Genomic DNA, 137,049 nt, shown 5'->3' with positions numbered 1-137,049 from the left:
ATTTTGGGAAGATAATATGAGATACCTCAAACACTGTTTACCCTGATAAAAATCCAAATGTAATAAGTTTCATTCTTAGGAGTCCCATGACATGAATAATATGAACTTTAGACTTACAGAAATCTATTGGATATATTTGATTGATGTTGATTTAATAGCTAGACAAAAAAATACTCCCTCCGTCCCACCAGATTCTTTACAGTTTCCTTATTTGGCCGTCCCATCCATTTCTTTACATCACAAAACTTTCCTAAAATAGTTAATGGGTCCCACCATTTTCCCACTTTTCCTTCCTTTTCACACTACTTTTACTCCATCAACTCCCTTTTATATATTAAAAATCAATGGGTCCCACCACTTCACCCACTTTTCCTTCTCTTTTCCACTACTTTATACATATTTCTTAACCTCCGTGCCCAAACCCAACGTAAAGAATTGGATGGGACGGAGGGAGTATGGGCGTAAGTTATGGCCAATAATAATCCCAATTTCCGTAAAGGAAATAACCCCATAGTGACACGTGGACACAAAGCACCAATCAGAAGACAGGACTATGATGGGTTGAGAGAAGGGAAACATAAGTATTGCCTCAAATATGCCATACAAGAAACGCATCATGATTCTTCAAATACTTTTATATACAACCCATACTACATATTCATACTTGTGTCCCAAAAACATTATAGTATTTCCGTGCCTCTTAAGGGATGGAGAAAATGTAGTGGGTGTTTGTTTCCCGCTTTTAAGCCGGGCTTCTGGTTTATAAGTTAGAAGCACTTATTTCGTACCGTTTGCATAAAAAGTCAAGAAGCACTTATAAAAAGCTAGGAATGCTAGGTTTTGTTTCAGGGCTTCTGCTTATTTCCCAAACACTTTAATCACTTTTAAGTCTTAACTTGCTTCTGACTTCTACTCCATTTTTTTATTTTAAGCAAGAAGCACTTATTTTAAGCTCACTCAAACGGTCCCGTAGTTTATGTAATTGATCGGAACTCTCGAATGAAATGAAATGGAAAATTACGAAAAATATATTAGCTAAATGTCTTTTTATGAATTCTATTAGCAGTAACAAAAACGTGAATATCATTGGCTAAATCAATGATTAAAAGCTTATACAAGTTGATCGGTTCTTAACACAAAAGATAAGGACCGTGTTTTATATAATTTTCTTTTCTTTTGCTTTATTATGGGTCATTTTTGTTCCTTTTCTTTTATTAAATGCAGATGTTAGCAAGTGTGAAAGATCTAAAATATGTGTAGTGATTTTCTTGAATACTTTGTTGTCTTATGAGTTGTATTGTGTGTCCCCATTTTAGGAGATTTTGGGATAATTGATCGTCCAACATGAAATCAGTTATCATATATGTAGAAATAGACAGATTTAAAATGATTTCTTTTCGATTGCAGCAAATTTTATGTGGCCACTTCCATAATTTTAAAAAATTTAAGATGATAAAAAAAAATAGGGAAATGTTATATCCAGAGCAAATTTTTATATCTAGAGCCGAAAACGCATGGAAAGACAAAATTATCCCTCACATTGTATATTTTCATTTGTTGTTATTGTGTATGCACGAGATCAGTTTTGCCTTTTCATGCTTGTTTGCTCTGAATACAAAAATTTTCAAAAAATATTGAATGTCCCGTAACAAGACACGTGTTCCCGGCGCCTCATACTCCCGGCTCGGATTTTGAAGTTCTGAGGGAGTTCAAAGTTGCATCTAACGGTAACAGTTAGTAGTAATACAGGAAATTGAAAAGGATTAGTAGGGCCAAGAGGCAAGAAGTAGTTGTGAATGGTTATACCATGAGTGGCTGCCTGACCCTAAAGAGAAGAAAAGGTCCCAAGCCATTTTAGTGGGTGTTTGGTACCGGTTTATAAGCTCGGCTTCTGAATTATAAGTTAGAAGCACTTATTCGTACCGTTTGTGTAAGAAGTCAAGAAGTACTTAAAAAAAGCTACGATTACTAGCTTTTGTCTCACGGCTTCTACTTATTTCCCAAACACTTTTATCACTTATAAGTCTTAACTTGCTTCTAACTTCTACTTCACTTTTTTACTCTAGACAATAAGCACTTATTTTAAACTCACCCAAACCGCCCTTTAATCTTCCACTTGCAACTGCATGCCACTCCCAGCTTTTTAGCCTCGCCTTTAATAAACGGGCCAATACTGGAAACTACTTTTGTCAATTGCCGAGCCCTTTTGGGTAGCCTGTGACTGTTGTACAGACTACTGTACAGTGTTGGCACTTGGTTATGTACATGAGGAAAGTAGGATTGTCAAATGAAGATGAGAATTTGGAGGATTAGATGGTTCATCATCAAACCTGCAGGGATCCTCCAGGGGGACCATCCAACTAGGGGTGAGCATTCGGTCGGTCCGGTCCAAAACCGGACCGAACCGAATAGACCGAGGACCGAAGTTTTAATTTTTTTCGGACCGAACCGGACTGAAGTTTTATAATGGACCGGACCGGACCGAACCAAAATAATTCGGTTCGGTCCGGTCCGGACCGAAAGAACCGAAATTATTTTTAAAATAAAAAATTATATTATAAATAAAACTAAAATTCATCTTTTATTTTAAAATTTTCATATTAATTAATCACCCCCAATTCATTAAACATAGATATAATTAAATTTACAAATTAGATATTATAATTATAACATATAAGATATATAATATAAATATTAATTAAAATCATATATATTTCGGTCTATTCGATCCGGACCGAAATATTTTTTTACGGACCGGTCCGGACCGAATGGACCGAATTTTCAGAAAATTAGGACCGAACCGAATTTACACGGTTCGGTTCGGTTTTTCGGTTCCCGTTCGGTTTTGCTCACCCCTACATCCAACAGCTTCGCTGCCTTGCCACCCCTTTGAACCAAGATCTCAAAACACATTGGGCTAAAACAATAAACAAACTTGGAACCAAGATTTCAGAATAATCTAGGCTAAAACAATAAACTTTTCATTTTTTACTAAAACTCGTGATTACACAAATTCTCTTCTTTCACAGTGAAGAGAGTCGTAAACTTACTGCTCTGTCCAATCCAATTGTTTATCAATTACGGCTCCCTTCGTCCAATCCAATTGTTTATCAATTGTTTATGTCGGAATAGAAAACTCGACACGTATCTTATAATTCATATAAAATATAGTATTATAATTTACTTTTAAATTTATTTTCTAAATTAAAATTTAAATATTAATTTTTTATTCAAAAGAAAAAAAATCAAATAAATTATGAATTTAGACATTATATGAGTCTTAAAATACGTGTCAAGACTCAAGCCGTTCTAAACGTAAGTAATTGAACGAGACGGAAGGAGTATTATTTGACCCCTAGCCTCTTAAATGTGTCGCCTAGCGCGGTTAAGAAGAGTCAGTATCCTACTAAATCAAGGACATAACATCCTTGGATTAAGGATTAAGGGAACAACTCATTGACAATTACAAGACTACAAACAGGAGTAAGAAAGATTCAAAGAATGAAGAACTGGTCAAAATTGAAAAGATAATACTCCCTCGGTCCCTTCTATTTCTTTACCCTTTTCTTTTTGAGGTGTCCTATCCAATTCTTTACATTTCAAAACTTACCAAAAATAGTTAATGGGTCCCACCACTTCTCCACTTTTCCTTCCCTTTCACACTACTTTTTACTCCACTATCTTCTTTTTATACATTAAAAATCAATGGGTCCCACTATTTTACCCACTTTTCTTTCTCTTTTCCACTACTTTATACATATTTCTTAACCTCCGTGCCCAACCCATTTGATAAGAAATAAAAGGGACGGAGGGAGTAATATTTTCCTCCATATTTTTGGTCTTTCGTCCGCCTAATTCTCGTTTCTGTGGTGCTTTTCAGCCTAGAACAACGTATTTTTCTCTACCAGTACAGTAGTACTCAACTTATTCACTGAAATTAGCAAGGACCTCTTGAATGGTGATCCAGATGTATTGTCGTGTAATCGAGAGTTCAGATCTTGTCAAAGACAAAATGCGTGCAAGTCCGTCAATTAGCAAAATAGAAAACTATCGAACACATTTTTGCACCAGGTATTTGTTGAAACAGTTCAATATGCAGCAGGTATATGGACAAATAGAGTTCAATTATATGCAGTTGATAAATAATTTTAGTAAATGCTATGTATAGAAATGAACATTATCTCTTATCATGTGACTTCTCCTCTGCATCGCCTATTTTTAGAACTGACAAATGGGTCTTGCACCAGAACATGCTCACTTGTTTCAAGGGAAAAAATTTGTACATTTGGTCTGCTTGTAATAATTTCTTGTAACATTTTTGTCTAAAACATTTCTGCTTGCATGAGTACGGTTTTTTAAATTCCAAGTTATGAAAATCTGAAATTGTTTGTGCTCAGTGTAATACTGTCGTAAAAAGTGATAATCAGACTTAATCAATGAAATTTATTTCGATTGAACGAGGACTAAGAGCATCTCCAACCGTACAAACCCCTTAGTTAAAAAATGAGTTGGCATTCCAAATATAAAAAATTTAATCAACGTGTTGAAAAAATCGTACTCCAACCACATGAACCTGTTGTCTATAATTTTAGTCAACCTCCTATGGATGGCTATATTTGTCGAACCTCTACAGGTCTGTAAGAAATCTGTAGGATGATTGCACATCATTTATTACCATATTAAACTGATATATTCTATTTTAACAAACTAAAATATTAATAACATTCTATTTTTAAATTATCTCCAACGGTGTTGGCTATAATCGTTGGCTAAATTGGACCTGTAAGACATTATGTAAAATTTGCTGAACTTGTAAGACATTTTGCTTCAATGGTACTGGCTATATTGGTTGGCTATAATTTAAAAATAGTAAGTTATTAATATTTTAAATTGTTAAAATAGAATATATCAGTTCAATATGGTAATAAATGATGTACAATCTTCCTACAGATTTTCTTACAGACCTGTAGAGGTTCGACAAATTTAGCCATCCATAGGAGGTTGTCTAAATTTATAGACAATAGGTGAGCATGGTTGGAGTTGAGTTTTTGAAGCTGTTGGCTAAATTTTTTTATTTTAAGTATGCCAACTCACCTTTTAGCCAAGAGTTTTAGATGGTTGGAGATGCTGTTACAGATTCAGCAAATTTTACATAATGTCTTACAGGTTCAATTTAGCCAACGATTATAGTCAACGCCATTGGAGATGCTCTAATCAAATAAATAATTAAATAATCAGATATTTAATTAGTTCGGAGAAATACGAAACATGGATTAACTTTCAAAAAAAAAAAAAAAACTTGCACCTAAAATGTCTCGTACGTTACATTTTGGAAATAATAATAATATATTTAAGGAAAACTGAAAAATCATGGGAAAATGAAACAGCTGGGGTCATTTTGTAAGAAATTGGGTTGACAAGAACACAAGATCCTAGTTGTAGCCTTGTTTGGAATCTATTTTCTTCCTCAGATTTCCATCACCGAATCCTTTTTCCTAGGCCACAGTATCTACAAGATAGTTACAACTCTCATGCTTCCTTTTATATTCAAATTTTGTTTCCACAAAAACAGAAAAGTGAATATAATAACATATTTTTTCTTGGTATGTGACAAATGTAATTAAATACTTTGGCTGTTGTATTAGTTTATGTGATGTGTATGGGTACACATATCTGTGTGTATATATAGTCTGAGGTATATGTAAATATGTAATGTAACAGCCATGTACAATAATAGTAGTGGTATATGTAAGAATTTTTTGATGCTGAGGGGTGAATGAGGCCTGGACCTTCACGAATCCTAGTCAAAATCGTTTTTATAAAATTTTGAATATGAATATACGCCACATATTCTGAGAAATTATATCTAAGAATTTAGTCAAAATCAGTTTTCTAAATCCTAATAAAAAAAAAATTACAATCCGAGAATCAGTAAAAAAGTTTTGTCCGCCAATAGTCAGCGATCCGGTATCCGCAGGAGCCCCTCAATCCCACCAGTGAGCTTTGTCCAAATCTGTGTCACCTGTGAACTCCCAGCTCATAGAATGGGACCACTGGTAATAAAACTTGATCATACAAGACAGGTAAATGGTCATAATATTTCTTGTAATTTGGGCCCTTGATTTTTAATCCATATTACTTGCTGAACCAGCTTCATCTCTCTATCTTTACTAGTGCACTTGCATAGTGCCCAAAGGACACTCTATCCTCCTGTCATTTGGTATGCTTTGGCCCAGTTCACAAGTGCCCTTTTCAGTTTTCTCTTTGTTTTTCTCCATTTTGTCCTCACAAAGTTTCTCCAAAATTATAACAGTACACAATACTCCCGCATCAGTTGAACAGACGAGTACGAGTCATAAAATCGAAATATACTGGTAACAATATTGGTTGACTTTTTAAAGTTATAATGCTGAAGAAGGCACGAGGGTAGGGAAAGGCTCTCATCACCTGGGGAAGAAAATCTGCCCATAACCATTAGTGTATAACACTGAAGCATGGTCTGCTGTAATTTCAGACAAAATAATACCCTTTTCTCACTACTGGATTACAGTTTTCTTTCTTGCCAGTTATGTTGTTTATTGTTGACAAAAATCTTTTACAACTTCAACCAAAGCCAAAATATTGACACGCCCAGTATATCATACTCGGAAGTACTGTGAAATCAAATACAAATCAAAGTTTGAAAATATTCAACATATATCAAACTTTTTTATCAAATACAAATTTTTGGCTTCGGTTGAAGCTGTAAAGGATTCTTGTCAACAATAAACAACATATATTTGCAAGAATCCCTTGATACAAAATCCTAATCTGAGTAATATACACTAAAACTTCGCAATTAATAACTCTACTAATCAACTACAAATCATACTGGCTAAACAGGGGAATCATGGTCTAACTTGACCCAGACTGAAACTTTGATCTGAAATCAGTGAATTTTTTTTCTCAATCACATATTTTTCTTGAAAACACAGTAAATTTGTAGTTAAATGAATCTTCCTGGCCACAGAATCAGCTCGTTTAATTCCAGCAACAACCTTAAAACATTGATCACTAATGATTATCTTGTCTTAATAATACTACTCCCTCCATTTTTTTATACGTTTCTCGTTTGAGATGTCGGTACTGTTCATAACATGAGATAAATTATTAATTTACGTCTAATTTATAAAACTAAATATAATCATGAGTGATCTTGTTAGATTCGTATTCACGAGTACTTTAATACACGGTACTTTAATACAGTAAATTTTTTATATTTAATACTAATACGAAATGAAAGTTATTAACGGTTAAAAAATGTGTGTTGGCAAACGTGAAAAACACAAACAGGAAAAGTATTTAGAGACGGAGGGAGTACTACAAATCACCAAATATGCATTATGACCATTAGACAAAACTCACTAGCCATGTTTGGTTTTCGACTCGTTTTATTTTCGAAAAAATTCATAGTTACTTGTTAATTTACATCGAAACAAATGAAATCAGAATCGGAATCGTAGTATGCAAATGAATAACACGAATTGGAACAATATTTATATAAATAACACATATTTTCAGCGACATGGACACAAATCATGAAGCCAAAACATACACTCGTCTCTCACTTTACTATTATATCGTGAGAGAGTGACATTTACATCGATTAAATAATTTGCCGTTACTACTAATTTAATAATTATATAATATTTTTAATATAAATATACTCGATAGCTCACTCCCGCCAAAACAAAACTGCCAGCATACAAAGGCTGATAACATCTCATCTTATTACAAAAATACCCTCGTCTTCTTTTCATAATGACACCAAAGGATCCGACCCGAACACATCACCAAAATCCTGAAAGTAATCCACCGTGGGCCAACTCGGCAACCCGAACTCAATACTTGACCCGAAATACAACCCGCTCTTCTCTTCCTCAAACCCGAACATGCTCAAACCGGCCGGCCCGAAAATATCGTTAAACGGATCCTCCAGCACAGGATCCGACCCGAATACGAACCCGTCATTCCCCGAGATACCCACCACCTCCTCTTCTTTTACCATCACTTCCTTCTTCACTTCAACGTTATCGGACCGAGTCGACTCGGCCCGAGTGAACCGAGTTGACTCGGCCGAGTCATCGTTATTATACCTCAACACGGACTTGGGGGAGCGCAGATCGCTATGTGACTCGGCCGATTCATCATTATCCTCCGAGACAGACGCGCTTTTTTTCACCTCGGGAGTGGTGAAGTTGGTGAGCGCGTTCGGCCCACGCAGCTTGATTGCCGCGTGGTCGTAGACCATAGCAGCTTCTTCAGCTGTGTCGTACGTGCCTAACCACAGCCGTACACGTTTCATCGGATCTCTAATCTCAGCCGCCCATTTCCCCCACGGCCTCTGCCTCACTCCCCTGTACTTCTTCCCGGAGCTCATCACGCACCTCGCCGCCGGCTTCGTTTTTCCGGCCACTTTTTTCCGGCGAGGGTTTTTCAGCTTCGGCTCTTCAGTAACATTTGTTTGGGTCGAACATGACTCAATTTTTATCTCGTTAACGAACTTCCGAATTTTTCGCGACCGGAAGACGGCGTCGTTCTCGTCGCCGGAGGAGTCGGTGGCGTCGGGGTCGGTGACGGAGATGCGCACGGTCTTGGTGCCGGTGGGGTGGGGCCGGTGTGTGAAGAGGGTGGTGTGGGTTTTGTGTTCGGTGTAAGTAGGCATAGTGATAGTGTTGTGTTTTGTCTCTTTTTTAGTTTGGTAAGAAATGAGCTTCTTTAGTGTGGCATTTGAGAGAGAGAGAGAGAGAGAGAGAGCGAGAGAGATGTGAGGGAGAGAGAGTGAAGAGTGTGAGGAAGGGAGGGAAAAGTAGAGTGGAAAAATCTGGGAGAAAGTGATTGAGAGTGAAGAGAAGAGAACAATGTGGAATTGAAGAGCTAAGGCTGCTCAAATCCGCTTTTATAGGGAGCTAAGACTACCTTTTGTTAATTTCTTGTTTTTCAATTATTTTTTAAAAGAAAATGCTAGGGACCCTAAATATTTATCCCAAATGACGTGGCGAAATTTCATTGGTTGCATTTATTCTCATAATAATGAGGCCCCCTGCAGATTCATCAATCACCCAATCAAATTTCGCCACTTATCATCCACGTCATTTGGTAACAAATTTTGGGAAAAAAATTTGGGGTCTCTAGCATTATCTTTTTTTAAGACTTTAATTTTAGATTTTCTTTAATGCTAAGTACTAGGTACGGTCATAATGTTGTAGATTTATGACGAGTGATAGACGAGCTTAAATTCGAGTCTATGGGATGAATTGTGGCATTAACTTATTTAGGTAAAAAATTTATAAGTGAATTGAACTTTGAAAATTCGAGTAGAGTTTAATTGGAGAGTTATTATTTGTACTATGATGATGATATATTAATATCGAAAATCCCTAGAGAATCTGAAAGCTGTGAATTTTTTTAATGCTCGTATATTTTTGATAACCTTCTTATTGTGTGTCATGTTATGCTATTTTAAATTATTTTGGAAAAATGTTAGTTATCTCGATTTACTTTCTTTTTCATTCAAATATAAAATGCATCAAATTAAACGTTACGTACTTTCAAATTGGACTTCATTTGCCAAGTTTTTAGTAACTGGTTACAATTTTTGTTACATGTTTATAAAAAATATTTTCATTATCATATGGATATCGGAGCCTAATGTGATTGACATGACAAAAATTGAATTTTATCCTAATGCAGTTTGCTTAAAATAAATATATAGAAATATTTTAAATAATTCAGCAAATTTGAATTTGAATGTCATTTATCATTACCTTCAATTTTATCATTTATTATAATGATTTATATTTTTAGAAATTTGGCATATCTTTTCTGCCATTAATTTATCCACAAAAGTCCCAAATACGGAAAAATCAATAAAGAACCTAATCTTTAAATAATTGGAGCCTAAAACTTTTCATAACAGCTTTTTATACATTACTTAAAACATCTTGGTCAAGTTATTATTTTCGATTAGATAGTCGTCTTTAGTGAATGAATTTCTTAATTTTTCATCTGCGATTTATGGATGTTTTCTTTTTGATGGTGAGGAGGCTTTATTCTAAATTTCCGCTTTCATACTGCATGCTTTTCAGTTAGATAAAAAACTCTGCTCGACGAAAAGAAAGCATTCCCTTCGAATATTATACTTTGATACAATTCATTTACGTGAAAGTGTTTTATGGACAAAAAATAAAATATAAAATGTCGTCACTAGCTTGGCCCTAAATAAAGAGTCTCAATGATTACCTTTCCCGAGGAAAAAGTATTTTAATTATATGCGATTAATTGCACATAAAATTTTAGATGATTATATCAATATATACTTTCATTGTTTTATGATGCAAGAAGCGCAAAATATATTAATCATAAAACTAACTAATTTCCATTAACCGAGACTTCCGGTCTCAAGTTTCTCGCACTTCATCTTCTACTAATGACTAGCAATTTGGCCCGTGCTTCGCACACGGGTAACGCTTGAATTTTTAATTTTAAATAATTAATTGTAATGTGTTTTTAATTATAACATTGACTAATAAAAATATAATAGGCTCTCATAGTATTACGAATTATAATTGTTATTCTCTGAAACACAATGTAATATTAATCTTTGAGTGATTTGAAATTTAACGAAGTTAAATTTAATTCATTTGACGAAATTGAATATCAGATACTTTACACGGTAGGAGCATTATTCTTGAAACTTCAGAGCAATAAATATAGTAAAGTTTGCTTTACACGGTAGGAGCATTATTCTTGAAAATTTAGGGCAATAAATATAGTAAAGTGCCTGCAGATAGAGGGCAAGATTGCTTCCACATGTATGCTAAAAAAGGTTTGAATTTTGAACAGAACTTGAGTTTAATCAACTACACAAAACCATTGCCTGAACATTGGTGAATAAGCTTCAAGACAAAATGAAAGAAACCACTGCCTGAACATTGGAGAATATGTTCTAAGACAAAATGAAAGAAATAATACTTCTCATGATAGAAGTAGTTCATGATATATACTTTCATTGTTTTATGATGCAAGAAGCGCAAAATATATTAATCATAAAACTAACTAATTTCCATTAACCGAGACTTCCGGTCTCAAGTTTCTCGCACTTCATCTTCTACTAATGATGTAGGCATGATTGGTCCCAATATCGAAGCAGTGGTACTTTCTACTACTCTTAACAATTTTTTCCTAAAATACATATTATATTATATACTTATATATAATAAGCGTAAGGGAGATAATTTGGTCGTATGGTCACGTGGTCCAAAAGCTTATCATCCGTTGGATCGTATACTGAACAAATAAGTACCGTTAGATTAGAACAAAATTAACTTCTAATTCTATAAAACAACTGATATCTACTTGCATGTTTATAATTCCTTTTCTGAATCCAAAACAAATTCTGTCTTTCACATGTTTATGATTTTGTTAATCCAAAATAAATATTTCCTACCAGCTTTAATTGTAAAATCATGTAAATAGCACTATCACAAAATTATTTTTATTAAATATATTTTAAAATTAATAAGCTTAATATTTTAATCCAAAATAAATATTTTCTACCAGTTTTAATTGTAGAATCATATAAATCGCACTGTCACAAAATTATTTTTATCTAATATATTTTAAAATTATTAAGCCAAATTAAAATCATATTATAATAATTCTAATATAAAACACATACATAAATATAATCTAATGGAAGTTGACGTCACATATTCTACTCAATATATATTAAAATTTGATAGATTAAAATTTAATACTTTGGCATGATACATAAGAGAAAAATAATGGCTTGATTACAATAGTTTATTTGAAGTAATTAATATCTGTGACGGTGTATTTTATACAGCATCGTCACTGTCGGATGATCCAACATGTGTAACCAGTTTTTTTTTACAGAAAAAAAGTCTGAAAAAGAGAACCTATATATTTTTACAATAGTTCTGACTTACAAACAAATCATAATTTCAAATTTTATTTAATTGAAAATTTTAATTTGTTATTGATAAATTAAATTCTTTCACAACACCTACAATATATTTAAAAAATTTATAAATAATTAAAAAGCTCCCGTGCCTTGCACGGGCTATAAGCTAGTACAAATGTAGAATCGTATAATTTGCTAAAACACGGAGTACGGGGGGAACATCTATGTTTTTGAAGAATATTAAAAATAATATTTTATTTGTACGGAAATATTCATCAACATTTAATTTTTTAACAAACAATTTTAAGAGTATTGATCATATATATATAATCATTATATTTAAACAAAATTGAATAAAAATCTTAACTTTATATTTTAATTTACAAATAAAATTTAAAATATTTATTCTAACTATACGGTCATTAAAATCAGTGTTGAAAAGTCATACATCAAATGTTTAAAAATTAAAAAAAAATTATGATAAAGTAGCTTTAATAAATTTGTTATTTGACATTTATAATGCAATCTTTTCATATATATACATGAGCCTGTTTCGCAACAACTTATTTTGGAAAATAAATCTTTAGTTTGTATGTGTCTTTTTATGATTTGTTTGGATAGAATTGTTAAAGAGGTGTTTTATATTCGTTATTCGACACAAAAAATAAAGACTTATTTCATAAAAGAGTAAAGTTTTATGCATTTTTCTTCATAAACATGTATTTATTTTATGAAAAATAAATTTAGTCAAACGGTCTAATATAATCTAAATTCTTAACTAGGATTGTTAACTTTTTATAGGTGCTTCTCGATTTTACGAAAGAAGCTACACAAACGGTATGAATAAGTGCACACGTGGGGAGTCGAACTGATCCTGACCTCCCGTCAAAGAATACGAGAGCTCTACCACTATACCAACAAGGCGGTGGAGCAGTGATATTATACTGATCGTTTGAAACATTTTGAAAGGCAGCAAGGATCCTGACATAATCTAGACAAGTGCAAGTGCTATAATGAATTTTAGTTTTCCAGGAAGGCTAAGGTCAAACATGTCATTTTAGGCTTTCTTGGATTGTGGCCTTAAGTCACGTGATATGAGCACGGTTTCGTTTAAATTAACTGGTCAAATTCAGCAATGTCAGTCAAAAGAAAGGGTAGCGCTCTAAAAATCAAAATTTATTTAATGGGCCTGACATTATTGTCCACACCAAATAATTTATTCAATTTAAAATTAAAGTTGGATTTAATATAAAAATACCTATTAAAATAATTAAATAGATTAAATTTGGTACTTAAATATTAAAGTTATATGTATGGTTCATCACATTCTCACCCTTATTATTTTTAGAATTTTTCAGAACATTGCTATTTAAAACTTGAATTTGTGAGTAGATGATAAGTGTAAATTCTTGATATACAGGACAGTGAACGTGGCAGGCAACCTTGAATTACCCGCCATTATATAAGCAGGTGGTTCATGGTTCAATGCAACGGGTTTAACTTTTCCACTACCAAATTCAAATGAACTCGATAAATACTCTCTCTGTTTCAAAATACATGTCCATTTTAGAAAATAAATTGTTTCAAAATATTTGTCCATTTCAACTTTCAATATAAATTTATATTTTCGAAATCAACTCTCCTTCACATATTTTAAATTTATATTTCCAAGATCAACCATACACCGCATATTAGGTTCAATTAATGACTTAATACACATCTTTTCTCTCAAAATCCACTTTTCTTAAACTATGTGATTTTTTGAAAGTGGACATGTAATTTGAAACGGAAGGAGTATTATGTGGTGTAAATAAAAAATATCGTACAAATATAATGAAGGTTAATATTTTAATTTAATATATAATATTATTGGTGTGACATTTTCTTTAATTGGACTATGTACGGCTACTTAGTACAGTAACATATGAAGGTGTTGCGATAATGACCATTCATTTGAGGTTTGATGATCATTTATTTGAGGTTTGATACACGTGACCACACGATTATACAAGGAACTGAGGAATTATTGCATGCATGTTGGCATTTAATTTATAATTATAAGTATTGGTTTATATTTATAATACAATTTGAATTTTTTGTGATAATTTCCTTATGATATTTTATTAATAATAGTTCCATACATGTAAAATCGTATGAAAAGTTGTTGGTTTGGTGACATATAAAAATGTTGTGTAAAGATATTCAACTTATTTATTTAAAATTTAGCTTGTTACATTTGGTGAAAAACACCATAGCTACAATAATGAAAACATAAAACTTTAACTTAAATAAATGTGCTTTTTTTAATAATAAAATCGGATGACACCAAAATCACAATCCTCGCCACAAGCAATCATGAAATTAGAAAAATAAAATGGCTTTTGACAATTAATAGGCTAGAATTGAACCATCTATACTATTTGGAATCAAGTACTCCTACTTGATCTACACTAATAAACTTTATATATTCTTCTTCTATAAAGTGAAAAATGAGAGATACTAATTAAAGGTTTCGCCTCTTTTTCTAATTATGGGTAGTTGAGCCAAGTACCTTCCTACTCGTGTATTGTTCCCCTTCAGTAATGTTTTTAGATTCTGCCTATATATAACTTTTTATATTCCCTTCCCTTTTCTTTTATCTTTTTAAAGATGATATATATGTATATAATGCAGTAGGGTTTCAAGTCGTGTAACTTGGACAGCATGCAAATCTTGTATAGTGTCTTTTTATTTTGCATGCACAGTACGTAGGAATGGTAAAAACAACTTGTATTCCTATGTTGATTCATGTTTATTTATATTTACGGTCTTTCTGATGTGTGCCCAAGGGCACACAATAATTACTAAATTCTATAAAAATGGCTTATTCTGATTTGTGGAGTTGATGTGAATGCAGGGGCCATTGTCATTAATTACTCATCCACCAATCAAAATAGCTATTTTTATTGGAATTATGGACTATTGTGTGCTCTTCGGCACACCATAGAAAATCTTTTATACTTATTTATCAGACACTTAAAAGGCCGATTTATTGGGAAGATCTATGTTCCCTGTGATCCTTTGAGAATTGAGATGGTAGGAAAAATATTTGACTGTGCCAATTCAACAATAGGCATGCACAATTGGGGAGAAAACAAACTGATTGTGCAAGTTTCAACACGGCCATGCAGAGAAATGGTTGCTCCTGTGCTAATTAGTTATCTACTTTGTAAAATTAACATGCAACATATATTAGCCCGACTCTCCTTTTATTGAGAATATCTGTATCGAATACTCGACATTGTGATATGAATATAGATAATTAGACATTTATTTTAAATAAAAAATAGTATGTAAAATTTTAAATTATTACTTCCTCCGTCCCAAAATACTTTTCCCGTTTGCTTTTATTACGCTTGTCAACGTACACTTTTGATCTTTAATATCTTTAATTTCATATTAGTATTAAATATAAAAACTTCATCATATTAAAGTATTCATAAATACGAATATAACAATATCACTCATCACTCATGACTATATTTGATCGTATAAATTAAATGTAAATTAGTAATTTGTCTCATGTTATGAACAGTACCAACATCTCAAATTTCTTGGGATGGAGGGAGTACTGAATTCAAAACTCGAACACATATCCCACTTGCACACTTTTGTCCGAGTAAGATGGCATATATGGAACACAAGTACGCATTGATCTATGGTTATTTGGGCCGGGTCAAGTTAAATGGGGTGTCGGGTTGCACAATGTCCAACTACTCCTTTACAGCACATACGACAACGAAGGCGTCTGATGAATGTCATATGATTTATGGTATACATTTATACGGAGCACAACAGCACAGGGGAGAACTGATATTACTGATATTGAAGTACTGCACTTTACAGAAAAGAGAAACTGAAATACTGCAAAAACAGAACAATATGATGCAAACAATCATTTAAATACGTTTTGTTTTACCGATTAACATTAATCCATCATTTATAAATACATTTTGTTTTACCGACTTAGCATTAGCATTAAACATCGTTTAAAATAATTAAGTTTTGTTTTACTGATATAGCATTAAACGAGAATATATAGTTGTATAGATATATTTTTTTTAACTTTACCACTCATATGTATAGATGCGTTTTTAATATAATATATATAAATAATTTTTGATTTTTTATATTTAACTTTGTTGTGGTGGAGCTGTACTGTTAAAAATACATTTCAAGTGTGTTAAAAGATTTATTAATTTATTTGAATCAATATATATTTATTAGACCTACTAATATAATTTCTAATTTGTTAATCTCGCTAATTATATTAAAAAAATAGATATACCAAGGGATGTGTCTAAATTATAATATTTAAAAATATCATAATTGAAGTAGATATGTGTGTACAAATCAAAAAATTTGGTACTTTGATTATGATAGTATAATTTAAATATCCGATCATGTGATTTTCTAATATAACATATAATTGTCATAAATCCTACCTAATAGCATTTTCAATCATACAAATCCCTTAGTTAAAATGTGAGTTAACATACCAAAAATAAGAAATTGAACCAACCTCACGAAAAATTCAGACTCCAACCATACCTATCTGTTGTCTATAATTTTAGCCAACCTCCGTATTATATTTGTCGAACCTCTATAGATCATCCGTATGAAAATTGCACATCATTTATTACCATATTGAACTCATATATTTTATTTTAATAATCTAAAATATTAATAACATACTATTTTTAATTTATAGACAACCAATATAACCAATATCATTGAAGCACAATGTATTACAGGTTCAGCAAATTTTACATAATGTCTTAGAGATCCAATTTAACCAACGATTATAACCAACTCCGTTGGAGATGCTCTTAGTATTAAATACTAAATTTTGGGAAGGGAAAATATTATGTAACATAAGAAATATATTATTTTTTTTCAAATTTCACGTATCATTTTATTAATTGAATATATTATTATTTAATGAAAATAAATATAAAAAAATAGGTCTCAATCGTCAATATATAATATCGATTGAACTCATTACCTATAATACCATAATCATTTGAGAAGTAAAAATAGTTGGGATATCTAGAATACCCATCAAAAGACATTTTTGTGATTTTCCGAACGCATCATCAAATAATTTACTCAAGGCACTTGCAATTTTATATAACAAATCGACATCACACAAGTAACAACCAGTTCATGACGGCAGTTGAGTTGATCATAAAATAAATTTCTTGCATGCAATAGAAAGGTGTTGGACGTACACATCGGATAGTGATTAAACAATCAACACTAACAAATACTACTCCTAAGGAGGGCCCTTAAGCATCGCTATACACACATAGAGAAAGACCTTACTTAGGTCATAGACTCAGTTGAGTGAGGCCGTATACGACAAACGGTTTTTGTATGGTGTGTCATGGTCACATGTTAAGCGCGGAAAATTTTGTGCTTGGATCATTTTGATTGGCTCCTATCTCACGATAATGGTGGATTCCCTGCAAATACACCAACCACACCAATCAAAATCTCCCAAATACAAAATTTTCACGCTTAGCATGTGCCCATGGGCACACACTAGCCAAACCGTACAACAAAACATCACTCATCACTTATCAGTTATATCACCCAGAGAACAAAGACAAATCTATTTGTTTAAGAAAAGGCGAAACTGTCTTTACGTAAAAATTACATAATATTATTGCATGATTGTAAGTTGGACCTAAGTCATTTCCCCACTTACTCCCCGCAAATTATTATCAATAAATACCTGTAAATTAGTTTGAATGTTTAATACTACGCTCTCCCTCCAAACGTAGTTTTGATTTTCTGCACATACTTAGAAATATAAATGGGCGTTAATTTTAATTCCTCCTTTTAAAATTAAAACTTATATGTTGCTTTTAATAAAATAAAATAGAGTAAAGTTCTATGGAGTACATAAAATATTGGAGTATTGGAGTACAAAGTTGGATAAAATGTATTCATTCATCTAAATTTCAATATTTTTTTTTCAATAGTATTCGGAAACATTTAATAACCTGCACATTATGTTCTACAACATAAACATTCTAATCAAAAGGTAGAATAATGACTTTTATAAATTACAGGACTCTATGTTCTGCAATATAACTAATAAGCAGAACAATAATATTAATATTTGTTAAAGTTGAAAGATATTAACGATTGATAGACAATTATGTGTAAGACAACTTATAAATGATAGATTGTATATAAATTTGCATAATCAAATATATTATTTATATTTAAACTAAAAAATTAAGACTTGTACTCCAATACTCCAATGTTTTTGTGTAATTCATAGAACTTAACTCATATAGAATAATATATAAGAGTGGGATGTGTGAATGAGTCAAATAATTTGTTGAGCAAGTATATATTTTACATATATATCACACATATCTATATGCTTTAAATTTGATAACTTGATAATTTTAAACGAAGAAAGTAATAATCACGGTACAACAAAGATCATATCAGTGAAGAGTGAAGACCATTGGTCCTTATCTAACTGGCCCATGCATAAACTTTCTAAAATTCCATAATTATACATCGGTGTCACTCAATGATTAGTCGTTACAATCTCATCTAATCTCCAAAAGTAGAGTTTGTCATGACCATAAAAAATAATTATATATATATAAAGCTAGTCACCATGTTTATATAAAGCCGGTTTGTTATTATTCAAGCTTCGGATTATGCTTCGCCAGTTTGTGCTAATACTGTCACTAAATGTTAGAACTTCTAGTTTTATATGTTTTGAAAGCTATTTGCTCTGGTCTAACTCACAATAGTGTTCTTAATTAGGTATGTTATGATGCACTAATAAGTTTAGGTAAGACAAGGAAAAGGAGAATGTTGTCTTATACTTAGTTTTATACATCTTTCGATTGGAACCACCATAAAACTTATTCTTAATTTCACATCATTACTCTACCCGATTTTAAAAGTTCTAAATTATATGACATATTAAGAACCGATGTTTCTAAAATTTTAAGATAGGAGAATAAGTAAAAGACTGTATTCATATTTCTTCGGGCATTCCTCCTTATTTAATTTTTCAAGATTTCCCTATTAGATATGTTGGTCGCGCAATACCCGTTTTAATGATATTGTCTGCTCTGTGCTGTGATCAAACTCGCATGGATTTGTTTTCGGACTTCTCGCAAAAGAACTCATACTAATGGAGTTATTTGACTACTTATACTCAAGACAAATCTCTTTTATCTTCCCGATATGGGACTTGGGTTGACACTCACCCAACAATCTCCTCTCAACAAAGAACTGCCAATCTTGTGATTTTTATACCGCTACTACTCATCGGTTCCTCATTCCTAACTCCCTTGGTCAAGAAGACTTTCGACATCCTAATACCTACAATACGTCACAACACAAGTAGTCCAAGATCTCCTATCGCAATTTTGGAGAGCCTCCCACATCACACAACAGCCTCCCACATCACACAACTGCAACCCAAGATGAGTTTCTTAACATGACTATAATACAACTTCTTAGGCCATGCAAAACCGGTTAACTCCGCATTAGTATGATATTGTACACTCTGGTCGTGACCAAATCCGCACGAATTTGTTTGCAGATTTCTTTCAGAAGACATCATACTAACAGAGTTGTTTCCCTGCTTATATCGAAGATAAATATTCTTTATTTTCTGCTGTGGGAATTGAAAAAATTGTTAATATTATATTATTACTCTTTACATCCCAAATTTGATATTTTAGTTGAGTTTGAACACGTAAATTTAAAGTACACTAACCATATATTTTTGTAATTCATTTCTTGATTTTTCTCTTTATAAATTAAAATTTGCATACATAATTTTTTATTCAAAAGATTTTTTTTTTCTAAAAATAAATTTTGTAACTTGAATGAATTTAGGGTCAACTAAAAGACATCAATTTAATGAACAATACTCCCTCCTTTCCATTCTAATAGTCTTATTTGTTAATTTTTTTTTTCATATTATTTATCCGTCTTTTTAGTCTAATACAAATTTTATACAAGTTTCAATTTTAACATTTATTAAACCACACAATTTTCATGATTTACAATATAAAATATGTTGACTAACAAAATAAATGAAAACTTAATATTTTGTATAAGCAAGACATAACAATGATAACAATATATCATATTTAATATTTCTTAATACGTATAATTTGTGCAAAGTGGAATATTAAAATGAAAAGGATGGAGTATTATTAACTTTAAAAACATCATATGACAAATGAATTCCAGAACGACATCCAAAGGTAACGTAACGGAACATAATTCTAACATTCATAATTATTCGTTTTTGTCCTAATCTAGTTGTTTAGTCTGAGATCGAACGGCTAGGGTTAACTGATGGAACTGACTTTGTGTGGATTAGTGAAGATAAAATTATAAAAAATCCTTAATTAATTTCTTGGGACCAAACATGCTTGTGAAAGATCAAGAGTGAAATATACACTACAGACAAGTCAAGAAACTACAGTCCAAAGAGATACTCCCTCCGTCCCAGTCAATAGTATACATTGGGAGACGGGGACACGACACGGACTTTAACGCTTCAATATAGTATAATTCTGTAAATTATTTTTAAGATTTTCTTTTTTTATATAAAAGTATAACATTTATATTTTTATACAAAAAAAGAAAATCTTAAAAATAAGTTGTAGAACTATGTTTTACAAAAGTTTTAAAAAACGTGTCGAGCAGTGGAAAAAAAACGTATACAATTTGACTGGGACAGAGAGATTACTTAACAATCTGATTTCTAATACTCCTATTGCTATATCATAGCAGGGGTCCGAGTTGAAAACAATTATTATATTCATGGTCTTCATTAACAATTAGATAAGAGGATTTTATATCTTTTTTATTGAGTTAGTTTAGTTACCATTGGGGATCAGAAGTCACTGAGTACACCGCCCCAGACGAGTACACTGGATGCACGGATTCAGGGGGAAGAATCCGTCCGGTTCAGTTTTTTGCTTGAGATCAAAAAATATATATTTAATTTCTATAATAAAAAATTATAATAAAATGGTCGCGAACAACTCGACTCGATTCTTAACGAACTCGACTCGACTTGTTCGAAAACAACTCGAACTCGACTCGGTTCTTAACGAACTGGAGTTCGAATAACAAAAATTGTTCGATAAACTTAACGATCAAACTCGACTCGTTAAGCAAAAACTCGGTTTCAAACTCGATAAGCAAAAACTCGACTCGACTCGGTTCGTTTACATCCCTGCACACCCCACCGAAACCTCTTATCTTCCTTGGAAGTACAAGACAACATAATCATAGCTTCCTTCGATATATATACAAGTGTACAACATAATCATAGCTTGATAATGTTGTCAATTTGTCCCTAGTTGTCATCTGCAGTGATGTACGTATATTTACCGCTTCATCTCAATCAACTGTCATGTTTTTTTACAAGTTATTTAAATTTTTTAATTATTTAAGAGGCCAAGGGAAACAACAAAAAGAGTTTATGTAAATTTGTCGGGTGAAGGAAAGACAAGGGAAGTAAGAAGAGCGGCATAAAATAAGGTCGGTCACCGGCGCCGTTGATGCTTCCACGGTCACAACTAGTCAATTGTCCCATGCACGTGATGCTGATGTGCCAACTTGTACTCTCGAATACTCCCTCCGTCCCTTTAAATTCTATACACTTTCTTTTTCTGGATGTCCCACCCAATTTTATACATTTCAAAACTTTCCCAAAATAGCAATTTTTTATAATATAAAAATCTCAACCACCCACTACTTTCATCCATTTTTCTAAATGTATCGTTTAACGGTTTTTCTATGGTGTGCCCATGGGCACATAATAAGCACCAACTCTTATAAGTTTGGTGCATTTTTATTGGTCACCTAATCATAAATAAAGATGGCCCCCTGCATTTACATCAAGTCCACCAATAAAAATCCACCAAAATCATCAATTTTAGTGTATAATGTGTGGCCATGGGCACACACTAGACAAACCCATCATTTAAATATTGATGGGTCCCGCTACTTTTCCCACTTTTTACATCAAGTCCACCAATAAAAATCCACCAAAATCATCAATTTTAGTGTATAATGTGTGGCCATGGGCACACACTAGACAAACCCATCATTTAAATATTGATGGGTCCCGCTACTTTTCCCACTTTTTATTTTTTTTCTACTACTTTATCTTAGTTTATACACTTTTCTTAATCTCCGTGTCCAATCCAAACGTACAGAGGGACGGAGGGAGTACTAATTTTCTTTTGACATCGGAACTCGTAAACTGTAAACAATATATCAAGGCGTTACAAAAGTTGAATTCAAATACGTAATGATAATGACATAAATTTGAATGAGTTCGAAATTTTCCATTTTTTATGATTTTTCTACTGAAAGTCTAAGAATGTAAAATTTCTATGTGAATATAAAAGAAATGCCACTTCTGCTAACTCAATCATTTTCTTAAATTTGTATTTTCTAATTACACATTAATAATGATTAATCAGAGGAAGTTCAAATATTTCTCAAAATCGTTACACGATATCCTAATTTGTATTCACATGTTATAAGTATTTAAATTTAAATTATTTAAATGCTTTATGTCCACCAAATAACAGTCTTGTAAAAAAGACAAAATATTCTACTTATAAACACATGTCACATTGTCCGAGAGAAAAGCTACACACACATCAAACTTTATTTACTTTTCCTTTTCACTTTTATTAACAGGGAATAAAAAAAACTCTGCACGTAATTTAAATTTCCAATATTTCCAGCTCACGGAGGTATTTTTTTATTAGTTCCATATTTTGAGGTTTCAATGGAGGTGCAAGATTGTGGTCATATGTACAAGAAATTTTAAAATTAAAAAAATCTTAATATTAAAATATTGCAAAGTAGATTTCGTGGCCTTCCTTTAGAGTGTATGTGAATTGTGAAATGCATGTTTTTTTTGTTTCCTGTATTAAGCTATATATCCTAGAATCTCCATAATGTTTTCGACTTGAAAATCAGTACATTTCATACCGGAGTTTCGTCTCATTTCAAATATATAATAAAAAATCATTATATTACACTTGAAGAAAGTTTTTCTAATTTCAGATTCCTAGCCGACTGCTCTACCTATTTTTGAAGATTTAATTATATTTTTATACTGTAATCTTGTAAATAAATTACCAAGGCCTTTAAAAATTACTCCCTCCGTCCCCCTCAATTGTTTACATTGGAGGGGGACACGGGGATCAAGACAATGTATAAAAAATGAGTAAAGTTAGATGAAAAGTGGGTAAAGTGGTGGGATCTATCAATATTTAATACTCCCTCCGTCCCTTTTTATCTGTCCATTTTGGAAAAAAACACACATACCAAGGAATAATTGATTGTATAAACTTTTTCATTAAATACCTCTAATTAATATCTTGAAAATGGTGGAATACCCCTACTTTATGTCTTGAAAACATGAATTCAAACAAGTTTTAAATAAGTCAAGTCTTGAAAATTGAAATTATGGAGATATATTTGAAAAACTATCATTAAATTAGTTTTGAAAGTATAAATGGACAGATAAATAGGGACAAATTTTTACTTCCAAAGTGGACAGATAAATAGGGACGGAGGGAGTAATAGATTTGAGATAATGGAGGAAAGTAGTGGGTGTAATAGTAGTTTTTATTGTTAAATATGAGATAGTGGGTGTAATGATGAGAAAACTTACTATATATATAATAACGTAAAGAAATGAGAGGGACTGATGTGCTCGAAAAGAGATTTAAAAATAATCGCAAGCGCACGATCACCGTTTTAATATTTAAGATTCGTCCACAGAGATTAAAATTATTTTTCGCAAATCTTTATTATTAACCTAGGCGGATTAGAACATATATTGTGAGAATGGGTTTCAAAATTAAATCTAAAATTTTAATTAAAATTTTGACTAAACTAATCAATTATTACCTAATCAATTTAATCTATTCAATTACCAATCATCAAACATTTTTAGAGAATTAAACAACTTAATTAAACGAACTACTCGATAACAAACCAAGTCATGACAAAAACACAAAAAAAAGCAAAGCAAATTAAATGGTGGATAAACTAGACTAGGGGTGAGCGTGGTTCGGTTCGGGGCGGTTTTAAGGTAAAACCGGAACCGGAACCGCGAATCTTCGGTTTTTAAAATTAAAAACCGAAACCGCAACCGAACCGTCGGATCGGTTTCGGTTTCAAAAAACTCGGTTCGGTTTTAGTCGGTTCGGTTTCGGTTATAAAACCGCAAGAAATGAGAAAAGGAAAAAAATTACGTATTGAATCTTTAAAAATTATTTTACAACATTAAAAGTTATCTTTTTGTATCTTTACGGTATTAGATCGATGAAAAAGTCCAAGGCTGCGAGTCTATAATTTTGATAGTATGTTTCGTACTACTCTTTTGGATAAAATCTAAGGTATGTAAAAAGGATCGAACCTAATTCAAGTATTCTCCGGCCTATACCAAACTATAATCTAAATTCTATATATTACTTAGTTATGGTTCATGATATATTAATATAAATATATTTATATATTTATATTTATATGTGTATTATAATTTATAAATAATATTTATTTATTTATTTTAAATAATCGGTTCGGTTCGGTTTATTTCGGTTCGGTTTTAATCTAAAACCGGAACCGCAACCATTAGAATCGGTTCGGTTTTTTAATTTGCGGTTTCGGTTCGGTGCGATTTTATACGGTTCGGTTTTCATCGGTTTTTAACGATTTCGGTTCGGTTTCGGTTTCAATTCGGTTTTTTGCTCACCCCTAAACTAGACAATGGTTCACTGGAGTCCTTCCTAACTTACACACGGCAAAAATGAATTACCAAGTCAAATGAATCCACCAAATTGCTAATCACAAAAACAGAATCTAATAGTTAAATAAACGAAGGCTGTGACTCAGTGTTGAGACTCGACAAAACAGAATGACCCAGCCACTCGACAAGCTAGACTAAACGCAGAGACAAAGCTCAAAACAGCAAAATACAGCAGCCATAACAAACAACAAATTCAGATTCGGAACAAACAAAAACTCAGCAGAATAGAAACGGGACTGGCTTGAAAACTTAAGAGCGCAGCAACACACAAAACCCACACAAAACCCAGCCAACAGACTCGACATAAACAGCAGCGAATTACAAACTCGGAACAGAAGCAGACTCGGTTAGAAATCAGCAACGACTCAGACAAAATCTCAGGCTCGACACTAACTGAACTACAGAATCACGCAGGAAACAATAGCACAAAACGAAGCAAAAACGAACTCGAAAGCAAAACAGAAAACGAAATGGGAATTGAAACATCAAATTTTAACAACGCAGCAACGAAACAGAACCATCAACTCAGCGAAGAAGAAACAAAATCGATTACTAAACAAACCCAGAACTAAAACTCAGCTAAACCGTGACACCAGGACTCGACTCGGAAATCAGCAGAACAGAGCAAATAAAACGAAACTTGGCTCAGCTAAACTACTAACAAAACGCAGCAACTCGACTTAACCAAAACGAAGAACAGAACAGAGGGCAACTCGCACAACTGACTCGGAAAGCAAACACCAGCCTCGACTCAGCGAATTGACTCGGAATCATAAACAAAGCACAGACCCAGAACTCAGCAAGGAACCAACATTCAAGAACCGCACAAAAACTCAGAACTACAGGACTCAGAAAACAGCAAGCATAACTCGGTAAACTCGGACGACGTGACTCGTAATTGACTCGGTAAAAACAAGCAAAGCAACAACGGAACTCTGTATTGTGACTCAGCAACGACTCAGTGCACATAACACAAAGTAATTGAAATAAAAATGAGAAGGGTGTGCGTGGGGTTTCAAAAGAAAACAGGGGAGATGGGTTTGTTTTTGTAACAAAAAGGAAAACAGAGCAGAGGCTTCTACGAGAGTTTTAAGACTGAATTTTTAATTACTTTCTTTTAACAAAAATTACTCAGCAAATTTATGACTAAAACTACAGCAGAAAAATTTGGGGTTTTAAATCTAAACCCTAACACAAATTAATTTTGTGCTAGAACTTAGTTGACTATTTCAATAGATCACAAATTTAGACTAATCACAAGTTTAATGATTCTTCATTTCCCAAAAGCCCTTAAGCATATATGGTGGTACTTAAAAGAGTCATTCAACTTGGAGAACATAAATTAAAAAGATAATACAAGATTAAGCTAAAAGAGATTTGCATAGAAATTAAAAAGTGTTTACAAATATGGTATGAAATTGAGAGAACAAAAGAAGATCTAGCACTATACTACCTACCAACTAGGAAAAGACTAGGTTAAAAAGATTATGATTACAAGTAAAGAGATGGGGGATTTATAGCTAAAGATTTAGGGTTTAGGGGTAGGGTGGCTAAATCTTGTCCATCCATGTGCCATGTGTGTTGGGTAGATCATAGCCCTCCATGTGCCCCCTTACTTGCCAACTCTTTTTGATTTTCTTCTTTTCTTTTCCCTTTTCTTCTTTTTCTTGCATTTTCTCTTCTTTCTTTATTTATCTACAATTTCCTGAAATAAAATAAATAAGCGATTAATACTACGAAAATAAACAAAAAATAGGCACTTAAATATGCAAAAATATGGACTAATCAGGGACATCCCAAAATAATAACCGTAAAAAAATGAAAGGGCCAGAGGGAGTAATTATCAATACAAAAAGCAAGGTCTATTTATTCTCATCCAAAAAATCTGGTGAAGATATAGTAGAGAGTAGAGTGCAGAGTAGAGATGCACAAAAGATCTGTTCGGGCCAGATCCAGACCGGGCCAAAAAAATCCGGATTTTTTTGAAACCAGATCGGGCCGGGCTTTTTTAAAAATCGGGCCAGGCCGGGCCGGATTTTTCTAAAAATACTTGGCCTGGTTTAGTTATAAAAAGCCCGGATTTTCCAAAAATCCGGATTTTATCCGGGTTTTTTTGAAAATACTAGGCCTGTTTTAGGCCCTCGGACCGGGCCGGGCCAGACCGGGTTTTTTTCGGATCGGGTTTTTCAGATTTTTTTCCAGATCGGATCGGATCGGATTTCAGATTTCAGATTTTTTGAACATCTCTAGTGCAGAGTGACCAGAGGCTTAAGGCAACTTCATGCCTCTCTTTGTGCATGCATGGCTGGTTGGAACTGATAAAAGCTACTTCAACTTACAAGTTACAAGTGGCTTAGGAGCTAACCTAGCTACACACCCACATATATACACTACTCCCTCCGTCCCAGTCAATAGTATACATTGGGGGACGGGGGCACGACACGGACTTTAATGCTTCAATATAATATAGTTATGTAAATTATTTTTAAGATTTTCTTTTTTTGTATAAAAATATAACATTTATACTTTTATACAAAAAAAGAAAATCTTAAAAATAAGTTGTAGAACTATGTTTTATAAGAGCCTTAAAAAGCGTGTCGAGCAGTGAAAAAGAAACGTATACAATTGACCGGGACAGAGGGAGTATAATATTAATATGTGCTCTTGGAATATTACAACAGTAACTTTGATATATAAGCTTTTGAGCTGACTTTAACTTGGGAGCAGGGAGGAAATTTCCATGCATTATCTTTGATTTTGATAGAAGCAAGCACTTTTGTTCCTTTAGAATATATTACGTCTCAACTTTCTAAGACGACTAGTCATCACCTAAGTCTTGTTTTGCTTTGATTATTCATTTTATCACCTAAATCTTTCGAATACATTTCAACAAATTGAAAAGTCGGTATACAAATTTATTTTGAATGATCCTGTCTTATTATTGAAAGTTAATATCGTGCTCGGTTGGAAACCGTCCCGCAGGGCCGGCCCTAGAGATTTGATGCCCTAGACGATTTTTGAAAATGGTACCTCTATTTTTTAAGATCGTGAAGGAAAATTTTACATACAATCAGATCAATGACATAATAAAACATTGTTTTAAGATTCACAACATAATCAATTCAAACATGTAAATATTTAATTACATAAATTTATCATTATATACTACATTTGCATAGATTTTTTGGTGCTCATGAGAAAGTGGTGCCCTAGGCGTTCGCCTTGGTCGCCTTACCCAAGAGCCGGCCCTGCCGTCCCGAATTCCTAACTAAGCCAATAATCTTAATTTGAGAAGTTATCTTATTTATGATAATTAAAATAATCCGATTTTTGATAGAATATTTATTCTTGATTGAATATCTATTGTGGAAGTATTTCTATCCAAGATAAGAAAATATGGTAATTATCATAAATAAAATTTGAATTAAATTAGGATTAGAATATATGTGTGCCTATATATATTAGAATATATGTGATGGATACACAAGGGAAGACTTTTGTGATCAAGTCGAGGGGTTTGTATTTAAGAGTGTTGAGTGATGGAACGACTCTAATTTTACAGTATGTTTAGTGGATTTGTGGTTTTACCCTCTTTTGAGGGTTTCCATGTTAATTGTTTATGTTTTTTACTTCCATGCTTGTTATTGTATTTGATTAACGCCAATTTATAGTGGATGCGATCATAACAAACTGGTATCAAGAGTCTGAGTTTAGAAATCGTTGAGGATCGATGCACCGAAGTATGATGGGATGATGGATTTTATTATGTGGCAATTGACCATCAAGGATGTATTAATTAAACAAGGATTTGATGATGCCTTGGAGAAGACGAAGCCAACAGAAATAGGTGATACAGATTGGACGAAAATCCAGAAGAGAGCGGCGAGTACAATCAGGTTGGCACTTGCACCCTATGTGAGATAAAACGTGTTGAGGGAGTCGACACCGAAGAAGATATGGGACAAGTTAGCAAGCATATACTTTTCGAAGTCGTTGACCAACCGACTTATTTGAAGAAGGACTTATACTCTTTAAAATTGGATGAAGAAGGTAATCTCCATGATCACATTAGTTGTTTTAATCAGCTAGTAGTCATCTGGCTAATGTTGATGAGCCGATGAAAGACGAGGAACAATATTTGTTTTTGTTGTCGTCATTACCAAAGTCCTTCTAATATTTCAAGCAGACGTTGTCAGTGGGGAGATCGTTTCTTGTGCTTGATGATGTGTTAAAAGCGTTAAGGGATAATGAGAGGCTGACAAAGGATGTTTCTCAAAGTGGTGAGACGGTTTTAGTTGTCAAAAATGTTGAAAGAGAGAGGAGTCGCACACGCAATGACCCGCAAGGAAGAAGTAGATCTTGGCCGAGTAAGAAGGATATGAGCACTGTTGAATGCCATTATTGTGATGAAACGGGTCATATGTAGATGTTCTGTCCGAACTTGAAAGAAAACTTGAAATCCTTTAAACAGATGAAGGGAAAGAACAAAGTTGAAGAAGCACACTCTACATATGTGATCAAAGATAGAGAGTTTTTGATGGCGAGTGAGGATACCGTTCCTAATTCGGTGATGAATAAATCAGAATAGGTGATAGACTTTGTTGCTTTCATGCCCATATGTTGGGAGGGTTAAATATCAAAGTGGTCACTGAAGTGGAGGTCATATATCACTTTGCTCATTAATCTTATCGGGGCCTCATTTCAATCATTAAAGTCACAATAAATATCAATCAAGTACCTCCAAATTTTAGTTCAAGGAGTAAAAATATTATTTAGAGAGTTTGACACATTATTTTTGAATACTACCACAACCAACTAAAAGGTTATGACTTATAGCCTTTGTGACAATATATTCAGATTTTATCAATTTTATTTAGTATTTATTTTTAATTAAAATAAAAAAATGTATTAATATAATAAAAAATAAATAGTAAATAAAATTTAAAAAATCTAAATATATTATCATAAATAGTAGAAGTCATAGCCTTTTATTTGGTTTTGGTAGTATTCAAAAATAATGTGTCAAATTCTCTATATAATATTTTTACTCATTGAACTAAAATTTGGAGGTACCCGATTGATATTTATTATGACTTTAATGATTGAAATGAGACCCCGATAAGATTAGTGAGCAAAGTGATATATGACCTCCACTTCAGTGACCACTTTGATATTTAACCCTATGTTGGGATCGAGCGATGTTTGAGACTGTATGCACGGATGAAGATCTTGTTAATATCATTATTTGGAATGATGAGAAGATGAAGGTCCAATGAGTTGGAGCTATTTGTCTTAAACTCCGTGATGGCACAATCCAGAAAGCTCTCACTGTGAGATATGTACCAGATGCATCAAAAAATGTGTTGTCTTTAGGCGTGTTTGCATCAGAAGGTTACAAATTCATTGGACGAGAGCAAAATTGTAAGGTGTATAAAGGAAAGAGCTTGATTCCATGAGAGATAATGAACAAGAAGAACATCTATATTTTAGATGGTGGAGCAATGACAATGAAGACCGAGAAAAGGGTGAGATTCTCGGATTTAGTTAAAGTTTTAAGGAATTCGAGCTGGAGGAGGATTTGTTGGGAAACGTCCTGAAAATCTATATAAGTCAAGAATCTTAATTTGAGAAGGTATCTTATTTGAGATAATTAGGGTAATCCGATTCTTGGTAGAATATTTATTGTAGAAGGATTTCTATCCAAGATAAGAAAAGATGGTAATATTATAAATAGAATTTGAAGTAAATTAGGATGTGCCTATAAATATAGTTATTTGTAAGAGTTTTGGGTGTGAGAGATACACATATGAAGACTTTTGTGATCAAGTTGAGGGGTTTGTATACAAGAGTGTTGAGTGAGCGAGTGACTCTAATCTTATAATGCATCTATATTTAGTGGATTGTGGTTTTACCCTCTCTTGAGGGGTTTCCACATTAGTTGTTTGTGTTTTATTTACTTTCGTGCTTGTTATTGTGTTTGATTAACGTCAATCTATAGTGGCTGTGATCCTAACATGTTCAAGTCAATTCCTTTACTTTTTTAAATTAATATGCTTTTTACTCTTAGGATTTAGTTGTAGAGCAAAAATAGTTGTTCTTTTTATGAATTTACAGACTCGAGAAAAAAATTAAAAAATTAAACCAAATTAGAGCCACGATCATATGAGTACTCGAATCTTGGTGATTGGCGTCTCCATTTGTTAATCCAAAAAATGCTGATGGAGTTGTTAATCAACAAATATGAGGTTCGTTAATGGAATAAAGGTTATCGCGATGATGATTTAACCAAAATTCGTCGGGGTGTGATGGTTAGGTGTATAAACGGAAAAAATTAAAGAGATTCTGGGTTGATCTCTTGCTCACAACTCTGAATATCATTACAATGTGTATACGTACTACATATTTATCGAGGATCAATTCTTACATAATTCTAGGAGTCCACAACACCTAATACGCTTAGAAGTAGGTCTCCTGGGAATAAGTCTATAACCAAGACGGTGACTTATAGACTAGTCTTCTAAAATTTTCAGGAGTATTCTCCTGAGGTGGTTCCGACATATTTAGAAGGGGAGTCTACTCCGCTAAGCATTAGTCCCGAGGTCCAATACTTGTCTCAAAAGTACATCACGGATTCGATATTACCCCCAACTACCAGAGTTAACATTAATGGTTAATTTTTATATCATGGAGGGAGACGCTTGGTATAGCCATGAACATTCATAAGGTGTATGGACGAGTCCTTTTTCTCGGTGAGGATAACCCGCTAGAGTGTCAATCGAGTAAGGTCTCCTCTAAACAATCGGGACAAAAGATTATCCCAATCTCTCTGTTAACCCACCAGAATACATGATCAACATATGTGATCGTTCTTCATACTATCCGTAGGGTCTTCAATAAGAATTGTGAGCAATTCAAGCCCCGCACGAATACGTGACGAAACAATAACGGTTTGGATATCGTAAATCATGTTAGATGAACTCCGGGTGTCTAGGTCTTCGTATTCCCAGAAGAGTAATCTATGTATTTTCGTAAGGGTGATCTTTAATGTTATCCCTTCAGGGTAGTCTTCACAACTCCATACCCCTCATCAAAAAAAGGCCTTCAATGTAATATATCCCACCATAACACTATTTATCCAGAACCAAAGCACGGTCGGTGTATACGCACTAATAGAGCTGTAATTCGAGTCGGGCGGCTTGCGAGCTCGCCCGGCTCGAACTCGTTTAAGTAGGCTCGACTCGGCTTGTTTAGTTAAACGAGTCGAGCTCGGGCAAAGGTTCCGGCTCGTTTAATTAAACGAGCCGGCTCGACTCGACTCGTGAAATTAAACGAGCCGAGTTCGGGTAGAGGTTTGGGCTCGATTAAGCGTAAAATTAAACGAGCTGCTCGTCCGACTCGCTAAAACCGGCTCGTTTACTCGACTCGTGAAATAAAACGAGTCGAGTTCGGGCAGGGATTTAGGCTCGATTAGTTAAACGAGCCGGCTCAGCTCGGCTCGATTAACTTCGGCTCGAATTACGCCCGGCTCGAAACTCGGCTCACTCGGCCCGAATTACACCCCTACGCACTCACAACTACTCGTTCCTTCATGACAACTACTTCATTTTTCAATAAAATAGTTAATTCGATCAGCTGCTCTTAATTTATGCTTGTACTCTGATGATTTCTAGGCTTCCTTTGCATGGGTTTGAGTTATTTGGGTTCCCAAGGTGTAGTTTGAAAATCAAACCTTTTGTAGTCAAGTTAAGAAGATGAAAGACAACAGAGCTACAACGGACATTAGTTTCGATAAGCCTATTAAGCTACTACCGCCCCTTGATGTATAAATATAATCAAACCGGAGACAATGGTAATTAAAACATCACGATTTACATGAATTCTGTTTTTCTTTGGTAACTAAAATATGATTCCAAACCAAGACCACCGGAGTCTCTCTTACTTCAACTTCGTATGTTTCCGTACAATACATGAATAAAATAAACTTAGCATGTTTTTCTTCATAAATTCATAAATTCGCTTATGTTCAATTTGAATTGAAAATTGCATTAAAATAATTGACATTTAATTAGAATTTTAATACTCCCTCCGTCCCATTTTAACTGCTTTTGACTTTTTTACACGTATTTTAAGGTGTTAAAAAAATCACATCTAAACATAATTATTGTTTATAAAATTTATATCAAATAAAAGTTTAGAATCTAAACTTTTATTTGATATAAGAATTAAATTTTTTTATTGAGCGTAGATACTATTTTTTTACACCTCAATATACGTGTCAAAAAGTCAAACATCAGTTAAAATGGGACAGAGGGAGTATATTTTAAGAATTCAATGACATTCAGTTAGATATTTAAATGACACTTAAATATTTATTAGTATTCCAATATGACTATCTGTAATTTATAATCTGATCATATTAAAGAAGTAGTGATTTTTAAATTTATACGACAGATTTTTTTTTTTTTGTGTGTTTTATATTTTCTGTAAGTATCTCCTCAATCTATGAGATTTTAGAAGGATTATGTTTATACTTCTTATAAAATATCAAAAACTTCTTTAAAGATTATGTTAATATTTTTTAAATATATCCATGTAAATTGTACTAAATTTCTCATAAGCTTTGCTGGACTCCTCTAGAATAAAATCAATCACAGTCTCTTAAAATTCATAAATTACCATCTCATAAATTACTACGAGTTGGTTGAAATCTAAACTGAATACACTGTCTACGGATATAAAATATTCTGACATGAATTTTAAAATGATACACAAGATGATCCATATATATATTTGCTTAAAGATCACACTAAATCCAAAATGTTTCACGGTTATTTTCTCCGGACGCTTTGTGCTACCAGCTTTTACTCTTTAGGTACTGTTTGGGGTTGCTGTTGTAGACAGCAACAACAGTTTTTTCTGAAAAGCAAATGAAAAACTGTTTGACAAATCGAAAAACAGCTTTTTCGAACCGCAGCTTTTAGCTGAAAAGCAGCTGTTTGAAAAAACAGGTCCTCCCATGCTTTTGGAAAAAGCTGCTTTTCAGCTTTTGCAGAATGCTGTATAGATTTCATTATAAAACCTCACCAAAAACATTATTTGTTTTTTATATTAGAACTCAAAATAAGTAAATATCAAAAAGTTACCAAACAGTTATCTGATTTCTACAACAGCACTTATTTTATCCGCACTTTTTCTGACAACAATTTAGTCTTTTCCATAAATTATTTAAAGCAGCCTTTATAAAGGCCTTATAAGACTTCTTGTGGGCTTCTTAAGAAAATGATAAAACAAAGAGGGCCGAGTTCTAGTGGGCTTCTTACGAAGAAACAATGAACTGTAGTGGGCCCGTGAAAAATGTCTAAATCCTAATGAATCAAAACAACCATCTGGCCTTGAGCACGATTGGATAGCCCAGTGGTGGGTTTATCCTCCGTTGTCCCGGGAGACCCAGGTTCGACTCTGGCTCATCCGAAAAGTATTAGAACATATATTAATTTATAAGGCGTATAAGCCTGCATTGTCAAAAAAAAAAAACAACCATCTGGCCTTAGTTTTCCCACGAAATTTTAAGGTTTATAAGACTAAAATACAGACTCCGATCCCACATTTTGTAGTGATCAATGCCCAACAAATCAAGCCGAAGAAAGGAACGAAACTTAGAATTACCAAAGCATACTAACATGTAGCCAAAGAAAGGACTGAAACTTAGAATTAGTCAAAACATACTAACATATGCTTGCAAGTTCCGAATACAGAAGATTGATGAAGTAACGGCAAATGGAGCCCTTGCCTAACGATGAAAGGATGAAACTTAGAATTAGTTGAAGTATACTATCATATGCTTGTGAGTTATGAGTACTAAACATTGATAATGTAACAAGGAATGATCATATCATATCAGCATGTTGTGCTCACTTGGGATTTTAAGGGCGGAAATTGGTCCCAAGAAATATCGAGTATAATATCTATATCAAAACTTGCCACATAATATAATCATGCAAATTATCACACCATGATACCACTGTCCGATACTAAAGTGTAGCCACAAAAATAGATGAGGACTTTCATACAAATTGTATATGTCAATTACCTTGCTTCCGATCTTAACACTGCCAACAAGATATAGAAGATTGCAATCAAATAACGATTCAATACCCGGAAACATACTAATGCTTTTAAAAACAATTTTCAATATGAAACAAAAGCACAAGTGCGATTTAAGGACAAGTTTCCATGAATTCCCATTTGGTCCATCTCAAACAGACAAGTTGCAATTCCATACTTTCTTAGAATATAAAACAGATATTCCAACGCACAAGGAAAAGGAGCCCTCCTACCATACGCATGCAAGCATGTTTAACCCATTGCATATTTTTGGGTCCAGCTCCGAGCAGTTGTCTCATACTTGCTCCTGTCAGTCTTGTACATGTGAGCTATCTCCGGTACAAGAGGGTCATCTGGATTTGGGTCCGTCAACAGAGAACAAATAGACAGCAAAACCTGAATTCATACGTGAACAGTTCAACAACTTTTCAATTTTGAGAGTTTAGACAGATAAAAGTTGCAAATGACTGCATATGTGATTGTTCTTTTATTCACATCCTGGCGTTCATTGTTTCAGCATGATAATACTAAAAGCAAAGATTCAAGCCGACAAAAATTAGCAACCAAAAATCCCTCAAGTTCAAACTACAATTTTGTACATCACATGTAAATTATTTTCACTATCATATACAGTACAGCTACAACATATACTTTGAGAAAATATATATAGTATCAACCAGTTAACAATATAGTTAAAGAGCCAACTAATTTAGCCTTTCCATAACAAAGCAGATTTTCACTGATGCCAGTTGTACCACAGCTACCACAGTCGTGGAATGATAACTTCAGTTCTCACACAAGAGTAAGTTCTGTTCATTACCTTACTTCAGAAGTCCGCGAGACACTTCACCTATTTCTCAAGGTTGAAAAGGATTCTAATAAGGCAAATCGTTTGAGTGAAATATAACTACCTTCGATATTGTAAGAGCAGGGCTCCACTGCTCCTTCAAAATATCAAGGCAAATGCTTCCATTGCTGTTGATATTAGGGTGGAAGACTTTTGTCCTGAAAGCTACCTTAAAAAAAATGATAACAGTACAATACTCAGTATAGAAGAGGCATAGAGAAGTCACAATACTAGTCGCATATCTATTAAAACCGCTTTTCCTAACAGAGCAACAACAGGAGTAGAAATTAAAATTGTTAGAAGATGAAATTATATACATCTTTGAAGATGTGAGAATTGCATATAACGTCCACATAGATAAAGTCCAGATGTCTTTCTATTGCGAACCTACTTCATTTCAACCATCTTGCTTATTTTAAGTTTAAGCCAACACTAAAAGTAAAGAGTATATGTGTAAAATTTTCCCAACTATAAAATGTCAAAGCATGGCCACAACCCATATTACCAATAAAACTGACGAGCGCAAAATCAAATAGTAGTTAAAAGTAAATTCTTATTACCTAAAATGGACAAATGACCTATGGAAATATACAGAGTTCTAGTTTGCAGGTGAATATATCTATCTTATGGTTCAAAGAACTTATAGAGACTTGAAAAAATTAGACGCCAGAAAAAAAAGTTAAGACAATATTGTCCCTTTGAAAGCATCACCAACAAGGTATACATTATATATCTAGCAGATTACAGATTAGTGTTCTTAAATATGTTAATGAGTGGGTCAATCACTCAAATAGGTTCAGTTTAAAATTGTAGCCTTATTCAATCCAACAAAACTGAATTAACCCTCGTGCACACTTGTACAGGATGCACCATTGCTAACATAGAATTCATTTTGACTTTTGATTATCCAACCAAGTTCTCTCTGGTTAATTGTCCAATCTCTTGAATAGGTTCAATTTAACATTGTAACCTTATCCAAACCAACACAAATGAATCAAATTTAACACTAATGGTGTGTTTGGTTGGGGTGAATGAAAATGGAAGGAATGGAATGAGATTTGAACTATAATTTAGTTGAATGTATAGTAATTTCATTCCTTCCACCATTCCATTCTTATCACCTTTAACTAGAGCTCAAATCCTTCATTTTGTGAAGGAATGCTCCATTCCTTATCATACATATTTTCTATTCAAATCTTATCATACAAAATTTGCACTCACTCATTTTTTCCAAAGTCCTCTCTTCTACACTCTATTATTATTTTTTATTTGTACTCATTTCATTCCATTCCATTCCATTCACCCCAACCAAACACAACATAAGTTGTGTTCACTTGGATGGAATGGAATGGAGGAAGAATGGAATGAATTTTGTAATCTAACATGGTGTTGATTAGAGAAAGTGTCTATAATTTTCATTCATTCCATCATTCCATTGCTACTATTTTAACTAGAATTCTAACCCACATGTTTTGGAAGGAATGCTCATTCTATTTCTACATCATGTTTCCTTACAATCTTTATCACAAGAAATTTAAACCATTCATATTTAGTTATTATTATCTCATACTTTCTTCTTCTCCGTATAATTATTCATTCCATTCTCCTCTCATTTCATTCCATCCAAATGAACACAACCTAAATATCTAGAACAGTAGCAATGAAATGATCAAGTCAAACAACTCACAAATAAAAACTGAGAAAACATATAGTAAATTAGTAACAAAAATGTATTATAGGTGAAACACCGGAAGATATAAGTATGTTGTTTGAGCGGAGAATTCAATATGAAATTACTTAATGACTACCGATATAAGAAACATCAATAAGTATAAATGGAACAGACATTTTCCGGTTTAATTTCTAATTTCATATTGGAAGAGTACCAGTTTTAATAACTTGATGATAAAATTAGAGAAATAAGGGACTGAGTGCACATATATTCTAAGCTCTGTAATATTAAGCACCTATCAATCCTTTTAATTTGCATAACCTTCATAATGAGCGTGCTGGGCACATGTGATTGAAGTAATATATAAATATAATATGTGTTTTGCAAAGTTTTAGTATTTCGCAATCACTTGCTTTTATTTAATGCCTCAATAACAAGTGCTAGAGGAGTTATGTAGAAAGGAAATGAAAATATGACTAGACAGCACACTCAAGAACTGAAAGAGTTATGTACAAACACATAGTTTACATCTTACAAATTAAGCATACTCTGAAACCAGAAGCAAATAGCTAAGCTTCATATAATTTGTACTTCTTCAAATAGGAACATAAGTTGTACCTTAGGTGGCTTGAAAGGATAATCTGGAGGAAAATGTATAGTAACAAGAAAGACACCACCTGCATAAGGACTGTCAGGAGGACCCATAATTGTTGCTTGCCAATGGAACATGTCTTCAGCAACAGGGCCTGTGAGATATTAATACAATGATTCATATGAATGGAAAAGACTAAGCTTCTGTTGCAAAGAAAATACTACAAATTCCGTTTTGTTTGGCTTGCATACACAAGTAATGCTAAATGATAACTTGTGGGTCTAGATTTCTATAACCCATATGCAATAGAGCCAAGCAAATTACAGTTTATATAGGATATTAGCCAGAGTTCCAATTTATACAAGTAAATAAACATCACATAAGCTACTAAAAAAATTACATTTTACAATTATCAGCTATATATTTACGCTAATGATGACAATAACAATAAATTATGCGTGTGTGCAGGGGTAGCCAACAGGGGTTGACTCCGCCCCCACAATAATCCTTCTCAACAAGTAATCATTAACTTAAAAAAACCAAAAATGAAAAAACCATAGCTGAACTGTGCCCTATTCATCATCTCCCTAACAACCTGGGACTGTGTGCTCCTGTGTATGTGTGTGCTTCCTTGAATCACAACTCATAACCTCACATACATTTTTAAAAGCATGTCAACCTTTTCAAATCAGAAGCCATTCAAATAAAAAGGTCTTCGGCCATGAGTTCCATTATAAATCGGTACACACATCAGATAAGCAATTAAGGAAGATAACATCATTTGACCTTTAGCAATATTTACCGGCATAATATATATGATGATGTGCATGTGGGCAAGGGCAAACAGGTAGACAAACACTACTAACACTACAACATGGGTTTCCCGTGCCCCATCAACTAAAAAAAACTCTTCATAACATAATACATTATCAACTTCAAAAACCCGAAAAACCCATATCTGTACCCCTCCCACCTCAGTAATTGAATGTTTACGCCCCCACATATGTCTGTTCTTCTGAGTCACAACTCATGACCTCATATCACCAAACCAAAATCACTCAACCAACTAAACCCAACCAACACAAAAAATATACAGGCCAACAATCGATTAAAAACAAAAACTTTACCCCAAAATAACCTATTTCCCACAGATTCTACCTAGATTAACCAACACCCACATAAAAAAAATCCAAACTTCACCATCAAAACCCCAAGAATCACCAAAAACAACACACCAAAATAAAAACCAACATACAACTTAACCAATTTATACCAGCACTGCAAGAAGTAGGAGGATCTTTCTGCAGATCCTTCAGCTCTTTCAAGATCCTCTTAGATGCCATCACAAAACAACCACTACATCACAAAACCCCAGATCACATTAGTCATCAACACAAAAGAACACACAGATAAAAACCCACAAAAATGAAAATAAACGCAAGTAAATATACAAAAGAATGACCTGAATGATCCTCCTCAGAGCCAGTAAGAGAAAACCCAGAAAGAAATATTTCAAGAAACAGGCACAAAAGAGGCTGAGAAGTATTTTAAGGCCGGGCCCTTGGCTGCTCCGTTGGTCTTATCTACCCGCTGGCCCCTACTATACTTGCTTTGCACCTTATTTCACTGAGATAATCGTTTTAAAATCTTTTATATTTCACAAATTTTTAAAATTGATTATGACTGAATAATTAATATAATAATTAAGTTAATTTTTTTAAAATTAACGTGCTCGCTAATCTGTGTCGGACACTAGGTTAACATATAACTTAATAACTTAATTTTAATCTGTGTCTGGGCACATGTTAACGTATAACGTGTATTTAATACATTCTGGTTCAGTTATTGACCATGGATGAATTTAGAGTATTTTTTTTGAAAAAATAGAAATTAATTCAATAATGAAAAATCATACGGCATTTATAAAAATAATCGAGTCGAACAAATATAAAACAGATCATATCGTTGATTAATCTAGTTTTTATGAAGACACAATCAAGCGATTTGGATATGATTTATTGAATCATCCGAATCAATTATAGATGCAGGTTTGTCTCTCGATTATTCCTTCTTCGTATACTATTTGCCACTATGTTACATGTTTTTCTTTATATATGTATAATGAGATAAATTTATGTCTTTGTGAATTAATTTTTTATTTTTTAAACACCAGAGGATGGATTTGACAAGAAAACTCAGAGTATTCCTGGTATAACAATAGGGTGAATCTTAAAGTGATAGCTTCCCCAAACAGACTTCAATTTGTAATCATTAGGTATACTACATCAATGTCTATTGTTTTAAAATTATAAAGAGAAATGAGAGAGAAGGAAAACACTTCCTGAAAAAAATATAAAAAAATTACTTTTGTAGGAAGACTTTTCAGGTTATTCACTATATACGACTGGCATATATTAGTAAAAATAAGTTCTCAGAATTTTTTCAGCTTAGTTTATTAAAAATTGTTTTTAGCAGGTTTTAGCTACTTGAGTCCGCTTACAAGACTTCTCCAGCAAAGATCAGTTGGTAGCAGCAACGTCAATTGTTTCCCGCTACCAGCATCTAGGATAAATCGGAATGATAGTGGTTGCAAGGTGACACCTGATAGGCATCCCATGAATTCCTTAAATCGGAATGATAGTGGTTACATGGAAAGGAATTGATTTGGTTAGTACTCTTAATGTGTTCATGTGAAGGATTGCAATGTTCTCTTGCAAAGATTTCAGTTTGAAATTCAAAATTTAAAGAATCGAAGTCCTAATCATCTTCTTTGTTGGTATGTATTCAGTTTTTTCTCCATTTTCATATAATTTCTTCTCCATTCTTATTTGATTAATTGTGCAAGGATCCACGGGTTCCTGATTACAAGCACACCCGATATGTATCAAATCACAGATATAATGTTTTTGGTACATATTCCGAATGAAAAGTTGGCAGGTGATACAGTTCGGGTTGCAATATCATTTTCAGTGCTTTAGATTGTATTATATTATGTACGCTGATTTCTCTAATCCAACTTGAATACTTCTTTTGATTTGTAGCTATCAAGAAACCTGCAATATGTAACCAGATTTCACTATCTTCAAAACATGGTACACATTTAATCTTGAGATAGTAATCTCATCCAGAATATGGATAATCATAATTTCGTCATAATTGTAATGGGATTCCAGAAAAGTTATGATTTTCATTCTTTAACTTTTCATACTTTCATATCATCGTATTAGTAATCAAAGTAGAATTTTGTCAGGAACTCCGACAACCATGAAGCAGGTTGTTTACTGTAAAGTTTAAATTCGACTTCATTAGGTGCTTAATATTGATTATTAATGATCTTTTATTGATATCTTCCAGTTAATGATACATATTTGGGTGATCCATTACACAATCATAAAAAATATGAAGATTATCACAACATGGATTCGACATGTCAATTTGACTATAGTTGTTCCTCGCAAAACTTTTCTTATGCAGACGATTATTTTAATATAAAATCTATAGTTTTCAGGAAAAAAAATTAAACAGATTTAATCTATATTAGTTATGTATTCTATTGATCGGTAAAGTTAAAATATATTTATTGTTAAGATCTGGTGGTTAGTAGTAATTATGTTTTGTTCGTAAGGTTGAACCATATATCTTTTCTGTCTGAAACTTCTTTGTGCAATCTGTATGGAGCTGTACTATTAGGATGCAAATTGTTTGTTTTGCTCATTGACTTTATCAATCTTTGTGAATGCAATATACACAAAGAAGTTGATAGGTGGTTGCTGAGGAAACTGGTTTCACCAGGGATGAGATGATTAGCAGCTAGGGATTCAAATTTTTTGAATACTCATGAAGTTGGTGGGCATAAAAAGTTGCAAAGTGCATGTGGGAGTTGTTCTGGAGTGTCCAAAGCAGGCTGATCAAGAATAACAATAGTAAAGCCGGTCTTTAGTGAAAGTGATGAGAATTGTCTTTGTTTCTTTGCTCTGGTAGTATGCTCTAAGAAGCAGGACCTCTGGTTACGTAGATTAAATTGTACTTTCATATTGGGGTTAATTTAATCTAAGGTGATTACAAGACAAAAAATTCTCGGTGCCAAGTCAGGGAATGAAAATATGTATACTTTCTAACTAAATAAAGTGAATACTTTTGCATTACACTATATGCAATATGTAGGATAAGAATTTATGTGGCAGCAGTTGTACTTGATTTGTCGTTGATTTTTTTTAATCATATTTTCTCATATTATAAGACTTTTTATAAAAATGTTTAATTATATAGTTATTATAACATTATAGTCTTTGAATAGTGTTAATAATTTTATGATCAAAATTAATTATATTTTACAGGAAAACTTTTTCTTAGACTAAATTTATTCGTCAAAATAATTTAAAAACATTTGTTTTATAAATATAGATAGGCGTGTAATTTTCAATAAATTTTAGAGAAAAGAAAGTAATTAAAAATTATGTTTTCTTAAACCAACCAAGATTAAAGTGTCTCACTTATTTTCTTCACGGACCTTACTCTGCAAAAAAAAATATAAAAAATTATTTGATATTGATAAAAATCGAATCTAAATTTATGCATATTAATATTTAAATATAAATAGATATAATGTGTTCAACACGCCGTGTTCAACTTTGACATAATTCTAGAACTTACTCGGAAAAAACCAAATTTTAAAAAAGATGGAGAATTATATATAATGATTTTAAATATTATTCATGATTTTTAATTAATAATTAAAATATGATAGTAGATAACGATTTTCCACATAGTTATATATTCAAGTTAAATATCAGTTGTTAATATAAATGTTAATTGACGATAAACTTCAAATAAATTAGTAAAAAATACAAATATTGCGTTGCGTTAATCATAATAAAATGATGTTAAAATTAATTAGAAAAACATAATAAAAGTACCGTGTGCGAAGCACGGGCACGAAGCTTATAAACTTATAGATTGCATGAACTAACTTCTGTCACGAGAACGAAGTGTCTTGGAGCGTATTCTCCAATGTTCAGACACTGGTTTTGTGCAGTTCATTAAACTCAAGTTTTATTCAAAATTTAGATTTTTTTTAGCATACATGTGGAAGCAATCTGGCCCTGTATCTGCAGGTACTTTAACATATTTATTGGCATAAAGTTTTTAAGACTAACGCTCCTACTGTGTAAAGCATCTGATATTCAGTTCCGTACAATGAATTAAACTTAATTAATTTCGTTAAACTCCAATTCACTCAAAGATTAATATTATATTGTAGATATATTTTTATTAGTCAATGTTATAATTAAAAACACATTACAATTAATTATTTAAAATTAAAAATTCAAATGCTACCCGTGTGCGAAGCACGGGCCAAATTGCTAGTATAACTTAATAACTTAATTTTAATCTGTGTCTGGGCACATGTTAACGTATAACGTGTATTTAATACATTCTGGTTCAGTTATTGACCATGGACGAATTTAGAGTATTTTTTTTTGAAAAAATAGAAATTAATTCAATAATGAAAAATCATACGGCATTCATAAAACCAATCGAGTCGAACAAATATAAAACAGATCATATCGTTGATTAATCTAGTTTTTATGAAGACACAATCAAGCGATTTGGTGAAATTGATATATACACGTGTATCACCTTCACCAAAATCAGTTTGAGCTATCGATCATAATTGCAATCTCATATAAATTTTTATCACTGAATCAAACTTCTGAAATCCTGAAATCCGGCAGATCTAACATCTTGGACATCGAATCACACCAAAACACATCAAAAGAAAAACACTCTCACAAGGAGAGAATAAACGAAACCCAAATAAATTGGGAACAAATCTCACCCAATAAATATTTTATCAAATAAAAATACAATCTTGGAAGATAAAAATCCTTAGCCGGGGAGGAGTATTATTGAAAAACACGAACAAAGCAAAGAAAATAACTGGTTTGGGGCTTTTGGTCGGTGAAAACTGATAAAAGCCCAGGACGGCGGCACGAAAAAAAGAAGAGGCTGAGAGAGCTTTTTGTTTTAGGGTTTGAGGATCGTAGACAATGCATTAATTATTGACAAAAGAATTCAAATATTCACATTTATCAATTAATTTGATATTTTATTTACTCATGTGTTGTATTATAATTTTAATTATTATATTTTTTTCATAAGATTAAAATAATAAAAAAATCATAATTTATTATTAAATATTAAATTGATTGATGTTATTTAGAAGGGTGATTTTAGTTAAAAAAATTAGTCTGCATGCAGGGGGGCTCGTTATTATTTGTGGGACGAAATCAATTAAAAGTTGTCATATAAAATATTGAAAAAAAATTACTCTATGTTCTTTGACATTTTTTTAAAATAATATAATATTTTATCATAAATATAAAATTTTGAAGATTGATCAAAAGTAAATATATAGTTAGTATCTAATAACATTTTGACTACATTGATACTCATGCAAATTAAAGTATACTTAATGGTAGTAATTATAATTATCAAAAAAAAATGATAGTAATTATATATTATCATGTGCCCTTACAGCACATGTTAGCGATTCCATAATATTAAATACATTATACTAAAGTTTCAATTCAATAATCAGATATATTTTGGATTAAGCGGCTATTCACTACATATTAATTGGGAAATCTATAAAAATACCTAACTTTTCTATTATTGTTTTCAAAAATACTACCATTCAGAATTTATTTTAAAAATACCTTTTCATAAATTTGTTTTTTTTCAAAAATACGGTTTGCAACTTTTGCAACCTCATTTGCAACCTTGGGCTGCGCCAGCCGTTTCAGTTGCAAATGAGGTTGCAAAAGTTGCAAATAAAAATGGGAAGTTGCAACTATTGCAACTGCAATTGCAAAATGAGGTTGCAAAAGTTGCAAATAAAAATGGAAAGTTGCAACTGTTGCAACTGCAATTGCAACTAGTTGAACTGAAAACTGTAAGTTGCAACTTCCAGTTTTCAAATGGCATTTTCGACCTCATATTTGGAATCCATATATATATATATATAGATGTCGAAACAGAGGTCGAAAATGGCAATTGAAAATTGGAACTTGAAATCAGAAATTCAGTTGCATATATGGTTGCATATGGTTGTATTCAGTTGCATATGGTTGCATTCAGTTGATTCTATTATAATCTAATGGCCCCGCCAGGGGCACATTCAGTTGATTCTATTATAATCTAAAGGCCCCGCCAGGGGCACATTACAGTTTTCAGTTGCATTTAGTTGCATATGAGGTTGCAAAAGTTGCAAATGAGGTTGCAAATAAAACCGGAAAGTTGCAACTGTGGTTGCAACTTCATTTGCAACCTCATATGCAACTAAATGCAATTGAAAACTGCAAGTTACGACGGATGTATGGTGTGCCCCTGCGGGGCCATTAGATTACAATAGAATCAACTGAATGCAACCATATGCAACTGAATGCAACCATATGCAACCATATATGCAACTGAATTTCTGATTTCAAGTTCCAGTTATGGATTCCAAATATGAGGTCGAAAATGGCAATTGAAAATTAGAAGTTGCAACTTACAGTTTTCAGTTGAACTAGTTGCAATTGTAGTTGCAACAGTTGCAACTTCCCATTTTTATTTGCAACTTTTGCAACTTCCCATTTTTATTTGCAACTTTTGCAACATCATTTGCAACCTCATTTGCAACTGAAACGGCTGGGCCGCCCAAGGTTGCAAATGAGGTTGCAAAACCGTATTTTTGGAAAAAAAATTTATGAAAGGTATTTTTAAAAAACAATGAAAAGATGGTAGTATTTTTTAAAAAAAATAATTTTCCAGATGGGTATTTTTAAAATTATCCCATATTAATTAGGTCGATTTGTTTCAGTCTAAGATGATATTTATATGATGTCATTATTTTAATATTGAAGATTTTGTGAGAACTAAAAATGAATTTTATATTATATATAAGTCATGCTCTAGTGAGAACCAATCTTATGGTGAGATATGAGATCATATCTCAGCCACTCATTTAAATATATTATATTCATCTCTCATCATTCATTTAATATTTTAATATTTCATCATCTTCTAATTCAACTATTTATCACTTTCAACCACCGCTAACTACCACTAACAGCTCCGGCGACCACCACCAGCTCCGACGACCACCAGAATATCACTGCCGACAAACATAAAATCACAACCGGAAAACATAAAATCACCGCCAGAAAATAAGAAATCACCGCCAGAAAATCAAAAATCAATATCAGAAAATCAAAATCACAACACCACCACCAGCTACAAACCACCACCGCCACCCTCAAATCCAAAAACTTACCAAATACAAAACAAAATCATCATCGGAAAAAATCAAAAAAACAACAGAGAATCATCATTTCCAATTCATCAGCTTCCTCACTGTCTCTCTCAACCTCCCCCCCCCTCTCTCTCTCTCCATCCACACGCTCTCTCTCATTTACTACATCCAACCTCTATTTCTGCCCCATATCCATCATTAATTCCGACCATAACAAAAATTACTATATTAATTATAAAGCACCACAAACAAACACCATCAACAAAATGAAATCACCATCGTAGCAGAGAGAGATGGAGGGGGAGAGGGAGAGATCTGTGTTTTTCGTGTGCGTGGTTGGAGACGAGGTCGCCGCCTCGACTACGACGACGTTGTAGCAGATCTGGTAGTTGCGTCGCAGCAGCAATGGGTAGTGTGGCGGATGGCAGTAGAGGGTGGAGGTGGTCAGTGGCTAGTTGGCAGTGGGGGGTGGGAGGGAAGAGAGAGAGTGTGTAATAAAAGAAAATATTAAAATATAAATGTGTGGTTGTGATTTGATTTAGGAATAAAAATGTGGAGCTGAGAATAGATCTCATACCTCACATTAGTTGGGGTTCTCATCTGAGCTTATCATATAGGAGGAAGATCCTAAGAAAACCCAGCTTATCAAGAAAACCGAGAAACCCATCTAATCACCGTTGATCTTATGATAATATTCTAAATTGTGATTTATCAAAAAAATCAATCAAATCTACTTTCTAAAGAATAGTATAGTAATCTTATCCATATATTTAATGCACTCAATTAGTATATATTTAATGCATTTATTACATTTCCTTCTATAAAAAGATTTGTAAAAGATTTTGCATGAGTATTCACAAATCCCACGTAATCAATCAATCAAAGTATTTATAGTATATTACATTTGAAGTTTGAATTTCAAATTTCAAAATATTCACTTTGATAAATAAAAAAGATTTATTAACATTATTCTAGTTTTATTAAAAAAACATTATTCTAGTTTATTTATGATAATCTGACATAGGAGGTTTCTTATAGTGTTCCTTCAGATATCATTATAATTTTGTATTAAGATTCTTTTATATTAATTGGTTTGAGATTCTTCAAAATAATAATTATTAAAAATATAAGAATAGTCAAAAGAATATCATACTGTAAATAATTTAACAAGAAGAATCTCAAATTTTAAAAGAATCTTGCATGGTATAAATACTTATTATTAAAATAATAAAATATCTTAGAGAATCTTAAAGTTATATATTAAGTAACTCTTTGATTATGTTTGTATGAATGTCTAATTCATGGAACAAATTAGCGAAATTAACAGATCTTACGAAAGTTAACCTAAAATATTCTAAGTAAAGAATATTAAATGCACGATATGCAAAATGTGAAACAAAAGCAACTTAAATAAATAAGTTAAAACCCCGCAGGGTATAAATATCCGAATAAGTCAAATAAAAACAAGGATAAGCCACGCAGGGCTGAAATAGGCCTAGTCTAGGGGAGATCATCGTCAAATAAATCCTCTTGGGCCTTCTCCTGCCCTTGGGCTTTCTCTTGCTCCGGAGCCTCCCTCTCCTGGGCTTCCTCATCTTGGGCCTCATCTTGGGCCTCTACTTCCACCCCAAGATCCTCCCCGGCCTGTTTGGGATCCTCGATCATGGGATCCTCAGTGGGGACTTCCCCATCCTGGGAATCAACTGGATGCGATTCCCCAAGGTCTAAAACCGCCATCGGAGAAGGGGTTTCTTCTCCGTGGAGTTTAGGAACCGGGAATCGCTCCAGAGTGACTCCCTCGATTTGAGCCCCACCTCATCGATGATCCTTTCCCAGCAGGACTTAAAGGTCTCGGGGAAGGAGGCGTCGTACTCCGCCGCAAGAAGGTCGTCAAACTCGATAGGAAATACAGCGAAATACACGAAGTACGATATTAAAAACTTCTATAAACTTTCGATAAATTACTGCGATATTTGTCGAAAGTTGGGGGGCAAATGATAGGGATTGGGTTTATTAAGTACTACGACCCGATCCAATAAAGGCCCGCATAGCTGGTTTAATCGTAAGAAATACCGTCCTGGCCCAATGGCGCTCCGAACCGGATACGTGTGGGCTGTAAGGAAGACTTGGATGGGCTCGAGGCCCATACAAAGGTCCAGCTACGAAACTAAGTCCTACGATACAACTAACTCTCGTGGATAAACGTCCCGGAGTTCTTGGAGAGTATCTGTTACTCCGAAGCATACTTCGGTACGAAGTCTGGAACGTAGAATCATACTTCCATCCAACTTCTGACTCCGAAGCGCCTATATAAAGGGCTCTACCCCTCATAATTAGAACTGCGTTTTGGACTTGATTCTTCTCCTAGCAGAGGATACGTAGGCATCTCGCATCGAGACCACTCCAAAGCACGAATCGCTCACACCCTTCGTTTTCTATTCCATAACAATAACATAGATAAAAAAAATTATTGTAGCCACTTTCCCGTCAAACATAATACGGATAGAAAATTTATCATTATTTAGATAAAAATTAGTTTGGGCCGCCCTCCCTTCAAATACAATACTAATCCAGAATCATTAGTTATGATAAAATAATAATTATAATTGGATAAATATATCCAATTTCATAAATTTTAGCTATTTTATTTTTTTTAAGATTCATGTTTCTTAATTGTTTAGAATTATCTCTTTTGTCTTTTAAGATTCCTATTTTTTAACTACTTAGAATTTCATAGATTTTTAGCTATTCTATTTTTGTTAACATTCTTATTTCTTAACTACTTAGAATTATATTTCTTTTACGATTACTATTTTTTAGGTACTTTTCCTATTTTCTCTTAAAATATTAGTAAATTTAAATATAAAGTTTCTAGGGACTCCACATAACCTCTCTCGCGTATCCTCTCAACAATCATTTAATTTTGCAGTAGAATTCTAAATTTTAATAATTTCTATATTAATATGTAATTAAAAATTAAATTTTGTTTACCTTTATGATTTCTAAATAAGAAAAAGAATTGTATTATTTTTAGAATCCTTTTCTAGATTCTAGGGTATTACCTTTAGAATCCAATAAAAAAAATTGTGTTATCTTTAGAATTCTTAAACCTGATTTTTTGAAATTAGAAGACTGTTATCTTTAGAATTCTTGAACCTGATTTTTTGAATTATAATTATATTTTTTATCCAAAATTTAGGAAAAATCAGAAGACTGAATCGAACAATTCTAAAGGCGTCCGCATTCTCCTTTATATATGGAACGACTTGAGTTTAGCTCTACGAACCTGTTTAGACAATGTGAGATTCTGGAAGATGCTAGTTTTTATTTTTTTAAATATATAATTTGAAAAAAAAATAAGATTATAAATTTTACAACTTTTTTTTGAAAGAAAAATTTTATAACTTTTGAAAATAAGAATTGTATTTTTTAATTTATTATATTTGTTCTATAATTGTTATATTAAGAAAATTATAAAATGAATCGAACAATTCTAGAGACGCCAACTTTATGATTCGAACATATTTAGATTATTCCTCTATATATCTTATCGAAAATAAAATTTTATAATGTAAAATTCAACTACATCTTCAATATATCTTATCGAAAATAAGAATTGTATATATTACTTAACAAATATTAAATATAAATTGTATTTTATGTATTATTATTGGTTTGAATAAATATAATCCTATTTCTTTTAGGATTACTTAAATATAAAAATAATTGTATCATCTTTAGAATTCAATAAGAAATACTAAATAAGAAAAAAATTGTATCATATTTTGAATTCAATGAGAAAAGAATTGTATTACCTTTAGAATTCTTGAACCTGATTTTTGAATTATAATTATATTTGCTCTCTGAAATTTAAGAAAAATCACAAGACTGAATCGAGTGATTCTAGATACGCCCGCATCCTCCTTTATATATATTGATGATGATTGATTGATCGATGATGATTGATGATAAGGAGCAGTTGTATGAAAAAAAAAGGAGCATTTGTAATTGTTAATTTTAAAAGAAAAAAATCCGCTTGTACCGACGTGTAAATTAGTGCAATCGACCTCAAATCATGAGAATTATGTATAATCAATGTTGTGATTTAAGTCCTCATTTAATTCATTCAAAGGAGTTAAAGGTAAATTCAGCAAACTGCACCAAGTAAATATGCAGGGCATTTAGCGATACCCAAAATTTTGAATGATACTGGGCCGAACCCTGAGAGGTAGATGGGCCTGTAACAATATTAAATCCAATAAAACATACAAGTGCACATCCTAGACTCCTAGACTTCGAGTACACCAGATTTTATAAGATATGTGTTAGGTTTAAGTTCGTAAAGACATACATAGTGTTGGAAGAACAAGTATTCGATAAAGGTGCGTATGTAATTAAGTATTAATTCATTCTTTTGATTGATTAATTCATGTGTAACACTTATTTTCATAAAAATTAGTAACAATATTTGTGGGTATATTTGATTTGCCCAGATGGTGCTTTCAGCCAGACATGGTCTAAGAATTGCATGTTTCACTGTGTGGAATGAATATATTTATCGTGGATTACGGGGGTTTGCGAGGGGATATGTAACTTCAGTTGAGGGAAATTTATTGTTACAGTCGGAACCTGGTTCTGTTTTTCGGAGCATAAAGTTTTCGAAGCAGTATTGCAGTGAAGCAAATCGAGAAAAAGGTAAGACTTGTGTGATAATGTTGTTAGCTTTGTGTTTCTTGATTAGTTATACACAGTGTTCTAAAAGTAATCACCGATTAATCCTAACGATTAATCGCCGATTAATCGCTGTTCGGTCGGCCACCGTCTCGATTAAGCCTTAATCGATTAAGCCTTAATCGTTTAAAAAATAGTTTTCCTGAAAAATCGGTCAAAAGTCGGGAAAAATCAGAAATTTAATTTTAAGACATATTATACTATCATCTTATCGGATGAATTGGCCTAAATATTGTAAAAAAGGGATATTTTTGGGATAAAATCATTGATTTTTTAATTTATAAAATTATATGATTATAAATCTATTATAAATATAATTATATATATACTTATATTTTTCTAGTTTAAAAAATAATATTAGATTGATTCTGATAAATGATCCGATTAATCATTTTGATTAATCTCCGATTATCCGATTATTCGCTGGACGGTGCCTTCACCGACTAAGTCTGATTCCCACTTTTTACAACATTGGTTATACATGTTTTTGAAGCTACTCTATTACATACCTTTTTATGGCATATGCCATAGTTGCATTTGCATATTCAAAATTTAGTTATGAGATTGAAATTTGTGTGCTTTCATGTTAGATATATTACAGGGTGGCTGGCGAAAGGGACTTGGGCTTGCACAGATAATTACAATCTGATAATCATATATTCTTTTCCTACGGAGTCTTGGCTGTTTTTATTCTTTTTTAAATTTAAGTAACTTGAGAAAGGAAACTCTTTTCCATTTGTTTTAGATAAGCTGAGTTAATATGTGTTGATATATATATAGCATAAGATCCATATGGGACCTTCCTTTAACACCTTAAGGTTTTAGATGGACTGGTTCTCTACGGCTTCGTTTGATTCACGGATTTTGTATACACCGTAAGTTTAACTTCCCGGGAATTAGGTTACTGAGTACAAACTTCCTAGGTAAATTACAACCTGTGTTTGGTAGTGTTTGATACTTTGATTAATAAGTATACAATAGAGCTTTAAATTAATTATTATATAAGAAATTAAATTATGTATATAATAAAATAAGTTTAACAAACTTTAAATAAAGAAAATAAATGTAGAATTCAAATAACAATAATAAGACTTTCAAGTTAAATAAATACTATAATGAGTTAATAGTTTAATATATTAATATTAGATATTAAATTTTAAAAAATAAATAAAAAACAAATTAAGAAAAATAGATAACATTAAATTAAGATATATTACTATAATTATAGCATGAATAAATAAATAATAAAACTAATATATATACATATATATATATATATATAATATTATTATACACAATAGAAAATAAAGTATATATATAACATAATTCAAACTGAATATTAATTTTAAATCTAAATTGATTTGTATTTATATCATGATAATATAAGTAAATTTCAAATATTATTATAAAACAACATTTAATTTGGATTATTTATTTAGAATTAAATTTGATATTTAATTATAATTTTGATGTAGTGTATATATAGTATATAATATCTTAATTGTGATCAGCTATGTAACTTAGAGTACCCGCTCCTCCCTCAACTGTGTAACTAAGTTAAAGCATTTTACCGTAACTACAAATTCCTTGGAAGTTTGAGTTACAGTGTATAACTGCGAAATCATGCAACCAAACGGTGTAACTAATCCAAGTTTCATGGAACCATGAGTTACTGCGTTGGTTACACTGTACCAAACGAGGCCTACATGGTATCATAGCTCTGGTCTGCGGGAGGTCTCGGGTTCGAGGTCGAGCCCTTGTCACCCCCAATATTCTCACATTTTAAAAATGGACACGAATGCAATTTATACCTCAAAGATGGGTGCTCATGATCCACTCTTCAACCCGAAAAAATGGGATTTCGAGTGAGAGGGAGTGTTGATATATAGCATATGATCCATATGGGGCCTTCCTCTAAACCTTAAGGTTTTAGATGGACTGGTTCTCTATAATATGTTTATTAGGAATACTCAATTGAAGTGGATGTAGGTGATACAGAGTATTCAAATTTCTAAAGAGCATTGGATTTATTTTCCCCTCAAGTAGGCAGTATCAGTAGGCTCAAGACAACAAGGTTAGTAATAGATTCCCTTATACTCAAAAGGCGTATGCAAGGGGTAAAAAGGGCCAACAAATTAGAAAACTAAAAACAGGGACACTGAAACTGCTATTGTGTTACTTACATCATTCATTCATTTTTTACATGGATTAAAATCAATAATTGCTGACTTTGGACTATTTTTTTTAATCGCTTAATCCTAAAAAGTGTTTAGTTAAATAATAGTGTTGGCAAGTCTTTTAACGATCGAAAATACTCTCATTTAGACATGTAAATTAACAGAAAACCCTTTAGGTACGATCTACAAAGTAAAGAAGGAAATCAAGGATATAAATGGAAGATCTGTATCCAATCCCTTAATGGAAAGGATGAATTATGTTAGAAAGAGGATGCAAGGGGGGAGACGAGACAAGAAAGAGCTTAAAGTCAAAGAAGGAGATATTATTAACTTAATGGACCTTCTCTTTACCGAGAACAGGGATTATCTCGTCAAACACAGTGATGACCTAAAGGTATGTACTATTCAATATTTCATTGGAATGTCGCTGCACATGTTCAGTTTCGCAAGATATTTTTTGTTGATCATATATTTTCTTACTGAGGATGCCATTTTGTTCTCATAATGTGATGCGTCTAGGTTCAACATTCTTTGTCTTCTCATCAAAAGTGATTGAAGAATATTACCTTTTTGCACACTTGGAACTAGGGTCCATGAACATTCTGACCTCTGAAAAATGTTTAGTATATTTAAGAATTGCCAGGCTGGGTCATCTGTTTGCTGATTATACATACCGTATTTTCTATGTAGGTAAAAGCTGAGCACTTGGTAGGAAAGGCTATACTTTTATATTTTGTACCAATATGTTCTGAGCTTACCTCAATGGAGAGGGAGTTGACAACATCTTTGGTCGACATATACTATGATTTGCTGCCAAACAATGATTTTGAAGTCATCCTTGTCGCAGTTAATAATCTTCGTGCTACCTATAGTGGGTCTCATATCCAGACCGACCCTCGAAAGAATTTTGAAGAAATCTTTTCTCAAATGCCATGGACTGCCATACCGTTCTCAGATATAGCATCACGTAAACGCATAGCAAGAAGATTTAGCATCTCAGAATGTGATTTTTATTACACTGTTTCATTTCTTCTTGATTCAAAAGGTATTGTTTTGACATGCAATGCTTGTCCATATTTTACACGATATGGTACTCAAGGTTATCCGTTCACCGAAGAAAGAATAAGAGACCTGGAGTCTGGAGATGATAGAGCAGCTAAGCAACCCTCTTTGGAAACACTCCTTGGCTCTCCTGTACGTGATTATGTCATCTCAAACAAAGAGGATAGGGTAATGTCTTAAAAATTTAAGAGCACATTATGTGATTATAATAACTTTACTCGTGCAATGATTATTTTTCTACCTATGAATATATGTAATTTCATTTGCGCATTCTGGTGAAGTCAGATTACCATAGACGTTCTGATGCTTGTAATTGACAGGTACCTATTCACACCCTTAAAGACAAAGTGGTAGCTCTGTATTTCTATGAAGATGGTGTTACTGATGAAGAGCTCACTGTAAAACTTAAGACTGCTTATAAGGAGTTAGCGAAAAATAAGGAAAAATTTGAGGTTGTACTCCTTTATCTTTATGACACTCTCGGTACTATACATAGTACAAATGAAGAATCATTTTGGAAATTTTTTGAAACTATGCCTTGGTTAGCCCTTCCGTTTAAAGACCCAAATCATAAGAAGTTGAAACGGATTTTCGGTTATCCAAATAACTTATATGGGCCAGAACCAGTTCCTACACTCGTTATTTTTGGGCCTAATGGTAAATTTGTTGAGCCCTGTGGCGCTGATATCTTGATAAATTTCGGAATTTCTGCATACCCATTCACTCGGAATAGACTTGCCAAGTTAGAGACTGAAAAAGTAAAGGAACTGAAGCTGGAGATGCTCTTGGATCCAAACACTTTTTTCAAAGTAAAAAAAGACAGGTCAAAGATAATGAAATCGAAACTGGAAATGCTCGGGGATCGAATCATGTTTGTCATAGTAAAACATGTGCTGGAGGTGAGATTTTTTTTTTGTTACTAATATATGTGTTAAATCTCTTTTTATCTAGGAATTTTATCGTTCACTACTTTTTTTCAAAGTAAAATACCTGTCATTCACAAAAACCCGGTAAGCCGCTGTAATTTTGGTTGCAAATAAGTGTATTTTTAAAAATTTACTTTCAAACCAGGGATTCAGTACTAATAAGTGTAATATATGTTGCAGTTTCTTCCCAACTTTTATCTGCTTCTGAAACCTATGATTCTTGATAAGAAGGTTCCATTCTCCCAGCTTGATGGGAAGAGACTCTTAATATATTTTGAGATGGGTAAGTATTACAACCACTTACAGAAACTAAAGTTGATGAAAGATATATATCTGCGAAACAAAGGTACAGATGATGAGTTTGAAGTGATTCACATCAAGAAATCACCATCCCAGAATAAGCATGTTGAAGATATGCCATGGTTGGTGCATTATTATGGTGAAGGGTATTCACTTTCAAAGGAGTTGGAGAGTAGTATTTTTAATTTTAATTGTCATAGTCCCGAGGGGATTGAAGCTTGTTTACTTCTTGCTTTTGAACGAGATGGAAGTATTGTCAGGAAAACATTCTATCCTAGTTTTGATAATATGGCATTTCCTTTTTATGCTGGTGGTTTGGAGAAAGAGTTCTTTGACCAGTTAAATCATGCTTTCGGATGGTACTACTGGGAGTTCTCTAGCCAGAAGAAGCAGATATACAAGAGGAGGCTTAAATGGGAAAGAGTTCAACTGATTGACTCTAACCAAAGGTTTTTTTTATATTAATCAAAATATATACATTAAATTTGGTTCAGTGTCATAAATCTGGGTGTTTGAATTTTATCTGTACTTGTATATTTTTCAGTTAATAAAACACGTAATTAAATATATTTAAACTAGTTTGTTTTGCATTCATTGAACGTGTTTGTGTTCTGCGAATAAAGATGCACCATTTCTGCTTTGTATCTGGATCTGGTCAAACATCTCTGGCAATGTCGTGCTGCTCGCTCGACACTGCGTAGCGAGAACAATGTCATGTAATAGAATGAGGTCCTCGTGAAGATTTTTATTGAAGTTTATTTTTAAGGTGGTTAGTGATTCTAGATTAGCTTCTATAATTTTGGACCAGGAATGAATATTCTCTTCATGGACTGAATTTAGTGAGGACATCTATATCTATATAGAAAGGAGGTTCTTGGCTGGATTACGTGGCATCCTTGAGAGTGCTTCTAATCAAATTCTCTTATGGCCTGTTTGGAAACCTGGATTTCATTTGAAATCCAGGATTTGATCAAATAACTTGTTTGGGAATTTAGAGTTGGATTTCATTTCAAATCCAGACATTCAAATGTTAGTATAAATCTGAGGATTTGAAATGACAACTCAAATCCTGTCATTTGAAATCCATCATTTGAAATGAAATGCATGTTTCCAAACGGCCCCTTAATTTTCTTGTTTTGTCATTTTATCCCATAATCCCCGGAATCTGAGCAAATAGAAGCAGCCGTTTCTAGCAAAATACCAATAGATCATTATCATTTATTAAAATCAGTTATAATCTCTACACCTTCTGAAACGTATCTCTCTGTCACATATGCACACAATGTTTTAAATTAAATCCTAATATCGATGTTCATGAAATTATGATAAAAACCCAACAACCCAGAAATGCTTCTACTGAGAAACGCAGCAGCCTTCTACATTTCTACATGTTTGCGAAAATGTCACGGTGAATTAAGATAACGCAGATGTGGGCTTTACTGAGAGACTCAGGTTTCAAGAATCAAGAAGTTGCAAATATGGATTTTCATGTTCATACTTGTGGAAACAGGAAGCTAATTCTGGTTTGTACTCTGGGTAAGCAAGAAGAGGTAAAAAAAATGATTCAAGAAGAAGTCACTGTCCATGGATTTCTCAGTATGTATCTCCTGCTCAATTTTTGTGTTTCCTGCTCTTTTTAGTTTTTACTACAAATTAGTGAGAATGATTGCTTAGTTGTGCTTAAATTCGTAGTTTTTTGTTTAGGACTTTTTTGTCTTTGGATAATAAGCTGAACAAATTATCAGGTTCTGCCATGCTTGAGAGTCCTTATCCAATTTTCTAATTCTCTCATTTTCTAGCTTTTTATATCTTAACAATTGATTTTTTTTAAACTGAAGATAAAAATGGATAAAGAAGGCGGCTAATTGTTTGGTGGTTGATGACGCTGTTAATGATGATAACTCGGTGGTTTCACTAGAAAAGATTTCCAATTTGCCATTTTAATGCAAGCCTTTATGTTTACATCTATAATCATGCGTACCTCTGCCTTTTTCCAGGTTATAAAGATTGATGACTTAAACAGCTATTGGTTTGAGCAAGTAGCAGAAGATACTGATGGGTGCAGAAGGTGAAGTGAAGTATGCGGTGGATTTGAGCTGGAATATGCGGTCTTGCTATATTGCCCTTGCTCTTCACAGGTACATTCAATCTCAGGGATGCAAATGTCCTTGAGTTAATTTCAACAGAATCACCTCCGGTGATAATCATACACAATTGCAAGTCCCAATTGCGTATCTTTTATGAGATTTTAGGCCAATTCTTTGAAATGTCACTCAAACTTTTCTGAGGTCATTTTTTTTATGAGGTGATCTGTTTTGATCTGCACTGATGTTCATAATTCTAATTTGGTTTTTCTTGGTTTTTTCGGTTGGTGCACTTCTGCTTTCTTTAATCTCCAATTTTCGAGCAAACTTATCCGATGGATCAGTTGACAGTCAGTGAATCCTCCTCACTCGGATTAGTTAATATCATCCCACATTGAATTTTCAATATGTTGTTTCGTTCAATTGACTAACATAATGACGTGAGATCATGATATTGGAGCTAACATTTATGAGCAATCCTTCTTCAAAAAAACAAATTCATGCTATGGGTGCATATTGCTCCAGAAAATTTGAGCTTTTAAGTGAGTGGATTGTTAGTTGAAAGATATGGTGTTTTAAAAAAATAATTATCATTATATAGTATTCTGAGTCGGTATAAATTCATAATGTGGATATTGGTTTATTTGGTGCAGAAAAGGTATAAGATGCACAGTTTTGGAAAGATCGGAGAGTTTGAGATCTTCTGGGGTAGCCCTCACCATTATGCCAGATGGATGGCACGCATTACATCAGCTTACTGTTGCTTCCGGCTCTTCCTCGGTTGAAGAGTATATCATTAAACCAGGTCTCACCAACTCATCGTGTACTATAAATTAAAGGAAGCTCAGTACTTGGACAAGATGCGTAGAGTAGAAAGAAAGATAGAGAACATAGGTCTTCTGATAGTCTCTTTTTGGATTCACTAGCTCACGGGCTGTTTTTAATATAATATGGTGGATTAGGTCTCAAGTAAATTTAATTATAATATTTGGTTGTTGCAGGGCTCATATAGAACATATTTTAGTAGCTGTTTCAAACGATTAACCAGAGAAACTATTTGCATTATATATAATCCACATTCTGATTATCTAAACATGCATTTGTTACACCAGGCCTTTTGAAATGGCTAAATTCATTGCAAGAACTGTAACCTCTGCTGTTCTACTTGTAATTTTCTTCAATACTGAAGTGAGTGGTCGATTTCGCATTTTAAGGCCGCGGATCAGGTGGTCTCAGATGGTCAGGTTGCTAATAATGCTGCTGAGGAAGTAATCGATCCCTCTGTTTTGCGGCCAAAGAGAATGGATGATTCAGCTGAGGTGCAATGTGAGCATATGTATGGTTATTTGCCATGCGCAGACGTCTATTAAGCCATCTTTCTCTCATTGCGGTCTATGAGTTCATACTGTTTCATGGCGGAAGTTATCTTTTGTTCTCAGACTGTCCCTGTCTCCGGAGATCCTGGCCAACGTTCCAGTGGATTCTTAGGATTATCAAGCTTATCTCAAGAGTCGTCTCGATTTCGCTTGTGTTGCTGTTGCTTTGACTTGTTTTTTTGATCTTGCATCCGATTATGTTGTGATTGATGATCTATTTATTACAAATATACAACTACTAAACCTTGCATTAGGGTTTTTTATGTTGATAGTTTTTGGGCCTTTTTCTTTGTTAGAGGCATCTTCGTTTCGTTTCACCTACTAATTTTGAGTAGACCTGGCAATTCGTGCAGATCGTGTACTTTCGTGTCGTGTACTCAAAAGCCAAACACAAAACCGACCTGTTTAGTGTTCGTGTATTTTTGTGTCGTGTACTTCCGTTTTCGTGTCGTTCTCGTGTCGTGTTTCGTGTAAAATCGAATTTAAATATAAATATAAATAAATATATAAATTAATGTAAATATTAGATTTTTAGACAAAAAATTTACAAAATAGTATGAAATATATATATTTAAATCATTTACACTTACAATATTATAAACTATGTATTATTTTAAAAGAAAATATACATATATTTATTATAAATATACATATTTATAATTAAATATTAATATTTAACTATTAAATTATATTTATTTCGTGTACCTCGTGTCGTGTCGTGTACTTGAAGGGTAAACACAAAACCGACACGACATCTCAGTCGTGTACTTCGTGTCGTGTACTCAAAATGTAAACACAAACACTAAATTTTCGTGTTGTTTTCGTGTCGTGTATTCGTGTCGTGTGAAAATTTGCCGGGTCTAATTTTGAGCCTGTTTTCTTCCGCTTTACGTGGCCAAACTTTGGAATTTTGATTTGGTTGTTGGGGGTTGGAACTTCCATTTTTATATATTCATAACGAAATATTACAATTGAGAATTTGCAGACCTACAGCTAGACTGGGTGTGCTGAAGCCCGGGTAACATTTTTAATTTTTTTTTTTTTTTACTATAAGTAGGAACCTGCGTGCAGTGTCTAGCTCTGCCCATTCTATATCAAAGCTTTGGGCTTTTTATGGTTTGGGCCGCACAAGTGGAAGGAGCTTGTTCACGCGCTCCATATTATGTGTTATGCAAACGAGTGTACTGTTAATTGAGTTAAATCTCAAAATGCTCACCGAAGTCAAGGGCTGGTATCGAATTAGTCATCAAACTTAATGGGATATCGTTTGAATCATTAAAGTCAAAATAAATATCAAATTAATAACTCAGAACATGTGTTCAAGAACTAAAAATTATTTTATGGAGTTCTATAAATTTTTCTTGAATGCTACTACAACCAAATGAAAAGTTATGAATTCTAGTATTTTAGACAATATAGTGAGATTTTTAAAATTCTATCTACTATTTATTTATACTTAAATAAAAATAATAACTGCAAAATTAAAATTAATTAGTAGATAAATTCTAAAAAAGCTTAATATATTATGTAAAATACCATAATTTATTATTTTTCATTTGGTTGTAGTAGCATTAAAGGAAAATGTATAAAACTCTATAAAATAATTTTTAGTTCTTCGGTACATATTTTGAGCTATCTATTTGATATTTATTTTGACTTTAATGATTCAAGCGATACCTCGTTAAGTTAAGTTTGATGACTAATTTGATATCAGCCCTTCACTTCAGTGAGCATTTTGAGATTTAACCCATTGTTAAATAGCATAGCAGTAGCAGTGGAGCAAGTAACTCTTTAGCATCTTTCCATATCTAAGTATCTAACTTCTAAGTATCTTTTATGTTTTCAATAATTTTAATTAATAATTACTTAGCTTTATGTTATATATATACATATAAATACTTAAATTCTCAATTTTATGTTATATTTTATATATTAATTTAATTATAGGAATAAAGTATTTAAATAGTTTAAGAATTTAAAAGTAAAATAATTATTAATTAATACATTAAATTGTTATTGTCACTTATCACATAAATAGATGAATATATTACTTGTATTTTCCCGTGTTACTAGAAATTGGAATTTTGTATAATTCAAGTAAATAATACTTAAATTTCTTTATATTCTAGTTCATTTGTCTGTATTTGATTACTTGAGAGTGCTGTAGTTACAAATATTGCAGGAGAGTTTGTTAAATATTGGTTCAAATGTCATCTTCAACAAAGTTTATGTAGAAAAAAATCCTCCAGTACAACTCATGTAAAGTGAGTTTATGGGGCCGTTTGGGTGAACTTAAAATAAGTGCTTTTTGTTTAAAATAAATAAGTAAGATAAAATTTATAAGTGATTAAAGTGTTCAGAAAATAAGTAAAAGTCCTGAAACAAAAACTAGCATTCCTACCTTTTTTATAAGTGCTTCTTAACTTATTACACAAATCATACGAATAAGTGCTCCTAACTTATAAGTATTAAACAAACACCCACTATGTTTCACGAAGAGTGTATACATGTTCGGAGTTTTGACATAATTTTTTTTTAAACCCAAGTAAAGATGAATTCTAGGATCCGCTCCGAGTAATTTATTATCTATCTATTATTATATATATAATGCTGCAACATGGGTTTTGATGAGGCAAATAAATCATCTATACTATATATATTATACTATAATAAGCCAATATAAGTATAATTGGTAGTAGTACAAAATTTTGGTTTAGTAATCTCCCTCTGCAACTGCAAGTCTACAAAATCTATTACTCTTTCATTATTAAATAGTTTCAAATACTAAAAACACTCAAAATGTAATTTTTTCATTATCTTTATAAATATAATTTGTAATTAGCTGGAATAAATGAAATTACCACCAATAACATATATTAATATTAAAAAATATTATTAAATAGATGTATAACTTATAAAGACAAACCGGAAGTGAAATAAAAAAATTATATAAATAAGCTATTTATAAATAGATAATAATTTGTAAAAGCTAAATTTCATGAGAAAATAGAACCGGCTGTTAATATAATTTCATTAAAATTCAATTCATCTATATTAAAATATTAATAAAATGATGTTAAAAATTTAAATTCAAAATAATAAATTACGAGCTATATACTCGCCCGTGCTTCGCACGGGTTAAAGGCTAGCATGAAATTAAAGTTTAAACCTTTTCTATTTATTCATTTTAGTTTATTCCCTTTTGCACCTCACTGGGTTTTGACCAAAATCACTTTATTACCTATACTTTCTATAATTGTACTATGCATCTCTTTACTATTTTTGGCGCGTCACTTTGCACACCTTTCGTTAAAAGACTCATGGGCAATTTGGACAATATTTAAAAATTAATTAAAGATAGATTTTTATTTAATTTTTTTGACCCTCTAAATGATATTTTTTGAAAATTCTTAAAGAACGAAAGTTATAGAGAACGAAAAGATCCTATTAAAATAATAAAATTAAAAATTATTGAAATCTTTTTTGTAATTTTTTAATAGACTACAAAAATTAGAGATCTTGTAAAAATTCGTAATAAATTCAATTAATTTCAGATTTCCGAATCATTAAAAATCATCGAAATCCGAAATTAATTGAATTTATTACGAATTTTTACAAGATCTCTAAATTTTTTTAACCTATTAAAAAATTACAAAAAATATTTCAATAATTTTTAATTTTATTGTTTTAAAAGGATCCTTTCGTTCTCTACAACTTTCGTTCTTTAAGAATTTTCAAAAAATATCGTTTAGACGGTCAAAAAATTAAATAAAGATTTATCTATAATTAATTTTTAAATATTGCCCAAACTAGCCTGAGTCTTTAACGGAAAAAGTGCAACGCGTCAAAAATAGCAAAGAGATGCATAATAAAGTGATTTTGGCCAAAACCAGTGGGCTGCCAAAGGGAATAAACTCTTCAATTTATTTATACATCGCTCGTCACTTCGACCTGCTCTTTGATTTACTATTTATCTTTGTTATATGCTACTCCAACACCTTCATCCACCCGATCACACTTTTATGCTATTCTAACATCTCCATTTCCTACTTCACTTTTCTCTTTGCCACTATGTCTTTAAATAGATGAGTTGAATAATATAGCTGGTAACTTTGGCACAGAATCTTTGATCGGAGAAGGTTCTTATGGGCGTGTTATCTATGAAAAGTTGAACAGCGGAACAAGTGCTGCAATTAAGAAGCTTCACTTTTCTCTTTGCCACTATGTCTATATGGTCTAGTATTAGCTTATATTGGCAGGATTTAGAAGCCGTGTCAACTTCTTTAATGTGCTCAATCCATCAGAGATGAGTAGCTACACATGAGAAGTTCTGGATGCTGGATTTGTTGGGCCTTTATTCTAGGTATTTTCACATTTATTAATTGTGTTTAGTAAAATTAAAATATATGTGCTTGGTAGAGGATTTTTATGCAATATTGCAGGTGCACTGCTTTGTAGTAATTATTTGTAGTAATTATGTCACATAATACAACAAGGGAAGTTCTATACAGCGTTTTAAGGATAAAATTTTGTCGTCTTTTCTTCCTTTTCCCAGTATAGCAATATCATGATATTATTTTTGAATGAAATTTAATATAGGTTACACTAGAGGAGTCTCCAGATCAGCGCTTTACAGATGTCTCAGCCCAGAGGTGCTGGGAACTTGTGTTGCATAGGCTAAATCAAAAAAAAAAAAAACCAGGCTTCAGGCCCTAGGGAAAGCATCTTCCCTGCAATTTCCACAAAACATTGATGGGCTGATAATGTTTGGGTTTTACTCTCCATCCATCATTAAGGTAATCGCATTTACTGATTGTTTTATTATGATAGTAGATGATATTACGATATTGAAATTTATTCTGTATGTTCCTTTACTTTTGACATGCTTGCATTCCTTGTAATCTCGGAAGGTTGTCATAATTGAGTCTTCACTCCAGTAGGGTTGTGAATCAGTGTTGAGATATTTGTTTTCAGAAACTTTACTAGGATTTTACCCAATTTGAACTTGAAAGGTTGTGCCTAAATATTAAGATATCTTGGCAAATTAAACTCTAGGATCAAATGCATTGAAACAACCACATCAGGAACCCAAAAGCTTTTGCTAATAGTTTCTGAGTTAATTATGTGAAAGTGTTTATAAGCTTAATAATAACGGTTCACTTGATGAGGAGTCTACCAAAATATTACGGAGTCTACCAAAAAAAGCAAATCCGGAAGGATAAAAAATACTTCACAGAATAATGTGCAGCGAGCCTGAAGGCCCCCAACGGAAACTGGCACTCGCTGCATTGTCCCAAGAAACCTGGAGAACATGTAAATAACAAAATTTTGAGGTCCAGTCATTCTTTGCAGAGTTAGAATTTTTTTTTCTCGTTACTAAAGCTATTAAAGTAGGCCTATTCTTTCAGCGTTCAGTATTAATAGGTGAGATATCTATATGGTCAAACACGAGACCCCTCACAAAAGAGATATGATACCCTATTAAGAGAAACGATTCTCCTCAAACTTGAAGGTATCAAAAGTAGGTTTGTTAGGATCATATACTTTTTCTGACTATATGTCAATAATGAAGGCCAGACCATGATGGCAATACATTAAGGAAGAAAAACTAGAATTTCAGGACCCTAAATTGAGAATGTCATAGAATTCCTCATGCTTTTAGTGGCAAAAATTCTATTATAGGTTTTGTCCTTCACGACGAGAGCTACTTATTCCTGTATGACTCTTGCAAGCGCAAAACGCATACAAAAGGATCTTTTTATGCACATCAGGTTGCAGACTTGCTCTTTTGAAATTTGTAGTTTGAGATTTAACTTTTAGTACTACATTATTTATTAATGTTTCTGAGTTTAGTCATATGAAAAGTTGATAGAGCATATATTTATATATGCTTTTATATGATTTTATTCTCATAATTGTAGTATTTTGTAAATAATCGGGCAATTACTAATTGATTTTAAGTATTTAATAGCAGGAAAATAAATATTCTTAAATTGGATAAAACTAGCTTATTTGGGCTTTTATTTGATGGAAATTCGGACTTTATGGGCTACCTGTGCAACATATCTTGTTTGGGTCATAACTTGAGCTCCGGGCGTCAGAATTAAGCGATTCAACAGCCCACGCGAAGAGATCAGAATTTTCTACAAGTTTAAAGTGGTCCACCTATCTAAAGACAAAGACAAGAGGATCAGCCCAGAATCAGACCTGAAACTCAGCCTACGATTTTTTTCAGAATCCATATTGTTTTAGGAAATTGGATTTATTTTTCAAGAAAACCATTAAAAACACTATTATTATTAGGGTTTGTATCACTAGAGACATATCGAATATTGTGTATTGGGAGATAGAGGTAGAAAAAGCTTTCGGAGATAACTCGAGCAAAGATTGAAGGGATTCAGTCCAAATTCGAGAGATTTCGTCAAGTTGTATTCTCTTACTCTTGTACTCTTGTGACATGATTTCAGTTATATATATATATATATATATATATATATATATATATATATATATATATATATATATATATATATATATATATATATATATATATATATATTCGTGTCTTTTTTAATTTTTATGGGTAACTAATCCTCTAATCCGAGGATTGGGGAGTATTTGTTGGCTTAATATGTTTGTTTGATCTAATATTGTGATTTTCCTATTTATGCTAATCTGTCATTGAGCACTAAACACGGTTATAGGAGTCGCGAACCTGTAATTGTATCTGTAGGATTTATAATGAATCGAGAGAGGATTTATATTTCTTGTACATGATTTGACAGACATAACTCAATTAATTAATCGGGGGATTATTAGGTGAGTTGTGAAACAGAAAATCCTTGGTTCGTGATAGCTTATAATTTGGTTTTGATTGATCATGGGAGTGACTTCAAGTTTAAATTATAGGTATTATTTTGTTTCTTGGGAGAGAACATTATAATCAATAGAAGGATTGTTTTTAGCAGAGTAGAGACTTGCATATCACGATTGATTGACATTCATCGTAGCCAGCAAAGAAACCTGATTCTTGGATTGCTTTTTTATCATCGTCAATTCACACTTTTAATTGCGTTATTAGTTTAATTTAGTTGATAGCATAATCACAACTTTTCTCCAAAACTTCTAAATAGAAAGGAATAATATACTTAGCTTGATATTGTATTTAGTCCTTCCCAGAGAACGAACTTTACATAAAAACACTACAACAAATTGGCGCCGCTGCCGGGGAAGGCAGCAATATTAAGTTTAGGTTAATTATTTCTTATTGTTTAGATTTTATTAAATTTGTTTCCAAGATCTATCTCATTGGTGTTTCGTTTCAGGTACACCTTATATATGCGGAGATCGAAAAGTGTTGGAAATTTCGATCCAGATCCAGAAATTGAACGCACTTTTCGAATTAGAAGACAAGAAGCAAGGAGAAAGCAAGAGGAGACCTGGATGGGTGATAACAATAATGCAAACGGAAATCTCCATGTTATTGTTCCTGATGAGTCATCCATTCAGGATCATGAGACTCCTAATCCTGCTAATTGCATGTACAAGACTCCTGCGATTGATGCAACTCAATACACTACAACAAAACGGGTCAAAACCGACCACACAAAACCGACCGACGGTCGCGTGGTCGGCTTTACATCGTCGAAATCACAAAACGACGAAGATCTGCATGACGTGGCGACAAACAAAACCGACCGTGGACAACGATCGGTTATAAGTATGACATGGCACGGTCAAAACCGACCGTTGGTTGTGGTCGGTTTTGTTGTCTGCGAAAAAATAATAAAAAAACAATTTAAATAAAAATATATGTGCGTCCGTACCATAAAAACGACGTCGTTTTTTTGTTTGGTCCTAAAGACTCAAGGTTCACAAATCATGTTGGAGCATGCCTGTCTTGACAACTCTATCGTCTTTCCTCAAAATATAAGCTACTACTTTCTCGCACTTGCCAGTCTAAGGAATCTTGTCATTGATTTTGGCCAACAATATATTCGACGTCTTGTTATATCTAGCTTAGAGATGGACATTAATCCCGACCCGCCCGATCCCGACCCGATCCCCGCACCGAATGGTGCGGGGATTCGGGGATTTTTTCGGGTACGGGCCGGGGAACGGGGATGACTTTAAAAAAATATCGGGGATCGGGTCGGGTTCGGTTTTTCACATTCCCCCGGCCCGATCCCCGATCCCCGACCCGATTTTCCCCGATTGTCGGCCCGATCCCCGACCCGATTATTATATTATATTATATTATATTATATACATATATATATATATTATAATTATTTATTAATATGTTTATATACCTCTTTAGGTGCAACTTTAGTCATCACTTGTTTATATATTATATATATTATAATTATATATTTAATATAATCAAATTTATTGAAATAAATGTTAATATTTAATTTTATTAAAATAAGTCTTAAAATTAAAAAGGTCATAATTAAATCATTGAAGATAAATTAAAATAATGAGGTAAGACATATTAAAAACTAATCATAATTATGAATTTAAGTATTTAATTAGAAATTTTGGTTTAAATTTAAAAATCCCCGAATCCCCGTGGATATCCCCGAATCCCGATCGGGCCGGGGATGGGGATCGAAAAATAATCCCCGATGGGGATCGGGCCGGGGATGGGGATTGGGTTAGGATTCGGGGATCGGGGCCGGTTATAGCGATCCCCGACCCGAAGTGACCCGATGCCCATCCCTAATCTAGCTCCCATTTGGTGAACCTAAAAATCAAGGTCAGCTTACCTTCTGTACATATACTTAAGCACAAAATTGTGGTGTGGGCACCACAATTGTGCAATTTTGAAGCTATTGGTTTCTTTCGGATGTCTTGTGAAGGTTTTGAGTTGGAGAATGCAATTATTAAATTTTGGGATCTTTTATTAAGCTCGATGGTCTAGAGACACTATCAAGATGTGATTGAAACTATGTTCTCCCGGCTCGGTAGCGCCAAGATTCTTAATCAATCTTTAGTCTTGACTGGTGAACATTTAGGTAACTTTATATCTAAATTGATTGTTATTCTGAAATTTGCATTACCAATATCTTTATTTTATTCAGTTGGCTTGCTCTTAAAATAATTTTCTTGCATATTTCCTCTCAGACTGATGTGTTGATGACAGGATAAGATATTTTCTAAATTTTGAATATAGATATGTCAAAATTAGTCAAGAATGCAACAAAATGCGGAGTCTGTAGGTTCAATATTTGACATTTTGGTTGATGAAAACAACTTTCATTGATTATAAACTATATGTTGCTCTACTACTCTATATCGGTCAGTTAATTATAACTGTGACTCATAGGTATAGTAGAGCACAACTGCACACTATTCTTCTAAACATAAAGTATAGTTAATGACCAACTATTGAACTAATCTGAGATTGCTCTTCTTCCCCGAGAATAAATAGTCCAGAGTGATAGCTAATGACCATTTTCTTCGACCATTTGTGTTTAGTTATCATTATTAGTTCACTTATATTAAGGCTTATTGGATAATATCATAATCACGTTTGATATGATTTCTCTAGGTACTTTCTCAAGTTTGGTTGCATATTGGCATTGTCCTTCTATAACTTAAAGTATTTGAAGCTACCACGTGGATACAAAGAATCAAATGTATCTAGTACTGTCAGGAACTACGTACTCGGTGGCTGTCATGGTGCCAACATGTCAAAGCAATGCCTCAGGTATTTTATTACACAGACTACTTACTGACTTGGTGCACTATTACTTGTCATATATATGTACATTGAAAACTCCACTTGATTTAGTTTTTTTTAAAAAAAATTTGAATTATCTATAATAAGTTTCTTTGAACTACTGGTTGCCACAATATTCAAGGGTGGCTCTGTGAGTACTTATGACTGTCATTGAGCTTGCCATGTATTATTGTTGATTTAGATATACATGATACGTCCAACATTAATCTCCTTATATAAAAACGCTTGGAGTTGGAAATTAAAACCCGCGTCTCAAAGTTAATGTTGATATGGTGGATCTCACCGTCGTTTATCAATTTTTTTCAGGACACTGTCATTGCACAAATGATGCCATCTGTTTTCATGTGTGCTCAAAATGTGGTGCAAGAAAAAGCCTTGGAAACTCCTACTAAGAAGTTGATTGATACTACATATACAAATAAAAGCACTGGCAAGGTGCAAAAGGTTAAAGTTCCGGTTGCAGTGGTAAGCAATGTTCCAGAAAATTCTGGAGAGGATATTAGTTATTTGGTGTTATGACAGGGCCACAAGGTTAACTCGGAGTTTGTAGGCCTGCTTGACCGGATTATGAAAACCTACGCAGAACCTTTAGGCAGTTCCCGACAAAAAACAAAAAAAATTGGGATAATGAAGCTGAATATATTGTGCTCCTTAGTCAACAACTTTGTCAAAACTTCCAAATTAATTGAGGTAAATGCTGAGGTTCTTTCCAAGTTCGGGCTCTTTTTACTGACTTGCAGGAATGGGGATTCAAGTTAAATTGGCTGATAAACCATCTCAATTATATTGAACAGCCCTTATCTCCAAAGATTATACTTGACGAACTTCATGCAATTGAATTTCACATCAATGATGCCAAAACTAAATTACAGGATCTGCGGACTCTTCGTGTCGAGAAAATGACATATTCAGAAAGTTCTCCAACTAAGGGTACATATATGATCCTCCAGTTTTTTCTATGTATTTATGATATTTATTCAAGAATTTTAAAAACACTTTTTCTTTGGAGAGAGTAACAGTTGATCTAAACTATGCCTCTAGCAAATTATTGGTGGACTACTTTTTCTTATGATATTGGAATGTCCAAAAAATTATGATATTGGATTCATGCTAAATATTTTCATTTATTTCTTAATAGTTCTTTCAGAAAAGTGAGTATGTAGGATAATGTTACTCTTCTCTATTCTACAGATACTAAAAGCATCCCCTAATTTATTCACATGTGTTTTTGTAGAAGCCTATATAGTTTGCAGGTTGCAGACTGTTCTTGTTATGTTATGGCAAGAGAAAGTTCCGCATCTAAGAATACAAAAGTAGCTATTTATTTCTGAACTCGGTACAACCTAACGTATATGTAATTTTCCATAATTTTCCATCCTGACATAAAAACGCACGGGAAATGAATTAGAGTATGTCACTGGGTATAAAGCTAGTTATAAGATAAGTCTTGCAACTAACTTTGAAAAGTCGCTAATGCACCTGATGTTAGGGTGAGCAAAAAACCGATTTAAAATGGAAACCGGGAAAAACCGGAGAAAACCGATCCGAATATAACTGATCCGAAACCGAAATCGAAAAATTAAAAACTGATCCGACTTAAAATAATTGGGTTCCGGTTATACCTCTAAACTGAACTGATAAAACCGAACCGATTATTAAAGTAATGATTAAATGATATATATTATATATATAATAAAACAATAAATATATAGTATATATCACTTTTAGAATTTAATAAACATGTTCATAGATTTGAACAACATACAAAGTCTGCAGTATCAATTTGTCATTTGAAATTGACCTACAATTCATATTTATTGGCCTAACAGACTCCTCCGAAGTTAGAGAACAACATCTGCTTCTAATTTCCTTGCGTGCCTTGCGTGCCCCGAATCCTTAACAATGATACTCAACTTGAACTACCTCGGAAACAATGGTGATGCACTCGGTAGGACTGGTTGGGCCATGACTGAATTTGGATGGGATGTTAAATACGCTGGAGTTCAAACTCTGGTTGCTAAGGTACCAATGATCTCTCCCAACTGCAGCTCAGTTGAAGTTTGAATTAATGTTGCATAAATTTTCTAAAGATTGATGATAGACAGAGCTAGCCCAGATGTCCAATGTGATTAAGAATACTTTTAAACTATTATTGCTGTCTTTGTTTGGTACTTAAGTATTTGATTTCTTATTTGCAGTTTTTGATGGGAGGAAAAGCTGGACATCACGCATCAGTTTTTAGCAAGTACCAAGACAAGGCAGAGTTTTTCATGTGTTCGTGTCTTGGAAAGGGCAGCCGCAATGTTCAGAAGACTCCAGGAGGCCTAATCTTCAAACAGAGATGGAACAACTTACAGTTTGTTACGAGTGCTTCCTTTCTCATGACTGTCTACTCCGATTATCTCACTTCTGCTAGGAAAACCCTTAGGTGTCCTTCTGGAAATGTCCAACCATCCCAACTGCTTTCATTCGCCAAATCTCAGGTAACCTCAAACGCAAGATTAATAACACAATTCTCGTCTCTGGCTACCTGCAATTTTAGTCGAGTACTTAAAATTTTTGTATATTTTTAGGTGGACTATATTCTGGGAGACAACCCAAGAGCCACGAGTTACATGGTTGGTTATGGAAACAATTACCCACAACAAGTTCATCATCGTGGTTCCTCAATTGTTTCAATCAAGGTTAACCCTTCTTTTGTTACTTGCCGAGGAGGCTATGCCACATGGTTCAGTAGGAAGGCAAGCGATCCCTATCTCCTGGTTGGTGCCATTGTTGGAGGACCTGATGCCTTATGGCTATGACAATTTCGCTGATGAAAGAGACAACTACGAACAAACTGAGCCAGCTAAATACAACAATGCTCCTCTTTTCGGACTCCTGGTTATGCTACATGCAGGACATAGTGGATATAACCAGTTGCTTCCTGGTATAAAATGCTTGTTACATCGTTTAAATTCCTATTTTGGCATGAACAATGACCTCTCTCTCTGGAACTTTGAACTCAGTAAAATTATTTCTTTGTGCAGTAAATCTGCCAAAACCTTTTGCTGTCAGACTTAAGCCAGCTCCGAGACCCAGAGTATCTCCGGCCCCAGGTAATTTTCATGCTTCTTTTCGGATAATTTTCTTAGAGCATCTCCAAGAGCCTCCTTGTTGGCTCCTAAATATAATATAAAAAATGTGGCTCTTAGCAATTTAGGACAAAGTTAAGAGTGTAAACTCCAACAATACTCTCTACATCTCTTCTCTATTTCATATTTTATTCATATATTGGGCTCCACTATAACAAAAGAGATGGAAAGATTGTGGTGAATTGGAGGGAAAGATTTTTTTATTGTGAAAAAATAAGTTAGGAGTCATGTGTTGGCTCTTAACTTTGAGGAGAGAGGAGAGAGAAACAAGAGGCTCTTAGTGATTTAAGAGTCACTTAAGAGTCTCTTGGAGCAACATTTTTCCTCTCCCTCCTCAAATCTCAAGTTAGGAGCTTAAGAGCAACTCCAATGGGCTCTCTAAACAAGCTCCTAAGTCTAAAATTTAGGAGCAAATCAAAATTTAGTGCTCCAATGGGCTCCTAGATGCTCTTTAAAAATTTAGGAGCCTACTCTCTCCTTTCTTTTAAAGAGCATCTAGTAGCTCCTAACTCAATATTATATTATTTCCCTTCAATCTTCTCTCTCTTTTAGTTAACTTTTTCCTCTCATTTATATAAAATAAATATAAAATATGAATAAAGAGCCAAATATAAAGAGTAGCATTGGAGTTCTCACGTTTTCCGGTGTATTAACTTACTAGGAGTCACATTTTATATTATTGTTTAGAGAATGATTTAGGAGTACCGTTGGAGATGCTCTTATGAAGAGCCTCTTGGAGATGCTCTTATACCTTGTTGATTCATAAAAACCATGGCTTACTGAACTGACATCATGTGCTTCGGCTATCTTGCAGTTTCCTCTTCCAAACAAATTAATGTTGTGCAGAAGATGACAGCTTCATAGGTTTCCGGAGGAAACACCTACCACAGATACTTCACAGTAGTTACTAACAAATCTTGCAAGACGCTTATAAATCTCAGAATTTCTGTCTCAAAGCTATACGGTCCTCTCTGGGGTCTTGCTAAGTAGGGCAACTCCTATGGTGCTTCCTGCATGGAACAAGTCTCTGGGTCCTGGTAAAAGCATCGAGTTTGTGTATATCCATTCTGCCTCTGCAGCATCTGTCTCGGTTACAAGCTACACATTGGCTTAAAAGCACAGGATTACAACAGACAACTAAAAAAAGGTTCATACTATTTACCGCGGTTAAAAGAGAGCTGTGCAGACACTTATACATACAAGATGCTTTTTTCGAGCAACTTGGGTAAATTTATAATGAACTTAAGCTAAGTACAATTCTAGATTGGACGGAGGAAGGAGTGAAGAGAGAATCGAACAATGAGTGCTCATCCTCTTTCTCATCCAGTAACATATATATTTATGTATATTTGAGACAGAGTTGAGTGACAGTTGAGAAGTGAATTGAACTTCTCAACAAGAGTGCCATGGTTTCTTTTTGTGTAAACTTTTTATTCTGTTCCGCCCTCAGATTTATTTTTTTTGGCTCTGCTGTTGAGCATTTGCAATATGAATATATTTTGGGAAAGGCTCTGCTTCTAGTTGCTCTATAATTTTTAATTCTTCTTCTATCAGAACACAAAACGCCTACAAATGCCTGACAGGTGTGTCAATTGTCAAGTGTGTGGTGTGTTTTTTAACTAACACAACAATTTTCTTATACAATTGTACATTAAAAGGATATATATACACAAACCGAAAGAGTAAGTTGCTATCAGAACAATTGTCAAGTGTTGCAATTATACTGCATAATTGTAGTATTGACAAAATTCGAAAGAGCAACTCAGTATCAGAACACGGAACACCTAAAAATACCCAAGTGAGTGTTTTGTGTAATACTTAGTGAGTCGCTTGTGTGTTATGTGTTCTTTTAGCAAACACAAGAATTTTCCTCTACATTTGTAGCATTAGAAGAGTAATTTCGAAAAAGTAACTTGCTATCAGAAAACAACAGAATTTCCCTCTACAATTAGTCAAAGGGTTTTATATCAAGTTGGCCACTCTTTTCGTCACATATAGCACTAAAAGACTATAGACACAAATTTCAAAGGAATAACTTGCTATCATAACACTGAACACCTAAAAATACTTGCCAAGTGATTGTGATTGTTGAATGGGTTTTGTGTTACTCTTAACCAATAAAACAAATCTTATACAATTGCAGGGTATGTACACGAAATTTGAAAGAATAACTTAATAACTTTTATGATTATTTTTATGAAAAATGCTTTGTGCACATAATTGTGTACAAAAAAATGTACATAATAACATGTGATAGGTTTTAATTGGAATAGACCCCTGCATTTACATCAACAACCCCACTAAAAACCCACCACATCACTTGTCACATTATTATGTACAAATCTTATGTACAATTATATGCACATAGCACTCCTCTATTTTTATCAACTTGGCATCCCAAGTCTCTGAATTCAGAATTTGAAAGAGTATTAACTAAAATCATGAGCATTTTTGACCGTCATAGAAACTAAAATTTTTGTTTTTATAACTAGACACACTCCCACTCAGGCAATTTTTTTCAAGGGTCTTGTTCCCTGACATGTGGTTGTCAGGGAACAGTTATTTAACATACTACTCCCCAGCCGTTAATCCAACGGCTGGGACAAAAGATTTCTTTTTTTACTCCCCAACCTAGATGATCACCAAAGCTGTGTTCATCTTATTTTTGGAAAGTGTAGAGCTGATTTGTGGAGCTTAGTGGCAAGTATCTCATCCATCTTCCATCTTTGTCTTGGGTAAGCTTAATTTGTAGTAGTGTTTTGTTGATTTTGTTTGTACAATAATGGATAAAATGTTTGCAAACCTCTCGTAACTCCACAACATCAACAACCAGACGCAGCAGGAGATCTTCTTTGACCCCTTCTGTGCAGCCGTACTCAGACCCCTATACAGATATGCAAGGACTGCTGATCCCCACGACCATGTACGCACATGGCTAAGTGTGCGAAGATGCCTGATATAGCGTGGATGGACAACATTCCTACTACTAGTAGGAAAAAGGATAGAGCCTACCACGAAGAACATATAGGCATGTGTGTGAACAGCTATACGCCTCGGATCAGGACCTGGATCAGCGCTCCCATACGTATCAAACAACCAACTCAGCCTCACCCCTCCTCTAGTGTAGCCCTCCTTCACCTGCTCAGGAGTCAACTCCTCAAACCATGCCCTCTCGAAATATGACTGGTTACCGTCAATACCATCTCCGACTACTAGCCGACCCAGAACAGGTAATCCTAGTATGTAGCCAACATCCTCTAGAGTGACTGTCATCTCCCCCTGCCTCATGAAGAAGGTATTGGTCTCGGGCCGCCACCTCTCCACTAGTGCACTGACAAGCCTGGTATCATTCTGAAGAACAATCCTAGGGTTGGCAAACACGCCAAAGCCAACCATATGCAAAATCTCCCTCTGCGCGTCCGAAAGAACCCAATGCTTTAAAGACCGGTTACTAGACATGCACTCTAGAGGACCACGCTCGACCCCATTCCAAACATCTGAACTCACATGGTATGAGTTATCCACGATAATTGCTCCAGTAACAGGACCCGGCAAAATATCATCCATCCTGAACTAAACATACAACTCAAGTCAACTCAACATTCAACATTCATTTGTTTCAATAAAATACGTCAATCAAACTATGTAAATAAGGCGACATGTCATCATCATATTCCAGTACAACACGAGTTCAACACCAATGCTAGTCCACATGATTGCAACAACAATGAATGTAAACAAAAAAACATCAATTATAGCACTAAACCAACAACGAGCAATACACAAGCGAATGAATATACAACGAGACTTGCATTAAACAAACGTTACAAACGTGCTAAACCAAATATACAAAAATCTAACAAAAATAAGGAGATTTTTCAATGAGGCATTTTCACAAACACTTGACATACAATCTAACATAAAACTACATACCAAACCATTTATCAAACCAATACCATCCAACAATCAATTACACATAATTGATTACATACATACAATCACAACATCTAATCCAATCGAAACTACAAAATACGGATATTGCAATACATACATAGAATCACAAAAAAACCAATGTATATACACATACATGCGAGGATATATATACACGCACCTTCCTTAACTTGAATCGTGTTCTTGAAGCTTGATTGGTATGTGATTGTAGTTCGTGTAGTTGTGAGAGGGTGAGAGGGTGATTGGTATGTAGCTGTGTTTTTGTGTTTGTGTTTGAATATGTAACCGTCCTGATCATATACGTGCGTCTGCGCGTTTTAAAACTGACTGCATTGTCCGCGCTTAAAAACCGCGGATGCACTCTGTTTCTATCTGCAATTTCCGCGGTAAATAACCGCGGATAGGCTATGTGTCCGCGTAAAAAAACGCGGATAGACACAGTGTCCGCGCTTAAAAACCGCGGATACTAAAAAATATTTTCTTTCGCCACAGCCGTTGGATCAATCCAACGGCTGTGGCACCATGTGTCAAATAAACGTTCCCTGACAACCACATGTCAGGGAACAGGACCCTTTTTTCAAACTCTAACCAAGAGGGCGAACTACTTTATCACCTCCAGAATAAAGACACCATCTGAATTTCTTACCATGTCAGTTTTTCATTCAACCAGATTGTAAAAGATCACCATGTAAGCCCTTTAAGCTGGACATTACTCAATAGGTGTAGAAGTAATTGATTATATAAATGTTGAAAACAAGAGCCATGCATCTCAAATGTTATGGAACATTTTGAGACAGATAAATGCATGACATAAGAATTATGCAAATGATTATAGAAGTTGTTAAAGTTCCAACTGAAAACATTAAATTTGCTACTATCTGCTACAAACTATTTAAAATCATCACCAGCAAACCATTTTGCATCTTACCCTGTAAAAAATAAATTTCAACTCACCACATGTTTACATCATGCAATCATGCAGGTACCTTAGCACCCACAACTCTTGAAAATATTAAAGTACCTCACATTGTTCTTATCAAGTAAAAGTACAACATTGAATTGTACAATTTCTGATTTAGTCTGATTACTGGACATAGAAGCGAAGGATCTGTACAGTCTGCAAGCAATAAAGGGATGTTAACACCGTGCCCCTGGGCAGAGAAATTACTTCTTCTTGTACATACTGTCAACGATATTCTGCAACGATAGAACCCATCTCATATTAGTCACAGTAAAAAGTTTATTAAAATCATTGAGGGACAAAATTCCAGATTGATATTCCGTAACTGTGCCAAAAAATTAAATGCAGAAATATCAAATCAAACTTGTATGCCATACAGCAACACTTAGCATAGTATATGCATAACCATAATTTGAACAAATATGTCTCTTGCATGGTTTGTGCCTGAGGATTATCTGCGGTAAGTATGTCAAAAGTAAGACCGGCTTTAATTTGTAACTTTGTATCATTCTATGCAATTAAAAAGTGAGATGGCTTTGGTTTGTATCATTTTAGGAAGTAATATTGGAGGAAATAAAGAATCAATACTTCAAAAGTTGAACAAGTAGTCTCAAGAAAGTGCCATTGTGGTCCAGTAGCAATGGACAGAAGCCGGTGCAAGTAAGATATTCTTGTGTACTGCACAGGCGCACATGCAGTCAGACTAATGTCTAAACAACAATTTTACAAATTCAAAAACAGACCATCATACTTGCACAGCACAATGTTTACTTGGACCACCAACTGTATGATGAATGAAAAATCCTAAATATAGGAATTTCTTCATTATTGCTTAAAATAGAAAATGAGCATATGTTCCAATTTTTTAGGAAAATAGACATAGAGTTACCTGATAATATTTAAGCATCTGCGGCCTTTTCTTCTTAAATGTAGGAGTGATCAGGTCGCGATCCATGTCAAATGGGACAGGGTCTAGGTGAACAGCCCTGATGATTTCAAATCCTTTCAACTGCCAAGAGAATAAAGATTGGAAATGATGAATATTTATGTTCCTCTATGATTTTTCAAGTAGCCAAACAACAAAACAAACTACTGAATGGAACAAATAACAGTAACTGGTGAATCACTCAAGAAGATATAAGGCAAACCTTTTTCTCTTTTCCAATCTTTGATAGCTCTCCAAGTATATATTGTTTCACCTTCTCATTTTAACAAAGGGAATGAAAATCCCCAGCTAGACCATTTTCATTAGACCAACTCCCAATTGCTTGCATATTCAGGTTCACTACAGCAACAAGGTAAGACTCGAAGCTATTCCCATATACCCATATCTGAATCAAAACAAGAGTTACTCTCAATGTCAAGCACAATTTGATATGTAATGTGAGCAGATCTCTTTGCTTTTTATAGCCATACTACTCGAGTACTCGTATACAAGAAGGGAAAGTACTTCTGTATACGTAAAACAGAAACAAACATTACATATACCTCTACATATTCCTAAAAAGTACAATCCAAATCAACATCTGATCAACTCATGTCACAATCCCCAAGGATGCAGCTGTAATCAACTAAAGTTCAAAGGGGTGATACAAGTACACTGCAATCCTCATAGGGCGGTCCAAAGGCTTAAAGGTCAATCTTCGGAATTCTTTTCTTTTACAGTAATATTCAAAAGACATGCAAAATTGACAATCCAGAAAAATAGATTTAGAGTTTCAATCCTTTTGCTAATGGCAGTCCAGAGGTCCTCAAGTCAACAGAAGGAACAAAGGGATACTCATTGATTTTCCAGAGGTCCTCAAGTCAACAGAAGGAACAAAGGGATACTAATTAATTTTCTCTCCTTGAATAAAAATTAAGACTAGAAGACACGCCAATTATCATAGTATGTGTGCATCTCCATTCTACATCATATCATTTTTCAGACAAGATTCCCTTTTCCTAAACTACCCTCACTATTCAATGACAACATCTATAAAATAATTGAAATAGATAACATATAGTAGAAAATACTCTTCATTAAACATAAATTAAAGCCTAGCAGACCTAATCACATGCTCCTTGTAAAGAAATGAAGAGAATACTGGAGTTAGAATAAAAGACATACCAAGTCAATGGCAGCAACAAGACCATATATATTCTCAAAATTTTCTACTGCCACATATTCTCCTTGTGCAAGCTTGAATATGTTCTTCTTGCGGTCAACTATTTCCATAGCTCCATTTGGTTGCCACTCACCAATATCCCCTGTACCAGAATATTGTAAGCATCTGCATTGATGGGAATGTAAATGCATTGCTGTAGGGATCCCAATATTGAGTTCAGAGAGAAATATGCCACACCTGTATGGAACCATCCATCAACCAAGACCTCTTTTGTGAGGTCTTCTCATTTGTAATATCCTGAATATAAAGTCTCCCCTCTTATGCATATTTCTCCACGTGGAGTGCTTGAAAGAGCATCATAACCCATTTCTGGCACAGATTCTAGACGTGCGTCCACATTAGGTACTGGGAGGCCTACTGTACCCAGCATAGTCTGCTCATTTGGTATTGACACAAATGACCCTGCGCATGTTTCTGTGAGGCCTGCAGCACAGTTAGAGAGGAACAGGATTGTCAAACAGGATACACGTCCCTTCATTTCCTTTTCAACATAGTATGGGATACACACTCTTTAAAATATTGTTCATCATTGATACAACTACAATATACTTGGAAATTCCATAAACAAGATCCATATATTCAATTTAATCCTTGCAAATGCATATCGCCAGGGGATAGGTAAAGACTCGGCCGCTCGGTTGATTATCCTCAGTAGAGGAGGAAAATTATATAAACAAGAGTACCACACAGTGCCAACTGCCAATACATGTAGGAAGCAGAACATTTTATGAAATGGTTATTATATGATGGCAGCTCCAAGTTTGGCAATTATAAAATGACAGAGGTGATACACTTAAGTAGCAAACCCTTTGGTAGAACAGGCAAGCTAACAGAATAACAAAATTTTTAAGTTAAACAAAAATATTCTGATTACAAGAAAAAACTCTTTAATTTTCAGAGTTACTTGAACAGCAAGCAGTAGACACATATAGATATACGAACCACTACACTGAGAAAAATTATGGGTTAATTATATCCCCAACATTTTGCAAGGTCTTAGAGTTCATACAAAACTACTACAATACATATAATGATATCCACACCTCTGCAACAAAGCAAACTTTAGCAATTATACAATGTCTTGCACAGGTTTTAACATGTCTTCTCACCTTTGAAGACGATAGAAAGGGATTCATTTGAAAAACACAAAACTGAGAATCATATTATAAGATATACTTACAAATTAATGACAAGATATTTACAAGCAAAACACGATTCTAACTATTTAAATTTTAATACCACAATAATTTAACCGTGTAATGATTGACAGGCCCGTGTCAGAAAAATTTATAGTTGTAACAATATTTCATAAAGTTATTCCATTAATTAGTTAAGAATTAAGCTATTCTTAATTCCTTACCAGGCCATATATGTTTACTAACAAAACTTTTCAACATGGGAACTTAGCCCCATACATAATTTCTTACAAACAGAATACGGTGGCGAAAAAGTCCGTATTACAGAGCTGCTTGATAGGAAATAAAGAGGTACAAGTCAGACATATCAGTTGATGCCGACTCGTGATTTACCATGCTTTGTGACGGCAAAAGTGCTTTTAACTAAAGTATATAAACTTTGGAACCCTATTAAGAGAAACACAATGAGGAAGACACGACAATGAAGAAAACTTAATGACCAGAAATATCACATACCATATCCCTGAAGAACATGGGAGCACGTCACCACTTTCAGGTAAGATTCTACATGATTTTCCAGAGGAGCTGCCCCAGATAAAATGAGCCTTACTTTACCTCCCAAGCCTTGCTTAACCTGACAGAGGAAGTTGGCGAGTCATTGCTCTATATATGATAATTAAAACAAGAGATTTTGAAGTATCTCTGCCTTATCAAATACATATTTATCAAAAAGGGGAGCCGCTTCTTCATGTTTATGCCCATTATTCATGCCAAGTAATTTGCTGCAGAGTTTAATAATCAAATGGAATTACATAATGAATTAGAAAAAGGAGCGTGCATCAGTTCATCAGTTCATCAAGCAACATTATAAATCAATAACAGCAACTGAAAACTGGATTTAGTCATTAGTTAATCCAAATAGATTTTGGAATTGAACTTACAATGAGTACGCAGCATTAAACAAGATATTCTTTAAGAAACCGCCTGAAGATATCTTCTGTGTCAAACCTACAATTGTACATATTAGTTACCAACTATTACTATAATTCATAACTATCAGTACAAATACTCCATCCGTCCCACAATACAAGTCTCTTTTGGAAGAAATTTTTGTCCCATAATACTTGTCTACTTTTAGTTTCCAATACAAATATATTAGCAATATTCCAAAATTACCCTTCTTGAAAGTTGTATAACAATTAATGAGGGTTGAGTAAGTGTCGACATTTATGTATTTATTAAGGGTACAAGTGAGAAAATATTATCCAATTAATGCTTTCTTAATATGCGTAATTTTTTCAAAAGAGACTTGTATTGTGAGACAACTGTAGCAGAATCTGAAACTACAAATTTACTTCCCTTCTAATGCACTATAGTTGGTTGTGGATCAGAATCAAATGGAGAGAATTCATGCCCAGTGAGTAATGAACAAGAGACACTACAGCAAAAAAGATGGTGCAGGTGTAGAACTGGTGGATACTTTCAGGTTCATTCACACCCTGTAGGAAGCGATTTACCGCAGCTACAATGGTAACAATGCTGTTGTTGGAAATTAAGACACCCTTAGGATCACCTGTAGTTCCACTTGTGTACATTATCGTACATATGTCACTCTTCTTTTTCACAGGAAGCTCATAACGTTTACCATCTCCCTGCACATAAAGGCAAAGGCTAATGCATAAAAACCATATGCATGTAAAAGGTCTGGTACTTAGATACCTCATATTACAGGTTAATATTTAGAACCATTAGTAACACCTCAACAGAAGTGGCAAGTGTGTGTGTGTGTGTGTGTGTGTGTGTGGTGTAGCCGTATAGGCTTGTACAAGTATCTGTTATTGTGTTGTTAAGACAATTTTACATATACCCAGTGTATTCGCTTACTGCCACGTACAAAAAGAATTTGTTTGGATTAAAAAAGAAAGAAATCAGCTCCTTGATTGACAACTTCTAAAACTTGCCATTAAACTAATTTCTTATGTATAGCAAGACAGGTGCATTAGATATTAAAAGAATTGTACTCGTGGAGACTTATTAACATGACTTTGATAAAGCGACCGAGAATCCTTTCAACTTAAACTTGACAAATGTGAACAATACCAGTTTGTGATTAAAGCATAACTTACCAACACTAAGAATTCATTCCAAGAATATATTGCTACACCCAGCTTCGCAGCTTCTTCCCGTTGTTCCGAAGTAACTTTTCCAAAGCTTACAATTGCTGCAACGGAAAAGCCAGATGATCAAATTATGATTACACATGCAACAAGGGGGTATCTTGAGTTATCTGTGACTTACTTTTCATGTACTCTGCTGTCTTAGGAAATGTTTTAAACACCTGCACAGACAAGTGTCAGTGAGGAGTCCATGTAAATCCCAATATGTGTAGGATTCTTTAGTGTATCACTGCTAGCAATAGCATCATATCATATTCTCATACAAAAGTATTGTAACATTTACATTTAGGAAATAAAATTGCCATGTGTGATCCTGTACAGTGTGTACAACATAAAAAACAGTAAGAAATCGGTATCTTAAAAGATCACTACAAGGTTTATTATAGTTTAACACAAATTACGAAAGGAAATGTTTACCTCAGTAATCTTTTTTTCTTCAGAAAGAACAATAGAAACCTCAGCATGGAAAATGAAAATTCCACAGCACTGGCACCTAGATCATGGTAACACATCATCAAACTACAAGAAATTAGGCTTAACACAAACCATCATGGTAAGAAGTAAGAACCTGATTTTTCTGCTGGAGATAACTTTATAAAGAAAACTCAGTTGTGCTAAAATAGATATAGCTCTTGCTCTAATTTATCATCAGAAAGTGATTCATGATGCTAAACTAACATGTCTCTAATGGTGCTATATCGCTATATCTTGTTCCAAATTTAACTTATTCTCCAAGTACCCCACTTTTTTAACTACAAATTTAATTTTTCAAGACAACTTTACACCAAGGACCCCACTATTTTCACTTTTTAGTGTGTTGGCAATTATAGCTCCATCTATCTTTTTGTTCTATATTTAGAACAAACTATAGCATTGTTCTATTTTAGCACAAGATATAGAACACCATTGGAGTGGTGATTTTTAGTTTTTGTTCTATAATCTAGCTATAAAACAAGATATAGCATGCCATTGGACTTGCTCTGATATGTTCTCTGAAAGCATTTGCCACAACTTCAAAGAAAAGCAGATATTAAATAAATTTAAATAGAAATATCCTCGACCCTTATTTTAATGTTAACACTTCTTTTCGGACCTTTAACTTGGAATATCTATCATTTTTTTACCAAAACACTTGTCCGTTTTACTTACCCTACTTTTTCCATTTTCTCAGGCTTACCCATCTTAGCACTCAACAACATTTCTGATTGGCAAACTATGCAGTAGGTGCAAAATCGAAGAGAGTTGACTTGATGGAACATTAGTAGATAATTAAATAATGAGTGGGTTTGTTTTTTTGCTTGCTCTTGATAAACATAACAACTGATGATTGTGAATAAGTACATACCTAAGTTGTCATACGAAGGAACACAGTATAACCCCTGAGCATTACAAGCCTGCATTTGTTTATCTGTCAAAGATTACAGAGCATATACTTCCTCGCAATAAATCACTCATGTTAACATATGAAAAGCAGAGGGAAACAATATCATATATTAATAGTAAACACAATATAAGTAACAGCCATTACTATCGATCAGTAGTAACAAACTGCTGATTAGAACATACAAGGTAATTAAGCATTGGATGGGCAGGAAGCAATAGGATAGCTAAATGCAGTGGGCCAATGGCTGTTAAAATTTTGAAGGGAACTCTAAGTTCGCTTTCATAAGCTAAACCCATGCATTCTAATATCTAAATTATGCCCTAGGTTTTTAAAATTTAAAATGATGCTTTTGAAACTTATATTTTATAAATTGTTTGCACCCTTATCTTTTTTTAGCTGTTTTCTACATGTGCTAAGGTGTTTTGTCCTAAACAAGGAGGTGCAATAAAAAATCTTCAGTAAAAGGCAAAGATCATTAACCATACTTAAAGGTTACTTGCATGGTAGGTATAGAATCTACGGGGCACTCTTATAGACAGTTGTTCAGCAAAAAATTATCACCAACCACCCTTGAAATTTAAGAACTAACAGAAATGATATATTAACAATTGAGAAGGGAATGGATGGTATACTAAAGTTTAGTGTTAAGAAGATCGGCTTCTTTAAGTATGCCATCTTGTATCAATGATCACAAATGGAAGCTGCCACAAAAAATTGGCTTTAAGGATAAGAATTTGGATATTGGTAAGGATATATATGTAAATTACTCATAATAGAAAGGTTTTTAAAGACGAACTGGTTACAATTTCTATGATAAAATCAATCTACAAGAACATATTCCTCCATGCTAATAATCCACCCCTCGGAATTGGCACCATATATACTGCATCTTCCTCCCTACAATCGGCAACATACATATTATAAGATAAATCAAGAAATGACACCACTAGGACACTGGCAGCACGTATAGAAAAAACGAAAAAGAAACAGTTCTTTGAAGGTGAATCAAGCTCATTTATTGAGCAATAAATTATGAAGGAGTACGAAAATAACATATCCATTGATCTGGATTACTTAACTGTTCAACACCACAACTGCGAATGGCATTCCCAACTTTCATCACCATGTCATACACTTGTTTGTATGTAAGCCACACATAATCTCCGTGCTTCACGAAAAACCAAATATAACTCAGCTTGACGAAACTTTATACAAAAAAATTAAGAAGGCTAACTTCTTTAGGAGCACATAGCTTAAAAATCAAATATACCTTCCCGTCCACAATCTCACGGTGACCAAGCATTGGATTATCAGGATACTTTTCCACCGACATGCTGTTACATCAACATACATTAAATCCATAAGTTATAGATATTATATCAGACCCCACTTAATAAAGTGAAACATAAACCTCTACACAATAATATGCAACAGCAAAAAATAACTAAAAAACTGCATTCTCTGCAGTGATGTAGAAATTTGGTACATATATAGAAGATATCTCAAATGCTACAAAAAATATTATCATAGAAGCAAACCAGTTCTCTGAAGATTATAATCAGCTAATATCAAGTACAATAAATTTCAATCAAGTTCAACTAGCATTAAACTATATATCAGCTCCACTACAAAAGCAAAGCATAATCCTATACATAATATGTCCAACTAAACAAAAAGCAAACGAAATTGTATTTACTCCGTGATAAGCAGTAATGTATTTAGACAGCATACATCTCCAATGCTGCTATACCATAAACTCATCATTCAATAACCGACAAGCACACTGGAGATTATAATAATATTAAGCATAACAACTAAAGTTCAACTGTATATCAACTGCACTTGCAAAGCAAAACGTAAACCTCTACATAATAAAATGTAAATTAGAGTATTAAACGCAACTGTATCCTCTTCAGTAATATAACAACAATATATATTCCAAAAGAACAGATAGCTCAAATGCTACAACAAAATAACTTTTTACCAGCACACAATTTTGCAAAGATCATAATCAGTATAAAAAGTAATATAAACTCCAAATCAAGTTCAACGACCAGAAATAGATAAGTATACTGAACTTTATCCTCTTTGGTTATATAACAATGATACATACATGCATACATATGTCTGTGTGTGTGTAGAGAGTGTGTATAGAGAGAGCACATCTCAAATGCTACAAAGATAATTTATCGTAACCGAAACATAATCCTCCACAGAAAGTCAAATCAATCCATTTGGGGCATTCTCTTAACATCTTAAGGTTTCAGATGGATTGGTTCTCGACATGGTATCAGAACTCTGGTTTGGCGGAGGTCTCAAGTTCGACTCTCCGTCACCCCTAATATTTTCACAATTTAATATGGACACAAAGTCATTAATTGGTTAGGCGGAGATCTCAAGTTCGACCCTCCGTCACCCCCCAATATTCTCACAATCTAAAATAGACACGTCATTAATTGCACCAAAGCCGAATAAAATAAACTCCGAATCAAGTACAACAGCCAGATATAGAAACCGAACTAAATTGCATAGGCACACAACACATGTCTCTAATGCTGCTTGAAAATCAGCTAGAATAAACTTCAAATCAAGCTCCGACTAGAAACGAAAATTAAACTCGATTATACAAACATCATATATCTCTCAAATGCTGCAGCAAATACATTTATGAAACTGAAACAACTAGATCTCTCAAATGCTGCAACAAATACATTTATGAAACTGAAACAACTGGGAGAGGAGAGAGAGAGAGTACCGAAAAATGTCCCAGCAGCTCTCCATTCCAGGAATATGAGGCTCGACGCCGAAGGTGCTCCGGTAAACCGGTCCCATCGCCGGCTTGCCCGGCTCAACTTCAACAATATATCTCTTGATATTGGCCATCGGATCGATGGTTCTCTGTTAGACCACTGTAGGGGTGTAATGCCGAGTCGAATACTGCCGGACTGCTCCGGCTCGAGCTCAATCGAAAAGTTCGGGGCTTGGATTCGAGTTCGACGGCCTTTCAATTTCAAATTCGAAATTCGGCTCGTAAACAGTTAGATAGGCTCGAGTTCGGCTAGAATCTAGTCACTAAATATTGACAAAAGCTCATGATCGGTTTGACTCGAGTTCGATTCAATTAAATATATGAATTATAAATAAAATATAAAATATATTTGTAAAAAAATATATTAATAAAAAAAAAATTAACAAATAGTAGAGGCTCGATAAAGCTCGCGAACCTTACGAGCCGAGTAATTTGAAACTCGAGCTCGGCTCGATAAAATATCCAAATAGTTCGAGGTTGAGCTCGGCTCGATTATTACCGAATCAAATTCAAATATTTTACGAGTCGAGTTCGAGTAGTTCAAGGATGATGGCCCCTGCTGCCATAAACAGATGCAAGTCAGTGAGGAGTCCATGTAAATCCAAATATGTGTAGGATTCTTTAGTGTATCATTGCTAGCAATAGCATCATATTATCATACAGAAGTATTGTAACATCAACATTTAGGAAATAAAATTGCCATGTGTGATACTGTACAGTGTGTACAACATAAAAAACAGTAAGAAATCGGTATCTTAAAAGATCACTACAAGGTTTATTATAGTTTAACAAAAGTTAAGAAAGGAAATGTTTACCTCAGTAATCTTTTTTTCTTCAGAAAAAACAATAGAAACCTCAGCATGGCAAATGACAAATTCCACAGCACTGGCACCTAGATCATGATAACACATCATCAAACTACAAGAAATTAAGCTTAACACAAACCATCGTAGTAAGAACCTGATTCTTCTGCTGGAGATAACTTTATAAAGAAAACTCCGTTTTATATTGGGGGGTGTTTACTTAGAGCCCCCTCTCACAATTGTTTGGTAGACCCTAAAAGCAACTTCTCAAACTTCTTAAACATTAGTGTTTATTAAGGAAAACACTTGTAAGAGCAAGTCCGATAGTTGTGCTAAAATAGATATAGCTATTGCTCTAACTTATCATCAAAAAGTGATAATTGATGCTAAACTAACATGTCTTTAATGGTGCTATATCTTGTTCCAAATTTAACTTATTCTTCAAGTACCCCACTCTTTTAACTACAAATTTAATTTTTCAAGACAACTTTACAGCAAGGACCCCACTATTTTCACTTTTTAGTGTGTTGGCAATTATAACCCCATCTATCTTTTGTTCTATATTTAGAACAAACTATAGCATTGTTCTATTTTAGCACAAGACATAAAACACCATTGGAGTGGTGATTTTTAGTTTTTTTTCTATAATATAGCTATAGAACAAAGATATAGCATGTCATTGGACTTGCTCTAATATGTTCTCTGAAAGCATTTTCCACAACTTCAAAGAAAAGCAGATATTGAACAAATTTAAATAGAAATATTTTCGACCCTTATTTTTATTTTAACACTTCTTTTTGGACCTTTAATTGGAATTTCTATCATTTTTTTACCAAAACACTTGTCAGTTTTACTTACCCTGCTTTTTCCATTTTCTCAGGCTTACCCATCTTAGCACTCAACAACATTTCTGATTGCAAAACTATGCAGTAGGTTCAGAATTGAAGAGAGTTAACTTGATGGAACATTAATAGATAATTACATAATGAGTGGGTTTGTTTTTTTGCTTGCTCTTGAAAAACATAACAACTGATAATTGTGAAAGGGTACATACCTAAGGTGTCATACAAAGGAACACAGTATAAACCCTGAGCATTACAAGCCTGCATTTGTTTATCTGTCAGAAAGATTACAGAGCATATACTTCCTAGGAATAAATCACTCATTTTAACATATGAAAAGGAGAGGGAAACAATATTATTATTAATAATAAACACTTATAAGTAACAGCCATTACTATCGATCGGTAGTAACAAACTGCTGATTAAAACATACAAGGTAATTAGGCATTGGATGGGCAGGAAGCAATAGGATAGCTGAATGCAATGGGCCAATGGCTGTTATAATTTTGGAGGGAACTCTAAGTTAGCTTGCATAAGCTAAACCCATGAATCCTAATCTCTAAGTTAAGCCCTAGGTTTTTAAACTTCAAAATGATGCTTTTGAAACTTATATTTTATAAAAATTGTGCACCCTTATCTTTTTTTAGCTGTTTTCTAGTTGTGCTAAGGTGTTTTGTCCTAAACAAGGAGGTGCAATGAAAAATCTTCAGTAAAAGGCAAAGATCATTAACCATACTTATTGGTTACTTGCATGGTATGTATAAGAATCTACGGGGCACTCTCATAGACAGTTGTTTAGCAAAAATTTATTACCAACCACCCTTGAAATTTAAGAACTAATATTATGATATACTATCAATTGAGAAGGGAATGGATGGTATACTAAAGTTTAGTGTTAACAAGATCGGCTTCTTTAAGTATGCCATCTTGTATCAATGATCACAAATGGAAGCTGCCACAAAAAATTGGCTTTAAGGATAAAAATTTAGATATTGGTAAGGATATATATGTAAATTACTCATAATAGAAAGGTTTTTTTAAAGACGAACTGGTTACAATTTCTATGATAAAATCAATCTACAAGAACATATACCTCCATGCTAATAATCCACCCCTCGGAATTGGCACCATATATACCGCATCTTCCTCCCTACAATCAGCATCATACATTTAATAAAATAAATGCAGAAATGACACCACTAGGACACTGGCAGCACGTATAGAAAAAACGAAAAAGAAACAGTTCTTTGAAGGTGAAGCAAGCTCATTTATTGAGCAATAAAATCTGGAGTACGAAAATAACATATTCATTGATCTGAGATCACTTACCTTTTCAACACCACAACTGCGAATGGCATTCCCAACTTTCATCACCATGTCATACACTTGTTTGTACGTAAGCCACACATAATCTCCATGCTTCACGAAAAACCAAATATAATTCAGATTGACGAAACTTTATACAAAAAATGAAAAAAATTAAGAAGGCCAACTTCTTTAGGAGCACATAGCTTAAAAAACAAATATACCTTCCCGTCCACAATCTCACGGTGACCAAGCATTGGATTATCAGGATACTTTTCCACCGACATGCTGTTACATCAACATGTATTAAATCCATAAGTTATAGATATTATATCAGACTCCACTCAATAAAGTGAAACATAAACCTCTACACAATAATATGCAACAGCAAAAAAATAACTAAACAACTGCATCCTCTGCAGTGATGTAGAGATATGATACATATATAGAAGATATCTGAAATGCTACAAAAAAATTATCATAGAAGAAAAACCAGCTCTCTGAAGATCATAATCAGCTAATATCAAGTGCAAGAAATTTCAATCAAGTTCAACTAGAATTCAACTATATATCAGCTCCACTTTATAAAAGCAAAGCATAATCCTATACATAGTATAGTCCAACTAAACAAAAAGTAAACGAAATTGTATTTACTCCGTGATAAGCAGTAATGTATTTAGACAGCATACATCTCCAATGCTGCTATACCAAAAACTCATCATTCAATAAACAGACAAGCACACCGGAGATTATGATCAGATAATATTAAGATAACAACTAAAGCTGAACTGTATGTCAACTGCACTTGCAAAGCAAAACATAACCCTCTACATAATAAAATGTAAATTAGAGTATTAAATGCAACTGTATCCTCTTCAGTGATATAACAACAATATATATTCTAAAAGAACAGATATCTCAAATGCTACAAAGAAATATTTTGTTACCAGTACACAATTTTGCAAAGATCATAATCAGTATAATAAGTAATTTAAACTCCAAATCAAGTTCAGCAACCAGAAATAGATAATTATACTGAACTTATCCTCTTAGGTTATATAACAATGATACATACATGCATACATGTGTGTGTGTAGAGAGAGCATATCTCAAAAGCTATAAAAAAAAAATTATTGTACGGAAACATAATCCTCCAAAGAAAGTCAAATCAATTATTATGACGTAATGTAAACTTTAAATCAAGTCCTGCATATTGAAATATAAGTGTACTGAATTGATTCCTCTTCCATAATAACAGATATCATGAATGATGCAACAAAAACTTATCCTACTAAGACGCAATTCCCCGCAGATCAAAAGCACTTAAACCGAAATAAAATAAACTCCGAATCAAGTACAACAGCTAGATAAAGAAACCAAACTAAATTGCATATGCACACAACACATGTCGCTAATGCTGCTTACAAATCAGCTTGAATAAACTTCAAATCAAGCTCCGACTAGAAACGAAAATTAAATTATACACACAACATATATCTCTCAAATGCTGCAACAAATACATATATGAAACTGAAACAACTTTTAGGAGATCACAATCACTTGAGACAAAGTACAATAGACATCATATCGAGTTCCCGAACTTAAAAATAAGAGAGATCTAGCGAGCGAGCAAGGGAGAGAGAGAGAGAGAGAGAGAGAGAGAGAGAGAGAGAGAGAGAGAGAGAGGTAGAGAGAGAGAGAGGGAGAGAGAGAGAGGGAGAGGGAGAGGGAGAGGGAGAGGGAGAGAGAGAGAGTACCGAAAAATGTCCCAGCAGCTCTCCATTCCAGGAATATGAGGCTCGACGCCGAAGGTGCTCCGGTAAACCGGTCCCATCGCCGGCTTGCCCGGCTCAACTTCAACAATATATCTCTTGATATTGGCCATCGGATCGATGGTTCTCTGTTAGACCACTGTAGGGGTGTAATGCCGAGTCGAATACTGCCGGACTGCTCCGGCTCGAGCTCAATCGAAAAGTTCGGGGCTTGGATTCGAGTTCGACGGCCTTTCAATTTCAAATTCGAAATTCGGCTCGTAAACAGTTAGATAGGCTCGAGTTCGGCTAGAATCTAGTCACTAAATATTGACAAAAGCTCATGATCGGTTTGACTCGAGTTCGATTCAATTAAATATATGAATTATAAATAAAATATAAAATATATTTGTAAAAAAATATATTAATAAAAAAAAATTAACAAATAGTAGAGGCTCGATAAAGCTCGCGAACCTTACGAGCCGAGTAATTTGAAACTCGAGCTCGGCTCGATAAAATATCCAAATAGTTCGAGGTTGAGCTCGGCTCGATTATTACCGAATCAAATTCAAATATTTTACGAGTCGAGTTCGAGTAGTTCAAGGATGATGGCCCCTGCTGCCATAAACAGATGCAAGTCGTCCAGCGTCTTACTCCCTCCGTTCCTTTTTATTAGTCGATTTGACTTTGTGCACGTAATTTGAGGTGTACAAAAAACATACTTTCATGTATTATTTTTTTAAATTTTCTTTTTCTGAATAAAAGTTTAACATCCATATTTTTATTCAGAAAAAATTTTTTTGAAAAATAATGCGTAGAAATACGTTTTTTTCGCATCAAAATACGTGCAAAAAGTTAAAGCGAATAATATAAAGGAACGGAGGGAGTATTATATACTCCCCTCGTCCCGCCAGATGATTGGTCCCACCACTTTCCAACATTTCCTTTCTTTTCACACTACATTTACTCCTTTTCACCATACTTTTACTTCACTATCTCCTTTTTATACATTAAAATTTAATGGGTCTCACCACTTCACCCACTTTTCTTTCCCCTTTCCATTACTTTATACATATTTTTTAACCTCTATCCCCAAATCAGAAGTAAAGAATTAGTTGGGACGGAGGGAGTAATAGAGTAAGAACACAACACTATGCTGCGTTACATGATTTTTTTTCCTTTGTTTTTCCTTTTAAAAATGATTTTGCTAACTCATAAAGTAATTGGAACGTAAATTAACCGTCCTTAATATTTTAGGGTTCATATTTGGGTTTTAGAATAATTAATTGGTTGGGACGGAGGGAGTAATAGAGTAAGAACACAACACTATGTTGCGTTGCATGTTTTTTTCCTTTGTTTTTTCCTTTTAAAAATGATTTTGCTAACTCATTAAGTAATAATTGGAACGTAAATTAACTGTCCTTAATATTTTAGAGTTCATATTTAGGTTTTAGAATAATTAATTTATACTTGAAACTAAATTGGCCGACGGTTAAGTTTTAGGATTAAGGGTTTAGGGCCTTTAGGCCCTAAAGCCGAGGAACCAGTCTCATAAAGTAATAATTGAAAGTAAATTAACGGTTGTTAATATTTTAGGGTTCACAAATTGGGTTTTAGAATAATTAATTTATACTTGTAATTAAATCGTCCCATGGTTAAGGTTTAGGGAAGGCCTAAACTCTCGACCTTAAACCTTAATTAATTCGAGACTTTAGGGCCGTGAGTCCTTAAAGCCGAGGAACCAATTTAATAAATAAAGTTAAAATTGGAATGTGAATTAACCGTCGTTAAAATTTTAGGGCTCATAGTTGAGTTTTAAAATGATTAATTTATTGATATTAAATTGGCAAGCGGTTAGGATTTAGGACCTTTAGGCCTTAAACCCTCGAGTCTAAATCCTGATTAATTCGAGCCTTCAGGACCGTGAGGACTGAGGCCCTAAAACCGAGGAACCATTCTAATAAATAATAATTGAAATGTAAATTAATGGTTGTTAATTTTTTTGAGATTCACAAATTGAGCTTTAAAATGATTAAATTTAGACTTAAAAATATTTTAACGAGACAACTGCTTTTATATGTTAGAAACCTGCGACTAAGTAACGTTCTTTATGTTGAATAAAAGTTTGTATAAGATCTTAACAAATTGAAAAAGCTCATCACTAAAAGCTCAACAAAATTCAAAGTGTGAAATTTTGAGAAAAGTTTTGAAAACGCTGAACGAAGTTTCGTTTCGGTGTAATTTAATGATAAATAAAGAGAAACGAAAGATGAAGCAACGTAACTAAAAACAAAAGGAGTAAATGGCACTTTATGCACTCGTAATTTACTCGTAAAAACAAAAGGAGTAAATATTTTTATTTTAATTTATAGAAATAATCTCTCTTATAATTAAATATTTTATATTATAAAAAAGGGTAAATTTTTGAAAGGTCATATAGCAAATGAAAATAATTAAATCAACGGAGAAGCAATTTCTTTTATGAATACGAACTGCAAAGTGGAGTGATAAAATTTGTTAAATATGTTGGAAAATATATTAAAATATTTTTTTTACTATGTTAACAGAATTTGAAATGAAAGAAAAGCCGATTGTAATGTTAAAATATTATTGCTACATGTCGTCCAAATATATGTGGATGTTATTTTTATTATTTATATCTTTTAATTATAAATATAATATGATTTTGTTAGAAATTAAGATTCTTATATAATATAATCTTTTTTTAAAATATTATATTTGATGTTTTATTTTTTTAATATTACTTATATAAATATTTTTATACTATTTGGAAACTGATATGATACAAGTAACTAAAATAGGATTCAGAAAAAAATGATAAAATTTAAAATAATAAGAAGAAAGAAGAAAATATATAGAATATAGATAAATAAAAATATATGTATATGTATAAAGAAGAAATAAATGAAAATATAAAAATGTAATCTGAATTACATAAGTAAGAACACGAGAAAATATATATACTCCCCTCCGTCTCTTTTTAGTTTTTAGTTGTTACAATTCTATTTTTATTGGTCAAATTGACTAATTTTTTACCAAAGATTATAAGTCACTCTTTTATTATTTTAAAAAACTGAAAATTACATCTCAAAGTAGATTGAAAATTATTTCCGATAATATTTTTTTTATTTTATCAAATAATAAAATAATAATAAATTTCAGTTAAACATTGGTAATTTAACCGGCCCAAAATATGATGGGATAACTAATAAGGGACGGATGCCTGAATGATTGAATGATAGAACTAAGAAATGAATACAGAAGTAACATATTAATGAGTGTCTTTTTTTTATAAAACAAATCAACTTCGATTCCTGAATAATCTACGTCATTTCTGTTTCTATTATAATAAAAAAAAACTGTGCAAAGGCTCCATTTTCTCATGCTCTCTACAGTTGATACATTAAAGAAATCAATAAAAAATGCGATGCATTGCATGTTAAATTTAATGCACGTGATTTAACTGAATTTTGGGAATCTTGAGGAGGTGTGCCCAATATAAATTATAATTGTCGTGATCCAGAAAAACGTACCCCGGTGTACGACGACGATGACGCCAATGATGATGATGATTCCGACTATTATGTCGACATCACTTAGGATTGAGAATATTAAAAACTTCGAACTTATGTCGTATTCTCATTTTAATCAAATGTAATTTAATTTTTAGTTACTAAGTTTTGCAACTCGGAATGCTAAGTAATATCTATTTATATATTAGTTAATCTTTGTTTTTAGTTTATCTTAACAATTAACATAAATAAAATATTTGAATTTATCAAAAAAAAACCCACATATTAAATATATTCATTAAAATAAAATAACAAAACAAAACCAAACTATCCGCCCTGGCCTTTGTCGGGTCAAACTTTAAAAACAAAATACACTAACTTGTTACACTAAAAAAACCACATATTTTGATTTTTTTATAAAATTTGCATATTTTATTTATTTAAATTTATTAATATATTACGTGTTTATAACATAAATTTATTTCGCAATAATATTAAAAATAACCAGTAAAGTTCGCCTGTGTATAGAGCGACCTATGCAGCAATAAAAACCAACTGGGGTCGGCCGGGACGACCCATGTGGTGGTCAAAAATCAATAGGCGTCACCCAACTTTTAATTAATTAGATTGGTTAATTTTGAAAAGTCGAAAAAAACCTGATTATTTTTGAAAATAACGAGTTCAGGTCATTTGGTAAGGGAGCATATAAAACAATACTCCCTCCGTATCTTTATTCTTTTCCTATTTCATATGTCGGGACTGTTCATAACATGAGATAAATTACTAATTTACGCATAATTTATAAGACCAAATATAGCCATGAGTGATCTTGTTGGATTCATATTTATGAGTACTTTAATACGGTGAAATTTTTATATTTAATACTTATACGAAATTAAAGATATTAATGATCAAAAGTGTGTGTTGGCAAACGTGATAAAGACAAACAGGAAAAGTAATAAGAGACGGAGGGAGTATCTAATACATGCATTAATGATAACACCTCTACGCAGAAGACAATGGAGGTATATATACGTATTTACATAGGGGCTGTTCACGAACCGAGCCGAGCCGAGTTTTGACCGAACTGAGCCGAGCTTTAATTTTTTTTCTGACGAGCCGAGTCGGGCCGAGCTTTTTTATCGAACAAAAATTGTGTTCAAGCTCGGCTCGTTAACTAACGAGCCGAACACGAGCTTGTTCGAGAACAAATACAAGCCGAGCCGAGTCGAATCGAGTCGAGCCGAGCCAGAAAAAAAATAAGGACAAACCGCTAGTTGACTCTTAAAATAGCTAACCAAATAATTTTAATTTTTTTTAAACTTTGTTTATATCACTAAAATGTACTCCCTCCGTCCCACCCAATTCTTTACATTGGGTTTGGGCACGGAGGTTAAGAAATATGTATAAAGTAGTAGAAAAGGGAAGAAAAAGTGGGTGAAGTGGTGGGACCCACTGATTTTTAATATATAAAAAAGAGATAGTGGAGTAAAAGTAGTGTGAAAAGGAAGAAAAAGTGAGAAAGTAGTGGGACCCATTAACTATTTTAGGAAAGTTTTGTAATGTAAAGAAATGGGTGGGACGGCCAAATAAGGAAACTGTAAAGAATCTGGTGGGACGGAGGGAGTATATATGTTAACATCCATACGGTTGGATCGGTAAGAAATATTTTTAAAAATATTGAAACACTAAATTAGGATTAAACACTAGTTAGCGGTACTAGTTAACCTTCTACTTGACTGTTAAAATAGCAAACCATATAAAATTATTATTTTCCGAAATTTTGGTTACATCACTAAAATATATATATATATATATATATATATATATATATATATATATATATATATATATATTAACTATATGTTGAATTCTGAGTTCAATAACATATATAAATTATAAAAAAAACCCCGAAAATATTACATTTTTTCGAGCTTTAACGAGCCGAGCTCGAGCCGAGCGAGCTCGAGTCGAGCTCGAGCCGAACATACTAAAAGCTCGAGCTCGTTTACTTAACGAACAATTTTTTGTGTTCAAGCTCGAGCTCGTTAACTTAACGATCCGAGTCGAACGAGCTCTTAATGAGCCGAGCTCGATCTTGTTCGCGAACAGCTCGGTTCGTTAAACCACCCTATATTTACAGTTACCACAAAGTAAATCATCACTGCATTTAGCGATCTTTTCTTTCTATATACTCCTTCCATTTCAAACATTAAAAGGGATTTATCATTTTCACATGTTTATTTTTCTTTTTATTTTAGTACACTTCAATGATTGTATACCTCCAAAATAACTAAGTGCACATTTTTTAAAAATCAACTTTCATGGGATAATATAAAATCTCAAAAGAGCATTAATATTTGCTACTATAACTGGTCAACTTTAAAAAGAGAAATTCAAAATTAAATTTTAAAAAGTTACATTGAAAAAAGAGTAGGACACATATTATCGGAATTTTTTTTTGACAAACAAGACTAAAACTAACAATTTGAAACGGAGGGAGTACTTTCTTAATAAGTTTTTATATTTTTTCTATTCTGGTTCAATTGTATTTTACTTTAAAAATTTGACCTATGAACGAGTCAAGCATCATGCTGTATTCTACTAACTTACGAGCAAGTGTGATGTTGAAATTTTAATTTGTATACATGATTAAAGTGACCAAATGCGTCCAACCAAAAAGATAAGAGCAAAATTCCTTCTGGAAAAGGAGAGATTTGTAAAAGAAATAATGGGATAAATTCAAAAATGTGTAAACAAGAATGAAAAATAACACATAAAATAGTTATTCGTATAAACTATGTCCATAATATTAGTTTTATGAGTCAAAAATAATTAAAATTTTATCAATGAAATTATGATTTTGTTGGTGAAATAAATGTGACTGCGACTTAGTAGTTCAGTTATTTTGGTTTACGAATGTGTTAATGATTTTCTTATAAATATATGTATAGTTGAGAAGCAAAAATTCGACTCGAGATCTTTTACAGATTTATTTTAAACATTATTCCTGATTTTTAGATCCGTTTAAAAAATTCAAGAATATATGAGTTAGATATGTATTATAATGCGAATCTATTTATAACATGCTCCGGGTGTGTTATTGTTATATAATGAAAATATAGATAAAATAACTTTTTTTTTTGATAAGCAGGCAATTATATTAGAATCTCGGAAATTCTTACACGGATGACACAATATAAGGCCACCCCAAAAAGGCATGACGCCAACCTAAAGAAAGGTATTGTAAGAGGCTCCGGGAGAACCATTATAAAACACCAGCCTAGACTTAAGCTAAAAAACTAATAAGAGATCAAAAGTAGAGCAACTTGACTGGGGGAGGGGATCAAATACTGGCGGCCCTACGGCCTCTCTTTTTTGCAGCTGGGACTCCCTCACCACCCACTGCAACCTTGACATCTTTGACAACCTGGGAAGAGGGGCTCTGAAAACCCATTTCTGATAACACTTGATCAGTAGACATGAGGTGAGTTGCAGAGGAAGAGGCCGGCTGAAGCATGGATTCTATCAATTCCAGAGTGCCAAGACATGCATGGTGAAGCACATCTTTTGCATACACCTCATTCCCCACTAGAGACTCCAGGTCCAGGGCCTTTTCACGAAAAATATGGGAGAACACTGATCGACAGGGCGCCTGAGTCGAGAATTGCACAGGCCTTATCAGACAAAGATCCATCTTCGAAGAAAGCATAGTTTGGATAGTGTTTGTCTTTTCCTTTGCTTGCAGGCAATGGGACGGGAGGAGTGATGGACCATGTGGGAGACACAGCAGCAGTGTTAAGTAAGGGAGAAAACATGCCAGCGTTCACACCTTTAACAGGAACCAAACCAACCACCATAGCATCCTTGAACACTATCCACTCGTTGCGCTTCAAAAAGTTGCACGGCGGGTCACCATCTATAACTTCCCCGAGACCCATCAGAGGCATGATCACAACATCAGGGGTGATGATAACTCGGCCCATGTCTCGATCAAGATAAAATTGAGGATTACCAAGAGTTGTGTCACCAGATATTGGAGAAGCCCATATTCGGCGGCATTAGAATTCATATGCTCCGGAATCCACGAGATCTTCCGAGAGTTTGTTTCCTGAGAGTGGTTGTTAGCTTGAGAGGGATTGTTAGCATAATGTTGGATTTATAATCTCAAACATGTTAGTTATTAGTTGCATTTGTTTTATTATTGTCTAGTTTGATGTTCTGCTGGAACATGTGTGTCACCAGCTTAGCATGCAGTTTAGTAGTCGTATTTCTAGGAGTTGAATAAACCTGTTAGTAGTGGATCAGTTAGGCTATAGGATAGTTGGAGTCGTGTCCTACTTTGTAGGAGTAGTTACATTACCTTTTCTTTACATTCTGATGTACTGGAGTTTTCTGATTAAGAAGAAAAATGTCTTTTGCAGGCATATGAGTTTTGCTTTCTCTGTTTACATACATAAAGTTATCATATACATTTATACGATAACATCACATGGATGGAGTTAAAGAGATGAAAGGCTTCAAGGAGATCATCTGGAATGACAAACAGCTCCTGGTTACTGATCAGCTCGAAAATCCCCATATGGGAGGTTTCAATGTGAGTGAGTTCCAGTTGTTTTTCTTTAGCGAAAACACACACAGCTTGGATGCCTGCCATAATGGCCTGCTCTACAGTCATGTTGTTGAGAGGCCCCTGCATTCCCCATAGTTTTTTGCCATTAGAACCCTTATTATCGACCCTATTGCGACAATGTTGCCTGTCTCTGAAGGCACTTCAGAAATTTCACAATGGACGTTGATTTTAATATAGTTCTCATCAGGAATGTCCCAGATGAACTGCATGATCACTCAGAGATAAAATAACTAAATGGATATAGATCGATCGTCGTAGTATTTTATGTAAGCCGATATATATTCAGATCCATTAGACATCGTTCGGTTTAATTTATTTAATTTTAAACAAATTAACTTACAAAAAGGTTGCTTATAGTCAACAATTATGCAATGTCTTAAATTTCAAGTATAAATAAAGTTTCCTGCTTTCGCTGCGGGAGCAGCTCAAGCAGTCCACAGCCAGTCGACGAGTTCGGGACTAGGACCCCGTGCCCAGCCTTCAGAGCTAATCGTTTTCCTGAATCTATGAATCCATTTTGCCGACTTCCCTTACCTACATTGTTCTGTCGACCAGAGGCTGTTCACCTTGGAGACCTGATGTGGTGATAAATACACTACGCCATATATGATCTATCGCAATGGTATGAACGCGAGTGTTGCAAAATTATGTTGCAATAGAGACACTGATCCATATCTACCGCAACGATAACCATTCATGTCAATTATATGTTGCAATAGCAAACATTATGTGTTGCAGCTTGTAATATACTTGTAAAAGTGTTAGCTTAAAGTATTATAATATTATTTTAACATTAAATAATAATTTAAATTATTTTAACAATATTTTAAAGTGATATGCAAATTAAATAAATAAGATACGCGATGATATGCAAATTTTATTCATAATAATTAAAAAAATTAAAATAGGAATTTTAAAAGTAATTAATTTTTTTAAAAGCAATGAAAAGTAAAAATAATTAAATTCCCCTTGTTTTGATATCAGAACTGATATATAAGTTTCAAAAATAAAAATATAGATATACGAATTATAAGTAGTAATAAATACATATAATGAATTTTGTTCCTAAAATAATTACATGAATTTTATTTGTTAAAATAATAAAGTATAGGTGCAGACGTGCAGTACATTATTTGACTTTATTGAACTGGGCAAATATCGAGCTCAAAGCGGGTAAAAATTAGGCTTACAGCCGCCCAAATTTTCAGCCAAGTTTGAAATTTTCACACATACACTATACACGCTCGAGTCTCCTTGAATACCCTCAACACTCACTACACTCTCTCCCTCGCTCAACTCTCTCTCCCTTCTCTACTCTCTCTCTCTTGTTAATCTCTCTGAAGCTAATCTCTCTCTGGCCACCATTTTCACTCAATCTCGCCATCACTTTTAATTAACTTGGATTTGCATTTATAGTTGGAGCACAGTTGATTTGTGGGTCGAGGTTCCAATTCTTCAATTAGGGTTTTGGCTTTTCAATCAGGGTTTTGGTTCTTCATTAAACTTCAATTAGGGTTCAATTACTTACATATAATCTCTTAAACTTCATCTGATATCTCTTTCTCTTTGATTTCAGGTGTTCTTAGTTTGGGTTTGCACTCCAAGACTTTATTATAAGGTATTTTTGAATTTAGGGCTTCATGTTATGAGTTTATTTGCATTTAGTGTTCTTTGTTTTTATGTTTATTTGGTTTATTATCTTTATCTAGTTTATTTCCTTTGATTTTTTGTTTTTTTTTTCATTTGTTTTGTGAAATTGCAATACTCTGTTTTTGTGTTAATTTTTTTGTTGCTTAAAAGTGTTCAACAACAATATTCTTCTTAATTATAAAAGATCTATCACGAGGAAGAGGTCCCTGTTTTGTATAATATCTTGTATGTCTTTTCTTTTCTGTATATTATTAAGCTACCTTGGGGCATCCTTTTTCTAGACCAGATTTCGTGCGCAATCTTTAGTAAAGAGCAAATATTCCGATTCTTTTGCATTTGTCTCAATGTCAGTGCTTTGCATATATGGATATATTTTACATGAAAATGGTGCTTTTGTTGTTGGCCTGCTTAATGTTCAAGACATGTAGTCAACTCAGTTTAGTGTGACAATAAGACTTTCTCATTTCATTATGATTCTCACATATTTTATGCTCGTCACAGTACAACACAGTTTTGTATTTGGTGTGAGTGAGCAGTAAAGAATTCTATGGAAGATGCTAGTGACTACCGGTGGTATATAACCAGGTAAAAATAATGCTCAGTTGATAATCCTTATAAGGGAGGCTCTTACTATTTCTTCCTCTTTAACATTGAGTTGTTTTAATGTACATACTAGCTGGTTGCTCAAGTGTTCTATCATTATAATGTATACATTGGATACAATATTTGTTCAATGAGGTATCTAACTAGCTTGCTGATGGCCGGGGACTATAGATTTATTCATTGCTAATTGGTTATATTCGTTGTACCTGTTATGCCTCAATCATAATGGCATAGTGACAATAAAAGGAAAACGAATTATAAATATTTCACATAGCATGCTCTAGTTATCTACAACTATTGTTTTGGACTTCTGGTTTGGCATTTATAATAAGTTGGCATATGTCTTTGAATTCATATAGTTTGTAGCATGACCTAATTGGCACAAGTCATCCTCTGCCATGTCTTATATCTTTAGTTAGTAAGAATTAATATTTCCCATGTTTCAGCCACTATACAAATATTGATCATGGACGAAGTTCTTACCCTGTTTAGTATTAATTTCATTATCTGCTGCAACTTTATTGTGTTATCTGTGCACTGCCCAACTAAGTACACATAATTTGAGTTTAAAATAAAGCATGCTTCTTTACTGGAGCTCAGCTTAGTAGTTGCATTGTATTGTTGCAGGAGAAGCTTAAGCCGTTAATGGATCAACTTAACAAAGTCAAAGACTTGACTGTTCCAGAATTTGGAAATTTCCGAACTTGAGAAGTGCGAGCAAATGCAAGAATATGTTTATATATAATAGTGTAGTGTAGTGGGATGTTTGGTTGGATTCGTTTAATACTTTGATTTGGTTGGATTTGTTAGGTAGTTTTGTTTGGTTGGATTTGTTATAAACTTTGATTTGTATGAAAGAATAGTTTAATGTTTCAGTGGATATAGTGAAATATTGCAAAGTTGTTAATTTAGTCTTGCATTAGCACATATATGTTGTAGTAGCTAATATATATATGTTTCAATTTATAACAAAAAATGTTGCAAACATGCAACTGAAAAACAGGTGTCCAAACATAGGACCCACATGTGTGACCCACGTGTGGGTCCCACTTTTTTTGAAATCAGGAGGTCTAACGTAACATAATATATTTGTTGCTATAGGGTAGTCAGATGTTGCAATATCACGTCTATTGTAACATAAAAAGCCGTGTTGCAGTAGGTTACCCAAATGTTGCAATAGAAGCCTAGGGCAACATGAAAAAATGCAACTTAAATTTTATGTTGCAATAGCCCTTTTTCGGGCTATGGCAACATATTTTGGGGTTATGGCATCATTTTTTTGATGTTGTCATAGGCCATATATGGCGTAGTGATACGACCGGACGTGGAAGGCACTCGGTCTTCCGGATTTTCAAGGACCGCGAGGGACGCATCGGACATCGCGCGACGTGCGATGCTTTACTAGCCGCTGGACCCTACCTCCGATTAAGCCATTTCAAGAGTGGGCAAGCTGTTAAACATAAAAGATAACTCTTCCGGAGGCCCACGCTGATGTCTCCCTCGCCAAAATCGAACCCTAATTATCCGTTACCCATCACCATCGTAGTAAGCCACTATGCTACCATCAAAAGTTGATGGGACAGAAATTTAAATGATGTGTCGCCGGCAAAAGGGTCGTGCGATCCGTCGAGTTATATATCATGAATCATCGAAGCGACAGGCATAGCCTGTGTCGACCTTTTATATACTAAATGCATCCCTTCCAGAAGTCGGGGTTTGTTGCACATATTAGCTCAAGAATTACTACAGTTATCCGCATAGCAAATAGAAAAAAACAAACTATAACTGATTTAGTAAGCACATATGCATATATATGGACTTATTCCACTACAAACTCACTTGGAACTAGGTATTAAAAACCAGTGATTGGGGCATTTATATTTAGTGATTATTCAGTTTGAAAGTAGTGACAGTGACGATATATTTAGTGATATTCAATTTTATCTCAGCCACAGTCCCACCTTAGCCCATTCTTTCTTTAATCACCGTCATGATCGCCGATTATCAACATTAGTTCCGACCACTACCAATTATTGCTAATCAACTGGAAAAGAAGGGCATAAATTGATCTATTAAAGTAAATAATGTGAATATATATATATATAGGCTAATGATCAAATAGAAACCAATTTTAAAATAAAAACTAGAAACCAATACAAGTTAGTGATATTCTCTTTAGGATTTAGTGATATGTGTTGCAGGAATTAGTGAAAATTTAATCTCCAGATATGTTCCAGCTTAAAATCTCCAGATCTGTTCATGTTTTCAATTCAGATGGTGGTGATAGTGGTGGAGATGGTGGAGGTGAAGGTGAAGATGGAGGAAGGATGATTGTAGCGGAGGTTTGAGCGGCTTGAAGTGGGGGGTTGAAGCGTTGCCGGATTAGTGGCGGCTCCGCGTTTGAAGTTGAGTCGAGTGGAGAAAGAAGTATGAACATGGTTGAAGGAGGTTGAAGCAGCGATTAAGATGGGGATGGTGAAGATGGAGGTGTGGAGGTTGTGTTGTTAGAGAAATAATGGAGGTGGAGGTGGAGGTGGAGGTGGTGGTTATGGAGGGGGCGGACGGCATAGAGGTGGTAGTGGTTATGAAGGAGGCGACGACGGAGGTGGTGGTAGTGGAGGTGGGTTGGTGAAGATGGAGGTGGTTTTGGTGAAGATGGAGGTGGAGATGGGTTTGTTTAAGAATTTAGTGGTATCTGCTTTAGGATTTAGTGATATTTCAGATTGGTTTTTAGTTTTTAGGATAAGAAGGTTTCTATTGGAGTAAAACTCTATATATATATATATATATATATATATATATATATATATATATATATAGTCTTACTCACTCCAGTAAAAACCTCCTTATTCTAGGATCTAAAAACGAAGCTGGAATATCAGTAAATCCTAAAGCAAATACCACTAAATTCTTAAACAACCCCATCTCCACCTCCATCTTCACCAACCCCACCTCCATCTGCACCGACCCCGCCTCCACATCTGCCACTTCCACCACCTCCATCGTCGCCTCCTCCATAACCACCACCACCTCTATGCCGCCCGCCCCCTCTATAACCACCACCTCCATCTCCACCTCCATTATTTCTCTAACAACACAATATCCACCTCCATCTTCACCAGCCCCATCTTTGTCACTGCTTCAACCTCCTTCAGCCCCGTTCATACTTCTTTCTCCACCTCGGCTCAACTTCAAAACGCGGCGGAGCCGCCATTATTCCGACAACGCTCCAACCCCCTACTTCAAGCCGCCCAGACCTCCACTACAATCATCCTTCCTCCATTTCTACCTTCACCTCCACCATCTCCAACACCGTCACCACAATTTGAATCGAAAACGTGAACAAATCTAGAGCATCTGAGCAGTTCCTGGAACATATCTGGAGATTTGAGCAGTTTCTGCAAGTTTTCACCAATTTCTGCAACACTGATCACTGAATCCTAAAGAGAATATCACTAAATTGTATTGGTTTCTAATTTTTATTTTAAGAGTGTTCTCTATTTGATCATGAGCATATATATATATATATATATATATATATATATATATATATATATGGGGAAGTTCAAAAGAGACCGAAGCTCAGCCAAAGACCTGGGAGACCATATAATCAGCCGTTGGATCTGTATTAATCTAGTCGTCATGGTTAAATCAATTAATGCAATATATTAATCATAGATTCTGTAAGGGGTAGTAAGGAGAACAATGTACCGTATTTTTTAAAGAATACGTAGAGGTATTAATTGTCTTGAATCCAATCAATGATATTACTTTTTTTATAAAGATTTGATACAGATTTTATTTACATACATGCAATGTACATAGTCAATCAAGTTCTTACTATAATTAAGAGATTGTATTAAAATTTTACCATATTTACGTTCAAGGTGTACATTAATGCATACGTTTACAACTCCACGATGCATTGTATTTAATGATTTTGAAATTCTAATTTTATTTACTGTAGTACGATTTGCTTGCTACAAATGAGCTCCTTTTCATTCTTTAGGGATTCTCTTCGGATTCATACCTCCCAAGCTACCGTTATAGTTTAACAAATAAAGAAACAAAGGCTTAATAGAATTTTTATTCTGAAATAATAAGATATTTAATCTTCTTTTTTTTTTTGGTAAGGATAAGATATTTAATCTTTATACTACAATATTTAAATTTTACACCAGAACACTCAAATGAATCCGTGATAAAATAAGTGAAAATATAAACAATTTCAAAATTACATAAAATTTAATATTTACAATATTTACTCAAAAAAATTATATTAAATTTTATATTAGAACAATTTATATATTATGCACAAACCTAAACATTTTACGAGCAAAAAAAATACTGTTAGATCTCTCATTAGAACCTTAGTATTTTTGAGAACACCTTAATGAATCTTCATATTAATTGAATTAATAAATCTTTTTTGTTATATGATTTCATAACACCTTAAAAGATCTATAACATAAAATATCGAAAACACATTGAAGAATTTATTATCAAATTATAAGTATTAATTTTAAACGAATAGCGAACACATAAGAGAATCCAAAGTATTTTATTGTGATTTACTAATATTAGTTGATTAGTAATGAACTTAAGATTCTTTTAAGTGTTTTATTAATTAATAGATACATTATCATTCTACTAAAAGTTTTATTATATGTTTCGTTAGTCGATCTTATATAATATATGATTTTATTAACGTTCTTTTCAGCTAAAGTATAATTTAATTTAAAATTATTTATTTAATATTAACATATAATTATTCTTATTACTCTCACAAACACGTTGTGGAATCTTCATATAAATTAAACGTTAAATCCTTAATATAAATCTTTTCAAATCTCTATTTACCATCCCAAAATGTCCATATAAATTTTCTCACAATTTTAATAATAATAAATATATGAAATATTTAATTTTCAAAACTTAATAACGTTAATATCTAAAAAATTTAGAATAAATTTTATCTTCTACTTTTGACCGATGGTAAATGGATATTATTGCTTTTATTATGTATTTGAAAATTACTAAGAGTCGGAATCCAACTTAAATTAAATGAAAATATTTTATTTTTAACACTTCCTTCACGAACAACTTAAGGAATCTATCAATATTTGCAGATAACGTGTTCATGGAGTTGATAAGAATAAATATTGAATCTTACATCGGAACACTAAAATGAATCCATGATAAGATAAGTGGAAATATAAACAAATATGAAAAATGCATTCTGTCAAAAAAAAATAAATGAAAAATGCATAAAATTAAAAATTCACAATATTCATTCAAAAAAAATATATTAAATCTTATATTAGAACAATTTATATATTATGCACAAACCTAAATATTACGAGCAAAAAAAATGTTGTTAGATCTCTCATTAGGACCTTAGTATTTTTTGAGGAAACCTTAATGCATCTCCATATTTAAATACATTTAAGATTTTTTTGAAAAATTCTCTTAATTGTACTAATTTAAATTAAATATTTTCTAAGATTCTTTTAAGTTTTTAATAATTTAAATTATATATATTCTAAAATTCTTTTAAGTGTTTTACTGATTTTCTCTATATAAAACGAACAAAGTCAATCAAGGTTCTTACTACAATTAATAGATTGTCTTAAAATTTTACCGTATTCACATTAAAAGTATACATTAATGCACATTAATGCATACACAGGTTTACAATCCCATGATGTATGTACTTTATTTAATGATTTTTAAATTTGAATTTTCTTTACTAGTTTCTTTATTTATGTTTTGTAGTACGATTCCATTATTCCAGGCTAACAAATAAAAAAACAACCAGAATCTTTAATCTAAAATAATGATTTTCAAATTTGAATTTTTTTTACTAATTTCCTTATTTATGTTTTGTAGTACGATTTGCTTTCCATTCTTTCATGATTCTCTTCAGATTCTTAACCCAAAACTAATGTTATAATTTGACAAATAAAAAAACAACCGCTGAATAAAATCTTTAATTTAAAATAATAAAGTATTTAATCTTATATATATACTACAACGTTTAAATATTGAATCTTAAACCGGAATACTAAAATGAATCCATAATAAGATAAGTGAAAATATAAACATTTATGAAAAATGCTTAAAAATTGAAAATTCACAATATTTATTAAAAAAAACTATATTAAATTTTATATTAGAACAATTTATATATTATGCACAAACCTAAATATTCCGAGCAAAAAAATGTTGTTAGATCTCTCATTACAAACTTAGTATTTTTGAGAACACCTTAATGAATCTCCATATAAATCTATGCTTAAGTAATTTTTACAATTTTAGAAAATCCCATATTTCAAATACTTCTCCAAGAAAATGTTATTATGCAAAAATTATATGCTAATAGAATACTTTAAAGAATTTTATTTAAAAAATAAGATACATTACAAAATCAAAAAAAATTAAAATATAATGATGTAATTCGGAGGATAATTCATTATATGGTTTCGATATATTCTTGAAATATTTTTTTATATTACTTTATTTGTGATTCTCATAAATATTTTTTATTTTAAATATATTATTTATGTCTTTTATAATTTATGATTATTTAAAGTGTTTTTGATTTTTTAATCTCATAGGTGATCGTGTTCGTCAAAGTTATAAGATTGACAATTTTTTAAAATTAAAAAAGAAAATCATTTTGAATTGTAATATATATACAAATTCTTCTTGTGTTTATTAAAAATAACTTCTGATTTAAAGAATAAAATCTTATTCTTTGGTCGTAGTTTGAGTATATTTAACCTACTAATATATATTTTTTAAAATTTAAATTAATAACTTATTTTCACAAGATTCTGTAAGGTTATAGTTTCAAATTGATTGATATTTCAGATTTGGCCACTACCCAAAACTACAGAAATATTTAGCTATTAGATATTAGAACATGATGTAGAACAACTTGAATATTAGAATAGTAAACAAAACAGGATGCAGAACCAGCAACACCACTCGTCCACTCCCCTTAATTTGAATCCTCCTCCTCTTCATCTGAAAACACATAGTTATTAAAATCCATGAGTTTTCCACGGAGCCTTATTCTCTGCTTCTCAATTCCTTCAGCCCTCTCCTTGAGTTCTTTAATATTCTGCTTCCAAATTGCTTGGTATTCTTCAAACACCTCTTCCATCTCCATGAATTGTTCTGCCCTTAGCACTTCGTAGTTAGAGAGTGAGGTTTTTGAATCATCGACAAACCTCTTTGTACTGACGGTATAGCTTCTTGAATTATGACATTTTCACCGCTTGCCTCCCCCTCACCATCCTGTTCTCTTCCGTCAAGAACTGTAATGGATTCCCTATTTCCTGCAATTTCAATAAACAACAAGCAAATCAAGATAGTACAGCTCTATTGCAAGAATCCAATATATGTACATATGTGTAAACATAATGAAAATAAAGAACTGAAATTTACCCATATTTTTCTTGGAGGAACAGAGAACGAGTCAAGAAATCAGCTTGTCTATCAGCCATGCTCTTGCACATCATCTCAAAATCTTCTATTGCGTCATGAATATCTGTGTTTAGATATTTTTTGCTTGCCTGAGAACTTTCACCCGGTCCTTAACGACATCTGTTAATTCATAAAAATCAATTTCACAACAACAGAGCAGAGACAAACCGGCATTCTTTCATCCATGCCTGCTGATCTGGTATTATATTATCTTTGTAATACAGATATGCAGTTGATAGGCTTCCAAAAATAACAGATCCCATGATTGACGTTGAAGAAAAGACTGAGATCACACTTTCCTTATAAACACGTATACTATACGTATCTGTATAATTTTTTTCATTAGTATACAACTCATAATTGACAAGTGTGTCCCTGAGATTATTAACAGCATGCTAGTATAATCAATGGTCGAGATCTGGTCTCTTGGGTCTCTTGAAAAGTATGGTCTCCCTTGAACTCAACTCTCTCTCTATATATATATATATATATATATGTGTGTGTGTGTGTGTGTGTGTGTGTGTGTGTGTGGAGATGATCAAATACAAACCACTCTTACCCTAAAAACATAAAAACTAGTATTAAAATGATCAAATATCTCCTCATACTTTTTAAGACTTACAATATGCACCCCCTAATTTTGTCATCAATGTTCCAAAACTCACACTTTTTACCCAAATGTCACGTCAGCAATGAGACTCACCCTAGGCGCCATGTCACTCTGCCAGGTCAGCATCGGGGTCAACCCAGGCTTCCACGTGAGCACTGGGGCCACCCAGGTTGACACGTCAGCAGTGGGGGGCCACCCAGGCTGCCACGTCATCAATTGTTGACGTGGCACCTACCACGTCAGCAGTTCCGCCACGTCAAATAGTGGGCCTACTGCCACGTCAGCAATGGGTCCCCCAGAAAATAAAAAGTTAATTGGATTGCAGTTATCAATTATGGAGTGCTTATAGCAAAATTCGAAATGTACTTAGTGGTTTTTAGGTTTTTAGGCTAATATGGTTTGTATTGAAGTAAAACCTATGTATATACTAGCTTATAATCCGGGCGATTTATAACATTAGTAATTTTATTATTTATATTTTTAATTTAATTGAAGTACAAACCGATCATGCTGACCGAATTGTTAAATGTTTTGTCTTAATTGATAATAAAAAAAAGGTTATCATAACACTTTATATATTAAAGAGACCTGTAGAATAATACCTGACCGACTGATAAAACTCGACAGACCAATAAAATTATTAATATTTCTGTATTAGTAAAATAATAATAACATATAGTATAGTATAGTATAAGTAGATAGTATGGATCTATGATATAACTTTTAAAGTGATAACATGGAGTAATTAAAAATAAAATCAATGTATTTAGTTGAAATATATCATCGGTTGTATATTAATAATTATATAATAATAATTTTATCTTTTTCATATACATGTTGCATGTTTGTTATTTTTAGAAAATCGGTTTTTTATTTAGGAATCTGAAATAGATTATGTGTTTTAGTTTAAAAGGATAGTTGCTATGTTGTCAAATGTATAGAAAGATAATAATTTTAGTTAAAAAAGATAATTGATTATATACGCAGGCCCATAATTCGGTCCTAGTACTGATCGACCAAACTTTTAATGTTTCAGTTTTAATAGTGTATATATATAGGGTCCTACTCCAATAGAAACTACTAGAATGAAAACTAAATGGAAACCAATGCGATTAAGTAGAATGATGCGGTTTTTGAGACCGGGGATGGATCCTGAGATGGGTCTAGACGGGTCTAAGTGGGGCCTAATAGGGCCGGGTCGGAGGGTAGTGGGACCATGACGGGACCAATGTTTGGCTCTTTAAGACTGTCAGGAGCTTGTTCAGGCCTACGAGGAGCCTTGGCGAGGCCCAAGCGGGCTCGGGGTGGATTGAGTGGGGGTGAAGGTGGGCCCTAAGTCGATGATGACATATAGGGATTGGTGATGACATATACGGGGTGGGTGAGGTCATTTAGATATAGTTCCTCTTGATTTCCATTTTAGTTTTTATTTTAGTGGTTTCTATTTAAGCAATTGCATAAATATATATATATATAAATATATATATATATATATATATATATATATATATAAATATATATATATATATATATATATATATATATATATATAATTTTGTTTGTTTGTGTGTATTTGTTTGTTTGTTTAATCCCTGTGTTTTGTTTGGTTTTTGGTGTTTTGGCGATTTTTCGTGTTACATGTGATACGCTTCGTTGTTCGCTTCGCATACGACGAGGCAACTTGATCGGTAGCATAGCGGTGGTGGCCGATGGTGGCGGTGACGGCGGTTTCAGGACGGGATCCGGTTTCAGAAAGGAAAGCGCGCTAATTGTGCCTTAATTGAGGGCAGTAATTGTGCCTCGTTAATTATGCCTCTTTATTGAGGGCGTAAATTGTGCCTCAATTATTGAGGGCGTAAATTGTGCCTCTTTGTTGAGGGCGTTAATTGTATCTTAATTAAGGATATTAATATTTTATTATTATGCTTTAATTAAGAGCTTAAATGTCTCAATCATGAGTTATCATGATTGTGGGAATATTTTGATGTAATCTGTTAAATATATCGACTTATATTCTTTTTGTTTCTCTTGTTTTATTTTCAGGATTCTTGGAAGAAGGCCGGTTTTCTTTTCGGACATTAAAGTTTTATTGTCTAAATTTCCCCGGTCATCTTGCATGTCCGACGGTTAGATAATAAGCTTTCTTGAATGAAAGAATTATCACGGTGAATTGCCGATTCTCGTTGAGATTTATTCTCATTTTCAAAAAAAAATAAAAAATATTATGATGTATAATATAAAAAAAAACCTATAAATCATTAATTATATATAAAATATATATCATAATGGATGATACATAAAATTTTAATACACACACATAATGTGTGTGTGTGTTTTCGGATATTGAAATTGCATCGAATTCCAGGTTTCGGATCGTGTTTTTGGTTTGGTATTCCCTTAATCCAAATCCACATCCAAAAAATTTCGGGTATAAAAATTAAATCCAAATTTAAAAATCGGATTCAGTTTATCCCAAATTTCGGATTTCAGATCGGGTTTTTAGTCGGACCGGGTCTTTTTGCCATTCTTATCTGTCCATTACACACTGAGCGCGTGTATGTATTGCTTATGTTAGGCGGTGTGTTTGGCTGAGGGCTTTTTTTCCCGCCAGCGTAATTTTAGAAAATTATATAATATAATATCCTCTAGGTTTGTTTTTAGGAAAATGTAATTTAATAGAAGTGATCTGAATAATAATTTCAAATTATATTTATTTGAATCATGCATGGGTCAGATTATAATAATTGATCGTCTTTTAAATTAGTAGTGTATCATATAATCATAAAATGTTATTTTTTATGAAAATTATTATAAAATTTTAAATTTAAAATATTATATTATACATCTTAATCACTAATTATTATAATTTTCGAAAAAGTTACATTGAATATTTGATTAGCAATGTTTAGCGAGATAAATGACGATCAGAAATAAAATGAGAAACAATAAATGAACATATCAGTGATAATTTCGAACTTAAAAATGTTGACAGTGTATAAAGAACAACTATTATACTTTTTTCTCCAAAAAAAAAACTAATATACATTTCGGAATAATATTCATACTTGGTTTCAACTAGTAGTTTGTTACTAAATAACAAGTTCATCGTGCGTCAAAACACACACTCTCTCTCTCTCTCTCTCTCTCTCTCTCTCTCTCCCTCTCTCTCTCTCTCCCTCTCCCTCTCCCTCTCCCTCCCTCCTCGTTTCTCTCGTGTCTCTCTCTCAACACAAATCCTGCTATTATACTTTTTTCTCCAAAAAAAAAACTAATATACATTTCGGAATAATATTCATACTTGGTTTCAACTAGTAGTTTGTTACTAAATAACAAGTTCATCGTGCGTCAAAACACGCACACTCTCTCTCTCTCTCTCTCTCTCCCTCTCTCTCTCCCTCTCTCTCTCCCTCTCCCTCTCCCTCTCCCTCTCCCTCTCCCTCCTTCTCGTTTCTCTCGTGTCTCTCTCTCAACACAAATCCTACCGCGCCCAGATTTCTCAGAAACACAGAAATTAAAACATGTGCGTTGATAACATTGTATTTTAAAATGTTGCTTCTCGTGTGATAATCTGTGTGTATAGTGTGTGTTTGTGTGTGTTTGAACTGACTGCGTGTGTATGTAATTGATATGTTGCTGCAATTGCCTTGTGTAATGTGTATAGTAAAAATTTGTTAGTAAAACGCAATCATCTTAAGAGTTAGTTAGTTGTTAATTTCTCTCGTCTCTCTCTCGTGTGTGATAATCTGTGTGTGTAGTGTGTGTAGTTGTTAATCTCTCTCGTCTCTCTCTCGTGTGTGATAATCTGTGTGTGTAGTGTGTGTAGTGTGTGTGCGTGTGTGTGTTATAGTGTGTGTAGTGTGTGTGCGTGTGTGTGTTTGACTTGCGTGTGTATGCAATTGAGACTTGAGAGATGTTGCCTTGTGTAATGTGTATAGTAAAAATTTGTTAATAAAACTCAATCATCTTAAGAGTTAGTTGCTAGTTTCACTCGTCTCTCTCTCTCGTGATTTCTCGGAAATACAGAAATAAAGCATGTGTGTGTTGATAACATTGTATTTTAATTTGTTGCTTCTCGTGTGATAATATGTGTGTGAGATGAAAATGTAATCTGTTTTTAGGTCCCTCAACATGCTATCGAGGGTTGCTAGGTTCGTGTCCCGCTGCAAAAGTTTAACTGAGAAGAAAGAAGCGGTACTTCATTAAGACTTTGATGATGTTTGTTAACTTTCAATTTGCAAAGCTTTCTGCTAACAATTGTTTTGGTGGTTTGTTTGTGTTCAGGGTCGTATTGTTGGAATTGCTGCTGGTATGGGTGCAGTTGCACTCTACATTCACTCACAGCCACCCCCACCTGTGAAGGTGATTCCTGAGGTTTTTGAACATTATATTATCACTGTTAGACTGCTGCTAATTGATATTGTCCAGTGCTCTGTTCTGTCTTTGATTTTAGTTTATTTTCTATTTAACTGCCACTGTGATGTTTATTGTATACTCTATTTAAAATTTCCTTGAATCTGCTGTCCTCAATTCTCACAGATGTGGTATTGTATTATTGTAACAGCATGATGTAGACTGTCAATTCTATTACAAAGATGTGCTGCTGTCTGAGGAGGGCTTCACTCGTGAGGATGAATGGCTGAAGAATTTCCATTTCTTCGATGAAAGTCTGTTGAAGAATGATTACTTCTTCAACCGTAAAGATAAGGGTAACTATCCCGCAAGCTAAAAACCTGTTTTGCATATTAGATTGCAAATATTAGGTTCAATATAAGGATAAATACATAACAGATTATTGAACAACAGATTATTTAGATACTATGTCACTCTTTTTTTCCCCATTTTGTAGTATGGGAGCTGAGGTTATCCTGTCACTACTCTCAGAAAGATAGAAAGCTACAACTCCAGAATTTGTCCATTCGCGGCCTCTGGCCAGCTTACATTATCAATGGCAAGGTAAAGCATGAGCTTAATAATGATAAAGAAATCTCAGTAAACATGCCAATTGCTAAACAGGCAAGTATTCTTGAATTTTGTTACATTTTTTTTTGCTGCTAGATATTGATTGTTGAGTATAACATTTAAAACAAAACAATCTAATAGTTATTACATCATTTAATATTGTAGCTACTTGAAGAGCTTGGCATAGATTTTCCAAACATCAAAAACAAAATGGGCAAAATTTGGACCAGTACATTCCATACTCTAAAACCAGAAAATCTTTGGGCGATGGAAATGAGTGCGAGAGGAACACTAGACTACTGGTACTGGATCAAGGCAGTACAAGTAGCAGCACCGTTTTTTTATGATGATGGACAATGCATGTTCATGGATTGGATGAAAGAGTGGAACTACAATCGTGGCAAATTCAGTTGCCTTGACTTCGAAGATCATATGAGTTTGCAGCTGGGTAAAAGAGTACGTGTAATATACAAGATAATGATTGATAAGAAGGTATACATGTATCAAATAGGTATATTGTTTGATAACTCTTTTAACATGGTGAACTACCCCCCTCACAAACTTGGATTTGAAGAGTTTGTACTGGAAAGGCATGAGCAATCTGATACTGAAGACGAATCTGATACTGAACAACTATCTGATTATGATGAGAAATCAGATTTTGAAGAGAAATCAGATTTTGAAGAGCACTATGAAGAGCAATCTAAAAATGAAGAGCAATCTCACAACGAAGAGAAATTTAACTATGATGAGCAATTTGAAACAGATTCGGACTTCGGAGAACTGGGAACGGTGCAACAGGAGGCTAATGTAAGGAAAATTTTGAGTTTCAAAAGTTATATGTATGCAAAGCATGAAGTTTCTGTTATTACCTACTCTAAAGTAACCCATGCAGTTTGATGTTTACATTTACAGGGTCAAGATCTATTTGGCAGACTCTGCAAGCTTTTCAAGTTCTCGAAGCATTGGTCTCTCTCTCTCTCTCTCTCTCTCTCTCTCTCTCTCTCATATATACAAAAATTAACCAAGCTCACTTTTGATCTAACCGAGTACTAAAATTAATATAAGGCTTCCACGATAGGCTTTATGAACAAAAAGACACTTATCCTCACAGATTGAATACTTGGCTAAGACATCAACACCAATGTCTATTTGTAACTAATTAAGATTATGTTAGCAATTACCAGTATCTACGATATGTGTATCATCGGTGTATAAAACCCACAAAATTTAAAAAGCCTTAAAATATTGAGCTCCAAACTTCATTGAATTATTCTAAACATTAACATAAATAAAATTAACTAATACCTTAAAATTAACTTCTTTGAGAAACGTACTATCAATAATGAGCATGCTTGGGACCACTTGAATGTCAGCATCTCTCCACCATTCAGCATCTTGCGGCTAAAGACAAGAAACATTAAAGTAACTAGTAAGAGTAACATCAGCAAATCAGCTATTTATGTCAGTTATATGTAATAGAAGGTAAGATATCAATACCAATGTTTAGTTATGACTAATTAAAGTTTATACTTGCAATTAGCTATATCTATAATATGATTTTGTCAGTATATAAAACCCGCAGTCCATACTTCTTTTATACCACAAATAATGGTATGACAAGGGACAACTTAAATTCTTTTATCATTCCACGATTCTATCTTAATTTCCTTTTGGATTCTTGATTTAACAGAGAGACGAAGCATAATGTCCCTTGACAGACATCAGTGCAAAGGTCAGTTTTGTTCATTCATTTAACCAGCACTGCATCTCTTTTTTCTTACTAACCACTCATGTTAGCCAAGTAGTAGTTTGTTACGGCAACAGGAGACTAATGTGCCTCTTAATGGTGCATTAGTCTATTTCTAATTCTTAGTTGCAACTAATTAAGATGACATCAAAGCCATTGAATAAGGACTACTGCTGATTCAAAAAACCTACTATTACTGGAAGCTTTATTCTACTAACGCAAATATAATGCAAATTTCACCAGGTAGACCAGAATGGAGCAACAAAAGAGGATGGCTGATACTATGTGTGATATGAGAAATTTGTGTTCTTTCTTTGGAATGAAACTAGAACTATGTGTGATGCATTACTATCAAATGCTTCAAAAGTTGCCACTTTTACTCTATTCTATACGCTTTCAACTTACTGTCCATGTATAAAGATATCAAGTATGTTGATGCTTCAAAAGTTGCCATATTTACTCTATTCTATACGCTTCCAACTTACTGTCCATGTATTAAATATCAAGTATGTTGAAATCTCTCTCTCTCTCTCTCTCTCTCTCTCTCTCTCTCTCTCTCCCTCCCTCCCTCCCTCCCTCCCGCCCTCTCTCTCTCTCCCTCTCTCTCTCTCTCTCTCATATAAATAGCATGTAGCGTCGCAGAGACGTAGACTTGAAATGACTGTGTACTGGTACTCCCGTGCATTTTATTGTGCGCTTCCTAGTATATTCCATTCGGGTTTTAAAATTTCTTAAAAATTTCGTGATATTTGTATAATGATGATTCTATATTTACTTTATCAAGGTGGATTTAAGGGATTATTCTAAAAGTAATGTAATTTTGAAATATTGTACGAGTATTATTCCAGTTGGGAACCCCCTTAATATCTGCTCCAATTATAGTCGCTTCTTAGGATTTGTTTGAGGGTCTGTTAAAAATTATTGTGCTGTTATAAATATTAGATAACTGTTTGGTTGTTTTTTGATATTTATATATTGAGTTATAATCAACACAGTCACGATTCTGAAAATTTAAATATGCAGCAAACAGCAAACTATTACAGATTTTACCATGGCAGGGGACTAAGAGAAACTATAGATTCTATGTCCCGCACAGAAATGGCCTGGAGAATTATACAGTAAAAAACCCAATAAATACTTAGTCCCACAGATGTCAAGGGTGCTACAGTAAACAAACTACAAAAAAAAAAAAAAGATTTAGCTTGGCTCATTGTCTAACTCATCAATACGGGCATTTAAAGCTTTAAACTTGACTTTTGGTCGGTCTGCGCCTTCGGGCTGATTAATGAATGGCCTGCTAATAAGCTCTTGAGCAAGTTTGTGAACATTATTTACGAGCTGCTTATGAGTTGTATGCAAATTTAAAAGTTTCTTATAATTCGTGAGTTGTACTTAACACTTGACCTTTGTTTAAACCTTTACAAAGTCATAACCTTTTTACTTATATAACAAAGCATTATAGTGGCGATTTGAACTTGAGCAAAGTAGCCATGTAATTTACTGTGTCTGTTTCAGTAACCAGTATGACCACCAACAATTTCTTTACTTTTTTACTCTTTACGAACCCTACATTTACCATCAGCATTACATTTTTACTCTTCTGCTTAGTTAATCTGCAATATTTTAATTTTTCACCAAATTATTTTAAAATACTTGTGTATACTATGAAATATTTAGAAAATTTAAGTGTAGTTTATCGTTATTGTTGGCTATATAGTAAATACACAATGCTAGCGTTTATCCCATCCCTATATAATGAAATAAATACTTCTCGACAGCCTTAAACTCCAACCCAAGAAAAAATTATACTTCAAAGGGGTGCTAACATGGATACGAAATAGCAAAATGCTACACTTAGAGCTAAATATAAAACCGAGTATAGATGTTGCTATAACTGTCACATAATTATGCAAGTGGGTAAATGGAGGGAAATGAATTTTTAAAGGAATAATGACAAACATATTATGCATTTAAAGATTAGGTAGTTGAAATATAGCTTTTTGGATATATTTGGTGTCATTTTAAAAATATAAACTGGAGTACAGGTCTATTTTAATATCAAAATAAACTTTTTAATTTCAAAATATAGCAACAGGACTTGCTCTTATCGATATCGATATTAAATGTCATGTGATCCGTCACTGTGAAACACAATACTGAAAGCAGACATGAACAAAATCAAAAGCTTAAGTACTTATTTTATTGGAAAAAGAGACAGGTCCATATCTGAGAGTGAACTCATCTCAAATAAATTAAGAAACCTTGCTTGTGGCCGACTCACTTTTGGTGGAGGAAAATCATGGTCAACAAGAAACAAAAAGAGAAAAGCAGCTGAAGGCCAAAAAAGTATAACATCGCTAACCTATTAAAATATAATTCATAATTCGCATATTTCCCAAAAACAAACGGTCAAATATGTAGCTAAAAAATTTACAAAGTAATATGTAAAACAGAAACTATAATTGTTACATTTCTGAATGTATTCTTTACAAAATATATAATATCAATTTGAGATTGTTTAAAATTATGCTTCATTTTTTTTTTTGGTTAACTTTTTTACAATTTTTTTTTTGCTTTTAGAGTTTTTTTTTTCATTTCTAATAAAATTTGTTTAATGTAATGACTGAAATACCCTTATGCTGAGTAACACTAAAGGTCAGAGTAATGATAAATCATCAAAGGGGTACGAATAGCGACGGAAATCATATTTTTGGGATGCAAATTGTATAAACTAAATTGCTAAAAAAAACGAACCTTAAGTGCAACGACACTAAACTAAAGGGATGCAAAAATTAAGCAAGAAAAAACCATAGTCCATCTGATCACATACCACAAAACTACAGGACTCATATTCAAGATATTAGAAGTCAAATGCTCTCTCATCATATCACAAAAAGTAAAAACAATTCATTTCTGAATTTCACATTAGTGGGAAAATGTTCTGAATTAAAAAGGATCATGTCATTTTTGCAAAAATATTTACATTCCCACAAGTCACAAATGTAAGATAGTGCCAATGCCAATTTATTAAGATAAGCATACCTTTGGAAGGAGACTGTTTTATTTGCATACTCTGAGCAATTACTGCTCACCTTTTTGACGAATAAGACACTGCACATGACAATTAAACAACGCAAAATTATGATACACAAGAGATACTCTAACAAAATACACAGTTCTAGTGGTTTTCCCTATACACTAGGATATCTACTTTTCCACAGCCTCAAACAACACCCCACCCCCAAAAGCCAGATATGGAGCAAGAATAAATCTCATACTAAAAAATTTAATATGTCTACAATATTGAATGTCTGGTGATCTTATCATGCGTGAGCATCCCAATATTAAAAGTAGATAATAATGGAAAAAAATCAAAAGTTCAATTATTTGTGTGTTTGTTTCCGGAAAAGAAGACCGTTGTTCATAGGACCATATATCAGACTGATCTAACCTTAAATAAATTGAGAATCCTCGCTTGTGGCGAACAAACTTATGGTGGAGGAAAACCGTGGCAACATACAAGAAACAAAAGCAGAGGATCTGCAAGCCAAATAATACAACCCCACAAAAGCCTAACCCACGCCTGGTTTTAACAACCCCGTGTGGCACAAGCAATGGCATAGGGCCTCTTGATAGGGCAGCCCAATTTTTCTAAAAAAACAATCATATATTAAATCATATGTACATATATTAATACTATTTGTGCTGTATTATTAAAGTTGAAACATTAAAATTTCAGGCGGTCAATCATTACTTGGTCCGGGTAACGAGCCAATTTATTTTAAACTTATTTTAGTGACCTAATTATATTAATGACAAGGGCAGAAGGCTGGGCAAAAGGGTACTTACAATATATCTCTTTGAAATAGGTATATTGTATGATGTCTCTTTCAATATGGTTCCACTAATAAAGTTACCTGTAAAGAATACATAACAGAACAACATGAGCCCGAGGTAATACAAGTAGTAGTTTCTTACTGCAACTGGAGTCTAACGGTTCCGCCTACTCAAAACAAAAAAAGACCGAACGCGTTTGAGTTATTGGGGAAGGGCTCGGCCTGCTCCAAGAAGACTTTCCTCTTAATCTTGCATTAATCTACTTCTAATTATTATACAATGGAAAATAACAAGCAAAAACCTTCAAACAGAAAATTTGTCATTTCTTACATGTAGTAATTACCATTGTTATCAAGTCGACGACTAGTCATCGACTAGTCGACAAGTCGTTTTATAGAAAAAGTCAAGCAACAACTATATAGTATGGCGACTTATTTTCAACATATCAGTGTCTCACTGATCTTTGTATCATTTCAAATTCACATTATTATTTCCTTCCTGTCACTACTGTTTGGCTTCAGGCTATGTAATCTTTGTATCATTTATAACATATAAGTATATTCCTAATCTTTGGATTATTTCAACTTCGCATTATTATTTCTTTCCTATCACTACTTTCTGGCTTCAATTTATGTGAGCTAACAATCTGCTACGTCAAATACATCTCACTGTTGCTTATTATTTTTTACTTTTGATTCAAACTATTAACTGATGTGCGTTCAACTATATTTTATATATTAAATCTAGTAAAAATATGTATAAGAATGACTTGTCGACTTTTTACGACTAGTCGGGCGACTTGTCGACTAGTCGATTCCAAGGTATCCGGGCGCCAAGGCTCGACTTGGCGCCGTAATAACCTTGGTAATTACTTGTTCCTTAATACTGCATAATCATAGTCTTCGACTGAATAATTGCATTGAGAAATTCTTAAGCATGTGGTCAACGTTAATTTATTCAATTTTGGTTGCATCTACTAGAGACATCTAGAACATTGTAAAAGGACTGATACTGATTTTAAATCTATTACTACTACTACTACCAGAAGCTTCATTATACTAATGCAAATAAAATGTGAACTCCACCAGATAGACCTGAATGGAGCAACTCAAAGGAGGATGTGCTGATGATCGGTATGATTGTGAAGTTCCTTTCCTTTCTTTAGAATTCCAATGAGCATGGAAAGTTGCTAGAGATGCAATACTAAACAGGTCAATGTAAATCAAGGATCATACCATCCAAATGTTTCAAAATTGCCACATTTACTCTATTCATATAGATCTTCCCACTTGCTGTCCATGAATGAAAACATTAAGTACGTTATATACATGCATGCATGCATACATACATACATATTTATGCCCGCCCATGCTGGGGTTTAGCATTATAAGAAAGACATGTAAAAGTTCAAATATTTATTTTTACATGCTAAGATGAGGATGAAAAATGAGTTGCTTTCATATATTTTTTAGCATGATTGTGTAATCTTTGTCTGCAAGTATATTAAAAATACTCGGGTAATATTTGTTCATGTTTCAGCTAATTGGTTACTGATAACTTGAGAAAGTAAAAAAGTTAAGAAATCATAATAAGAAACTGACCTCAGCAAGTAGTTATCGTGCTCTTTTTCCAATCAAAGTACGAACCTCAGTTTCCTCCAAAATAATTTGTATTTCACCTGTTGGATCTGAAGCTGCAACAACAATTTCGAATCTGGAATTCAAAGTCCATGTTAAATCAATAAATCATTCATCAAGTTAATAATATATAGTATTAATGAGGAAAAATTGTAATTTACTTTTGTGTCAGGATGAGGGACAATTCTAGGGCAGTGGTTGCAAAAGTAGATTCTATTATGAAGCACAACTTTGTAGTTTGTAAGACTTGACTTATTCTCACTCTCACATGTGCCAGAACCTTTTTCTGCCATAAGAGAAGAAACACAGATGGTTGTGGTTTAGAAAAATTTCTGTTGCCGCTACTTATTCTGTAACAGTAGGGAAATTGAGAGTGAGAAGTCGTTCAACGGGAATATAATTATTCTGTTGCAAGGATAGTTCCCATCCCAGACGCCAACTCTACAACTTGAAATTATTATGAGCATTGGTTCTTCAAGTTTTTGTGACATAGCTTTTTTAAAATTTTCACCAAAGGCATCCCAGAAGGATAAGAATGATGTAGATTACTAGCCATCACTGATAGAAAATTTTGCTTCCTCTGTTTCTGTCCATGTTTATTCTTCAAATTCATCTTATCATGGTCTTTGATTACACCAACATCTAAAAAGGACATGGCTCACTTAGTCCTAATGTTCTTATCTTCTAAGAGTATCAGTTGCATGTCATTCCGTAGGCATTTAAATTTGTCAATTGGCTTGTACAATTGGTCCGCAAGGTTTTTAAAGATGCAAACCTTTATTTTGATTACCCAAACCTTATCATCGGCGTTACATTATAACTCTCCTGCTTAACTAATTTGCAATAATTTACTTTTCACCAAATTACTTCACAAGATAATTATAAATACGAATAAACATTTATTAGATTATTTAAAGGTAGTTATCGTTGTGGTTGGGCATATAAGCAAATAGAACGCTACTGGTTATTCCTATATATTGAAAATCTGCCAGCAAATGCCACCCTGTACATACATCAATTATTGAAGAACATGGAGCAAGAAATAATCTCATACTAGAAAAGTTAACATGTTACCGATATTTAATGTCGGGTTATCTCATCATTTGTGAAACACAGTACTAAAAGTAGATATCAATGAACAAACTCAAAATTTAAGTATTTGTTTTATTGGAAAAGGAGACGGAGGTCCATATCTCGGAGTGAACTCGTCTCAAATAAATTAAGAAACCTCGCTTGTGCCTGACTCACTTATGGTAGAGGAAAACCGTGGCAACAAACAAGGAATAAAAAACTTGTATAACATACACATGACACGCATCATATAGTCAAGTAGCATTGGCAAATAGTAGACAACAAATCAAATTTGTTGAGCACACGCCTAGAACAATATAGTGGTCCTTTGGTTCTTTAGGTCCTATACAGCCAATACATGAATTATCCCAATTAAGGTCTTACCTTTTACACACATAATGGTTCTTCAGATCAAAATCATCAAGGCTCAGAACTCCGAGGAAGCGTTCGTTGCAATAATCAATTAATCTGCAGCAACATGGTCATTAGGGTTTTGTTTTACACCTCTACTTCACTTTTTTTTTGACCTAGGATATTTTGGTCATCAAGTACAAGTGTGCTTTTCCAACAATTATTCCCGTTATCATAATTAAGACAATAAAAGTGCATTTTGCTATTTTCAAAATCCCACTAAATCACACTTTTATCGTAAAATTTGTGCCTAACCGAGAACCGTGATCCAATTCCCTCGTTTGGGAACACGATTCCTCTTCGACCCAGATCACAAGGAATCACGTTTCAGTTCGTTGAATTGGAGATCCACCTTTTAACTCCGAACATATAAGAAAGGAAGATAACTTGACACTATCTTGCTTGAAATAAGAAAATAAAGGAGTTAAGAAGATGATACAGATGAAAGAAAATACAAGACAAACGAGACATCCCTGTTTACATCCCCTTGTAAATACGTATGAAGGTCCTTACCATTTATTAAATAACTTTAAAATTCATTTTCTGATCAACTTGCTTCTCTATTTTCGGGTAAATAAATATTTTAATTATGAAAATCATAAGTAGACTATATATTGTTTAGTGAAAAATCACTAAAAGGGACCAAGATATCGAACCGCGAATCAGAGTCGCGGGTCATTGTACACGGTTCATAAGAACTAGTGTTTTATGTATCCGATCCAGTACCATGTACCCGAACTACCTTTGAACCATGTAACACTGGTTTTACTTAAACACTTTCCATCCCAAAGGTTTCGGTCCTGATTGCCTAGAGATGCACAAAAATCAGGTCGGGCCGGATTTGCCGATTTGGGCCGGGCTCAAAAAAAGCTGGACTCTTTTCAAACCGTTTCAGGCCTGCAGATATGCTGGGAAGCGGTTTTTCAAATAATTTCAAAATTAATATTTAAAATTTTTATGATAAATGTCTTTTTTCCGATTTGCTTCTCAATCTATAATGGATACAGTACAGAATCATATATGTCATTTCGCAAATTCATGCATTTAAAGATTCCAATTTTGCATCAAAGAATTCAAAGTTTTGGTTTTAACACTTATCAGCAATAGAAAAAAATACTGGTTTTTAGCACCAAAAGCCACCAGCTAATCAAAGTTTCACTTTTTACATCAAGCAATTGAAAGTTTTGATTTTTACATTTATCAACAATGATAAATATACAGCTTTTATGGGCAACAAACAATTAAAAAAAACACCAGCAAATAAAATTTTATATTTTACATCAAGGCACTCAAAGCTTCATTTTTCTGAAGCAAAAACCAAGAAAAAATACCTCTTGGTAAGACCAACAATGAAATAAAAAAGATTACCCATGAGTTCTTACCCAAAAGAAAGGAACTTTTCAGAAATAATATATAAAAACAGCAGACTATATACATATGCAGAAACTTGGTATATATCTAATAGACTTTTAAAATGGTCAAATCATATATAGAAAAAGATAAGGCACATATATTGTCAATCCAAATATAAGGAAAGATTACTATAGATACATAAAAATGTGTGTGTGAGAGTGAAAAAGCTTACCAATGATGCAATTACGCTGGAGTTCACATCAGGGAGATGAAAGCTTGGGGGAGAGAGACGAGCAAAGGGGAAGTAGATTGGGATTTTGGGGATCGAAAGAACCAAGTGTATGACCGTAAATATTTCAATCGGAGTCTCTGGCGTGCGTGTGTTTAGTACCAATCTAAACTAGACCAAGCAGAGTGTTTCGGTCAAACCTAACTTTGGTCATTTACCTGTCCTTTCCGGTAAAGTGCGGTGTGCGGTCAGAAAAAGTGCTGGTAAAAAAAATGCTATCGTAAAAATCAGATAACTGTTTGATAATTTTTTTGATATTTGCTTATTTTAAGTTATAATATAAAAAAAATATTTTTTGTAGTGAGGTTTGATAGTAAAATTTGTAACAGCTTCTGCAAAAGCTAAAAGCAGCTTTTTCCAAAAGCATGGGAGGACCTACTTTTTCTAAAAGCAGCTTTCCAGCTAAAAGCTGTTGTTCAAAAAAGCTGCTTATAGATTAACCAAACAGTTTTTCACATGCTTTTCAGCAAAAAACTGCTGTTGTTGTATGCAACAGCAACCCCAAACAGTACCTAAGAGCCCGGGGAGCTTATGACTTATAACTTAATGTAACCTAACGTGACTTATCACTTAACGTGACTTATTTGATAAGCTGGGAATTTAAATGTCTGTTTGGGTAATTTTTGAATTATTGATGACTTATGGGTTATTCACAATATAATAATGAAAATAAAAGTGATTTATAGGTAATTTATTACTTATTCGAAATTTTTATCAAAAAAATTCAAAAAAAATTAATTCACCGGAAAAAGTACCTCAAACTAACTTCTGGTTTTAAGTCAGTTTCTGGCTTATTTCTGACTTATTACACAAACAGACATTTTTCAGCTTAAAGTCAGAGATGACTTAAAGCCTGGGCTTTAAGCCCAGACAAACAGGCTCTAAATTGTACTTGACTTCAGGCACACATCTTGCGGTGAGTTGACCGGATAATAAAAATTATTTTTTTTGATTAATTTTTTTTGTGAATTAAAATTTTGATTATATATTTTTATTCAAAAAATGAAAATTTAAAAAATAATATTTTTAACTACTCGGTCAAAACACTTAAAGGTGTGTGCCCAAAGTTAAAGCGTCAAGTAAAAAAATAGAGGGAGTATAATAATATCTTTGAACAAAGATTTTGAGGTGTTTGCACAACTTATCACTGCTAGCGTTTCTTGCCCGCGCTCCGCGCACGGGTGTATTGATATTGCATTTGTTTTTTGTGGCGTTGTGAAATAATTTTTATGATTAAGAACAGAAAATCAAACCATCAAATAATCTCAAATGAAAAATAAAATAAAATGTCATTTAAATCAACATAGTCTGGATGAAAAACTCATACTCTATAAAGGATTTAAGCATAATCTCAAATACTTTATTACATTATTGTTTCATAAAAATCTAAATATTGTAGTACAATTATTCAGCTATCTCGGAGATGTTATAATCAGAGATCTAACAATGATACATATTTATCACGATTAAGCCGAAAACGACATAAAAGATCTATAAATTATTCTCGTATTGTTTTGAAATCAAATATACAATTATATGATTTTATGTGAATGATGAGCAAATTAGATAAATATCTATGTCTCATGCTATATACTGCACTCAAACTTGGATTAACATAGACTTTCGATGTCGGTGTGTTAATAAAGTTGATAGCTCCTGTAGTTGTGTAAAATGTCACCAAATAGATTAGGAAATTAAATATATTTAATTATGTATATGTATATGATTGAGCCAAATGAAAATTTTGATCTAACATTCACACATTTGAACCTTCATATACACTTGCTAGAACAAAGATCACCGGTGTTTCTAAATCGTCTCGATATTAATGAATAGCAGATATAACTTGATATTTAAAGGTTGATGCAGTACTTCATCAATATATTTCACAGGAATATAATTTGAAAATATTGTGATATACTAAAACGGAATATTACACATGGATTAGCAAACTTCGTTCAAAGAAACCAGATGAATATACTTCGTCAATGATATGAAAACATCAGACTTACCACCCATCATTTCTTCATGCATTATATTTGTATTAGTCTTGCAATTCTCATTTTGAGAAAGTTGAGTTAAACCGTAAGCTCCGACTCCGAAGGTACTTGAAGAAACAATTTCACAACCCGGTGGTTTGGTATCCTTCTGTGGTCTTCCTTTCTTCCATGCGAGTACAAATGATTTTCAATCCTTCGTATCGATTATCAGCCAAGAAATTTAGGCCTGTTGTTCCAGGTATTAGTCAGAATACATGGTTTGTATTTCATCAAGCATTCAGAGATGACAATTAAAAAACATCGATTAGTTATCTCAATTGAATACAGATTCTATAATGTATGCATAAATTAAGGGATAATCAACATAGAATTATAATTGATTCACTTCACTTGACTTTAATATAATCTTTCTAAAAAAAATATAATATATATATGTCTTTTATTAATATATAAAGATTTAATATCTACACTTCATTTGATTAATATTTAAATAAACTAAAGACGTCTTTAATAGAGAAGTAAACTAATTATATCATTACTAATTATATATGTTACATAAATGAATAAGATATTAAATCAATAAATTAGAATCAGGGATTATAATTTATATACTAAGATTTCAAACCGCGTTGAAATTTAAAATTTGCAACGGATACCATATGCTTAATTGAATCTAAATGTTTCCTAAATTTAAGGGATACACTATATTTAAATTTAGCTTTAATTTTTAAAGCAATATAATACAAAAAATCTTCTAGAGTGTTTAGGAAGTCTTTCCATGTTCAATTCAAAAGAGATAAGAAGTTAATAATTACAATTAAATAAAAAAGTATTTTAGTAATTAACGTCAAAAGCCGTGGAAATCAAATAAAGTTTGACTTCTCCATTTGCATATGAGCTATAAGAATCTAGAATATTTAAAAATCTAATATATAAAAACTTTCTTATCAAGAGCTAAAATTATGGAGTGAAAAAGGGCTTCATTAATTTGAAATTATAACAAAAGTTCTAGATTTGAAAATTGAATATGGTTAATATGGAAACCACCGCATATTATACAAAAAAGGATTAATGCCAAAATAATTGAAAATTAATATTTTGACTACTTTCTCCTATTTACATATGAGTTATAGCAGGCTAGATTCATGTTGGACGGAAATTGCGTCATATTCATTCTCGGTGGCTCTTGTCAAAAAACAATGATATACAACAAGATGTAAATAAAAAATCTAGATCAATAAGGAAATGTTGAGGAAAAGTGAATATAAATCTTCACATGATGAGCATCTGATAGTGACCTGGACGAATCATCTCTATTCAGCAGTTGCAAGGAAAAGTCAATAACAAAAAGAGGCTCCATAAATGCATTAGATGACATATATGCATCATAATCACTATCATTACGAAAGGAAATAATGTAAAAAAATAATGACAAATTATCTTGTCATCTATACAATATAAAAAAACTAAAAAATTGGAACAAAAATACAAAAAAGAGAGCACAAACCATGCTAAGCCACAATCCCATATGCGTAGGTCGTATACTTTCATAAAAGCCTCTCTACCTTTCCAAACTTTCACCCAGTGGCTGCCTTAATCCAATATCAGGTGAACTTTCACCCAGTGGCTGCCTTAATCCAATATCAGGTGAATCAAATGAGTGCCCCACATGAGAATACCCATTAAATAACAGACACAAACTCATTACAAATTGTTGCATATCACACAAATGATTTCGCATGAAGATGTTAACAACAATACGATCACGTCCAAGATTTTCTAGAAAGCAAGACCAAGAGTACTGTATCTTGAAAATAAATGTGTATGGAAACTTTACTTTGGTGCAGAAATCATTTTGTAATACTTGAACCGATTTCACTCTAAGATCTTCATTCATTTCTTTTAACATTAATCTGAAACACAAATAGTGTTTGAAGAGATTAACATGTTAGGAATAAAAAATAAAAAATATATATATTAAATGAATCAAACAACACAAAGGGCAAACAATTTAGTTTAGGCATTCTAACAAACACTTTATGATTTATCTAATTATACTAACCATAAATCAGAAATCAGACATGACAAACTATAACAAAATCAAAATAAATTGAATCAAGAAGAATTAAAAGACAAAACACTAAGATTACTTTTTGCACAACACAAATCCCAACACGAAGAGTTAAAAATGATGTTCAAAAAATAATCCCAAGTTCTATATCACAACACGAATCTTTCATTTGCACAAAACTGTTCGAACCTTTTCTCAAATTCCTGGAACATGAAATCAATAGAAATCGTGAGGACGGATCTCTCAGCTTTTCTCTGTAGCAAATTATCAAACACGTTAAATACAAAATCATGTACTGATTATGATACCTGCCGCGTTCAAACAACAAATTTCGATACCCGTTCAACATTAATAGAACGAACAAATATAGAAAATGGAGCAAATATTGTAAATTAAGCTGGAAATAGTGCAGACCTATTTCACGACCAATGGTGTTATTCTCTTTTTGACTTCTAGACATCATCCCTTGTCGAAGCATCGTATACATTGACGGATACTACCTGATGCATACACAGATCAACTCGATTTGTGCAAGATAAGTAGAATTTTACTAAACAATACAGTAAATAAGCGCAAAGCAAAGTCCGTAGATAGATAAATTAATGTATAAAGAAAGCCAAGATCAGTAGTACTGCAGCAAAATCCGACTGATGACACAAATTAGTTCGAAAGCCAAGCAAGAAAACATACCCGTCACGATTAGAGGCATGGAAGAAAGAATGGTTTCGAATGTAAAATTTAAATTATCTGCTTTGATCTGATAAGAATATCATATGGAAATAAGTAGCAAAGCTTAAATCTGAACTGACGTCGTGATCAGTGGCACGATTCAAGGATGCGTGATTAATGCTATTTTGAAATTCTGATCTAACAATCAATGCTGACTTTATAGTTAAGACAATTAAAATCAAAAGCAAAAATGCAGGCATAATTTGTGGGACTATCTAAAACTTGACATATATGAATCAGTTGATTAGATGGCGCTGCTGATGTGGCATAATTAAAATATGTGGCTTTTTGACATGGCATTTACGAATTACGCGGACTTCTTGACGTGGCATCGTTCGGGAATTATGATATAAATAGATAGATTGAATTTTTAATGTAGTATCATACAAAAAATCTTCTAATTGCTTAGAAAGTCTTTCCATGTTTGATTCGAAAGAGATAAGAAGCTAACAAATACAATTAAAAATAGGTAAATATACAAAATTATACATGTAGATGTGAAATAAATTAAATGTATAAAGATAAGGAAATTATTGTTTGAAATTTTTTTAAATATATTTTAATTTTAAATATTTTAAAAAAGGAAGATTAAGAATTTAAGAGATAATTCAATTTTTGATTTTTTAATTTGTCATGCAACATCGTACAATAAAGTCTTCAAAGTGCTTAGGAAGTCTTCCCATATTTAATCAGAGAGAAATAGAAAGTAAGTAATTACAATTATAGATACGCAAATATATGGATATATACACATACATATGAAATCAATTAAAAGAATTAAAATAAATAAAGTAAAGTCTGTTACTATCAGTATTCTAAGATCTTCATTCATTTCTTTTAACATTAATCTGAAACACAAATAGTGTTTGAAGAGATTAACATGTTAGGAATAAAAAATAAAAAAATATATATATTAAATGAATCAAACAGCACAAAGGGCAAACAATTTAGTTTAGGCATTCTAACAAACACTGTATGATTTATCTAATTATACTAACCATAAATCAGAAATCAGACATGACAAACTATAACAAAATCAAAATAAATTGAATCCAGAATAATTAAAAGACAAAACACTAAGATTACTTTTTGCACAACACAAATCCCAACACGAAGAGTTAAAAATGATGTTCAAAAAATAATCCCAAGTTCTATATCACAACACGAATCTTTCATTTGCACAAAACTGTTCGAACCTTTTCTCAAATTCCTGGAACATGAAATCAACAGAAATCGTGAGGACAGATCTCTCAGCTTTTCTCTGTAGCAAATTATCAAACACGTTAAATACAAAATCATGTACTGATTATGATACCTGCCGCGTTTAAACAACAAATTTCGATACCCGTTCAGCATTAATAGAATGAACAAATATAGAAAATGGAGCAAATATTGTAAATTAAGCTGGACATAGTGCAGACCTATTTCACGACCAATGGTGTTATTCTCTTTTTGACTTCTAGACATCATCCCTTGTCGAAGCATCGTATACATTGACGGATACTACCTGATGCATACACAGATCAACTCGATTTGTGCAAGATAAGTAGAATTTTACTAAACAATACAGTAAATAAGCGCAAAGCAAAGTCCGTAGATAGAGAAATTAATGTATAAAGAATGCCAAGATCAGTAGCACGGCAGCAAAATCCGACTGATGACACAAATTAGTTCGAAAGCCAAGCAAGAAAACATACCCGTCACGATTAGAGGCATGGAAGAAAGAATGGTTTCGAATGTAAAATTTTAATTATCTGCTTTGATCTGATAAGAATATCATATGGAAATAAGTAGCAAAGCTTAAATCTGAACTGACGTCGTGATCAGTGGCACGATTCAAGGATGCGTGATTAATTCTATTTTGAAATTCTGATCTAACAATCAATGCTGACTTTATAGTTAAGACAATTAAAATCAAAAGCAAAAATGCAGGCATAATTTGTGGGACTATCTAAAACTTGACATATATGAATCAGTTGATTAGATGGCGCTGCTGATGTGGCATAATTAAAATATGTGGCTTTTTGACATGGCATTTACGAATTACGTGGACTTCTTGACGTGGCATCGTTCAGGAATTATGATATAAATAGATAGATTGAATTTTTAATGTAGTATCATACAAAAAATCTTCTAATTGCTTAGAAAGTCTTTCCATGTTTAATTCGAAAGAGATAAAAAGCTAACAAATACAATTAAAAATAGGTAAATATACAAAATTATACATGTAGATGTGAAATAAATTAAATGTATAAAGATAAGAAAATTATTGTTTGAAATTTTTTTAAATATATTTTAATTTTAAATATTTTAAAAAAGGAAGATTAAGAATTTAAGAGATAATTCAATTTTTGATTTTTTAATTTGTCATGCAACATCGTACAATAAAGTCTTCAAAGTGCTTAGGAAGTCTTCCCATATTTAATCAGAGAGAAATAGAAAGTAAGTAATTACAATTATAGATACGCAAATATATGGATATATACACATACATATGAAATCAATTAAAAGAATTAAAATAAATAAAGTAAAATCCGTTACTATCACTATTCTAAGATCTTCATTCATTTCTTTTAACATTAATCTGAAACACAAATAGTGTTTGAAGAGATTAACATGTTAGGAATAAAAAATAAAAAATATATATATTAAATGAATCAAACAACACAAAGGGCAAACAATTTAGTTTAGGCATTCTAACAAACACTTTATGATTTATCTAATTATACTAACCATAAATCAGAAATCAGACATGACAAACTATAACAAAATCAAAATAAATTGAATCCAAAAGAATTAAAAGACAAAACACTAAGATTACTTTTTGCACAACACAAATCCCAACACGAAGAGTTAAAAATGATGTTCAAAAAATAATCCCAAGTTCTATATCACAACACGAATCTTTCATTTGCACAAAACTGTTCGAACCTTTTCTCAAATTCCTGGAACATGAAATCAATAGAAATCGTGAGGACGGATCTCTCAGCTTTTCTCTGTAGCAAATTATCAAACACGTTAAATACAAAATCATGTACTAATTATGATACCTGCCGCGTTCAAACAACAAATTTCGATACCCGTTCAACATTAATAGAACGAACAAATACAGAAAATGGAGCAAATATTGTAAATTAAGCTGGAAATAGTGCAGACCTATTTCACGACCAATGGTGTTATTCTCTTTTTGACTTCTAGACATCATCCCTTGTCGAAGCATCGTATACATTGACGGATACTACCTGATGCATACACAGATCAACTCGATTTGTGCAAGATAAGTAGAATTTTACTAAACAATACAGTAAATAAGCGCAAAGCAAAGTCCGTAGATAGAGAAATTAATGTATAAAGAAAGCCAAGATCATTAGTACTGCAGCAAAATCCGACTGATGACACAAATTAGTTCGAAAGCCAAGCAAGAAAACATACCCATCACGATTAGAGGCATGGAAGAAAGAATGGTTTCGAATGTAAAATTTAAATTATCTGCTTTGATCTGATAAGAATATCATATGGAAATAAGTAGCAAAGCTTAAATCTGAACTGACGTCGTGATCAGTGTCACGATTAAAGGATGCGTGATTAATGCTATTTTGAAATTCTGATCTAAAAATCAATGCTGACTTTATAGTAAAGACAATTAAAATCAAAAGCAAAAATGCAGGCATAATTTGTGGGACTATCTAAAACTTGACATATATGAATCAGTTGATTAGATGGCGCTGCTGATGTGGCATAATTAAAATATGTGGCTTTTTGACATGGCATTTACGAATTACGTGGACTTCTTCACGTGGCATCGTTCCGGAATTATGATATAAATAGATAGATTGAATTTTTAATGTAGTATCATACAAAAAATCTTCTAATTGCTTAGAAAGTCTTTCCATGTTTAATTCGAAAGAGATAAGAAGCTAACAAATACAATCAAAAATAGGTAAATATACAAAATTATACATGTAGATGTGAAATAAATTAAATGTATAAAGATAAGAAAATTATTGTTTGAATTTTTTTTAAATATATTTTAATTTTAAATATTTTAAAAAAGGAAGATTAAGAATTTAAGAGATAATTAAATATTTGATTTTTTAATTTGTCATGCAACATCGTACAATAAAGTCTTCAAAGTGCTTAGGAAGTCTTCCCATATTTAATCAGAGAGAAATAGAAAGTAAGTAATTACAATTATAGATACGCAAATATATGGATATATACACATACATATGAAATCAATTAAAAGAATTAAAATAAATAAAGTAAAGTCTGTTACTATCACTATTCTAAGATCTTCATTCATTTCTTTTAACATTAATCTGAAACACAAATAGTGTTTGAAGAGATTAACATGTTAGGAATAAAAAATAAAAAATAAATATATTAAATGAATCAAACAACACAAAGGGCAAACAATTTAGTTTAGGCATTCTAACAAACACTTTATGATTTATCTAATTATACTAACCATAAATCAGAAATCAGACATGACAAACTATAACAAAATCAAAATAAATTGAATCCAGAAGAATTAAAAGAGAAAACACTAAGATTACTTTTTGCACAACACAAATCCCAACACGAAGAGTTAAAAATGATGTTCAAAAAATAATCCCAAGTTCTATATCACAACACGAATCTTTCATTTGCACAAAACTGTTCGAACCTTTTCTCAAATTCCTGGAACATGAAATCAATAGAAATCGTGAGGACGGATCTCTCAGTTTTTCTCTGTAGCAAATTATCAAACACGTTAAATACAAAATCATGTACTAATTATGATACCTGCCGCGTTCAAACAACAAATTTCGATACCCGTTCAACATTAATAGAACGAACAAATATAGAAAATGGAGCAAATATTGTAAATTAAGCTGGAAATAGTGCAGACCTATTTCACGACCAATGGTGTTATTCTCTTTTTGACTTCTAGCACTAGTACAGAAAATGCTTTTTGCTACGCCCCTTTTGCGTCGGTTTTATATATAACCGTTGCTCAGAACTACTTTAAGCGTCGGTTCTGTCCAGAACCGACGCCTAAAATGAATTATTCTGATCTATAGCGTCGACTCTTTTCACAGCCGACACCTAAAACCCAATCTTTTACGTCGGTTAAACATTACTCGACGCTTAAAACTAGTTATTGGCGTCGGTTTCCCGAACACCGACGCTAAAGGGTATATTTTAGCGGCGGTTCAGGATACCCGTGGCTGTAGCTGCAACTCTCTAGCGTCGCCTTTCTTTTAACCCGACGTAATAGACATTTTTTGAGATATTAAAAAATTAAAAAACTGAATAAGGTCGCGCGCATACTTGGCCCATCTGGTTTAGTTTCTCAATTGGCTCTATACGAAATTACTCTCAAATCTCAATTGCTCGAGCGAATCTCTCAGTGATTAATCTCTCAGCACTCAATCTCTCAGCGCTCAATCCCTCAACGCCCTATCAATGTCAATCTCCCAGGTAGGTGCTGCTCCCTCTCCGGGCTGTAGAACTAGGCTCTCTCTCCGGGCTGTGTTCAATCTCCCACCGAATCTCTCGGCTCTCTCTCAATCTAAATCTCTCTGGGGCTCAATTTCAATCGCTGGGTCTGCTACAAACTAGGGTTCTTTCCTCGATTGATTGTATCTCTTTGCTGGGTTTTTTGGTCCGCTGCAAAACAAGGGTTACTGGTATGTAGTTTAATTTGATGGGTACTGTGATTTTGTTAAGTATGTTTGAAATTTTGCTAGTTGGGTTGTATTTCTTGGTTGGGTTTTTTGGTGTTTGATTCATATTGGGTGCTTGGTACTGGGTTGGGATTTTGCTGGGTTGGTTTGCTGGATTTTGTTTTCCAAATATGAAATTATGCACTCTGATTTTTTCAAGTATGAGAAGGCATATCCCAATCCTTGTTAGATGGTTCTTGTTTAACTTGTTTTTTCATCTTTGTAAGTTTCAAATAGTGTCAAAAAACCCAGTCTGGGTTTAACAATGTACATGCATCAGAATTGGGGATTAATATGATGGATTAGTGGTGGACTTTGTTTAAATTGAGCATGACTAGTAAAGCCTATTCTGAAACTTTCACTCTAACCAGCTCTGTCTGCAATAACAGACAAAGATGAGAGCTGACAAGCTAGCTATCTGGTTAAACTTCGTTCCTATTTCTTAAGGAGTCTGCAATACACATAACATATACATAAAAATCGAAGCATATATAGATAATATAATACTGTACATTAAAGAAATTGTCAAGGAAATTGTCTACATTATACAACTTTTGGTTTCAGATATTACTTGCTATATATTCATAAATATACTGAAAAAGGTTTCAGATACTTGCTTTTGGTTGCAAGAGAGGTTGATCTTATTCTAATATAGATAATTTGTTTGATTGACATCATGTAGTTATTATTTGTGACTATAGGCATTACATTTATGGATGAAATTAAAAGTGTAGGACAAAGTTTTCTAGTTTATGAGCTTTTTATTAGATGTACTGAACTTGAAAATTTCAGAGATTTAAACTTTTACTATAGGCTATAGGCTTAACATTGGTTGTTCTTTGTAATACCTACACGAACGTAAGTCATATTTGATGTTAATTTGAAGAAGTAAATGATATAAACGATGCAGATTATGTAACCTATTCTTATTGTATAGGGCATATAAACTGTATGTAGCACAAGGTGGCAGGAAGAATAATCGAAAGGAATTTCTTTGGTGTCATGCAGATGTTCAGGTGGTACTTGTTGATTAATATGATTTTGTTCTCTGACATTATTCATTCTGATAATATTCTTGGTTTCTTTGTATAGTGTCCTCAACAACAAGGAGGTACAGAGTGCGGTTTATTTGTTATGAGGTACATGCATGAAGTATTCCTGCTTTCTCAAAAAAATCCTAATACCAATTGGAAAGAGGTAAGAGCAAAATATATAGTTAATGATTCTTATAGGAATATTGAACTCATTATTTTGTCTAAATATGTTAATATCATCATTTGCATTTTCAAGGGCCTTGGTTCAAGAAGGTATTTAAAGAAGGAACTCAATGAGGTTCGGGAACTGTGGGCTGAGTTTTTTACAGTTGAATGTCTATAATGAGGTTTGAAAACAACTTCCATTAATTAAATTATATGTATTCATTTGTAATCATATGACTACTAACTTGCTTTACTTGTTCATATGTACAGATAGTTGACGGACTTTAATGGCCACTACAAGCTTTTTAGTGGTAAGGATCGACGAGAGCGA

At 33.1% G+C, this 137,049-nt stretch overlaps 8 protein-coding genes, 3 long non-coding RNA genes and 1 pseudogene across 26 annotated transcripts; 7 read left to right on the top strand and 5 right to left on the bottom strand.

Annotated features, from left to right (window-relative positions):
- Positions 1-7,514: 7,514 nt before the first annotated feature.
- Positions 7,515-8,924, bottom strand: LOC108206631 (ethylene-responsive transcription factor ERF069). The gene has a single exon (XM_017376998.2). It carries the CDS (start codon positions 8,702-8,704, stop codon positions 7,796-7,798), a length of 909 nt encoding a protein of 302 aa, XP_017232487.1. The 5' UTR covers positions 8,705-8,924; the 3' UTR covers positions 7,515-7,795.
- Positions 8,925-34,974: 26,050 nt separating this feature from the next.
- LOC108209709 (ubiquitin-conjugating enzyme E2-17 kDa) lies at positions 34,975-39,686 on the bottom strand. The gene is made up of 5 exons (XM_017380766.2): positions 39,529-39,686; positions 39,340-39,422; positions 38,093-38,220; positions 35,867-35,971; positions 34,975-35,351 (listed from the first exon to the last, which is right to left on the bottom strand). The coding sequence occupies exons 2-5, from the start codon at positions 39,407-39,409 to the stop codon at positions 35,208-35,210; spliced, it is 447 nt and encodes a 148-aa protein (XP_017236255.1). The 5' UTR covers positions 39,410-39,422; positions 39,529-39,686; the 3' UTR covers positions 34,975-35,207.
- Positions 39,687-40,074: 388 nt separating this feature from the next.
- Positions 40,075-42,261, top strand: LOC135150094 (uncharacterized). Of its 2 annotated transcripts, XR_010288400.1 has the most exons (4): positions 40,075-40,114; positions 40,240-40,341; positions 40,542-41,158; positions 41,820-42,261. It is a non-coding gene; the product is annotated as an uncharacterized LOC135150094 (long non-coding RNA). The 2 variants fall into 2 exon arrangements; XR_010288399.1 differs by lacking the exon at positions 40,075-40,114 and having other exon boundaries at positions 40,121-40,341; positions 41,820-42,260.
- Positions 42,262-50,584: 8,323 nt separating this feature from the next.
- LOC135150272 (probable nucleoredoxin 1) lies at positions 50,585-56,152 on the top strand. Of its 2 annotated transcripts, none has more exons than XM_064086502.1 (6): positions 50,585-50,744; positions 50,856-51,057; positions 53,447-53,664; positions 53,961-54,500; positions 54,653-55,231; positions 55,439-56,152. In XM_064086502.1, exons 2-6 carry the CDS (start codon positions 50,856-50,858, stop codon positions 56,021-56,023), a joined length of 2,124 nt encoding a protein of 707 aa, XP_063942572.1. In that variant the 5' UTR covers positions 50,585-50,744; the 3' UTR covers positions 56,024-56,152. The 2 variants fall into 2 exon arrangements, with proteins under 2 accessions (XP_063942572.1, XP_063942571.1); XM_064086501.1 differs by having other exon boundaries at positions 53,435-53,664.
- A 141-nt stretch (positions 56,153-56,293) lies between these two features.
- Positions 56,294-59,731, top strand: LOC135150273 (monooxygenase 2-like). The gene is made up of 4 exons (XM_064086503.1): positions 56,294-57,154; positions 57,556-57,696; positions 58,296-58,447; positions 58,755-59,731. Exons 2-4 carry the CDS (start codon positions 57,614-57,616, stop codon positions 58,790-58,792), a joined length of 273 nt encoding a protein of 90 aa, XP_063942573.1. The 5' UTR covers positions 56,294-57,154; positions 57,556-57,613; the 3' UTR covers positions 58,793-59,731.
- Positions 59,732-62,992: 3,261 nt separating this feature from the next.
- Positions 62,993-67,096, top strand: LOC135150271 (uncharacterized). The gene is made up of 3 exons (XR_010288605.1): positions 62,993-63,381; positions 63,618-63,814; positions 66,344-67,096. It is a non-coding gene; the product is annotated as an uncharacterized LOC135150271 (long non-coding RNA).
- A 408-nt stretch (positions 67,097-67,504) lies between these two features.
- LOC108209405 (endoglucanase 6-like) lies at positions 67,505-73,404 on the top strand (annotated as a pseudogene).
- Positions 73,405-76,739: 3,335 nt separating this feature from the next.
- LOC108207118 (long chain acyl-CoA synthetase 4-like) lies at positions 76,740-91,572 on the bottom strand. Its single transcript, XM_064086497.1, has 15 exons — positions 91,191-91,572; positions 89,658-89,721; positions 89,458-89,547; positions 89,222-89,278; positions 88,341-88,389; positions 87,299-87,375; positions 82,412-82,451; positions 82,240-82,334; positions 81,055-81,765; positions 80,630-80,747; positions 79,155-79,400; positions 78,920-79,059; positions 77,958-78,140; positions 77,699-77,818; positions 76,740-77,045 (listed from the first exon to the last, which is right to left on the bottom strand). Exons 1-9 carry the CDS (start codon positions 91,316-91,318, stop codon positions 81,484-81,486), a joined length of 882 nt encoding a protein of 293 aa, XP_063942567.1. The 5' UTR covers positions 91,319-91,572; the 3' UTR covers positions 76,740-77,045; positions 77,699-77,818; positions 77,958-78,140; positions 78,920-79,059; positions 79,155-79,400; positions 80,630-80,747; positions 81,055-81,483.
- LOC135146786 (long chain acyl-CoA synthetase 4) lies at positions 84,312-86,855 on the bottom strand. 3 transcript variants are annotated; one of them, XM_064086500.1, is made up of 5 exons: positions 86,430-86,855; positions 84,945-85,008; positions 84,754-84,842; positions 84,478-84,571; positions 84,312-84,375 (listed from the first exon to the last, which is right to left on the bottom strand). In XM_064086500.1, exons 1-4 carry the CDS (start codon positions 86,555-86,557, stop codon positions 84,499-84,501), a joined length of 354 nt encoding a protein of 117 aa, XP_063942570.1. In that variant the 5' UTR covers positions 86,558-86,855; the 3' UTR covers positions 84,312-84,375; positions 84,478-84,498. The 3 variants fall into 3 exon arrangements, with proteins under 3 accessions (XP_063942570.1, XP_063942569.1, XP_063942568.1); XM_064086499.1 differs by having other exon boundaries at positions 84,471-84,571; positions 86,430-86,854; XM_064086498.1 differs by having other exon boundaries at positions 84,312-84,571; positions 86,430-86,854.
- An 8,959-nt stretch (positions 91,573-100,531) lies between the features above and the next one.
- LOC108208069 (uncharacterized) lies at positions 100,532-102,514 on the top strand. The gene is made up of 4 exons (XR_001804263.2): positions 100,532-100,834; positions 100,927-100,968; positions 101,502-101,585; positions 102,231-102,514. It is a non-coding gene; the product is annotated as an uncharacterized LOC108208069 (long non-coding RNA).
- Positions 102,515-113,631: 11,117 nt separating this feature from the next.
- On the top strand, positions 113,632-117,019 carry LOC108209543 (uncharacterized). Of its 3 annotated transcripts, XM_017380502.2 has the most exons (8): positions 113,642-113,895; positions 113,986-114,063; positions 114,266-114,410; positions 114,551-114,717; positions 114,829-115,473; positions 115,579-115,631; positions 116,357-116,398; positions 116,657-116,997. In XM_017380502.2, coding segments are annotated over exons 1-7 (1,152 nt in total). In that variant the 5' UTR covers positions 113,642-113,832; the 3' UTR covers positions 116,358-116,398; positions 116,657-116,997. The 3 variants fall into 3 exon arrangements, 2 of the variants coding, with proteins under 2 accessions (XP_063942565.1, XP_017235991.2); XR_010288596.1 differs by having other exon boundaries at positions 113,632-113,895; positions 115,579-116,398; positions 116,657-117,019; XM_064086495.1 differs by lacking the exon at positions 116,657-116,997 and having other exon boundaries at positions 113,632-113,895; positions 115,579-116,580.
- LOC108209544 (uncharacterized) lies at positions 114,180-125,149 on the bottom strand. 10 transcript variants are annotated; one of them, XM_064086496.1, is made up of 10 exons: positions 124,955-125,149; positions 123,343-123,426; positions 122,049-122,173; positions 121,852-121,963; positions 120,263-121,542; positions 119,865-120,064; positions 119,456-119,524; positions 117,464-117,516; positions 115,972-116,067; positions 114,180-114,434 (listed from the first exon to the last, which is right to left on the bottom strand). In XM_064086496.1, the coding sequence occupies exons 5-8, from the start codon at positions 120,356-120,358 to the stop codon at positions 117,495-117,497; spliced, it is 387 nt and encodes a 128-aa protein (XP_063942566.1). In that variant the 5' UTR covers positions 120,359-121,542; positions 121,852-121,963; positions 122,049-122,173; positions 123,343-123,426; positions 124,955-125,149; the 3' UTR covers positions 114,180-114,434; positions 115,972-116,067; positions 117,464-117,494. The 10 variants fall into 10 exon arrangements, 1 of the variants encoding a protein (XP_063942566.1); XR_010288604.1 differs by lacking the exon at positions 119,865-120,064 and having other exon boundaries at positions 124,955-125,146; XR_010288598.1 differs by lacking the exons at positions 117,464-117,516; positions 119,865-120,064 and having other exon boundaries at positions 120,263-120,330; positions 121,345-121,542; positions 124,955-125,138.
- Between the last annotated feature and the right edge of the window lie 11,900 nt (positions 125,150-137,049).

This window comes from Daucus carota, chromosome 2 (genome assembly GCF_001625215.2).
Source record: "Daucus carota subsp. sativus chromosome 2, DH1 v3.0, whole genome shotgun sequence".
Taxonomy (NCBI): domain Eukaryota; kingdom Viridiplantae; phylum Streptophyta; class Magnoliopsida; order Apiales; family Apiaceae; genus Daucus; species Daucus carota.
The sequence above is the reverse complement of the archived record's forward strand: the minus strand, read 5'-3'. Positions and strand labels throughout refer to the sequence as shown.

What these genes read in the sequence shown, in the direction of transcription:
- LOC135146786 (XM_064086500.1), bottom strand. Translation starts at nt 86,557, where the DNA reads ATGGCCAATATCAAGAGATATATTGTTGAAGTTGAGCCGGGCAAGCCG. An exon ending in AGCTGCTGGGACATTTTTCG is followed by an intron (nt 85,009 to 86,429) that starts GTACTCTCTCTC and finishes TTGATGTAACAG; the next exon opens with CATGTCGGTGGAAAAGTATC. An exon ending in GTGAGATTGTGGACGGGAAG is followed by an intron (nt 84,843 to 84,944) that starts GTATATTTGATT and finishes TTTTTCGTGAAG; the next exon opens with CACGGAGATTATGTGTGGCT.
- LOC108207118 (XM_064086497.1), bottom strand. Translation starts at nt 91,318, where the DNA reads ATGGCCAATATCAAGAGATATATTGTTGAAGTTGAGCCGGGCAAGCCG. An exon ending in GCAGTTGTGGTGTTGAAAAG is followed by an intron (nt 89,279 to 89,457) that starts GTAAGTGATCTC and finishes TGCTGATTGTAG; the next exon opens with GGAGGAAGATGCGGTATATA. An exon ending in AAGAAAAAAAGATTACTGAG is followed by an intron (nt 82,452 to 87,298) that starts GTAAACATTTCC and finishes TTGTCTGTGCAG; the next exon opens with GTGTTTAAAACATTTCCTAA.
- LOC135150272 (XM_064086501.1), top strand. Translation starts at nt 50,856, where the DNA reads ATGGTGCTTTCAGCCAGACATGGTCTAAGAATTGCATGTTTCACTGTG. An exon ending in TGAAGCAAATCGAGAAAAAG is followed by an intron (nt 51,058 to 53,434) that starts GTAAGACTTGTG and finishes GTAAATTAACAG; the next exon opens with AAAACCCTTTAGGTACGATC. An exon ending in TAGTAAAACATGTGCTGGAG is followed by an intron (nt 55,232 to 55,438) that starts GTGAGATTTTTT and finishes TATATGTTGCAG; the next exon opens with TTTCTTCCCAACTTTTATCT.
- LOC108206631 (XM_017376998.2), bottom strand. Translation starts at nt 8,704, where the DNA reads ATGCCTACTTACACCGAACACAAAACCCACACCACCCTCTTCACACAC.
- LOC108209544 (XM_064086496.1), bottom strand. Translation starts at nt 120,358, where the DNA reads ATGTTGTTCTGTTATGTATTCTTTACAGGTAACTTTATTAGTGGAACC. An exon ending in CTATTTCAAAGAGATATATT is followed by an intron (nt 120,065 to 120,262) that starts GTAAGTACCCTT and finishes TTGTTTTTTTAG; the next exon opens with AAAAATTGGGCTGCCCTATC. An exon ending in AAAACAGTCTCCTTCCAAAG is followed by an intron (nt 117,517 to 119,455) that starts GTATGCTTATCT and finishes ATAATTCTCCAG; the next exon opens with GCCATTTCTGTGCGGGACAT.
- LOC135150273 (XM_064086503.1), top strand. Translation starts at nt 57,614, where the DNA reads ATGGGTGCAGAAGGTGAAGTGAAGTATGCGGTGGATTTGAGCTGGAAT. An exon ending in ATTGCCCTTGCTCTTCACAG is followed by an intron (nt 57,697 to 58,295) that starts GTACATTCAATC and finishes TATTTGGTGCAG; the next exon opens with AAAAGGTATAAGATGCACAG. An exon ending in AGAGTATATCATTAAACCAG is followed by an intron (nt 58,448 to 58,754) that starts GTCTCACCAACT and finishes TTGTTACACCAG; the next exon opens with GCCTTTTGAAATGGCTAAAT.
- LOC108209709 (XM_017380766.2), bottom strand. Translation starts at nt 39,409, where the DNA reads ATGGCATCTAAGAGGATCTTGAAAGAGCTGAAGGATCTGCAGAAAGAT. An exon ending in TCCTACTTCTTGCAGTGCTG is followed by an intron (nt 38,221 to 39,339) that starts GTATAAATTGGT and finishes AATATCTCACAG; the next exon opens with GCCCTGTTGCTGAAGACATG. An exon ending in CTGCTCTTACAATATCGAAG is followed by an intron (nt 35,352 to 35,866) that starts GTAGTTATATTT and finishes GTATGAATTCAG; the next exon opens with GTTTTGCTGTCTATTTGTTC.
- LOC108209543 (XM_064086495.1), top strand. Translation starts at nt 113,833, where the DNA reads ATGCTATCGAGGGTTGCTAGGTTCGTGTCCCGCTGCAAAAGTTTAACT. An exon ending in TAACTGAGAAGAAAGAAGCG is followed by an intron (nt 113,896 to 113,985) that starts GTACTTCATTAA and finishes GTTTGTGTTCAG; the next exon opens with GGTCGTATTGTTGGAATTGC. An exon ending in ACATGCCAATTGCTAAACAG is followed by an intron (nt 114,718 to 114,828) that starts GCAAGTATTCTT and finishes TTAATATTGTAG; the next exon opens with CTACTTGAAGAGCTTGGCAT.